The 118,350-nt window shown below is 43.8% G+C and overlaps 5 protein-coding genes across 8 annotated transcripts; 3 read left to right on the top strand and 2 right to left on the bottom strand.

Moving 5' to 3' along the window:
- The first annotated feature begins 15,320 nt into the window (after window positions 1-15,320).
- LOC127932300 (uncharacterized) lies at window positions 15,321-16,632 on the top strand. The gene is made up of 2 exons (XM_052527697.1): window positions 15,321-16,012; window positions 16,218-16,632. The coding sequence occupies exons 1-2, from the start codon at window positions 15,375-15,377 to the stop codon at window positions 16,555-16,557; spliced, it is 978 nt and encodes a 325-aa protein (XP_052383657.1). The 5' UTR covers window positions 15,321-15,374; the 3' UTR covers window positions 16,558-16,632.
- Window positions 16,633-17,134: 502 nt separating this feature from the next.
- Window positions 17,135-39,478, bottom strand: stil (STIL centriolar assembly protein). The gene is given in 18 exon segments (XM_052521089.1): window positions 17,135-18,546; window positions 24,467-24,768; window positions 25,310-25,463; window positions 25,887-26,124; window positions 26,984-27,113; window positions 27,222-28,202; window positions 28,372-28,412; window positions 28,415-28,491; window positions 28,760-28,869; window positions 29,459-29,609; window positions 31,260-31,346; window positions 31,568-31,651; window positions 31,749-32,005; window positions 34,016-34,203; window positions 34,401-34,516; window positions 34,782-34,889; window positions 35,022-35,095; window positions 39,461-39,478. Coding segments are annotated over 18 exon segments (3,804 nt in total). The 3' UTR covers window positions 17,135-17,858.
- si:dkey-121a11.3 (uncharacterized protein KIAA1614) lies at window positions 36,696-70,594 on the top strand. Of its 4 annotated transcripts, none has more exons than XM_035776294.2 (10): window positions 36,696-36,867; window positions 49,884-50,936; window positions 55,511-55,580; window positions 56,537-56,677; window positions 59,262-60,649; window positions 62,623-62,773; window positions 65,726-65,987; window positions 66,303-66,421; window positions 67,600-67,775; window positions 68,361-70,594. In XM_035776294.2, the coding sequence occupies exons 2-10, from the start codon at window positions 49,916-49,918 to the stop codon at window positions 68,558-68,560; spliced, it is 3,528 nt and encodes a 1,175-aa protein (XP_035632187.1). In that variant the 5' UTR covers window positions 36,696-36,867; window positions 49,884-49,915; the 3' UTR covers window positions 68,561-70,594. The 4 variants fall into 4 exon arrangements, with proteins under 4 accessions (XP_035632187.1, XP_035632195.1, XP_035632202.1 ...); XM_035776302.2 differs by lacking the exon at window positions 36,696-36,867 and adding an exon at window positions 38,690-38,833; XM_035776309.2 differs by lacking the exon at window positions 36,696-36,867 and adding an exon at window positions 38,944-39,100 and having other exon boundaries at window positions 67,603-67,775.
- A 5,014-nt stretch (window positions 70,595-75,608) lies between these two features.
- LOC118387669 (syntaxin-6-like) lies at window positions 75,609-83,255 on the bottom strand. The gene is made up of 8 exons (XM_052527666.1): window positions 82,880-83,255; window positions 81,419-81,587; window positions 81,109-81,204; window positions 80,800-80,862; window positions 80,358-80,486; window positions 80,058-80,164; window positions 79,683-79,777; window positions 75,609-78,512 (listed from the first exon to the last, which is right to left on the bottom strand). The coding sequence occupies exons 1-8, from the start codon at window positions 82,912-82,914 to the stop codon at window positions 78,436-78,438; spliced, it is 771 nt and encodes a 256-aa protein (XP_052383626.1). The 5' UTR covers window positions 82,915-83,255; the 3' UTR covers window positions 75,609-78,435.
- An 8,158-nt stretch (window positions 83,256-91,413) lies between these two features.
- LOC118387662 (immediate early response gene 5 protein-like) lies at window positions 91,414-93,244 on the top strand. Its single transcript, XM_035776258.2, has one exon. The coding sequence runs from the start codon at window positions 91,767-91,769 to the stop codon at window positions 92,676-92,678; it is 912 nt and encodes a 303-aa protein (XP_035632151.1). The 5' UTR covers window positions 91,414-91,766; the 3' UTR covers window positions 92,679-93,244.
- The last annotated feature ends 25,106 nt before the right edge of the window (window positions 93,245-118,350 follow it).

The raw sequence follows: 118,350 nt of genomic DNA, 5'->3' as shown, positions 1-118,350 counted from the left end.
CATTGGGGCAGGTAGCTTACACCTGGCATCTGCCAAACCCAGATTTATCCTTTGGAGTGCCAGATGATGAAGCCTAATTCATCACTCCAGAGAACGTGTTTCCACTGCTCCAGGGTCCAATGGTGGTGAGCTTTACACCACTCCAGCTGACGCTTGGCATTGCGCATGGTGATCTTATGCTTGTATGTGGCTGCTCGGCCATGGAAACCCATTTCATGAAGCTCCCAATGAACAGTTCTTGTGCTGACGTTTGGAACTTGGTAGTCAGTGTTGCAACCGAGAACAGACGATTTTTACATGCTTTCAACACTTGGCGGTCCCGTTCTAGGAGCTGCCTAAATAGTGACACCTACTGGTATATGAGGGGTTGTGCATTACAGTGAGAACACTTCTACCATCCGTGGTCCTTTAGAAGAGTTTCGGCGGCTGTCGAAGTCTACCTAGGTCCAAGAAATTTCCCATCGACCCTTCTGGTTGAGGACACTCCCTCTGCATTTCTCCTAAAGATGGCTGCCATTTGGCGCCATTCTCTTTCTCCAGACTGTGTTTGGCGCCGCGGGCCAAAAGCTGCATTTTAGGACGCAAGTCTCTGAGTAGCTGACTTTGAGAGTCTGCATGCAGCGCCTGGGGGTTGACAGGGTCGGAGTGGGGCAACTCGTTGATGATGTTCTTCAGAACCCTCACTCTTTGCCCTTCTTGTTCCTGTTGAACATGGAACTGTACAGTGTATCCCATCTCCGATTGCTCCTCCTCACTCCCGCTCCCCTCCTCTATCAGTCCGTACCTCTTCATGTACTTGCGGGTGGCAAAGGACATGTTGTTCGGAGACCGAATACTGCTCAGTCCCATGGTGCTCTTCCCACATGCTGGGAAGGGCTTTGGGGGCTGTTGCCCTCGACAGAGAGCCTGGGAGGCTGGTCAGTCTGGCGTTGGCCTCCAGGCTGAGATGACCGCCTCTGGGAGGGTTGATGCCGGCCAGGGGTACTGGGGAGAAGGAAACAGGAGCTGTATTTACAATCAAAGCTACAGGAACACCTTCTGCATAAGGGAATGATGTCGAACTTACATGAGAATGAGCCAGAAAGTATGAGAATGGGCCATTGTAATAGCCCCTATTGTAATGTTAGAATGGCTGTAACCATAATCAAGGATGGAAAAAGTACCCAATTGTCATACTTGAGTAAAAGATACCTTAATAGAAAATGACAAGTAAAAGTCACCCAGTAAAATACTACTTGAGTAAAAGTTGAAGTACTTAGTTATAAATATACTTAAGTATCAAAAGTAAATGTAATTGCTAAAATATAATAATCAAAAGTAAAAAAAATATTTCAAATTCCTTACATTAGGCAAACCAGATGGTGCCATTTTCTTGTTTAACATTTTTTTATTTACAGAGAGCCAGGAGCACACTCCAACTCAGACATCATTTACAAACGAAGCAGGTGTTTAGTGAGCCACCAGGGATTTTCTCTCGATAATTGGACCATTTTCCTGACCTGCCAAGCATTCAAAATGTAACGATGTAGCGTAAAAAATAAATGATTTTCTTTAGGAATGCAAACTGGACAGTTTTATCTCAATCTTCATTCAAAGACTCAATCATGGACACTCTCACTGACAGTTGTGGCTACTTTGTGTGATGTATTGTTTTCTCTACCGTCTTGCCCTTTGTGCTGTTGTCTGTGCCCAATAATGTTTGTACCATGTTGTGCTGCAGCCATGTGTTGCTACCATGCTGTGTGTTGCTACCACACTTCTACCATCCAAATGCCTACTTTGATGTAACCTGCTTACCACTGAAAAGAAGCTGTGTTCTTTTCAGCCGACCTATCATAACAACACATTTAGACATTGATCAGCTTCAATACTCATTTGCGTAGACTACCTAAATAACATTGAATAGTTGAAAGTAAGTCTAACACAAGCTGTATGTGAAAGTAAATTCATAGTGAGGTTGGTTTGATGAAGGCTATATAAACATCTGATTTGCCCCACAAATCTTCATCCATGGTTGACTGGATCGTTGGAAGTTTAGAAATAGTTACCATTAGTCTTATAAATAGGATGCTAAATCCATTATATTAATAATACACTTTTATCTTTGGATATTGTCTTGTATATGAAGGTTATCTGATTTCAAATGTAATCTACAAGTTATTAATATGTTGGATTCACATCTGCATCTCAACCAAAAATCTAAGTTGAAGAAAATGACTAAATCAAACTTTACTTAAAGTGCTTTTAAAGTTTGATTTGATTTGGTCCTAGTTCTTTAACTTGGATTTTTGTTTGAGACGGAGCTGTGAATCCAACCTATCAATAATCTATTAGTAAACAAACTGCTTGGATAGTATATATACTCAATTTTATGAATAACATATATCCAAACGTTAAAGTTTATTATTAACTAAATTAATTTGGCATCCTAATTATACGGCTAGTGGTAACTACTTCTAAACTACCAAAGATCCTATCAACCATGTATCATGTTGAAATGATGGTGTCCTTTGGTCAAATCAGATGTCAATGTAGCCTACATAAACCCAACCTTACTTTGAATTTACTTTCACATACAGCTTGTACAAGAACAGTTAGAGGAGTTACTTTCAACTAGGCAATGTTTCGGTAGTCTACCCAAATGAGTATGGAAGTTGATTAATGTCTAAATGTTGACATGACAGCTCAGCTGAATGAAGAACAGCTTGTTTCCAGATGTAGGCATCTGGATGGTAGACTTGTTATGGCTGAAGTATATATATATATATGTACCGTGGCTTAGAAAAGTATTCAGACCCCTAGTGTTTTTCCACATTTTGTTATGTTACAGCCACACAATACCCTATAATGACAAAGCGAAAACAGGATTTTAGAAATGTTTGCAATGTATTACAAATAAAAAACAAGAATACCTTCTCTACATAAGTATTCGGAACCATTGCTATGAGACTCAAAATTGAGTCCAGTTGCAGCCTATTTCCATTGATAATCCTTGAGATGTTTCTACAACTTGAATTGGAGTCCACCTGTGGTAAATTCAATTGATTGGACATGTTTTGGAAAGGCACACACTTCTGTATAAGGTCCCACAGTTGACGGTGCATGTCAGCGCAAAAAACCAAGCCATAGAGATTATCTGGTCTGATGAAACCAAGACTGAACTCTTTGGCCTGAATGTCAAGTGTCATGTCTGGAGGAAACCTGGCACCATTCCTACGGTGAAGCACGGTGGTGGCATCATCATGCTGTGTGGATATTTCCCACAATTCTATTTGGAATTTCAACATATACATAGTTGATTATGTTGAAATTTGATTGATGTAACAACCTGTGAGCAGTGATGGAATAAGTACCCAATTGTCATACTTGAGTAAAAGTATAGATACCTTAATAGAAAGTTACTCAAGTAAAGTCACCCAGTAAAATACTACTTGAATAAAAGTCTAAAAGTATTTGGGTCAAAATGTACTTAAGTATCAAAGGTAAATGTAATTGCTAAAATATACTTAAGTATCAAAGTAAAAGTATGAATCATTTAAAATTCCTTCTATTAATCAAAGCAGGTGGCACCATTTTCTTGTTTTTAAAATGTATCAATAGCCAGGGGCGCACTCCAACATTCATACATCATTTACAAAAGATACATTTGTATTCAGTGAGTCCGCCAGATCAGAGGCAGAAGGGATGACCATGTGTTGTCTCGATAAGTGTGTGAATTGGACTCTTTTCCTGTCCTGCTAAGCATTCAAAATGTAACGAGTACTTTTGGGTGCCAGTTAAAATGTATGGAGTAAAAAGTAAAAACATTTTTTCAGGAATGTAGCGAAGTAAAAGTTGCCAAAAATATAAATAGTATAGTAAAGTACAGATACCCCAAAAAGATATTTAAGTAGTACTTTAAAGTAATTTTTCACCACTGCATGTTAGTCAGGTTAAATCAATGTAATTTGGTTAAGTTTTATCCTAACTTCAAAGTTTTACAAAGCTGGTTGAAGAAATGAGATGAAAACAGTACCGGTTGATGATTTAAAAAAATCCTATGTATTTTCTGTATTTCCACAATATGCTGACAAATTATGTTTTTTAAAGTGTCCCGGAGTTGAGAATATTAGAGGCATATCCAGAGACCAAAAAGCTGAACAGAGCTGAACCTTTTTGATTTGCAGGAAGGGGAATTGCAATCAAATGATTAATTTACAATTCTTTAACACCATTAAGCGAGGGGTGCCCTACTGATGTTGATTATGTCATGATGTCAGATGTGGGGTATCACCTTTGGGGTCTGAATTCAGTGGTACAATATTCAAACAAAAACTGCAAGAGGAGAATTCTTTGATTAGAACTTAATGTCAACATATAATTCTAATTCTTATCATATCGATGTCACAAAGGTTAAATGATTTGGAATGTTTACCGTTACCGTGCAAACCTGTTTGTTAGCTCCAATTCTACATTTTTTTATGTAAAATTCTCATTATCCTTTTTGAAAATGAAGGCAATTAAAAAATGGTTTCGAGGTTGGTGTTTTTTTTGCTTTGTGTGCTGCTGTAGCACCAACGAGACCAAAACCAGGACAAGAAATGGAAGAAAACTACGAAAGAATAAAGAGACTAAATTTATTGAATTGACAGACCTTGGGAAAAACACTTCAGTCAATGGATCATGCAAGCGATCTGGCACAACAAAGAAGGAAGCACCTGAAACATTGAAAAATGACACTCCAACATCAACAAGCAGCAAGATCTCAAATAATACCTTGAACAAAGAGTCACCTGGTCACCTTTCTGTTGAGGACTGTAAGGCCCAGCCTTTTTACCCAACCAACCATTCTCCGCAAAAGGAGAACCCACTTATTCTCCAGTCTGGTCCATTGCTAGATTGCACAGCTGATCATTGGCCATACTTCCCTCCAAACCTCCTGCCCCCACCACCCCTGGAGCAAAAAACAACCATGACTGAGATCTTTGGAGATCTCGCTCTGCTCCAGCCTGGTCAGTCCATGGGAGATGCCTGTAACACTTCAGACATGAGGTAAATATCATTACAGCTAATACTGCATCATGGTACTTGTATGATCTTTTCATTTAATGACCCAACAGAATTCAATAGTTCTGATTTCCCTTGATGACTAGAAGCAAGGTCCCATACTGTACAATGACAGAAGAGTTAGCTACAGCACATAGTTTGGAACCAAACCAGGAACAGGGTGTTATGTCATGTTGTGTGTATCCTATAGAGCGGAAGAACCTCGTTGTCTGGAGGTTGTGAAAAACCTGACAGGCCTGTGGGGCAGCAGTGTGCAACGCCAGCCTCATCCGACGTCACCAGCCAATCACCTCAGCCCCGCCCTGAGCCAGTATCTGGACTCCACCACCACACCGATGATCTTTGACCTCCAGAAACTGGGCCTGACCTCTGATCTCATGGAGGTGCCTGAGGAGATGCTGTTTATGGAGGTGTGGGACCTCGGTGAGGGCGCAGGGGACCAGCGCTATAAGGCCAAGTGGGAAATTACCGGGACCAACGGCATTGTGCTAGACGAGGGCACCTGGCTGCAGAACGATGACAACTGGTGAAACCACACACGAAACACTATCCTGTTGGGTGAACAATTATCTTCATCTTACGATTCATAAGTGTGTGAATACATTAAAAGACTATTCTTGCATTCCTTCTCTTCTTTAATCCCTCCAACCTGCATTACAAAAAGGAAGAGCAAAACGTAGATCTGGTAAGCAGACGTGATGGAGAAAGAAATGGGATAGGTGCAGGTATAGGATGACTAGATCTGAGCTATACTCTTACTCTGTGCTGACATGCTGTTTGCATGTGATTAACCACATTTTCCATTGAGCTCAGGATAGTCCATTCCCCCCACAACATATTTATCCAGAGCCCAGCTCCAGCACAGATTAGCAACATTTCACAATTGAAATCACTAGTATTTGTCTGTTTATTCTAGATATGCCTGATGTGTGACATGGCAGATTTTTTAAAAGAGCGGTGAGGCGAGGTTAACAGGGTACGTCTATGTCAGAGGGGGTGTGAAATGACTTCAGGGATAGAAGTCTGGGTTGGGGAGGGACATTAGAGGGCTAACTAAATAGAACACTAAAATGTAAATTCACAAAAGAAAGAAACCCATCTGTAGAAAAAGTACAAAACTTATATGAATCAGGTACATATTTATTGAGGCAATTTTAAATAGAAAGTTCAAGTTGAGACACTTGAAATAATGCTCAAGGCATTTCATGTACAAACACAAGAAAAACAATATAGCATGAAGGAAACTTAGATATTTACAACATAAAAAAGAAAGGAAAAAAATTTGGCATGAATTTAGTCTGTTTCACCATGTAGTCAGACTTTGAAAAAATCCCAACATTGACTAAATAAATAGGTACACATCAATTACCAGGAGATTGGGTATAGTGGTTATCAATAAACGGCCAAAACGTAAATTAAATAGCTTCAACAAATGGTTCAAACAATTGGCATCCATTGCATGTTGAAAATCAAAAGCCCTTTAAATTCAAATAGAGAAAATGACCTGGCTGCCACCATTGAATAGCTAAATCATAACACATTTACATATTTACATTTAAGTCATTTAGCAGACGCTCTTATCCAGAGCGACTTACAAATTGGTGCATTCACCTTATGACATCCAGTGGAACAGCCACTTTACAATAGTGCATCTAAATATTTTAAGGGGGGTGAGAAGGATTACTTTATCCTATCCTAGGTATTCCTTAAAGAGGTGGGGTTTCAGGTGTCTCCGGAAGGTGGTGATTGACTCCGCTGTCCTGGCGTCGTGAGGGAGTGTGTTCCACCATTGGGGAGCCAGAGCAGCGAACAGTTTTGACTGGGCTGAGCGGGAACTGTACTTCCTCAGTGGTAGGGAGGCGAGCAGGCCAGAGGTGGATGAACGCAGTGCCCTTGTTTGGGTGTAGGGCCTGATCAGAGCCTGGAGGTACTGAGGTGCTGTTCCCCTCACAGCTCCGTAGGCAAGCACCATGGTCTTGTAGCGGATGCGAGCTTCAACTGGAAGCCAGTGGAGAGAGCGGAGGAGCGGGGTGACGTGAGAGAACTTGGGAAGGTTGAACACCAGACGGGCTGCGGCGTTCTGGATGAGTTGTAGGGGTTTAATGGCACAGGCAGGGAGCCCAGCCAACAGTGAGTTGCAGTAATCCAGACGGGAGATGACAAGTGCCTGGATTAGGACCTGCGCCGCTTCCTGTGTGAGGCAGGGTCGTACTCTGCGGATGTTGTAGAGCATGAACCTACAGGAACGGGCCACCGCCTTGATGTTAGTTGAGAACGACAGGGTGTTGTCCAGGATCACGCCAAGGTTCTTAGCGCTCTGGGAGGAGGACACAATGGAGTTGTCAACCGTGATGGCGAGATCATGGAACGGGCAGTCCTTCCCCGGGAGGAAGAGCAGCTCCGTCTTGCCGAGGTTCAGCTTGAGGTGGTGATCCGTCATCCACACTGATATGTCTGCCAGACATGCAGAGATGCGATTCGCCACCTGGTCATCAGAAGGGGGAAAGGAGGAGATTAATTGTGTGTCGTCTGCATAGCAATGATAGGAGAGACCATGTGAGGTTATGACAGAGCCAAGTGACTTGGTGTATAGCGAGAATAGGAGAGGGCCTAGAACAGAGCCCTGGGGGACACCAGTGGTGAGAGCGCGTGGTGAGGAGACAGATTCTCGCCACGCCACCTGGTAGGAGCGACCTGTCAGGTAGGACGCAATCCAAGCGTGGGCCGCGCCGGAGATGCCCAACTCGGAGAGGGTGGAGAGGAGGATCTGATGGTTCACAGTATCGAAGGCAGCCGATAGGTCTAGAAGGATGAGAGCAGAGGAGAGAGAGTTAGCTTTAGCAGTGCGGAGCGCCTCCGTGATACAGAGAAGAGCAGTCTCAGTTGAATGACTAGTCTTGAAACCTGACTGATTTGGATCAAGAAGGTCATTCTGAGAGAGATAGCGGGAGAGCTGGCCAAGGGCGGCACGTTCAAGAGTTTTGGAGAGAAAAGAAAGAAGGGATACTGGTCTGTAGTTGTTGACATCGGAGGGATCGAGTGTAGGTTTTTTCAGAAGGGGTGCAACTCTCGCTCTCTTGAAGACGGAAGGGACGTAGCCAGCGGTCAGGGATGAGTTGATGAGCGAGGTGAGGTAAGGGAGAAGGTCTCCGGAAATGGTCTGGAGAAGAGAGGAGGGGATAGGGTCGAGCGGGCAGGTTGTTGGGCGGCCGGCCGTCACAAGACGCGAGATTTCATCTGGAGAGAGAGGGGAGAAAGAGGTCAGAGCACAGGGTAGGGCAGTGTGAGCAGAACCAGCGGTGTCGTTTGACTTAGCAAACGAGGATCGGATGTCGTCGACCTTCTTTTCAAAATGGTTGACGAAGTCATCTGCAGAGACGGAGGAGGGGGGTGGGGGGGAGGAGGATTCAGGAGGGAGGAGAAGGTGGCAAAGAGCTTCCTAGGGTTAGAGGCAGATGCTTGGAATTTAGAGTGGTAGAAAGTGGCTTTAGCAGCAGAGACAGAGGAGGAAAATGTAGAGAGGAGGGAGCGAAAGGATGCCAGGTCCGCAGGGAGGCGAGTTTTCCTCCATTTCCGCTCGGCTACCCGGAGCCCTGTTCTGTGAGCTCGCAATGAGTCGTCGAGCCACGGAGCGGGAGGGGAGGACCGAGCCGGCCTGGAAGATAGGGGACATAGAGAGTCAAAGGATGCAGAAAGGGAGGAGAGGAGGGTTGAGGAGGCAGAATCAGGAGATAGGTTGGAGAAGGTTTGAGCAGAGGGAAGAGATGATAGGATGGAAGAGGAGAGAGTAGCGGGGGAGAGAGAGCGAAGGTTGGGACGGCGCGATACCATCCGAGTAGGGGCAGTGTGGGAAGTGTTGGATGAGAGCGAGAGGGAAAAGGATACAAGGTAGTGGTCGGAGACTTGGAGGGGAGTTGCAATGAGGTTAGTGGAAGAACAGCATCTAGTAAAGATGAGGTCGAGCGTATTGCCTGCCTTGTGAGTAGGGGGAAGGTGAGAGGGTGAGGTCAAAAGAGGAAAGGAGTGGAAAGAAGGAGGCAGAGAGGAATGAGTCAAAGGTAGACGTGGGGAGGTTAAAGTCGCCCAGAACTGTGAGAGGTGAGCCGTCCTCAGGAAAGGAGCTTATCAAGACATCAAGCTCATTGATGAACTCTCCGAGGGGACCTGGAGGGCGATAAATGATAAGGATGTTAAGCTTGAAAGGGCTGGTAACTGTGACAGCATGAAATTCAAAGGAGGCGATAGACAGATGGGTAAGGGGAGAAAGAGAGAATGACCACTTGGGAGAGATGAGGATCCCGGTGCCACCACCCCGCTGACCAGAAGCTCTCGGGTTGTGCGAGAACACGTGGGCGGACGAAGAGAGAGCAGTAGGAGTAGCAGTGTTATCTGTGGTGATCCATGTTTCCGTCAGTGCCAAGAATTCGAGGGACTGGAGGGAGGCATAGGCTGAGATGAACTCTGCCTTGTTGGCCGCAGATCGGCAGTTCCAGAGGCTACCGGAGACCTGGAACTCCACGTGGGTCGTGCGCGCTGGGACCACCAGATTAGGGTGGCCGCGGCCACGTGGTGTGGAGCGTTTGTATGGTCTGTGCAGAGAGGAGATAACAGGGATAGACAGACACATAGTTGACAGGCTACAGAAGAGGCTACGCTAATGCAAGGAGATTGGAATGACAAGTGGACGACACGTCTCGAATGTTCAGAAAGTTAAGCTTACGTAGCAAGAATCTTATTGACTAAAATGATTAAAATGATACAGTACTGCTGAAGTAGGCTAGCTGGCAGTGGCTGCGTTGTTGACTTTGTAGGCTAGCTGGCAGTGGCTGCGTTGTTGACACTACACTAATCAAGTCGTTCCGTTGAGTGTAATAGTTTCTACAGTGCTGCTATTCGGGGGCTAGCTGGCTAGCTAGCAGTGTTGATTACGTTACGTTGCGTTAAAGAATGACAATAGCTGGCTAGCTAACCTAGAAAATCGCTCTAGACTACACAATTATCTTTGATACACAGACGGCTATGTAGCTAGCTATGTAGCTAGCTACGATCAAACAAATCAAACCGTTGTGCTGTAATGAAATGAAATGAAAATGTGATACTACCTGTGGAGCGAAGCGGAATGCGACCGGGTTGTTGAGTGCGGAAGTTCTATTCAGTAGACGTTGGCTAGCTGTTGGCTAGCTAGCAGTGTCTCCTACGTTAAGGACGACAAATAGCTGGCTAGCTAACCTCGGTAAATTAAGATAATCACTCTAAGACTACACGCTCTAAACTACACAATTATCTTGGATACGAAGACAGCAAAGACAACTATGTAGCTAGCTAACACTACACTAATCAAGTCGTTCAGTTGAGTGTAATAGTTTCTACAGTGCTGCTATTCGGTAGACGGTGGACGTTTGCTAGCTGGCTAGCTGCTGGGCAGATAGCAGTGTAGACTACGTTAGGACGACGAAATACGAAGTTGCAATAGAAGTGCTGACTGTTTCACTTTGTTGTCCTCTTTCTTTTCCTTTTTCTTCTGTCCTTCTTTTGTCCTTATTTTGTCTTCCTTTCTTCTGTTAACTAGATATTTTTTGTTGTTATTCTTTGTAAGCTAGCTAGCTTCTTCCAGGAGAGTCCCTAGCAACTGCTTAGCAACAAGTAAACAATTCTGCTAGCAATTCAGCTAGCTAAGATAACTGTACAATTTTATGAAAAATAGTTAATTTTTCAAAAGCCTGTCTTTTTTGGTTTGTTCCTTGTTTTGTCTTCTATTGAGTCTTGCAGATTTCTCTTGATTTTTTCGATGTACTTCACTCTAAAAAAACATTTAAATCTCAATATATACAGGAGCTCATTGTTCAGCAGCTGCTCAATTTAGAACTCCTGAACAGAACACTACACCCAAGTGGTAGTAGTAGAAGGACAAGAATTTTGCTCATAAGACCAAGAGCACTGTCGTGATTCGCTAACAGTCTCTGTACATCAGTGGTCACAAACAAATGTATACATTACAATGAGCACCATGAAGATTAAAATAGAGGCATTAAAAAATCGAAATGTGTAAACAAATATGTATGGAAGCATTAAAAAACCTCTTACTAAGGAAACTGACAAATCCCAATGGATTTCGACAATACATTTCATTTGTCATTTTGAGTTCCCTTTACATCAGTTGCCGTGGTCCTTTAGAAGAGTTTCGGCAGCTGTCGAAGTCTACTTAGGTCCAAGAAATTTCCCATCGACCCTTCTGGTTGAGGACACTCCCTCTGCATTTCTCCTAAAGATGGCCGCCATTTGGCGCCATTCTCTTTCTCCAGACTGTGTTTGGCGCCGCGGGCCAAAAGCTGCAATTTAGGACGCAAGTCTCTGAGTAGCTGACTTTGAGAGTCTGCATGCAGCGCCTGGGGGTTAACAGGGTCGGAGTGGGGCAACTCGTTGGTGATGTTCTTCAGAACCCTCACTCTTTGCCCTTCTTGTTCCTGTTGAACATGGAACTGTACAGTGTAATCCCATCTCCGATTGCTCCTCCGCACTCCCGCTCCCCTCCTCTATCAGCCCGTACCTCTTCATGTACTTGCGGGTGGCAAAGGACATGTTGTTCGGAGACAGAATACTGCTCAGTCCCATGGCGCTCTTCTCCGTTGGGGGGTTCTCTGAGAGCAGTGTGCAGGGGCTGAGCCTGGGAAGGGCTTTGGGGGCTGTTGCCCTCCCCCGACAGAGAGCCTGGAGAGCTGCTGGTCACTCAGGTATCGGAGGGCGATGGCGTTGGCCTCCAGGCTGAGATCCACGCTGCCGCCCCACATGCTGGTCGCCGTCAACTCTGGGAGGGTCAGTCTGCTGATGACCGCCTCCGGGTTGATGCCGGCCAGGGTACTGAGGAGAAGGAAACAGGAGCTGTATTTACAATCAAAGCTACAGGAACACCTTCTGCATAAGGGAATGATGTCGAACTTACATGAGAATGAGCCAGAAAGTATGAGAATCGGCCATTGTAATAGCCCCTATTGTAATGTTAGAATGGCTGTAACCATAATCAAGGATGGAAAAAGTACCCAATTGTCATACTTGAGTAAAAGATACCTAAATAGAAAATGACAAGTAAAAGTCACCCAGTAAAATACTACTTGAGTAAAAGTTGAAGTACTTAGTTGTAAATATACTTAAGTATCAAAAGTAAATGTAATTGCTAAAATATAATTGTCAAAAGTAAAAAAAATATTTCAAATTCCTTACATTAGGCAAACCAGACGGTGCCATTTTCTTGTTTAACATTTTTTTATTTACAGAGAGCCAGGAGCACACTCCAACTCAGACATCATTTACAAACGAAGCAGGTGTTTAGTGAGCCGCCGGGGATTTTCTCTCGATAATTGGAGCATTTTCCTGTCCTGCCAAGCATTCAAAATGTAACGATGTAGCGTAAAAAATAAATGATTTTCTTTAGGAATGCAAACTGGACAGTTTTATCTCAATCTTCATTCAAAGACTCAATCATGGACACTCTCACTGACAGTTGTGGCTACTTTGTGTGATGTATTGTTTTCTCTACCGTCTTGCCCTTTGTGCTGTTGTCTGTGCCCAATAATGTTTGTACCATGTTGTGCTGCAGCCATGCGTTGCTACCATGCTGTGTGTTGCTACCACACTTCTACCATCCAAATGCCTACTTTGATGTAACCTGCTTACCACTGAAAAGAAGCTGTTTTCTTTTCAGCCGACCTATCATAACAACACATTTAGACATTGATCAGCTTCAATACTCATTTGCGTAGACTACCTAAATAACATTGAATAGTTGAAAGTAAGTCTAACACAAGCTGTATGTGAAAGTAAATTCATAGTGAGGTTGGTTTGATGAAGGCTATATAAACATCTGATTTGCCCGTCAAAGGACACCATAATTTAAACGTGTAGCTAGGTATACTATCGTTCATCCATGGTTGACTGGATCGTTGGAAGTTTAGAAATAGTTACCATTAGTCTTATAAATAGGATGCTAAATCCATTATATTAATAATACACTTTTATCTTTGGATATTGTCTTGTATATGAAGGATGGTTATCTGATTTCAAATGTAATCTACAAGTTATTAATATGTTGGATTCACATCTGCATCTCAACCAAAAATCTAAGTTGAAGAATAGGACTAAATCAAACTTTATTTAAAGTGCTTTTAAAGTTTGATTTGATTTGGTCCTATTCTTTAACTTGGATTTTTGTTTGAGACGGAGCTGTGAATCCAACCTATCAATAATCTATTAGTAAACAAACTGCTTGGATAGTATATATACTCAATTTTATGAATAACATATATCCAAACGTTAAAGTTTATTATTAACTAAATTAATTTGGCATCCTAATTATACGGCTAGTGGTAACTACTTCTAAACTACCAAAGATCCTATCAACCATGCATCATGTTGAAATGATGGTGTCCTTTGGGCAAATCAGATGTCAATGTAGCCTACATAAACCCAACCTTACTTTGAATTTACTTTCACATACAGCTTGTACAAGAACAGTTAGAGGAGTTACTTTCAACTAGGCAATGTTTTGGTAGTCTACCCAAATGAGTATGGAAGTTGATTAATGTCTAAATGTTGACATGACAGCTCAGCTGAATGAAGAACAGCTTGTTTCCAGATGTAGGCATCTGGATGGTAGACTTGTTATGGCTGAAGTATATATATATATGTACCGTGGCTTAGAAAAGTATTCAGACCCCTAGTGTTTTTCCACATTTTGTTACGTTACAGCCACACAATACCCTATAATGACAAAGCGAAAACAGGATTTTAGAAATGTTTGCAAATGTATTACAAATAAAAAAACAAGAATACCTTATCTACATAAGTATTCGGAACCATTGCTATGAGACTCAAAATTGAGTCCAGTTGCAGCCTATTTCCATTGATAATCCTTGAGATGTTTCTACAACTTGAATTGGAGTCCACCTGTGGTAAATTCAATTGATTGGACATGTTTTGGAAAGGCACACACTTCTGTATAAGGTCCCACAGTTGACAGTGCATGTCAGCGCAAAAAACCAAGCCATAGAGATTATCTGGTCTGATGAAACCAAGACTGAACTCTTTGGCCTGAATGTCAAGTGTCATGTCTGGAGGAAACCTGGCACCATTCCTACGGTGAAGCACGGTGGTGGCATCATCATGCTGTGTGGATATTTCCCACAATTCTATTTGGAATTTCAACATATACATAGTTGATTATGTTGAAATTTGAATGATGTAACAACCTGTGAGCAGTGATGGAATAAGTACCCAATTGTCATACTTGAGTAAAAGTATAGATACCTTAATAGAAAGTTACTCAAGTAAAGTCACCCAGTAAAATACTACTTGAATAAAAGTCTAAAAGTATTTGGGTCAAAATGTACTTAAGTATCATAGGTAAATGTAATTGCTAAAATATACTTAAGTATCAAAGTAAAAGTATGAATCATTTAAAATTCCTTCTATTAAGCAAAGCAGGTGGCACCATTTTCTTGTTTTTAAAATGTATCAATAGCCAGGGGCGCACTCCAACATTCAGACATCATTTACAAAAGATGCATTTGTATTCAGTGAGTCCGCCAGATCAGAGGCAGAAGGGATGACCAGGTGTTGTCTCGATAAGAGTGTGAATTGGACTCTTTTCCTGTCCTGCTAAGCATTCAAAATGTAACGAGTAGTTTTGGGTGCCAGTTAAAATGTATGGAGTAAAAAGTGCATTATTTTTTTTAGGAATGTAGCGAAGTAAAAGTTGTCAAAAATATAAATAGTATAGTAAAGTACAGATACCCCAAACAGATATTTAAGTAGTACTTTAAAGTATTTTTTTCTTAAGTACTTTACACCACTGCATGTTAGTCAGGTTAAATCAATGTAATTAAGTGAAGTTTTATCCTAACTTCAAAGTTTTACAAAGCTGGTTGAAGAAATGAGATGAAAACAGTACCGGTTGATGATTTAAAAAAATCCTATGTATTTTCTGTATTTCCACAATATGCTGACAAATTATGTTTTTTTAAAGTGTCCCGGAGTTGAGAATATTAGAGGCATATCCAGAGACCAAAAAGCTGAACAGAGCTGAACCTTTTTGATTTGCAGGAAGGGGAATTGCATTGAATCAAATGATTAATTTACAATTCTTTAACACCATTAAGCGAGGGGTGCCCTAGTGATGTTGATTATGTCATGATGTCAGATGTGGGGTATCACCTTTGGGGTCTGAATTCAGTGGTACAATATTCAAACAAAACTGCAAGAGGAGAATTCTTTGATTAGAACTTAATGTCAACATATAATTCTAATTCTTATCATATCGATGTCACAAAGGTTAAATGATTTGGAATGTTTACTGTTACCGTGCAAACCTGTTTGTTAGCTCCAATTCTACATTTTTTTATGTAAAATTCTCATTATCCTTTTTGAAAATGAAGAAGGCAATTAAAAAATGGTTTCGAGGTTGGTGTTTTTTTTGCTTTGTGTGCTGCTGTAGCACCAACGAGACCAAAACCAGGACAAGAAATGGAAGAAAACAACGAAAGAACAAAGAGACTGAATTTATTGAATTGACAGACCTTGGGAAAAACACTTCAGTCAATGGATCATGCAAGCGATCTGGCACAACAAAGAAGGAAGCACCTGAAACATTGAAAAATGACACTCCAACATCAACAAGCAGCAAGATCTCAAATAATACCTTGAACAAAGAGTCACCTGGTCACCTTTCTGTTGAGGACTGTAAGGCCCAGCCTTTTTACCCAACCAACCATTCTCCGCAAAAGGAGAACCCACTTATTCTCCAGTCTGGTCCATTGCTAGATTGCACAGCTGATCATTGGCCATACTTCCCTCCAAACCTCCTGCCCCCACCACCCCTGGAGCAAAAAACAACCATGACTGAGATCTTTGGAGATCTCGCTCTGCTCCAGCCTGGTCAGTCCATGGGAGATGCCTGTAACACTTCAGACATGAGGTAAATATCATTACAGCTAATACTGCATCATGGTACTTGTATGATCTTTTCATTTAATGACCCAACAGAATTCAATAGTTCTGATTTCCCTTGATGACTAGAAGCAAGGTCCCATACTGTACAATGACAGAAGAGTTAGCTACAGCACATAGTTTGGAACCAAACCAGGAACAGGGTGTTATGTCATGTTGTGTGTATCCTATAGAGCGGAAGAACCTCGTTGTCTGGAGGTTGTGAAAAACCTGACAGGCCTGTGGGGCAGCAGTGTGCAACGCCAGCCTCATCCGACGTCACCAGCCAATCACCTCAGCCCCGCCCTGAGCCAGTATCTGGACTCCACCACCACACCGATGATCTTTGACCTCCAGAAACTGGGCCTGACCTCTGATCTCATGGAGGTGCCTGAGGAGATGCTGTGTATGGAGGTGTGGGACCTCGGTGAGGGCGCAGGGGACCAGCGCTATAAGGCCAAGTGGGAAATTACCGGGACCAACGGCATTGTGCTCGACGAGGGCACCTGGCTGCAGAACGATGACAACTGGTGAAACCACAAATGAAACACTATCCTGTTGGGTGAACAATTATCTTCATCTTACGATTCATAAGTGTGTGAATACATTAAAAGACTATTCTTGCATTCCTTCTCTTCTTTAATCCCTGCATTACAAAAAGGAAGAGCAAAACGTAGATCTGGTAAGCAGATGTGATGGAGAAAGAAATGGGATAGGTGCAGGTATAGGATGACTAGATCTGAGCTATACTCTTACTCTGTGCTGACATGCTGTTTGCATGTGATTAACCACATTTTCCATTGAGCTCAGGATAGTCCATTCCCCCCACAACATATTTATCCAGAGCCCAGCTCCAGCACAGATTAGCAACATTTCACAATTGAAATCACTAGTATTTGTCTGTTTATTCTAGATATGCCTGATGTGTGTGACATGGCAGATTTTTTTGAAGAGCGGTGAGGCGAGGTTAACAGGGGACGTCTATGTCAGAGGGGTGTGAAATGACTTCAGGGATAGAAGTCTGGGTTGGGGAGGGACAGTAGAGGGCTAACTAAATAGAACACTAAAATGTAAATTCACAACAACAAAAAAAGACAACCATCTGTAGAAAAAGTACAAAACTTATATGAATCAGGTACATATTTATTGAGGCAATTTTAAATAGAAAGTTCAAGTTGAGACACTTGAAATAATGCTCAAGGCATTTCATGTACAAACACAAGAAAAACAATATAGCATGAAGGAAACTTAGATATTTACAACATAAAAAAGGAAAAGGAAAAAAAAATGGCATGAATTTAGTCTGTTTCACCATGTAGTCAGACTTTGAAAAAAAATCCCAACATTGACTAAATAAATAGGTACACATCAATTACCAGGAGATTGGGTATAGTGGTTATCAATAAACGGCCAAAACGTAAATTAAATAGCTTTAACAAAATGGTTCAAACAATTGGCATCCATTGCATGTTGAAAATCAAAAGCCCTTTAAATTCAAATAGAGAAAATGACCTGGCTGTCGCCATTGAAGAGCTAAATAATAACACTACACCCAAGTGGTAGTAGTAGGACAAGAATTTTGCTCATAAGACCAAGAGCACTGTCGTGATTCGCTAACAGTCTCTGTACATCAGTGGTCACAAACAAATGTATACATTACAATGAGCACCATGAAGATTAAAATAGAGGCATTAAAAAACGAAATGTGTAAACAAAAATGTATGGAAGCATTAAAAAACCTCTTACTAAGGAAACAAAATAGAAATCCCAATGGATTTCGACAATACATTTCATTTGTCATTTTGAGTTCCCTTTACATCAGTTGCCGTGGTCCTTTAGAAGAGTTTCGGCAGCTGTCGAAGTCTACTTAGGTCCAAGAAATTTCCCATCGACCCTTCTGGTTGAGGACACTCCCTCTGCATTTCTCCTAAAGATGGCCGCCATTTGGCGCCATTCTCTTTCTCCAGACTGTGTTTGGCGCCGCGGGCCAAAAGCTGCATTTTAGGACGCAAGTCTCTGAGTAACTGACTTTGAGAGTCTGCATGCAGCGCCTGGGGGTTGACAGGGTCAGAGTGGGGCAACTCGTTGGTGATGTTCTTCAGAACCCTCACTCTTTGCCCTTCTTGTTCCTGTTGAACATGGAACTGTACAGTGTATCCCATCTCCGATTGCTCCTCCTCACTCCCGCTCCCCTCCTCTATCAGCCCGTACCTCTTCATGTACTTGCGGGTGGCAAAGGACATGTTGTTCGGAGACAGAATACTGCTCAGTCCCATGGCGCTCTTCTCCGTTGGGGGGTTCTCTGAGAGCAGTGTGCAGGGGCTGAGCCTGGGAAGGGCCTTGGGGGGCTGTTGCCCTCCCCCTACAGAGAGCCTGGAGAGCTGCTGGTCGCTCAGGTATCGGAGGGCGATGGCGTTGGCCTCCAGGCTGAGATCCACGCTGCCGCCCCACATGCTGGTCGCCGTCGACTCTGGGAGGGTCAGTCTGCTGATGACCGCCTCGGGGTTGATGCCGGCCAGGGTACTGGGGAGAAGGAAACAGGAGCTGTATTTACAATCAAAGCTACAGGAACACCTTCTGCATAAGGGAATGATGTCGAACTTACATGAGAATGAGCCAGAAAGTATGAGAATCGGCCATTGTAATAGCCCCTATTGTAATGTTAGAATGGCTGTAACCATAATCAAGGATGGAAAAAGTACCCAATTGTCATACTTGAGTAAAAGATACCTTAATAGAAAATGACAAGTAAAAGTCACCCAGTAAAATACTACTTGAGTAAAAGTTGAAGTACTTAGTTGTAAATATACTTAAGTATCAAAAGTAAATGTAATTGCTAAAATATAATTATCAAAAGTAAAACATTATTTCAAATTCCTTACATTAGGCAAACCAGATGGTGCCATTTTCTTGTTTAACATTTTTATTTATTTATTTACAGAAAGCCAGGAGCACACTCCAACACTCATCATTTACAAACGAAGCAGGTGTTTAGTGAGCCGCCAGATTAGAGGCATAACCAGGGATTTTCTCTCAATAATTGGACCATTTTCCTGTCCTGCCAAGCATTCAAAATGTAACAATGTAGCGTAAAAAAATAAATGATTGACTTTAGGAATGCAAACTGTACAGTTTTATCTCAATCTTCATTCAAAGACTCAATCATGGACACTCTCACTGACAGTTGTGGCTACTTTGTGTGATGTATTGTTTTCTCTATCGTCTTGCCCTTTGTGCTGTTGTCTGTGCCCAATAATGTTTGTACCATGTTGTGCTGCAGCCATGCGTTGCTTCCATGCTGTGTGTTGCTACCACACTTCTACCATCCAAATGCCTACTTTGATGTAACCTGCTTACCACTGAAAAGAAGCTGTGTTCTTTTCAGCCGACCTATCATAACAACACATTTAGACATTGATCAGCTTCAATACTCATTTGCGTAGACTACCTAAATAACATTGAATAGTTGAAAGTAAGTCTAACACAAGCTGTATGTGAAAGTAAATTCATAGTGAGGTTGGTTTGATGAAGGCTATATAAACATCTGATTTGCCCGACAAAGGACACCATAATTTAAACGTGTAGCTAGGTATACTATCGTTCATCCATGGTTGACTGGATCGTTGGAAGTTTAGAAATATAGTTACCATTAGTCTTATAAATAGGATGCTAAATCCATTATATTAATAATACACTTTTATCTTTGGATATTGTCTTGTATATGAAGGATGGTTATCTGATTTCAAATGTAATCTACAAGTTATTAATATGTTGGATTCACATCTGCATCTCAACCAAAAATCTAAGTTGAAGAATAGGACTAAATCAAACTTTATTTAAAGTGCTTTTAAAGTTTGATTTGATTTGGTCCTATTCTTTAACTTGGATTTTTGTTTGAGACGGAGCTGTGAATCCAACCTATCAATAATCTATTAGTAAACAAACTGCTTGGATAGTATATATACTCAATTTTATGAATAACATATATCCAAACGTTAAAGTTTATTATTAACTAAATTAATTTGGCATCCTATTTATAAGACTAATGGTAAGTACTTCTAAACTACCAAAGATCCTATCAACCATGCATCATGTTGAAATGATGGTGTCCTTTGGGCAAATCAGATGTCAATGTAGCCTACATAAACCCAACCGTACTTTGAATTTACTTTCACATACAGCTTGTACAAGAACAGTTAGAGGAGTTACTTTCAACTAGGCAATGTTTCGGTAGTCTACCCAAATGAGTATGGAAGTTGATTAATGTCTAAATGTTGACATGACAGCTCAGCTGAATGAAGAACAGCTTGTTTCCAGATGTAGGCATCTGGATGGTAGACTTGTTATGGCTGAAGTATATATATATATATATATGTACCGTGGCTTAGAAAAGTATTCAGACCCCTAGTGTTTTTCCACATTTTGTTATGTTACAGCCACACAATACCCTATAATGACAAAGCGAAAACAGGATTTTAGAAATGTTTGCAATGTATTACAAATAAAAAACAAGAATACCTTCTCTACATAAGTATTCGGAACCATTGCTATGAGACTCAAAATTGAGTCCAGTTGCAGCCTATTTCCATTGATAATCCTTGAGATGTTTCTACAACTTGAATTGGAGTCCACCTGTGGTAAATTCAATTGATTGGACATGTTTTGGAAAGGCACACACTTCTGTATAAGGTCCCACAGTTGACAGTGCATGTCAGCGCAAAAACCAAGCCATAGAGATTATCTGGTCTGATGAAACCAAGACTGAACTCTTTGGCCTGAATGTCAAGTGTCATGTCTGGAGGAAACCTGGCACCATTCCTACGGTGAAGCACGGTGGTGGCATCATCATGCTGTGTGGATATTTCCCACAATTCTATTTGGAATTTCAACATATACATAGTTGATTATGTTGAAATTTGAATGATGTAACAACCTGTGAGCAGTGATGGAATAAGTACCCAATTGTCATACTTGAGTAAAAGTATAGATACCTTAATAGAAAGTTACTCAAGTAAAGTCACCCAGTAAAATACTACTTGAATAAAAGTCTAAAAGTATTTGGGTTAAAATGTACTTAAGTATCAAAGGTAAATGTAATTGCTAAAATATACTTAAGTATCAAAGTAAAAGTATGAATCATTTAAAATTCCTTCTATTAAGCAAAGCAGGTGGCACCATTTTCTTGTTTTTAAAATGTATCAATAGCCAGGGGCGCACTCCAACATTCAGACATCATTTACAAAAGATACATTTGTATTCAGTGAGTCCGCCAGATCAGAGGCAGAAGGGATGACCAGGTGTTGTCTCGATAAGTGTGTGAACCGGACCCTTTTCCTGTCCTGCTAAGCATTCAAAATGTAACGAGTAGTTTTGGGTGCCAGTTCAAATGTATGGAGTAAAAAGTACATAATTTTTTTTAGGAATGTAGCGAAGTAAAAGTTGTCAAAAATATAAATGGTATAGTAAAGTACAGATACCCCAAACAGATATTTAAGTAGTACTTTAAAGTAATTTTTCTTAAGTACTTTACACCACTGCATGTTAGTCAGGTTAAATCAATGTAATTAGGTTAAGTTTTATCCTAACTTCAAAGTTTTACAAAGCTGGTTGAAGAAATGAGATGAAAACAGTACCGGTTGATGATTTAAAAAAAATCCTATGTATTTTCTGTATTTCCACAATATGCTGACAAATTATGTTTTTTAAAGTGTCCCGGAGTTGAGAATATTAGAGGCATATCCAGAGACCAAAAAGCTGAACAGAGCTGAACCTTTTTGATTTGCAGGAAGGGGAATTGCAATCAAATGATTAATTTACAATTCTTTAACACCATTAAGCGAGGGGTGCCCTACTGATGTTGATTATGTCATGATGTCAGATGTGGGGTATCACCTTTGGGGTCTGAATTCAGTGGTACAATATTCAAACAAAAACTGCAAGAGGAGAATTCTTTGATTAGAACTTAATGTCAACATATAATTCTAATTCTTATCATATCGATGTCACAAAGGTTAAATGATTTGGAATGTTTACCGTTACCGTGCAAACCTGTTTGTTAGCTCCAATTCTACATTTTTTTATGTAAAATTCTCATTATCCTTTTTGAAAATGAAGAAGGCAATTAAAAAATGGTTTCGAGGTTGGTGTTTTTTTTGCTTTGTGTGCTGCTGTAGCACCAACGAGACCAAAACCAGGACAAGAAATGGAAGAAAACTACGAAAGAATAAAGAGACTAAATTTATTGAATTGACAGACCTTGGGAAAAACACTTCAGTCAATGGATCATGCAAGCGATCTGGCACAACAAAGAAGGAAGCACCTGAAACATTGAAAAATGACACTCCAACATCAACAAGCAGCAAGATCTCAAATAATACCTTGAACAAAGAGTCACCTGGTCACCTTTCTGTTGAGGACTGTAAGGCCCAGCCTTTTTACCCAACCAACCATTCTCCGCAAAGGAGAACCCACTTATTCTCCAGTCTGGTCCATTGCTAGATTGCACAGCTGATCATTGTTACTTCCCTCCAAACCTCCTGCCCCCACCACCCCTGGAGCAAAAAACAACCATGACTGAGATCTTTGGAGATCTCGCTCTGCTCCAGCCTGGTCAGTCCATGGGAGATGCCTGTAACACTTCAGACATGAGGTAAATATCATTACAGCTAATACTGCATCATGGTACTTGTATGATCTTTTCATATAATGACCCAACAGAATTCAATAGTTCTGATTTCCCTTGATGACTAGAAGCAAGGTCCCATACTGTACAATGACAGAAGAGTTAGCTACAGCACATAGTTTAGAACCAAACCAGGAACAGGGTGTTATGTCATGTTGTGTGTATCCTATAGAGCGGAAGAACCTCGTTGTCTGGAGGTTGTGAAAAACCTGACAGGCCTGTGGGGCAGCAGTGTGCAACGCCAGCCTCATCCGACGTCACCAGCCAATCACCTCAGCCCCGCCCTGAGCCAGTATCTGGACTCCACCACCACACCGATGATCTTTGACCTCCAGAAACTGGGCCTGACCTCTGATCTCATGGAGGTGCCTGAGGAGATGCTGTTTATGGAGGTGTGGGACCTCGGTGAGGGCGCAGGGGACCAGCGCTATAAGGCCAAGTGGGAAATTACCGGGACCAACGGCATTGTGCTAGACGAGGGCACCTGGCTGCAGAACTGACAACTGGTGAAACCACACATGAAACACTATCCTGTTGGGTGAACAATTATCTTCATCTTACGATTCATAAGTGTGTGAATACATTAAAAGACTATTCTTGCATTCCTTCTCTTCTTTAATCCCTCCAACCTGCATTACAAAAAGGAAGAGCAAAACGTAGATCTGGTAAGCAGACGTGATGGAGAAAGAAATGGGATAGGTGCAGGTATAGGATGACTAGATCTGAGCTATACTCTTACTCTGTGCTGACATGCTGTTTGCATGTGATTAACCACATTTTCCATTGAGCTCAGGATAGTCCATTCCCCCCACAACATATTTATCCAGAGCCCAGCTCCAGCACAGATTAGCAACATTTCACAATTGAAATCACTAGTATTTGTCTGTTTATTCTAGATATGCCTGATGTGTGACATGGCAGATTTTTTAAAAGAGCGGTGAGGCGAGGTTAACAGGGTACGTCTATGTCAGAGGGGTGTGAAATGACTTCAGGGATAGAAGTCTGGGTTGGGGAGGGACATTAGAGGGCTAACTAAATAGAACACTAAAATGTAAATTCACAAAAGAAAGAAACCCATCTGTAGAAAAAGTACAAAACTTATATGAATCAGGTACATATTTATTGAGGCAATTTTAAATAGAAAGTTCAAGTTGAGACACTTGAAATAATGCTCAAGGCATTTCATGTACAAACACAAGAAAAACAATATAGCATGAAGGAAACTTAGATATTTACAACATAAAAAAGAAAGGAAAAAAATTTGGCATGAATTTAGTCTGTTTCACCATGTAGTCAGACTTTGAAAAAATCCCAACATTGACTAAATAAATAGGTACACATCAATTACCAGGAGATTGGGTATAGTGGTTATCAATAAACGGCCAAAACGTAAATTAAATAGCTTTAACAAAATGGTTCAAACAATTGGCATCCATTGCATGTTGAAAATCAAAAGCCCTTTAAATTCTGGCCACTGTGTTGTCCCTGCCTTGCCATGTTGGATTAAGTCTGTCTCTATGGTGTTGTGGAGGGTCCCTGGCCCCGCAGGAGGCCCTTTGGCAGGTCGTCATTGAATGTTCTTAACTGGCCTCGTTAAATAAAAATAAATAGTTAGTGAAGTTAAAGTTGCCAAAAAATATACACCAAAAAACGACTTAAGTAAAAAATACTTTAAAATACTACTTAAGTACTTTACACCACTGATAATAACAGGTCCATGTTCCGTGACTGAAACTTCCTTCCTACTTCAGTCCTACTGACCTGGCACTGACAGAGCTGCGCCTGGTCTTTCCATCCAGGTCCACGTTGACCCCTAGCTGCTGCAGCTGGCGCAGCGTGGCGTGGAGCACCTGGTCCCTTCCTTTTGGCTGCTCCCCTCCTTTGGGCTCTGGCCTCCGGGAGCTGACGGGAACCGGGCTAGGGGACGACTGCTGGGACTGACAGTGGGACACTTGTCTAGGGGACAAGCTGTGGCTCTCCCGCCGTGGGTACGAGGTCCTTTGGTCTTCTTCCTCGTCGACCTCCTCGTTCACTGATCCCTGGAGGCGGCTGTTCACTTGGCCCTGTGGAAGGATGAAGAACGTCAGATCTTTATTGGTAAAAGCGCCTCTCGTAAAAGCAACAGATAGTCAAAAAGGGGATCTCACAGGACGGAGGCTGGCCACATAACATGTTGGATTAAGTCAAAAAGGGGATCTCACAGGACGGAGGCTGGCCACATAACATGTTGGATTAAGTCAAAAGGGGATCTCACAGGACGGAGGCTGGCCACATAACATGTTGGATTAAGTCAAAAAGGGGATCTCACAGGACGGAGGCTGGCCACATAACATGTTGGATTAAGTCAAAAAGGGGATCTCACAGGACGGAGGCTGGCCACATAACATGTTGGATTAAGTCAAAAGGGGGATCTCACAGGACGGAGGCTGGCCACATAACATGTTGGATTAAGCGTTTCACTGCAATACTAGATTCTGTTGAAACATTCCCCCAAAATAAAGCATACCAGAATGAAAGACTGTGCAAATACAAACACAGACTAATCACTTGGGGCCGTGCTCATAAGTGTTTCATGGAGAAAGAGCCTATAAAGATGACTCTTACCAGTAGATCCTGATAAAACCGCTGATCGTCCATCGCCCTGGACTCCTCACTCTTGGTGTCGTCCCTCTGTGGAGACTGGGACTGGTAGTACATGCTGGCACTCTCCCCCAACACTGGACTCTGGAAAGAACAGTCTCCAAATGCTGACTGAGTCCTGGAGGAAATGCACAATAAACAATGCGGTTCATACTCCGGTAAAAATAAATTCACTGAAATGGCCACGAGGTGGCACCAGTGTTCAGATGGTGAGCCGTCACAGTTGGTGGGATCCCACGTCTGATGCCAGTTGTGAGGGCTCACCCTATCGTGGATATTTTCACATCGCCCATGTTCTTCGTGGCTGGGTTTCAGATTGAAACTTTCTATTCCTTTCAATCATTAAAGCCTCATTCTTGTGAAATGAATGGAGTAAAAATGGTGTCAACTCCTCTTTCAGAGTTCTTGGTGGTGAACTACAACCATTACTTTCTTGCATTCTTCCAGTCAATTCAAATTGAGGGCTGGGCCAATGTAAAAAAAAAAAAAAAAAAAAAAAAAACAAGCGCTCAGTTTGAAATGCAACCAACCGTTTGCTTACCTCAGGTGCGTTGACTGATTGGCTGGTGAGCCTGGCACCCGTCCCTCCCGGACCCCACTCTCTTCTTCCGAGCCACCTATGTGCCTGCTGTGGGTAAGGTTGGCACTGCCAGAGCTCCGACTAGAGGAGGCCCTGCTGCCATCAGGAGCGCCAGGCCCTCTGTGCCACTCTGGCCGTGGGCACTCCTCGTCATCGCGAGCGGGGGTATCGACTGGGACGCCCCAGAACAGACTGGCACCTGAAGAGGAGGGAAGAGATGAAGTTAGTTGACTAAGGGTGTGTTCGTAAATTCACTCTGGCCATCTCGTCCAATTTCAGAGCACTCTCGTCTGAGTGTGCCAGAGGGCAGAATAATGCATTTACGAACACGCAACACCGGCTGAATATTACCGGGGTCAGTAAATGTTGGTAAAAAAAAAGAAAGCGTAATTCAATTGTTGCCAGCAGCAGTTAGTCACTAACGCTCTAGATAACCAGCTCTGCTAGGGCAAGTAAAATGGATAGACTAGAGTTTCTCTCATTTGTGTCTGGAAGTAGCTAGCCAACATTAGCCAGTTAGCTTGGGTGCCGTTGTGAGTAACGCTCGGATCAACCCTACTCCTCGGCCAGAGCGTCCAGTGGGCGCACCGAACGCAAAACACTGAATTTACAAACGGACAATCTGACAACACTGAATTTACGAACGCCCAGAATGCACACCAGAGTGAGTTTACAAACACACCCTATATGGTATATGTAAGTCGCTCTGGATAAGAGCGTCTGCTAAATGACTTAAATGTAATGTAAATGTATAGTAAACAAACAAAAAAACTCCAAAACAGTTACACAACAAAATAGTAATCATAGGTATATTGATACTGGGTAGTCCAAATTCACTTTTTCTATTCAGGAGACTTAGAGAGAAAAGAAAAGGCCATGTTCTCAGCAGATCTCAAATTAACCATAAGTGAGAAATACGATTTTCACAGTGTTTCTGGAGACTAGAGCGTCACAGTCTCGCAAAAACGAGTGACAGACGTAGTATTGGATCAAAATGCAGTGGATAGACAAACGATGACTATCCACCATGTATAAGCAGTGATGACTGACTCTAGTACCTGTGCCGACAGCGATGCTAACACTTCTCTTAGTCTGTTGTCCAGGGGAGGTCTGTGTCTGGATGACTGCCTGCTCAGTGGATGGAGATGAGCTCCCCCTTTTCCCTTGGGCCTCAAGTAGCTTCTGGATCTGAAATCAACAGGTTAAGAAAGATTGAGAACCCCTGTTCTAAAGCTTTAAGATTGTGTCATTTGATACAGTGCCTGATATCCACAATGACACCGTGGAGAACCTGACCTGGGCCTGCAGTAACTTGAGCTGCCGGTCTTGGTCCACCAGGATTCTATAGGCGTCAGAGGCTAGGAGGTTCATAGGCCCATCCAGGGGAGAGAGAGAGGGGGTTGCCTGGGCCTGGCAACACTGGTTCTGACAGGCGGGTGCTTGAAGCTCCAAGCGGCCCCTGGGAGAGCAGGGCCCCTGAGAGGGGAAGTGGTGTGTGGTGGGGGGGCCACCGTTGAGGCACGCTGGGCTGTAGTGAAGGTTTGTTTGGCGAGAGGTGGGGGGGTTACTTTCAGAGTTGGAGCAGAAGTGCCCACCCGGGGTCCCTGAGGCCCTCTGCCAGTGGTTGGGGTGGTACAAGGGGGTATGGTCATGTTGTTGGAAGGAGCAGCACCCGCAAGGCTGGTTCAAGTTGGGATTGGGGGTGCTGTGGAAGTGCTTGGGATGGACTGGGGGCTGTTGATGAGTGGGCATGAGGGCCGGGGTTGGGGGGGGACCGGGGCTGTGCCTGGGGATGGGTGGTGTCGAGTTCCCGACAGGGGAGGCCCCTCTGTGAGAGGGGCGACCTGGGGTTTGGTGGAACTGCCTGGCCTGATGGACTGATCCGTTAGGAGAGGAGCCAGTCTTTGGAGAGGAGGATGAAGTAGAGGCAGACGACCTCTTCCCAAACTGCGGAGGGGCTGATTTCCTGCTGGAGGAGGGGGGCCAGAGTGGTGGTGGCTGCTGCCCGGGGGTGAGGGAAGCTCTTCTGCTGCCTTTGCCCTGGGAGGCCATGGCAGGGGTCAGGGGCCTTCTAATGGGAGGGGGGCCCCCGAGGATGGTGGGACCCTGGTCTGGGGGTCTGGCAGCCCAGGGGTGGAGCTGGTGGGAGGGAGGGGCACTTCCTCTGTGCTGCAGAGCTGGGAGGGGAGGATGAGGGCGACCCATGGTCTTTCCATCCAGGAAACTGCCGTCCATCACTAGAGAGAGCTCCGGCACAGAGGGGTGGACCTGCTTGGTCTGAAACAAAAAGGTATAACATTTACAACAAACCCTAAAGTATAAATAGACTATGCTTCAAATGACAAATAGAGCAACCTCCTCTGGTTACAGAATAGATACAGCATTCCAAAGAGGGAAAGGAAGAAAAATAAGGAGACAGACACCAAGAGACAGAGAGAGAGAGCACCTGCTGGGTGAGAGGGTGTGGGTTTGGGGAGGGCCTGGGGAGAGGTCCTCATCCTCCACTCCAGAGTCATGGTCGCTGATTGACAGCCTGTCCTGCGGAGAGGCTGCCACTGACGCAGGGCTGAGGGAGAGAAGAGGACAGACACCGTCAAACACTGGTGAGCCCATTGTCTAATCTAACACACAACAATTCCTGTGAAGTCATAAAATCCTGTTAGAGGATCGTTCTCATGAGTTTAGTTAGTAGTTAATAACAAAAGACTAATGATTGTCACCCAACACACAGACAAAAAGCCACCACACACACTGAGACGGCATCGAGTCCCAATCCACTGCTCCAGTCGAGGTAATATTGTTACAGCAGATGCTTGAGAGAAGAGCTTGTATACCTTGTTAAGGAGACACGGGACACCAGTTCCCTGAAGAACTCAGCCTCACGGTTCTGGGTCTCGGCACTGAGCTCAAACTTCAGAGTACGGCCCTCGGACATCTCTACATTCTGCACAGACAAGGAACAAAAGAAAATCAAGTCTCATTTTGACGTGGATTATTCACCTTGTATAAATGATGTAATTGCCATCCTTAACACCTGCCAGCTTAACCCGGAAGCCAGCTGCACCAACGTGTTAGAGGAAACATCGTTCAACTGGCAACAGCCTGCAGGCACCCGGCACGCCACAAGGACTCGCTAGGGCGCGATGAGCCAAATAAAGCCCCCCTGTCCAAACCCTCCCCTAACCCGTACGTACGGTGGGCCAATTGTGCGCCGCCCTACGGGAGTTCCTGCCACGGCCGGTTATGGCACAGCCCGGGAATGAACCCGGGTCTGTGGTAACGCTTCTAGCATTGCCTTAGACTGCCGCGCCACTCAGGAGGCCCATAAATGACTATTGTTGTAATAGTGGGTAAAGACCACTAGAGGGCTTGTCATACTACTAAGCTGAGCCAAAACAAGCTGAACTGCACCGACCTCCTTATGCATCGACAATAGTTGTTGGAACCATGTTGGTAAGCTCGATGTGAAAGGGAAATGTCCGAGCATGGTTCAGGTTGGAGCGATAGAGTGAGTCAGGCATAAGTGTGCCTACCTGGTAGAGAGTGAGTGACTCGGTGCTGGTGAGCAGTTGAAAGGTCATGTCCTGCTGCTGCCCACTGCAAGGCTGAACCTGGTAGAACTCTGGCTCCCTGTGGGTCAGTGAGTACAGCACCACAAGGAACGCACCACCCTCAGACATCACCCTGGAACACAACAATAAATCAGGGGTGTGTTCATTAAAACATTTTGAAGCGAGAAGGTTGCCCAACTGAACCAATAAGAACACTGATTGATGTATTCCATTGAAGTGCAACGGTGTGAAAATGTTGTGTAACGTTGCAGATAGAAATCTCATGAATAGAGCTGTCTGACAAATCCCTATTCTACACATGTACAGTGCATTCAGAAAGTATTCAGACCCCTTGTCTTTTCCCACATTTTGTTACATTACAGCCTTATTCTAAAATGGATTACATTGATGGGGGGGACACATTATACACACAACATCCGATAACGACAAAGAAAAAGCAAGTTTAGAATTGTTTGCAAATGTATAAAAACACAGATATCACATTTACATATGTCTTCAGACCCTTTACATAATACCTTACTGAAGCCCTTTTGGCAGAGATTACAGCCTCGAGTCTTCTTGGGTATGACACTACAATCTTGGCTCACTTGTATTTTGGGAGTTTCCCATTCTTCTCTGCAGATCCTCTCAAGCTGTTCGGTTGGATGGGGAGCATTGCTGCACAGCTGTTTTCAGGTCTCTCCAGAGGTGTTTGATCGGGTTCAAGTCCGGACTCTGGCTGGACCATTGACGGACATTCAGAGACTTGTCCCAAAGCCACTCCTGCATGATCTTGGCTGTGTGCTTAGGGTCGTTGTCCTGTTGGAAAGTGAACCTTCACCCCAGTCGGAGGACCTGAGCGCTCTGGAGCAGGTTTACATCCAGGATCTTTCTGTAGTTTGCTCCGTTCATCTTTCCCCTCAATCCTGACTAGTCTCCCAATCCCTGCCGCTGAAAAACCATCTCCACAGCATGATGCTGCCACCATGCTTTACCATAGGGATGGGGTCAGGTTTCCTCCAGCTGTGACGCTTGGCATTCAGGCCAAAGAGCTCAATCTTGGTTTCATCAGACCAGGGAATCTGGTTTCTCTCAGTCAGAGTAATTTAGGTGCCTTTAGGCAAACTCCAAGCAGGCGGTCATGTGCCTTTTACTGAGGAGTGGCTTCCGTCTGTACACTACCATAAAGGCCTGATTGGTAGAGTGCTGCAGAAATGTTTGTCGGGCATCCAGCTCTAGGAAGAGTCTTGTGCCTCAACACAATCCTGTCTCGGAGCTCTACGGACAATTCCTTGGATAAGATATCCATTATTTATTTGTAATACATTTGTCATTATGGGGAATTGTATGTAGATTGATGAGTAAAGAAAATTATATCTTCCATTTTAGAATAAGGCTGTAATGTAACAAAATGTGGAAAATGTCAAGGGGTCTGAACTTCGACTGCACTTCATGAATAAGCACCGATGGACTAAAAATATTTCATGATTTGGTAAAAAAAACATCTTAAGCATAGAAACCATAATTCATAAACATTTATAATAATTTAGAAACACTTGAAATAATTTATGCTTATTCATGAACGTTATTACAAAGTGCCTAGCCTGCAGGCCCACATCAGTTGTGCTTCAACCAACGTCTGTGTTCGTTGCTGTATGTCTGGGATAACAACCATAAAAAACAGTTGGCTACAGCACAGTATGGAGCCAGACTACCTTCAGCCAAGTGAGAAATGACAGTCAGTGCTATTTGCAATATGTGAACAGATGGGCATCCCACTCACTTGTCATGGAGGGAGGAGCTGAACAGGTACCTCAGACACCACGCCCACACCTGGGGGTTGTAGATGTGGGTGACCCCACTCAACCATCTGCCACAGACAACACCACAAGCACGTCAACCAAACTGTACCCTACTGCTAATGAGGTGGCACACACACACGCCCCCCAACAGCTTGAGTACTATAAGGAAGGATAAATCCTTTTGTGGATCAGATTATCTCCAATGAATGGAGTCCCCCCCAAGCCCGCACATCCAAAATAATAACATATGTTGGCCGAAAAATATAATGTCAATGGAGGGAATTCTCACACTCCAACCAGTGGAAGAGTGTAGGCCTTCGGGTCAGACTCCAGTAGTAGCAGCAGTTTCCGGGTTTGATCCATGGTCAGAAAGCTGAACAAAATGTAGACCAGAGGCATTAATCAATAACAGAGCGATAAAATAAATGATTGGCATGATTTGTTTACAATGTTATGGCCTTAATCCTTACCCTTGTTTGCGGCTGGCGCTGCTGTGTAGTGGCTGGGTGAGGCTGGCCGTGCTGCTCAGGTTCCTGGCCAAGGCGGTGGGGATGATGGGCACAGGCCGGACGGGCACAGCGTCCAGCGTGTTGCCGGGGGCAGTGGCGGCCCAGCGCAGGCAGAAGCCCAGGCTGTCACCTTGTTGGAAGCAGCTGAGGTGGGCTCGTAGGGCCAGCAGCTTAGACAGGTCCAGGGACTCCCGGCTGCTGCAGCAGTGCTGGAGCATCTGAACAGGTAGGGTGGGAGGGAGGATGGCGACATGGTTTAGGGCTGTTTAAGTTGAGCACATTCCACGGTCGCAGATCCAGGGCACTGGATTAAAGGATTCAACTGGTGGCACTGGTGCCACTAACCTTTTCAGTTATATTGGTGGCACCAGCCCATGATTTGGTCGCATAAAATTTAAAAAGAATAATAATATACACACACACACACACATACATACATACATACATTTGGTGGCACCACGGAATAGGAAAATGAGTAGTGATCTTATAAAGTCATACACAATGCTTTATTAAACAGTGTAATAGATTACTGAGATGTTAGAAGTAGTAACTTATTTATTGAATACAATGTCCAAACAGGAACGCACGATTCAAGATATTTTGATAAGCAACCTAATCCAGTGATTGACATGAATTTGGTTGACAATTAGGTTAATATTGTTATACTTCACTGTCAAAATAGGGCTACAGAATATTATTTTTTGTTCAATAGAGGCGAATTAGCCTTCATCTTTATGTGCACTAATATTAAATACAGGCCTAATTAAATTCATCAGCTGCGGAAGTGGGACCTCAAAACACATTAGCTAGTTAACTAATTTTAAAGTGGGTCGTTCGAGCCCTGAATACTGATATGAGCCATATATCACGGGTATGATGCAAAACTACTTGTTCTAATTACTAGGGCTGACCCCATTTGGTCGACTGGTCGATTGTTTGGTCGATAGGCTGTTTTTCGAAAAATATTTCTTTAGCCGAGCATTTAGCTAAAAAATAGAATCATGGTGTACAAGATACCGGTCTGATTCGCACATGGGATGGCACAGTCCATCACTAAAACATGTACTACTGAAATTGTACATGGTTATACTACATAAGAACACTAATCAAAATTATATTTTATAACAAATGCACTTTCTCCCGCGTTGGATAGTGGTCTCTGTCCACAGTTCCGAAACATCAGCGCATTGTTGAATTGCTGCTTTTTCCTAGACCATGTTGCTATGTGCATAATAGCAAAGTTACCCAGCATATTGGTGTTGAGAACAATGTGGCAGAGGCAGCAGTGGAGTTAGGAGATGAGAAAACAGCTCTTGCTTTAATTGTCTAAGAATAGCAAGGAGAGAGGAAACCCAACTTAAATACACCAAACAAAAATATAAAAACGCAACATGTAAAGGGTTGGGCCCATGTTTCATGAGCTGAAATAAAAGATCCCAGAAATTGTCCATCTATTCCTCGTAGGGTAAGTTGAATACCCCTGCACCGGAGTATCTTTTCAATAGAATGGATCATCTGTGGAATAATGCACTTCACGGTTGGACCAAAACATGGCTTTATCTGCCCTAAAAAATAGGTTGTTTTGATTGAGGTGACCAGGTAGAAAGTGCAGCTTGCACCAATTTGACCAATTAAAAGCTAAACGTGACTAAATGGTCACAGTCTGGAGCCCTGGGTTCAGTAATAAGCAACACCTGTTGCTGACAGGTTGCAATAACTGCCAACTTAGGAGTAGAGGGAGTATGCTCCTTCTGTTATCCAGGCAACAGAAGAGGTGGGCCATCTCGTTAGGCAGTTAAGAGGGTGGGTTGAACTTAACCTACAGTTGGGACCAATGTAAATTCCAGTTAGAAAACACAGCATTGTAAGAAAATACGGTAACTAGTGGTTAGAGCGTTGGGCCAGTAACCGAAAGGTTGCTAAATTGAATCCCCGAGCTGACAAGGTAAAAATCTGTCGTTCTGCCCCTGAACAAGGCAGTTAACCCACTAGGCTGTCATTGTAAATAAGAATTTTGTTCTTAACCGACTTGCCTAGTTAAATAAAGGTTAAAGTTTTTTAAAAGTGTATGGTTATTGCTCGTATTCTGGTAAGCATAACCTTAATTTCATAACATCCTCATAAAACCAACTTCATCATACTATTCACACAATACATAGTTGCACAGTGTTATATGAGTGATAAGAGGACATTTACTTTCAGTGCAGACATTAACATATTCATGTTACCTTAAAAGAGATGTGGAAGACTTCTGCCGAGTGAACCATGGTGTCTGTAGCAGAGACCCCCTGTGTTTCCAGCACACAGGGCACCAGGACGTCCCCGGGCATCAGGGCAGTGGGCACCTTTCCAGAGGAGCCAGGCTGCCCCCGGCCTGGGTCGAACCGGTCCAGTGTCAAAGTCACACCCTCTTCATCTTGGAGAAAGAGTGGAGAGAGAACAGAGGGGCAGTTTAAATATAAAATAGTCAAACTTAAAGAGTACTTACTTAGCAAGCATATCCAAGCAATCATTATCATGAGTAGAAAATAATTATTTTCCATCTAAAAACGTGTTTGCTCTTTTCTCTCTCATTTTTTCAATATTTGTCATGAAAAAAATAATACTTCTCACCAGAATCCACAGCAATAGTCCCCAGCAAGTAACAGCTGAACTCAGGCTTGTTACTCTGTCGAGCATGGCGGTGGGCCAAGCGAAGAGTTTTCTCCACAAGAAGTAGCCGGGGATTTCTGTTCAATAGAAGACAGGTTTTCAAGTAGTGAAGGCAGAACATGACCAAATAACAATCACAGGTTGTGTTTCAATAGTCTCCCTCGTATCCTTTCTTTCAACTGAACTGATTGGAGAGAATTAAGCAGATGAAAGCAAGCCTGACATATTGCTTACATCCGGCCAAGATTTCTCAAATCAGTGCAGGCTGGAGATGAGAAAGCCACTGTTTACTACTGTGCTGCATCCTAAGTAGTCACTGTCAAAGAGAACCCAGTAGACTACCTGTAATAGGAGAGGTGGAGGCTAACCACATCCCCATTAGGTGTGGGGTCCCATAGAGCTACTTTGGATTTGGGGAAGGTGAGGGCAGCAAGCGCATTCTCTGGTGACCTGTAGTATGGTTAACAATGTCAAATACTGTCAGACAAACTTTCCAGTGGGACATGTAATTGTATTGGAATTATTAGGAAATAAATGAGAAATGTACCAGGTTTGATATATGCAAAGGAAACATGTACATACCTTGTTGCCATCTTCAGATTATCTGGTTTGTAAACATTGTCCAAGACGTGAGATGGCAAGCCTTTCAAATTCACCTAAACACTCGTCTGTGGACAGGAAAGGCTTTGTTCTGTCAACAAGAACTGGCTATGACTCTGAGACCAACACTTTGACATCGTTATGTCAAGGCCAAACACCGGGTGAAATCTAAATGTGCGTGCATGACACCATGCACCTTTTCAAGCAATTCACTGACACCAAAATACTAGCTGGCAACGTAACATTAGCTAGCTACTGCAGTTAGCTAGTTAAAAGGACTTTAGCCACCTGGCAAGTTTAGTAAATGGCACAGCTAGCTAACGTTGCTGTAACTACCTAGCTCACGTTAGCTCAAACACCCCGTTACCTATGTCAGTCCAATTTGTGACCATAGCACATAAGGTAATATTATTCACCAAACGTAGCCAGTTAACGAACTAGCGATCTTATGGGTTGGCGTGCCAGCGAGTCGTGATGGCTGTCTGAAATGTTCGGAGAACTGTCTTCCAGCCGCTGTCCCTCAACTAAGAGTTCCTCGGCGACAACATCAAATCAGTCATATCCGCGGTAAATCCACACTTTCTCGGTCTTGTTTCGTTTTTTTTTTTAACTTCACCTGGCAGCGACCTAGCGTCGCATCGAATGAATCCCTTTCCGCATTGCTAGCTAAACGCAGAACACAAACGTCCTTTGCGATAAATCAAACGTAATTGATTATGGCGCTGTTTCCAGGTTCCAATGGCGGGGCATGAAATCCAGCCAATAGAAAGCTCCGTTTCATGGCTGCCATGGCTCCAATCAGAGGAGCTGACAATATCACCCGCTCAGCCCATCCAGTCCTTTTATCGTAATGGCGATGCAGTATACGAGTCTTGTTGAGGTCGCAAAGAATATGAAATAGCGATAATGCTATATGCTACACCGTACATCAAGTCTTGCAACGATGAGCTACGTTTTTGATACTGACAGCCATTTGAATTAAACAAAAACAAAAACACAAGGGGGCGCAATTATACCAGGTTATACAGTAATACACACAGGCATTTTGCTATGCCACAAACATCCCAACTTTATTGACAGAAGCACGGCAGGCAAACAAAATTACTATGCCACATCAAATCAACCACAAACATCAGTATCATTTTCAAACCTAATCTTTCACACGATGCTTTTGATTTGTAGATTTAGTACCAGTCACAGAAGGGCTTTTCCAACATGACCACCATTCACAGATGCACAGTGATGCTCCATCCCACTTGAAGGGTTGTCATGATGGTATTCAGGAAAGAGCAATGTAATATTGACTTTGCACAAGAGCTTGGTCTGACAGAATTTAGGCTATTACAGAATTGGCCGTAAGTAATCCTGCTCCCCTGTACACCCAAACATCAGTTGGAATCAGCAAGGGGTTTGACATGTCAGCATTACACATTTGACTCAGTAGAACTAATTTTGACCCTGATAGAAATAATCTCTAGTCCGTCCATGCCTCATTCACTCATGCTGGCTGAGACCAATGGGTTCCAGGTTGAAGTGATTGCAACAGTGTCTAGCCAATGGCTGGCCGTCATGGATTCATTTTGCCCTAATCCATTTCAGTTCAGAGGAGATTAACCATCCAAACCAATTGTTGATATGCAGAGAGAGACTGTGTGACAGAGAGCGGGGGACAGGAAGGAGTGTTGTGAGGAATTTCACATGTGAAGATGATTGAGGTACCCCATTCTGTTTAGTGAGATATTTGGGGAATTTAGACAGTCATGGAGCCTGAGGATTTGAACCTGCATCTCATCAGGGAAATCAGCACACTGAAGAAATGCATAAATAGGTAACTTCTCACTTTTTCACATTATTAACTGGATGTACAGTATGTATTGCCTCATCCTTTTTTATAACTATTTTATATTTCACTTTGATATTTTTGTCTAGAATTTGGTCTAAATTGCTCAGTGAGTATAAAGAGTATAGTTGATGATTGTTGGGATCCAGAACACCTGTTGTCATCAATGTGTAATGAAAAAGTAAGGATTTGAGAGGTCAGATTTGTAACAATGTAAGGGGATCCTAGATCTGTGCTCAGGGTCATTCACTTCTTCAGTCTTGATGAAAAGCTCCGATATCTCGACTGTCTACTCCCATAGGCATTTTAAGGCTGTCAGATGCATACAGTTATGTCTGGCTAGCAAGGCTTTTAATATCATCTCTGCAAGGCACTGCAATTCTGCTTTTCCTTGAAACCCCCACAATCTGAAAAGCAGTGTTTCAACATGAAAGCTTCAGACATCGTCGACTACTTTTTCTCTGGCTAAACAGGACTATTTCTCCAGCCCACTGGCAGAAATGAGCTCATAGTCTTGCATTACTCAGAGAACCCTGTCAACTCAGGAAACACAGGCATAAACTGTTGCTTTAAAAAAAATACTGAGATAGTCGCCATTACACTACCAGTCCGGTACTCAGACTGACAGTGTGTAAACAAACACCAGACACATATGTTGGCTTTATCCCAAGGTGGAGATTCATCTTTGGGCCATACTTACAGTACTTATGAGGCATAGACATAGCCCTGGGCCAATTCATGGTGGTCCTAGATGTGTATGTTACAAATGGGAGTTACAGCACAATAGAGGTCTTGTTCAAAAGGAGGAAGGGGTGGATTGAGCAAATCACATTTCAGCTCTGAAAATAGGGTAACTTATTTGGGGGGGAAGGAGAGATATTTTTCATACGGCTGTGAGTTTGTGATTACATTCCTCAGTTTCTGAGCTTTACTTTCTCAGGTCTGGGTACTTGGATCTAGCTTGGCTGACGCGACCCACTTGACCGCTCAGCGAGGGCAGAGCTGTGACTCACTGATCTGGACAGGAGGTTGTTTGTTAATACAATATTCGATTAGAAATTGAGCAGACTCATTGATTGGTTCTCTCAAATGTTTTTTCCCCTGGGGGTTAACACTTCTTGTTGTTTTGATTTGAAAATCCAACAGCTGTAATGGAAGTGTGAGGATGTGCCTGTGAGTGTTTGTGCAGTGGAGGCTGCTGAGGGGAGGACAGCTCATAATAATGGCTGAAATGGAGTGTAATGGCTGGAATGGAGTGAGTCTTTCAGTTAGACTAACTTGGATCTAGCAGTGTATGAAATTAAACATCCTCCCCAATGTTTCCGATTATTATGGCCTTGTTTCAAAACAGGCCTGGGAGACCTTGGGGATTCAAAAATTCCCCATGAAAGAAAAATAAACATGAGAACGCAATTATTATCTAGTGAACCTTTTTGCACGTTAAAAGATATCTTTAAATGTCAAAGTATTCCTTTATTATTTTTTTATCTGACAATCAGTAACATATGAGGTGGAGGGCAGAGAGTGACGAATCAACCGAGTCCAAATCGAGAATCAACAAAGAAAATTCCTGAGCCAGCTGGAATATGAGCCTGGAGACTCGTGCATTTCCTCTGCTCTCTGCATTTAAGATTCCTTTGCTACCTTTCTTTTTCTCTCTCGCTCGCTCTCTCTCTCAAATTCAAGGGTAAAGTTACTAGAATCCACCCACAGTGGGCGGCGTTTCAGCCCCTCCACCAATAGAGCTACCCTTGTGTTGCGTTTAAGAATGCCTGTGTCCAATCCTCTACCAGCTGCTCAAGACTGTCTCCTGAAGCAACCCTGAGGTTTCCACACATGTGGATCACCTTTTACAGTCAGTTGCTGCCCACTGCCTGCTGTAGATGTTTTATCAGAGGAAGGAGGGGAGAGGAACTGGATACTTGGCAGCAGGGACTGTTGAGGGGAGGAGAAGGTTGGTGAAACTCCCAGATTTGTGTACTTAAAGGGAGAGTGAGTGCTCAATAGAGACGAGACCCACACTTGAACTGCCCCAACACAGCTGGAGAAAGACAGAGAGGGAGGGAGGGAGGGAAGGGGAAGGTTGTTTCAAAATAGAAGGCGTCGCTGAAATAACAGTGAGAAAATTTTGGGCTGAGCTTTCGCAGATTTTAGGATGGCATTTGGGAGAGGAGGGCAGGCAGAGCTACCTCAGTCTCTGAACACCAATGGAGGGAGAGAGGTAAGAACTTTTTCCTCTTCACACTCTCAGGGACTATTCTCTCTCTTACCTAAACAAAGGAAGAAACCAACTATAATTATTTCAATGACAATTGGAACTTAAGCATTCAATGTAATTTATTGATCATGGCATCTGGGGTGTCATCTATTGTCCGAATTCAAATACAGGCAGGAGAGGCCAAAATCTATTACATCCTTTGTGGCCACCATATTTGCATGTGAATTAGAAACCTAGTAGCATTTCAGTAGAGGTGAGGTTGGCAGAGGAAATTCAGATAAATTACCGTATTCTAAAACAGCTCCTTATAGAACAAACCCAGTCTCGCAGAAGCAATTGGTTTCCTTCTCCCCTTAGTCTCACATGTTGACCTTGTTGCATTGCGGTTCAGTGACTGCAGGCATTTCAACACAAGCTCAGTGGTTGTGAAGTGCAAAGTTGGTGTGGAAGTGTAGCCTTATAACCTCTAACATGCTCTCTGCGTCCCTTAGTCACTCCCTGGAATTTGGAGACAGCAGCTGCATTCCTGACTGAATCTGTGATGATTAAAACCCTACGGCGTAGTATCCATTTCATGAAGTGTCTCTGAGCGCTGATCTAGGATCAAGCCCCCCCCCCGTCCGTCCGTCCGTGTAATATTATTAATTATGCTCAAAAGGTGAAAACTGATTCTAGATCAGCACTTGTACTCTGAGGCTATATGTGAATATGGGCTCTGGTCTTTCTTGATAGGCAGTAGAGAGTTGAAGGGGTTTAAGACCGGTCTGACAAGACACCTTTAATAAGTTACTATTTTTAAAGACTTTCAACACAATCCCAATCAAAGCTGTGTGTGACTTTTTATGTCAGGTTCCAGTTAATCAAGTGCATGAGGGCATTTCCATGTAAAAAGCCCCATGAGCATTTACACGTGAAGTTTGTGGGGCACAACAAATGGTGTCAAATACAGTCTATCATTTTTTTTTTCACTTCTTCGGGGTCGGTGTCCTGTCAACGGGACGGTTGAGCTAACGTAGGCTAATGCGATTAGCATGAGGTTGTATGTAACAAGAATGTTTCCCAGGACATGGACATATCTGATATTGTCAGAAAGCTTAAATTCTTGTTATTCTAACCGCACTGTCAAATGTACAGTAGTGATTACAGTGAAAGAATACCGTGCTATTGTTTGAGGAGAGTGCACCATTTTGAACATGAGTTATTAATAAAGTTATTGATAAACAAATTAGGCACATTTGGGCAGTCTTGATACAACATTTTGAACATTAATGCAATGGTTCATTGGATCAGTCTAAAACTTTGCACATACACTCCTGCCATCTGGTGGATACAATCTAAATTGCACCTGGGCTGGAATTATACGTTATGGCCTTTCTCTTGCATTTCAAAGATGATGGTACAAAAAAATACAAACGAACGGTTGTTTTTTCTTTGTATTATCTTTTACCTGATCTATTGTGTTATATTCTCCTACATTCCTTTCACATTTCCACAAACTTCAAAGGGTTTCCATTCAAATGGTACCAAGAATATGCATGTCCTTGCTTCAGGGCCTGAGCTACAGGCAGATAGATTGGGGTATGTCATTTTAGGCGAAAATTGAAAAAAAGGGCGGCATCCTTAAGAGGTTTTAAGGCTTACTGTATATATATTTCCCAACCATTTTCCATCCAAAAATGCATTTACATTTTACATTTAAGTCATTTAGCAGACGCTCTTATCCAGAGCGACTTACAAATTGGTGCATTCACCTTATGACATCCAGTGGAACAGCCACTTTACAATAGTGCATCTAAATCTTTTAAGGAGGGGGGTGAGAAGGATTACTTTATCCTATCCTAGGTATTCCTTAAAGAGGTGGGGTTTCAGGTGTCTCCGGAAGGTGGTGATTGACTCCGCTGTCCTGGCGTCGTGAGGGAGTGTGTTCCACCATTGGGGAGCCAGAGCAGCGAACAGTTTTGACTGGGCTGAGCGGGAACTGTACTTCCTCAGTGGTAGGGAGGCGAGCAGGCCAGAGGTGGATGAACGCAGTGCCCTTGTTTGGGTGTAGGGCCTGATCAGAGCCTGGAGGTACTGAGGTGCCGTTCCCTCACAGCTCCGTAGGCAAGCACCATGGTCTTGTAGCGGATGCGAGCTTCAACTGGAAGCCAGTGGAGAGAGCGGAGGAGCGGGGTGACGTGAGAGAACTTGGGAAGGTTGAACACCAGACGGGCTGCGGCGTTCTGGATGAGTTGTAGGGGTTTAATGGCACAGGCAGGGAGCCCAGCCAACAGCGAGTTGCAGTAATCCAGACGGGAGATGACAAGTGCCTGGATTAGGACCTGCGCCGCTTCCTGTGTGAGGCAGGGTCGTACTCTGCGGATGTTGTAGAGCATGAACCTACAGGAACGGGCCACCGCCTTGATGTTAGTTGAGAACGACAGGGTGTTGTCCAGGATCACGCCAAGGTTCTTAGCGCTCTGGGAGGAGGACACAATGGAGTTGTCAACCGTGATGGCGAGATCATGGAACGGGCAGTCCTTCCCGGGAGGAAGAGCAGCTCCGTCTTGCCGAGGTTCAGCTTGAGGTGGTGATCCGTCATCCACACTGATATGTCTGCCAGACATGCAGAGATGCGATTCACCACCTGGTCATCAGAAGGAGGAAAGGAGAAGATTAATTGTGTGTCGTCTGCATAGCAATGATAGGAGAGACCATGTGAGGTTATGACAGAGCCAAGTGACTTGGTGTATAGCGAGAATAGGAGAGGGCCTAGAACAGAGCCCTGGGGGACACCAGTGGTGAGAGCGCGTGGTGAGGAGACAGATTCTCGCCACGCCACCTGTTAGGAGCGACCTGTCAGGTAGGACGCAATCAAGCGTGGGCCGCGCCGGAGATGCCCAACTCGGAGAGGGTGGAGAGGAGGATCTGATGGTTCACAGTATCGAAGGCAGCCGATAGGTCTAGAAGGATGAGAGCAGAGGAGAGAGAGTTAGCTTTAGCAGTGCGGAGCGCCTCCGTGATACAGAGAAGAGCAGTCTCAGTTGAATGACTAGTCTTGAAACCTGACTGATTTGGATCAAGAAGGTCATTCTGAGAGAGATAGCGGGAGAGCTGGCCAAGGACAGCACGTTCAAGAGTTTTGGAGAGAAAAGAAAGAAGGGATACTGGTCTGTAGTTGTTGACATCGGAGGGATCGAGTGTAGGTTTTTTCAGAAGGGGTGCAACTCTCGCTCTCTTGAAGACGGAAGGGACGTAGCCAGCGGTCAGGGATGAGTTGATGAGCGAGGTGAGGTAAGGAGAAGGTCTCCGGAAATAGTCTGGAGAAGAGAGGAGGGGATAGGGTCGACGGCCGGCCGTCACAAGACGCGAGATTTCATCTGGAGAGAGAGGGAGAAAGAGGTCAGAGCACCGGGTAGGGCAGTGTGAGCAGAACCAGCGGTGTCGTTTGACTTAGCAAACGAGGATCGGATGTCGTCGACCTTCTTTTCAAAATGGTTGACGAAGTCATCTGCAGAGAGGGAGGAGGGGGGAGGGGAGGAGGATTCAGGAGGGAGGAGAAGGTGGCAAAGAGCTTCCTAGGGTTAGAGGCAGATGCTTGGAATTTAGAGTGGTAGAAAGTGGCTTTAGCAGCAGAGACAGAGGAGGAAAATGTAGAGAGGAGGGAGCGAAAGGATGCCAGGTCCGCAGGGAGGCGGGTTTTCCTCCATTTCCGCTCGGCTGCCCGGAGCCCTGTTCTGTGAGCTCGCAATGAGTCGTCGAGCCACGGAGCGGGAGGGAGGACCGAGCCGGCCTGGAAGATAGGGGACATAGAGAGTCAAAGGATGCAGAAAGGGAGGAGAGGAGGGTTGAGGAGGCAGAATCAGGAGATAGGTTGGAGAAGGTTTGAGCAGAGGGAAGAGATGATAGGATGGAAGAGGAGAGAGTAGCGGGGGAGAGAGAGCGAAGGTTGGGACGGCGCGATACCATCCGAGTAGGGGCAGTGTGGGAAGTGTTGGATGAGAGCGAGAGGGGAAAAGGATACAAGGTAGTGGTCGGAGACTTGGAGGGAGTTGCAATGAGGTTAGTGGAAGAACAGCATCTAGTAAAGATGAGGTCGAGCGTATTGCCTGCCAAATAGGAATAAGCAGAGGCCTTGATTTCTGGTCAAACAGATGGAAAAGGGGTCTTAATCATCAAGCATAAAATGTCTTAAAAGGTGTTATAAATACATAAAAACACAATCATGTTGAAGCAAAGACCCCTGCCAACTGATATCAACACTTATATTTAGTTTTGCAGAAATTATTGTACTTCTGTATAATTTTAAAGGGGCAATCAGCTGTTGCTACGTCTTTCTTTGTACCCATTGATTCTTGAAGAATATTACTTATAAATGCCTCATGAGCTGAGTTCAACATTTGTACCCCAGCAGAACCCCAAATATAAGCTTGTTTTACTCCAAAACATGTAAACAAACACTATACCCTCTAAACATGGTTAAAACTATCATTTTGATATCATGGGTGGTCCGTCCTTACATTAATGGCTCTTTGTTCAGAAACAGAGGCTGGTACAACGCTTTGTTATGGTTTCTACTGCTGATTGCCGCTTTAAGAAATATTACTGCAGATATATACAGAAATGATAAAAATCCTGTCTAGCACCTTTAAGATATATATACGTGTATCACCTTTTACAGTCAATTGCAGCTTTAATAAATAATATCTAGTGTCTTGTTATTCTGTTACCAAAAAAACGAAATATCTTTAAAGGCACTACACCTAGAAGTTCTCCCCTACGTGGAAGCTAGATGAATTGCAACAGCACTAGGCTGCATTCAAAACTAATTTCCCGTTCCCCTGCATCCTTTTTCCTCGTAACATGACGAAGACTCGCGCTTGAGCCTTTTACTTTCAGTTGAGGTCGACCAGCTTCAAACCGCTTGAAAAAAACTATATTTTTTGTTGTTGAAAATATATTTCACATCGATTTAGATGGTACAATGATATCCTACACTTTTCAGTGTCGGTTTTCTCACATAAACGGAAATTGAGCCAACAGTGTAGAATTTCAGCAGCCATGAAATGACAGAGCCACTTCTACATTGGCTGCTTGACCCAATTTCCAGTAGATAACACAGCCACAAAGTCAAAACAGCTTTTCACATTTTGAACACAGATGCCACTCTGGCGGGAGAAATCAAGAGGTTAATATCACAGCCAAACACAACACTGGCAGGTAAGTAATATTGTGAAACACTATCATTCCAATATTACTGGAGATATATTATGGACATTTTTTGAAATTACAATACAAAAATTCAATGTGTAGCACCTTGAACATATTTTTGAATTTCTCTCCATCATGAGGAGGGAGGAAATCAAAGTTCACAGAAGTAACAAGTAAAGGTAGACCAACCAAGTTGTTATATTGTTATTAATAACAATTTAGTTTATGATTTATTAAGTGATTCAAATGTGTCATTCTGTTAAATCGGTAACAGAAGGACCCAAAAAAAATCTGTAACAGAATGACTGCCACTCAATTTGCTACAATGGGAATTTATAGTATTCACAAACCACAGTTGGGTCTCCCGCTACAGTCCTCCCTCCCTTCTACTGGCATAATGTTACGTTCAACTCATAACTGTTTTCTTTCTCTTTCTGTCGTCTGGTGGTTAAAGCAAGAGTGTTTAAACAGTCTGGACAACCCCTCCCTCTCTCTCCCTGTCTCTCTCTCTACTGACACCTACCCATGAGCCCCCTCTCTTTCCATTTCCTGTAACCAGCCCGCTCACCCACTGAGCATCAACCAACACCGGATATCCATGGATGTTGAAATTTGGTCAGTCCAAATCTGAACCAATCATAGACGTCTGTTTCACAAGTTTGGACAGCACCGTACAGTAGAGCATGGTACATTAGAGTTAAGTACAGTGGAGCACACTAGAGTAGAGTATAGTATAATTTACTGTATTGTACTGTACTGTACTCTATTGTACTGTACTAAACTATACTCTACTGTGCTGTACTGTACAGAGTTGTATGGTTTGTATAACTTTGCAATCAATGGTTTTTGTTTGGCATACTTTTGTGAAAAATCAGAGTCAGCATCGATCTGTTACCGTGGAATTGCCTATAACAGATATTTTCCTGGTGGTGTTGTACTGTGCTATATGGTATCCTACATTATAGCCTTGTGGCATTGTGTACGGTCCTTCTGTCAATCTTCCCTAATTCTTCCCTTTCCCTTTTACATCTGTGTAAACCTCCTTCACCTGGTTTCTCAGTCATAGGGGCAACACAGTGAACTCCAAAAGTTGTTTTGACTCTGTTCTCCAGTGGTTTTTGGATTTGAAATGATAGAAAAGTATTGGGACAAATTCACTTGTGTGTATGAAAGTAGTATTAAAGCTTGTGACTGCAAACTTGTTGGATGCATTTTGCTGTTTGCTTTGGTTGTTTCAGATTATGTTGTGTCCAATAGTAATTAATGGTAAGTCATCTATTGTGTCGTTTTGGAGTCACTTTTATTGTAAATAAGAAAAGAAGATGTTTCTAAACGCTTCTACATTCATGTGGATGCTACCATGATTACGGATAGTCCTGAATACATCGGGAATAATGATGAGTGAGAAAGTTACAGATGCACAAACAGACAGAAAATGCAAGTTTTGTAGTCAAAAGCTTGATGTAATCATTGTGTGCTAGGAATATAAACTTTTGACTACTTCAATACACATACTGTATAAGTGAATTTGTCCCAGTACTTATGGTCCCCTAAAATGGGCGGACTATGTACAAAAAGTGCTGTAATTTCGAAATTGTTGGATGAAAATACCCTCAAATTAAAACTGCCAGTCTGCACATTAACCTCGTAGTAATTCAATCAAATCAATCAAATGTATTTATAAAGCCCTTTTTTTTTTTTACATCAACCGATGTCACAAAGTGCTGTACAGAAACCCAGCCTGAAACCCCAAACAGCAAGCAATGCAGGTGTAGAAGCACGTTAGCCAGTCTTCTTCTGGCTGTGCCGGGTGGAGATTATAATAGTACATGTCCAAGATGTTCAAATGTTTATAGATGACCAGCAGGGTCAAATAATAATAATCACAGTGGTTGTAGAGGGTGCAACAGGTCAGCACCTCAGGAGTAAATGTCAGTTGGCCTTTCATAGCCGATCATTCAGAGTATCTCTACCACTCCTGCTGTCTCTAGAGTTGAAAACAGCAGGTCTGGGACAGGTAGCACGTCCGGTGAACAGTTCAGGGTTCCATAGCCGCAGGCAGAACGTTTGAAACTGGAGCAGCAGCACAACCAGGTGGACTGGGGACAGCAAGGTCAGGCCAGGTAGTCCTGAGGCATGGTCCTAGGGCTCAGGTCCTCCGAGAGAAAGAAAGAGAGAAAAAGGGAGAGAGAGTTAGAGATAGCACACGTAAATTCACACGGGACACCGGATAAGACAGGAGAAATACTCCAGATATAACAGACTGACCCTAGCCCCCCGACACAAATTATTGCAGCATAAATACTGGAGGCTGAGACAGGAGGAGTAATTGTATCATTTCACAACCAAAGTGCTGGAGTACAGAGCAAAAACAACAAAAAAAAGTGTCACTGTGCCAGTACTTTTGGAGCTCACTGTATATCTTGTCAGGTAACAGAACTGTGTTTTTCTCTAATGTGAGCACACTGTCTCGTGAGCTGTCAGTGTTTGCAGGCTACCTGCGTCTTGAGAAGCACGGTACTGTTAGGGTTTGTTTGGTGAACCTGGATTGAATTTCATGATGTCACCTTGCTAACAGTAATAAACACTCCTGTGGACTGAATGCCTAAAAACTGTACACTGAGTGCACAAAACATTATGAACCCCTGCTCTTTCCATGACATAGACCACGTCCAACTCATTCCACGCAGGGCTGAGTGTCTGTGGGTTTTCGTTCCTACCTTGTTCTTGATTGATTAATTAAGGACACTAATTAGTAAGGAACTCCCCTGACCTTCTTGTCTGAGGCTGAATTGAAAGGAAAAAACAAAAACCAGCAGACACTAGATCTGTTACGTTCGTTTTAAGATGAATGAGACCAAAGTGCAGCGTGGAAAGTGTTCATGATTTTTAATACTGAACTCCGACAAAACAACAAAATACAAAACCGAACGTAAAGTTCTGCAGGGCTAGACAGCAACTATGCAAAAACAATATCCCACAATCAAAGGTGGGAAAAAGGGCTGCCTAAGTATGATCACCAAACAGAGACAACGATAGACAGATTGGGAACCATACCCGGCCAACAAAGAAATAGAAAAACTAGAATGCCCACCCAAATCACACCTCGACCTAACCAAATAGAGGAATAAAAAGACTCTCTAAGGTCAGGGCGTGACAGTACCCCCAATGGTGCGGACTCCGGCCGCAAAACCTGACTCCATTGGGGAGGGTCCGAGTGGACATCTAGCCTCGGTGGCGGCTCCGGTTCAGATGTACACCCACGCTCCGCTCGCTGATCCCTCCGCTTCCGTGGAACCGGACCGTGGATCATCGCCGGAAGAACCAGACCGTGGATCGTTGTGGACTCCGGACCGTAGATCGTCGTCGCTGGAGTCTCCAGGCAGGGGACAGTCACTGGAGTCTCCGGACTGGGGACCGTCGCTGGAGTCTCCGGACTGGGGACCGTCGCTGGAGGCTCCCGGACTGGGGACCGTCGCTGGAGGCTCCGGACTGCGGACCCTCGCAGGAGGCTCCGGACCGTCGCTGGAGGCTCCGGACTGGGGACCGTCGCTGCAGGCTCCGGACTGGGGACCGTCGCTGGAGGCTCTGGACTGGGGACCCTCGCAGGAGGCTCCGGACTGGGGACCCTTGCAGGAGGCTCTGGACTGGGGACAGTCGCTGGAGGCGCCGGACAGGGGACCGTCGCTGGAGGCTCCAGGCCTTGAATCGTCTCTGGAGGCTCCGGACCTTGGATCGTCACTGGAGGCTCCGGGCCAAGGATCGCCACTGGAGGCTTCGGGCCATGGATTGCCGCTGGAGGCTTCAGGAAAAATGCAAAAACAATATCCCACAATCAAAGGTGGGAAAAAGGGCTGCCTAAGTATGATCCCCAATCGGAGACAACGATAGATTGGGAACCATACCCGGACAACAAAGAAATAGAAAAACTAGAATGCCCACCCAAATCACACCCCGACCTAACCAAATAGAGAAATGAAAAGGCTCTCTAAGGTCAGCGCGTGACAAGACCCATCCACGGAATGTGTTTGATACCCCTGACATAGACTGACCAGGTGAATCCACGTGAACGCTATGATCCTTTATTGATGTCACTTGTTAAATCAGTGAGGATGAAGGGGAGGAAACAAGTTAAAGAAGGATTATTAAGCGCTGAGACAATTAATACATGGATTCAGAGGGTAAATGGGCAAGACAATAGATTTAAGTGCCTTTGAATGGGGTATTGGTAGTAGGTGCCAGGCACACCGGTTTGTGCCAAGAACTGCAACGCTGCTGTGTTTGTCACACTCAACAGCTTCCCCTGTGTATCAAGAATAATCCACTACTCAATAACTCAATATTAGGAAGGTGTTCTTAATGTTTTGTACACTCAGTGTATGGTTACAGAGAAAGGTAGCTGAATATGGGTATGGTGAGTAGCAAGTAATTTATGGGCCCGGAAAAATGCCTCTCAGTCCCTTTTTTCATTGGCTAAACTAACCCGAGTTGTTATGAAAAGCTAACACAGCAACGGACACTGTATTTAGCAGAACCCATGAGGATGATGTCAGAACACAAGGATGAAATGTTCTGTACAAGTGGCCCCAGCCATTGAGGCCCTCATACTGTTGAAAAGTGTTTTATCAAATATTACTGCAGAAAATTATTTTTTTAAATGTAGTGGTTGCAACACCGTTGACCTCTACCCAGTAATAATAGGATTGAGATGTTTGTTGATGTGTATCTAATTCTGTTTGGCTTTGAGTTAGAGTTAGAGGTCTCCTGTGGATTTGAGGCTGCATAGTAAGTGAGGAAAAACAAGCTGTGAATGCCAATAGAGAACACTCCTCGAGTTGAGAGAACATTTGTCAATCTCTTTTGAAAAGGGGTACTGTAAAACATTATTTTTTCCGCAGTTCTCTATAGCTTTGAGTGCCACATAATTTATCTCAATACGACACATTACCCTATTTGATTTCTCTTTTCACAAAAAAACTTTCCACAGTTTCTGGGATGGCGGTCACAATTCACACTGTTCATGTTGTCTAGGTGGTAGTTATCCTTTGCTCTCGGACTGTTTTGTGACATCTTTTATTGGTTGCTGGGGGACCTCTTTAAAGATGCTAGCTAGCCTTTGTGCCGCCATTGTTTTTACCCCTTTGCGACAAAAGTGGGCTCCTCAACGTGAATATCAGAGAGGGTTGCCAAAGTAATTAGCTGCCAGGCAATGTTGTACGTCTGCCCACCATGTTACTTAACAGAAAGGCCCGGTCTGTCTTAAACCTCTAACAAACCTTGTACAAATACAGGAAAAAGACACGTCCTTTGTGGCGATCTCCTTTTTATTGAGGGACAAGTAAGTTTCCTCTCAGGGTGTATGCCTTTTTGGATTCTAACTTGATTTAACATTTATTTGTCATATGAACATACAGATATGATTTTGAAAGGCATTTAGAAAAACTGCCATTTCATGCATCCTTAAAATTACAATTATTGTTCATGAACTAATTATTTGCTCGCTAAAGCAACCGCTACATTCTTAGTCCCTCTTTTAAGTCAGCAAAAGAAAATTACACCAAAATCCCTTGTATCTCTTCTCTTGTCTCCTTCACAGCTCTGACGCTCCCCTGACGGTGTGATGTGGCCATGGAGAAAGTAGCCATGGCAGACTCCTTTCTCCCCATGCCCCGTGTGCCACAGAGAGCCAAGCCCCAGACCCTGCAACCTGGCATGGAAGACCAACCCTCCTCCTGCCCCAGCCCGGAGCCTGCCACCTCAACCCCTATCCCCACCTCGCCCTCCCCTTGCCCCCTTAGCCAGCTCCTGTTCCAGCAGCAGCCCGGGCCCCCGGGCTCAGCTGTGTCGGCCCTGCAGTCCAAGGTCAAGGCCCTGTCTGAACGCAACAAGGCTGCAGGGAGGGAGGCTTTCAAGGCAGGCATGGATAAGAAGGCCTTTCCTGTGTCCTCTTCCCTATTCGGTCCTGTCCTGGTGAGCTGGGGCTCAAGTAGTAGCGACGAAGATGCAGAGTCCCAGGGTTCCACGCTCCACCCAGTGGTGCCAGACAGCCTGATGGAGGGGGTGGGGACGGGTGGGTTGGACTTCAGCCTGCTTATGCTCCCACATGAACAGGGTGAGGGCTCCAGACTGGAGAACCTGTCTGATGTTAACGCCAACTCTAGTCCCCTGGCGGATAATGTTAGCGCTTCTAATGTGGCTAAACCCTGCGTCTCTCCCAAGGGGCTCTGGAAGGCCACCAGGCCCGAAACGCTACTGCTGAACGGAGACGCGTCTCCGGTCCCAGACAGGTCTTTGGCCGGGGCCCCTGGGAGCCAGCAGAGGAAAGCCAGGGCCCACGGCGGGGTGGGCAGGGAGCTGCTACGCCGTGACAGCCTGGAGGGTCTGAGGCGGTGTATGGGCGAACTGGGTCCCCAGGGGCCAATGGGGGGCCTGTGGAGGGCTGACAGCCTGGAGAGTCTGTGCAGCAGTGGGAGTGCCATGTCTCTAGCAGAGAGAGTGGAGATGAATCGGGGCGTCCTCAAGCAGATGCTGAACAAGAGCCAGGGACCAGAGCCAGTGAGCCTCAGCCCTCTGCTCTCTGAAGCCTCGGCCCTCTGCTCTCTGGAGAGGGAGCAGAGGGCCGAGGAGGTGACCCAGTGCAATGGGAGAGGTACAGTAAAGAACTCAAAGTGTGAGAAAAACTTGTCAATAATCAACTGACTGGCTTTCTTGATGTCTATAGTATTCTCTCTGGTATGCAATCTGGTTTCCACTCAGGTTATGGATGTGTCACTGCAACCTTAAAGGTCCTAAATGATGTCACCATTGCCCTTGATTCTAAGCAATTGTAACGGTTTTCTAGGTGTGAAGGAGAGTCGGACCAAAACGCAGAGTGTAGATTGCGATCCATGTTAATGAACAAAACGTAACACGAATCTAAATACAAACACTACAAAACAAAGAACGTAATGAAAACCGAAACAGCCTATACTAGTGTAAACTAACACAGAGACAGGAACAAGGACACTAAGGACAATCACTCACGACAAACTCAAAGAATATGGCTGCCTAAATATGGTTCCCAATCAGAGACAACGATAAACACCTGCCTCTGATTGAGAACCACTCCAGACAGCCATAGACTTTGCTAGATACCCCACTAAGCCACAATCCCAATACCAACACCAAAACCCCAAGACAAAACACAACACAATACAAAAGCCCCATGCCACACCCTGGCCTGACCCAATACATGAAGATAAACACAAAATATTCGACCAGGGCGTGACAGAACCCCCCCCCCCAGCTAAGGTGCGGACTCTCGAACGCACCTCAAAACAATAGGGAGGGTCCGGGTGGGCGTCTGTCCATGGTGGCGGCTCCGGCGCGGGACGTGGACCCCACTCAGTCAATGTCTTAGTCCCCTTTCCTCGCGTCCCTGGATAGTCCACCCTCGCCGCCGACCATGGCCTAGTAGTCCTCACCCAGAACCCCACTGGACTGAGGAGCAGATCGGGACTGAAGGACAGCTCGGGACTGAGGGGAAGCTCGGGAGTGAGAAAGCTTGGGAGTGAGAGGAAGCTCAGGAGTGAGAGGAAGCTCAGGAGTGAGAGGAAGCTCAGGCAGGTAGATAGATCTACCAGAGCCTGGCTGGCTGGTGGTCTCAGCAGATCCTGGCTGACTGGCAGATCCTGGCTGACTGGCAGATCCTGGCTGACTGGCGGATCCTGGCCGACTGGCAGATCCTGGCTGACTGGCAGTTCTGGCAGATCTGGAAGAGTCTGGCTGACTGGCGGATCTGGAAGAGTCTGGCTGACTGGCAGATCTGGAAGAGGCTGGCTGACTGGCTGATCCTGGCAGACAGAAAGATCTGGCTGCTCCATGCTGACTGGCGGCTCTGGCTGCTCCACGCTGACTGGCGGCTCTGGCTGCTCCATGTAGGCTGACGGCTCTGGCGGCTTCTTACAGACTAGCAGCTCTGGCGGCTCCGTGCAGACTAACAGCTCCTTGCAGACTGGCAGCTCCTTGCAGACTGGCAGCTCCTTGCAGACTGACAGCTCCTTGCAGACTGACAGCTCTGGCTGCTTCATGCAGACTGACAGCACTGGCTGCTTCATGCAGACTGACAGCTCTGGCTGCTCCATGCAGACTGACATCTCTGGCTGCTTCATGCAGACTGACAGCTCTGGCTGCTCCATGCTGACTGGCGGCTCTGGCTGCTCCACGCTGACTGGCGGCTCTGGCTGCTCCATGTAGGCTGACGGCTCTGGCGGCTTCTTACAGACTAGCAGCTCTGGCGGCTCCGTGCAGACTAACAGCTCCTTGCAGACTGGCAGCTCCTTGCAGACTGGCAGCTCCTTGCAGACTGGCAGCTCCTTGCAGACTGACAGCTCCTTGCAGACTGACAGCTCTGGCTGCTTCATGCAGACTGACAGCACTGGCTGCTTCATGCAGACTGACAGCTCTGGCTGCTCCATGCAGACTGACATCTCTGGCTGCTTCATGCAGACTGACAGCTCTGGCTGCTCCATGCAGACTGACAGCTCCTTGCAGACTGACAGCTCCTTGCAGACTGGCAGCTCCTTGAAGACTGACAGCTCCGTGCAGACTGGCAGCTCCTTGCAGACTGACAGCTCCTTGCAGACTGACAGCTCTGGCTGCTCCATGCAGACTGACAGCTCTGGCTGCTTCATGCAGACTGACATCTCTGGCTGCTTCATGCAGACTGACATCTCTGGCTGCTTCATGCAGACTGACAGCTCTGGCTGCTCCATGCAGACTGGCAGCTCTGGCTGCTCCATGTAGACTGACAGCTCTGGCTGCTCCATGCAGACTGACAGCTCTGGCTGCTTCATGCAGACTGACATCTCTGGCTGCTTCATGCAGACTGACAGCTCTGGCTGCTTCATGCAGACTGACATCTCTGGCTGCTTCATGCAGACTGACAGCTCTGGCTGCTTCATGCAGACTGACAGCTCTGGCTGCTCCATGCAGACTGGCAGCTCTGGCTGCTCCATGCAGGCTGGCAGCTCTGGCTGCTCCATGCAGGCTGGCAGCTCTGGCTGCGCTGAACAGGCAGGAGACTCCAGCAGCGCAGGAGAGGAGAAAGGCTCCGACAGCGCTGGAGAGGCGAGGCGCACTGTAGGCCTGATGCGTGGTGCTGGTACTGGTGGTACTAGACCGAGGACACGCACAGGAAGCCTGGTGCGGGGAGCTGCTTACCGGAGGGCTGGGGTGTGGAGGTGGTACTGGATAGACCGGACCGTGCAGGCGCACTGGAGCTCTTGAGCACCGAGCCTGCCCAACCTTACCTGGCTCGATGCCCACTCTAGCCCGGCCGATACGAGGAGCTGGAATATACCGCACCGGGCTATGCACCCGCACTGGAGACACTGTGCGCACCACTGCATAACACGGTGCCTGGCCGGGCTCTCTCGCCCCCCGGTAAGCACAGGGAGTTTGCACAGGTCTCCTACCTGGCGTAGCCCTACTCCCTGTGAGCCCCCCCCCAATAACTTTTTGGGGCTGACTCTCGGGCTTCCTTGCCAAACGTGTTCACTCATATCGCCGGCTCCTCTCTCCGGCTGCCTCTGCTCTCCTCGCTGCCTCCACCTGTTCCCACGGAAGGCCGATCCCTTCCCGCCAGGATCTCCTCCCATGTGTAGCAACCCTTGCCATCCAATATATCGTCCCATGTCCAATCCTCATTGCGCCGCTGTTGCTGCCTTTGTTGCTTCTCCTGTGGCTCCTGCCTGTTGACACGCTGCTTGGTCCTGTGGTGGGTGATTCTGTAACGGTTTTCTAGGTGTGAAGGAGAGTCAGACCAAAGCGCAGCGTGTAGATTGCGATCCATGTTTAATGACCAAAACGTAACACGAATCTAAATACAAACACTACAAAACAAAGAACGTAACGAAAACCGAAACAGCCTATACTAGTGTAAACTAACACAGAGACAGGAACAAGGACACTAAGGACAATCACCCACGACAAACTCAAAGAATATGGCTGCCTAAATATGGTTCCCAATCAGAGACAACGATAAACACCTGCCTCTGATTGAGAACCACTCCAGACAGCCATAGACTTTGCTCGATACCCCACTAAGCTACAATCCCAATACCAACACCAAAACCTCAAGACAAAACACACCACAATACAAAAACCCCATGCCACACCCTGGCCTGACCCAATACATGAAGATAAACACAAAATATTTGACCAGGGCGTGACAGCAATGTTGTTCTGCTATTTTTATTGACTTGTCCAAAGCTTTTGATACGGTGGACCATTCCATCCTCGTGGGCCGGCTAAGGAGTATTGGTGTCTCTGGGGGGTCTTTGGCCTGGTTTGCTAACTACCTCTCTCAAAGAGTTCAGTGTATAAAGTCAGAACATCTGCTGTCTCAGCCACTGCCTGTCACCAAGGGAGTACCCCCAAGGCTCAATCCTAGGCCCCACGCTCTTATCAATTTACATCAACAACATAGCTCAGGCAGTAGGAAGCTCTCCCAGCAGGAGGCCTTTTTGCCTTTTGGTAGTCTTCATTGTATGTAAGAATTTGTTCTTAAACTGACTTGCCTACGCCACCCACTAGACCTAAAACCATGGATTATTTTAGCGAATGTGTGAGCGGTGGTGCAGCTCGGGGTTAGGGTGATAACCGTAGTAAAATCACAGCGTGTAGACCCTTTAAATCCTCAATGATGTAAAGGGGTTTACCTGAGAAGGACCTGTTCTATTAGAGAAGAGTACATTTCCCCAACACTCAGTTCACATTCAACACATAGCTCATGGTCAAGGTGCGTGACGAGTTGGGAAAAAAACGTCAACATAATGTGAGGACGTAAAAAGAAAAATTACAACGGAAAGTAGAGAGAAAATCTTGAGAGGAAAAAGAGGGTAGGGAGGTAATAGGCTATTTCTGACTGCTGGCCAGATGTTTAATGAATGTAATGCATGTCTAATTGCAACTGTCTCACAAACAGAAGTTGTCTTCTGCCTGTGGGTTGCTCTGTCCCTCACTCTCATGGCCTCAAACATCCACAATGCTAAATGAATCATGCTTTATATAAACAAAGGGAAAGTAAACAAATAGTTAAACTTAATACGGTTCTTCCATATTTCTTGCTCATGATTTTTTATTGTAGTTTCCAGAGAAATAAGGAAATCAACGCCATTTCAATACTGGAGGGATATTATACTTATGTCTGCCTGGTTACAGTGTCTATTTATGTCCCTATAGGTTCCATTGCGCTGAATGACAGTGACTGGGATTCAGGAATCTCCCTCCAAGACACCGAGCACAGCCAAAGGTACAGTAGAAACTCCTGGAGAGCTACTGGGTATGCAGCCTTTTGCTCCAGCCCTGCTTTAAAACACCTGATTATTGTGTTAGAGTAAAGCTGGAACTGGGTTTACCAGCTACGCCACTACAGTATAGCTTAAATATGAATGTATCACAAACAAATGTAATTTGGGTACCCAAACCCCCAACCTAAATACTGCCTCTCTAATACATCTAGAAGATACCGCAGATGCTTTCACGACACCAGCAAACACCAATGACTCTGGCGCTTTGCTCTTGTATCTCTCCCCGCGTTAGAGCCCCAAGCTGCAATTAGTGACAGGGACACAGTGTTTATAACAGCTGTTACTAAAAGCTCCACCCTCCTCACCAAAGAGGATTATGATCATATCTCTCTTCTCTGTACCCAGTCACAGACTCAACACAGGAGAAAGGCTTTCCGGTGAGGCACCTAGTATTTGAAACGCACTCATTTGTTTTCCCATTGAGTGCCTGTTAAGCAGGTGTCGTGTTGAAATTGAATGGGCAGCTGTGTGGTTAAAGCTCTGAGCACTGTGGGTAATTGTGTTTTTGGTGGTTGGGAAAATGTAACCCCGCTCACAGATAGGTCTACAGGCAAAGGGACTGCTTCACAGTCCCTCGTTCCCGCATTCACAAATACACACACATAAACACAAGCAAAGGCAAACAAGATAATAGCTTATGAAAAGATACACACACACACACACACACACACACACACACACACACACACACACACACAAAAAACTCATGGATTCACACACACCCCTTGTCAGCCTAATTAGTAGTGACTGCCTGCTCGGCCTAATCCCCTTCTCTATGAGCGTCTCTCCCGCACAGGCGCTGACGTGTGCCTCTCTACCATCTCTCCTCCTCCTCCCCCTAACCTGCCTGTGTGTGTGTGTGTGTGTGTGGTGTGTGTGTGTGTGTGCGGCCCGACAGGGCCTTTGTGTCCAGCGAGGACCTGCCGCTGAGTCCGCGCCATGAGCAGGCCAAGCGGCTCCTGGAGAGAGCCCGTATGAAGGCCCGTTCCTTCCCACTCAAGGCCGACCACACCATCCTACCCGTCCAGAGGGACAACCCGTAAGTCTGCTGCTCCGCAAGTGGGTGTGTTCATGCGTGTGGGTTTGAGGGTCGTCGGTGTGTGTGCGTGTCTGTTTACCAGCAGAGCTTAGCTGTAGCAGACACCTGTAGCATCATAGCCAACCAAACGAGGCCAAAGAAGAAAGCGTTTTTTTCGTTATTTTCTTTTCTTCCCTTCTGTTCGGTGGGGCCCAGCAGGGCCTGTGAATCTCTGTGGGCTTTTGTGCTGGAGCAACCGGGACGGCTGTCTTGTGTTTGGCCGGTTAAAGTGTGCTGCGGCTCTCTCGCGGTCTGTCTACAGACCGTGTTCAGCGTAGCAAGCTGCGACAGGTGGTAGTGATATGACACATATTGGATTTACTGCTTTAAATGTAGCATGTTCTATTTGCAGTGCCCTCTGTTCATTTTTAAATGCTGATATGTCACATATCTATTATGGGTCACACTTTAGTTACACAGATGCTACATTATGTAGTACTCTGTATGTAATATTTACATTTATCTAACTAGTAACTACACAGTAACTATACAATATGTAGTTGCCGTTTCCATGTACAGCTGGGTAAGTCGTTCTAGCAAAAGTAGCTATAGAGCATGTGTATGTCATTAGCCAACTTAACGTAAGCATTGGCCTATATCTCAAATAGTAGTTTTCGGAAAACTATAGTAGTAATTATGGTGTGATACAGTTAAAATAGTAGTAAACGTCAAAATATAAATAGACACTTTTACATTGCTCTAATTTCAAGGCTTTTTAATGAAGTGTATAATAATAATAATAATAATGGTTTCGGGCGGGCGCGGGCGCGGGCGGATTCAGCTGGGAGCTGATTTGTTGTTGTTGTTGTTAAGCAGATGGTCGGGGAGCCGGAACATACAGTACCAGTCAAAAGTTTGGACACACCTCTTTATTTTGACTATTTTCTACATTTTAGAATAATACATGATTCCATATGTGTTATTTGATAGTTTTGATGTCCTCACTATTATTCTACAATGTAGAAAATAGTAAAAAAATAAAGAAATCCCTTGAATGAGAAGGCGTGTCCAAACTTTTGACTGGTACTGTAGTTATAAATCATTTGTACACTGCAAATTGACTGCAAGAAGCCCAAACATATATATAGTATTTGACAAAAACAGAATAATTTCAAGCCTTGAGTACATCTATTTATGCGTGGGAACAGATTGGTAACAGATTTCCTAAATTAAAATCACTTACAGCTGATTTGCTGGTGATTTTACAGTCTTATGTCCAACAAAGCAAATGATATAAAATAAATTCTAAAAGGAAAATGAGGGGGTGCACATAAATTTAACCACGGGCAGAATTTGGCCCACGGGCCACCTATTGGGGAATTGGTTTAGGGCATTGGGTTATCTAGGTTGCTATGTCAGGTTCTCTCTCTCTCTCTCTTTCTCTCTCTCTCTCTCTCTCTCTCTCTCTCTCTCATACGTCTATTTTCACAACACACATTACGCAATCCAGCTGGAATTATACACCTCCCCAATCTCAATCCTAATATCATGGTCCGGGAGCAGTGATTACTGATTACCTCAGCACATTCACATGACCAAGGCAGGATGTTCCCTCATACAGCTGTCACCAGACAGCATCAACATTCGCTCCAGATTAGAATGATTGGATGGGACATTTTGGATACCGACCAACCACTAGGTGATATGACAGAAATGATGTAATAATGCCCTCCCCCTTCAATGACAGCCAACTATTATCAAAATCCTTCCAATTGGAAGTGATTTGGATTGATGTGATTGCGGTGCCATACGTTGTCTTGTTTATTCATTGGATAAGAACAATTCATTTGGTGTTTCTGTGTTGGGTCTGATTTAATTTGGAAATATCTCTGGTTTGGAGGGATCTTCCTAGTTGTGATTTGACGCTTGGTAAGACTGATTCCCTCTAATGCTTCGCTACACATCTTCCAGCTGTTACCCTCAGCCCCCCCCCTCCCCTCCTCACACACACACACACCAACCACACTATCCCAGGGGTAGATACCCAGTGTGTGAGGAGTCCATACAAGGAAAGCACAGTACAATACTCCCATCAGCTCCCTAGAGGAATCTTAGCCAGCCATGCAGTATCTTGTTCCCCACCATCCAACAGTGTGGGCTCACAACTGTCAATCACTTTATTTCCATGGTCACTTTTCCAAATGCATTTCTTATTTACGTTTATAGATGAAGTTGTATATGAACAATCGCGTAAATAAATACACTATCCCTTGGATACGACTCAAGATAGCTGTCCATTATTGTGGTAACAGAGGCTATGTGATTGGATACAGACAGAGAGGACGTCCATACTGGGGGTGACCTTCCCCTTAGCGAGAGTTAGGAATGTAGCGGCTGGGACAGACAGGGGCCAGAACATAGATAAGAATCCCACAGGCATCCAACCAATCCTCTGTGTTAGGAGGAAAAATGCTGAATGCTTCTTCATGGGGTTTCAGTTTTCTTCGGGTTAGGGTTTGTGTTTGTGTGTTACCTTACCACAGTGGTACCAGTGTGTGTTTGTGTGTCCTTCTGGATGTGTGTGTGTGTATGCATCCATCCACAGGGAGCAGCTGTCGACGGCTGGAGCTTCCTTGCACCGGGCTCTGCTGGCGGGGAAGGACAGCCAGTCGGTGTCGTCGGCGACGGTTCCTGCAGTTACCTCGTTCTCGGGAAACCACAGTGACTCCTCCAGCAGCGACTCGGCCTGTGGCCCCCGCCGACGTCCCGGCCAATCACCGACGCGGGTCCGCTTCGAGGACGAGTCGGAGAAAGACGCGGAGGTGCGCTACTTGGAGAGGATCCGCCAGAGAAGGCGGGCGGGTGAGAGGGCCCAGGGTCTTCTTATATCCAAGCCCAATCTCTCTTCCTATGTCAATGGGCGGAGGGACACTGATCCAGGAACTGGAACAGTGATCGAGCGAGGGCACAAGAAGGCCCACAGGGCACAGGAAGGCCAATTAAACAGTGGCAGCCATTTCAAATCTGTGGTGGCACAAGAGGAGGCGCTTAACAGGCAGTGCAACTCGTGCGGGACGTTCCTTGAAGGAGGGGTCCTGAACCCAGGCCTCCATCCGAACCTTTCACCCCTGAACCTGAACCTCCATCAGAACCCTTCACCCCCAATAGGGCAGAACTACCCGGTGAACAGAGAGGGGGAGGAGAAGGTGCTGATGCCTTGCTGGGTGGCTCCCAGCGAGCCCAGCCGGACAGTTCGTACCGAGCTGATCAAGGAGACATACATTGGGAAGGTAACCCCTGGCGATGTGGCAGATAGCGAAGGGATGGGCCTCGGCTCGGCGGGAGAGACGGACAGCAGCAGTGGTGGTGGTGGAGGTGGTGGGAGTGTTCGAGTGTCGACAATGAAGGTGAAGAGGAGGAGTAGGAGAGGTGAGCTTTTGGGCACCAATGGGCAAGGAGCACCCATCACGATGACACCAACGCCACCAGCACCCAGGCCCAATCACAGCTTGGTGCCGATGAGCTCAACCAATGGTATTGTGGTGGTGCCACCCAACCCGTACCCCATTGAGCAACCAGAGTCAAAGGTGGTGGGTTTTCCCACTCACTCCCCTGCGCCCCCAGATGAACCCACAAACATTCCCCAGTGCCTCAAGGGCACCCCCTTTCCCCCTTCCCCAACGCCCATCAAATCAGCTCTGAAATCGGGACCCAAGAGCCGACCCAATGACCAGCGAGTGGTCAAACTCATGCCTTCACCACAGTACCGCCTTTTGCCCCAGAACTCCTTGGAGGACCAAGGGAGAGGGGCAGCACCTAGCCCCCAGAACAAGCACTCTGTCGGCGCAAACTTCGTGGAGTATGGTTCCTCTTTGGGGCAGACTTCCAGCACCGACACAATGATGCCCTGTATCAGGCCTGCCTCCCTGCTGAAGACCTCCCCATCGCCAGCTAGGACAGCAGTAGAGAAGATGGGGGACCCTGCGTCACCAGGTCAGCTTCAAATACACACGCACACAGACACACCTAACACTAATTCTACCCTTCACCCTAAATCCTTTAGAAATAACGTTTATCCTTGTGGAGACTATAACAAAATGTCCCCAGTTGGTCAACATTTTTGGTTTACCTGAAGTCCCCACAAGTATAGTTAAACAAGTCCATTGCAATGTACAAACACACACACACACACACACACACACACACACACTATAAAGTAGAGAGCTCTCGTAAAACCGGATATAGAAAGATGGCAACAACCACGAAACAGCGTATGCAAACTAGAGTAGATTACGTTGAAAACAATGGGCGTCCATCTTGGATGCTGTCTCTAGTTAAATTATAAGTAATGATATCTATTGCATTTAGCAGATGCTTTTGTCTAAAGCGATTTACAGTCATGCCTGAATGATGGTGGTGCCGGGAATCGAACCAACAACTCTGGCGGGGCAAGCGCCATGCTCTGCCAACTTAGGCATAGTTCATATCTTTTTTTTTTACCGTAATTTAACTAGAAAAGTCAGTTAAAGAACACATTCTTATTTACGATGACGGCCTACCTCAGCCAAACCCGGATGACGCTGGGCCAATTGTCCGCCGCCCTATGGGACTCCCAATCACGGCAGGTTGTGATGCAGCCTGGAATTGAACCAGGGTCTGTAGTGACGCCTCTAGCACTGAGATGCAGTGCCTTAGACCACTGTGCCACTCGGGAGCCGTAATATACTGTACCTTTATATACTGCACCTCAGTGTGTGGGACAGCAGATTGGTGAGAACGACATGGGTTGCTAATATTCACTGCTCATCTGAATGGCAGAAGTCAAAGGTGACTGCATGATCTACATATCAATGGGCGGTGATGGTAAATGCCTTGTTGAGAGCAAAGGAGGCGAATTCCAATGCAGTCGATTTATTCACGACCGTCAGACAACCTTTAAGAACAGTTGTTTCCACGAGTTCATCTGACTCTGGGGAGGTATATAAAGGGCCTCTGTGCCAAAATCTCAAAGTATTCTTTTAAAAATAAAGATTAGACCTGAACTGTACCTGACTACTGACACAGACTCTGATCACAGTCACCATTGACTCAAATAGTCTAAACAGTATAAGGTACGGGCATCTCAGAGGAAAATTACATTTTTAAAAAAATTATACAATTGAATATGTTTTCAGTCTTACTCTAGTTCCCTAGTGGCCATTGGTAAATGCACGGCCTCATGGGTAATTAAGTCCATGCTGCTTGTGTCAGTGATGTGTCAGCGTGCATCCATACGTGTGTGTGTGTGTGTGTGTGTGTGTGTGCTGCACCCAGGTCCCAGCAGGGATTTTGCAGTCAGCACATACACACATCCCCTAGCCCCAGCCCTATAATCCCACCGAGGCCTGTTTGCCCCGTTTCCACCGGCTGGATGATTGGATATGTGAAGCATCTGATTGTTCCCACTGTGGCCTCTGTCTCTCTCACTCTCCCTGTCTCTGTTTATGTCTCTCTCTTTGTCTCTCTGTCTTTCTCTGACGCTTCCTCCCCTCCTGTCTCTAATTCTCTCTCTGTCTCTATGCATGAGAAATACTCAACACCCCCCCCCCAAAAAAATATATATATATGTAGCTAGAAATTCATGTTTCACAAACAACATTCTAGAAAAATGTATAATATCACATGCAAATGCCTCAGTCCTAACAAGGCTCTAACTCAGGAGTGTCAAACTCATTTTGATCCGCAGGCTGCATTCGGTCTTCCTTGAGGTCTGGAGGGCTGCACTTAAAATGCATTATATTTTCTCGATGTCAATTATATAGTGCTCTATCCATCGCTTTTGGAATTTCTGATGCTCCCTGACTGTCAGCTTTCCTTTCGCTGACTGTAAGCAAATGACAGAGTGGAAAAACTAGAAATGTACACTGACTATGCCAAGCATTAGGAACACCTTCCTAATGTTGAAGTCTCGTCACTCTCTCCTCTAGAAGTGGAGCAGCATCATCCAGGGATGGGAGAGCTCTGTCCTGAAGAAACCAGCATCATTACCCCGCCCCCGTACCGCTCTGGGGGTGATGTACGGGTCAGGGGACCAATGAGAGCAGAGCATCAAAGGGAGGACAGCCCTAGTCCAACTCAGTGAGTATTGGTACCTCTCTCTACCACACTCTTATGCTTAGTTCTAAACTGACCCGAAGCCTGTATGACTAGGTTCTTCATGTAGATCGTAAAGGATTGCCTTGCCCTCTGGTAGGCTTGGTGGAATTCTTTGAGCATTATTTCTCCCATCTTTAGTTCTTTCAGATCAAGGTTAAATCGAGAGTTCGGAGCTGGGCTAGAACTCATAGCTGAGTCACTAATATCACTGTTTGTATATGGCAGAATTTGGCATGAAAGCACTTCAGGCCTGCTCATCACAGTACCTTGACTAGTGGAGTTACTGTAGATGTGTTAGGCTGGAACAAAGCACACTCTTAAGAGTTGCCCACACCTGCCCTAGGTGAAGGTTTGACCCAAAATGAACATCTGTCCCTCTCCCTAATACCTTTCCGAGAGAGATGTTAAAGAAAGTTAGTTTTAGATTCCCCAGATTATGTTCCATTTTACCATTTTGCCAAGCTATCATCTAATTTGGAGCTCTGCCTGCCAGCCTGCCAGCCTGTCTGCCAGCCAGCCTGCCTGCCAGCCTGCCTGCCTGCCAGCCTTAGCCCATAGCCATTATTAGTCTTCCACAGACTGTTTTTATAGAAACTAGGTCAAACAAGGTGGTTTTAGAGTGGTGGTGCAGACATAAATAGAGCACTTCCTCAGTTGAAGCCTTTTTAAAAAACTCAACACTGACCTCCTCTGACCAAATAGTAGTAAGTGAATGGATACACATTGCTCATAAATGGCTCCTGTGTCAGAGGCGTTAAGAATGAGTTCTTTCCATTTTCCTGAATGATTTGATTCGGACAGAATTTCTAAAAGGTTTTTCCAATCAAATTAAATTAAGTATTTCTAATGGAAAAGTATCACGGAAATGAACCAAGCTTTGACCTAACCAGAGTGCTTTGATGATGTCCAGGTTGCACCTTTCTTTTGTTTACGGACTCACTGCGAGTGTGAATTTTCTGGAACCATCTTGCCAATAGCTAACGGGCTGAAGGTTCTGTGCATGTTCTGAGATTCTCTACTTTACGCACAGTCTCTGCTCTACTCGTTCGGCTGCCCAGAGAACAGGCTACAGTATTTTGGTGATGAATGGAGAATGGTGCTCATTCCAATGTCTGCAAGATCACATAATGATAGTATTCTACATAACAGAACTGAATATAATAGCATGGTATAAGGTTAATGTAAGGCAAACACCGCCTCATTTCTTATGAGATTTTAGGATGATTGTGCGAATGGTCACATTTTTTCATCAAAACACTGGTAGGCTACAGTTTGTTAACACCCTCTGCTCTAAAATTCACTCACTGTACATAATTCAAAACAACACTACATCACTTAGAAGATCTACAGTGGGTATAGAAAGTCACCGCCCCCTTTCAAAACGTTCACCTTTTTGTTTCTTTACAACCTGAAATGAAAACGCATGGAATTAGACCATTCCAGCTTTATTTACACAGAGTAACCCACAATATCCTAGTGAGATTATTATTATTTATTTTTTTAAAGCTCTGAAACTCAATTACAAGTAAAACAGTAAAATACCGTATTTGGATAAGTGAACACCCCGCCTTAGAATTGCAAACCTTCTGAGATATAACCAACCACCTTCCAGTTCACAAATCAAGCTAATTGGCTTCCATCTGTGATCAATTGTCGTGACTTTGATTGGTTCAGAATAAAAGCAGTCGGTCATCAAGGACTCCACTATTTAGTACTGCAATTCAAAGCAAATAGTCCACTAAGGAAAGATGTGGAAAGGCACCAAGTCAGGGGATGGATATAAAAAGATTTCAAAGGCTTTGTCTATCCCTCGGCGCACAGTTAATACCATTATTAAGAAGTGGTTAAGTCGTATGGCACCACCCAGACCCTGCATAGATCAGGCCGTCCCTCTAAGCTGGACGATCGGGAAAGGAAGAGACTGATCAGAGAGGCTACCAAGAAGCCAATGGCGACTTTGAAGGAGCTTCAAGCCTTTATGGCAAAGACTGGTCAATGTGTGCGACCACAATATCACAAGTGGTCCACAAATCTGGCTTCTATGGGAGGGTGGCAAGGGGGGAGAAGCACTTCCCACCCAAAGAACATCATCATGCCCACAGTAAAGCCTGGCAGTGGCAGCATTCTGTTGTGGGGGGTTTCTCTGCAGCAGGGACAGGAGCACTTATCAGGATAGAAGGGAGAACCTACAGCCATCTGCCAGGAAGTTGAAACCGGGAAGATGGTTCACGTTTCAACATGACAACGGCCCAAAGCAAACTGCCCAAATCAACTGTACAGTGGCTGAAAGACAAGAAGGTTAATGTCTTTGAGTGGCCTAGTCAGAGCCCCGACCTAAATCCCATCGAGAATCTGTGGAATGGCTTGAAGAGTGCAGTCCATGAGCGGTCACCAAGCAATTTGACTGAGCTTGAAGAACTCTGCAAGGAAGAATGGGCAAATATTGCACAGTCTAGGTGTGCAAAGTTCGTAGAGACGTATTAAAAAAAAAAAGGTGGTTCCACCGAGTATTAACTCAGGGTGTTCACTTATCCAGAGGGTATTTTACTGTTTTAATTGTAGTTCATTTTCACACTTTTTTCTTCTTCAGTTTGATATTGTGGTTTACTCTGTAAATAAATATATTCCCATGAAACTGATTAAGAACGATTAACATGCAGATGCTGCATGGATGTTTCACCGGTAGAACTTGAATTGACTGTACGAACTGAATTTACGTTCACGATTGACAGTGAGGGTGACCACATGTCTGTAAAATGTGTCCGTAGAGGGAAAGAAACATGTGCAGAATGTAATATGGACCTTTAGCTCTGGGGAAGATGGTTCCAGGGGAAGGGATGGGGCCGGAACAGGGTGGTTGCATTCAGATCCTCAGCCTCTGCCCTTTTTTTTTTTTTTTTTTGTGGCATTGCTCATCTCTCTTTCTTTTCACAGGAGGGTAAGGGTGGAGACAGAGCAGCGGGAGGGCAGATCCAAGCTCTCTCTGCGTCGTTTCTTCTCCGCCATCGGCCTAAATGGAGTGGGGAAGCTGGGTAAAGGGCGCTCCAGTAGCATGGAGCAGCTTAGCTTCCAGCCCCGTGGCCTCTCCCCGGCCTCTCCTGGCCTCACCTCCAACCCCGATCCCAGCCTCGGCACCCCCAAGTGCCCAGACCCCAGCCAGCTGAGGAAAGCACCTTCGCTCCAATCCCTACGCATGGTGACAGAATACCTTCCTTTGTCATGTCAAACGTATCTTTTGAATTATAGGGAATTCTATGGATTTGAACCATGCTTGTAGTCAGTGCCACTTTGTCTGTCAAACTCTGCTTAATCTATAAGAATATTGAGAGTTTAGTTGACTGGAACATGATGAATAGAAAAGTGTGTAATAGAAGTATAAATATACATGATTTCACACATAACTATGCTATAAAGAGTATATTTGGTAACATTATACTTTATGAAGAAATCTAAATGCACCAATATTGTGGAAGCTGACAGGGTTACTGTCATGTTAATTTCTCACCACCAGGGGTCACCCTTTATGCAGCTGAGGAAATCATCATCAGTCCAGAATTTACAGTCGTCAAAGAAGAAAGATCGCTCCAGTGCTTACACACCTGGAGACCAACCCAGCAGCCCTGCTCTCAGGTACAACATAAACAGACATGCACACACACAACATTAGAGCTATGGCATCAGCAACATACACATAGGCAACTGTTACAGTAATGTAAGGTCATCTAACATCCAACTATCTGTCACGGTTTAAAACTTGCACACTGATTTAATATTATGAATGAAGTCAACGTCGATCCTTCCTGATAGGAGATTACAATGCTGGCATGTGCTCAAGTCTCCGTTGATCTCATATCTATGGTATGCATGGACGGCTGCCGTATGTGTTGCGTAACCGAATAGTTTCCATTTACTGGGTCTGAGGGGGTGTCCGGAGTGAAGAGATAAAAATAGAGTGAATGTGGTGGTGCTGCCAACAACAACAAAAAAAGACATGGAACCCAGTAGACTATCGCAACATCACATCATCATGGACTTAGAAAGGTGGGAGCAGGGGTGAAATTGAACACGGACTGTTCGGGTGATGTTGTTGACACTGCCTGTGCGTGCATGTGTATGTCTACGTGAGTGCACCGGTAGCTGATCCAGGAGAGACCTGAGACGAGGACATTCCAGCCTCAGCCTTGCGCTTCGATAGCCGTCCTCGAGAGGCAGTCAGAAACCTGATCGGCTAGGGACATGACAGCCTTGCTATATATGGACCGAGCTACGTGGCTCTCTGGGAAGTGGGCTGGGGAGGGGCTTCTGCCATAAAGACCTTAATGTAGGGAGCAGACCACCCCCCCCCCCCCCCCTCCCCCAATACAATGACTTCATTATGTACATTATAAAACAGGAAATGGCACGAGGCAGCACACTTTTCTTTGTCTCTCCATTGACCTTCATTGCTTATTACTGAAATAAAATAGCATTTTCTATAGGATGACATAATGTGGAAATGCGTCAGTATACCTTGTTTGAAACCCTAATGGCCATACTGAGCGGGATTAATCTATACATGCGCACATCCAGTGGTATTGCAGAGGTGGTATTAGGTCAAATAAATCTTAATGAAGATCTAAGGGTCGACCTATTATTCAGGACACCACCTGGGAGCGTAGATGTCCATTCTCCAAACTCTGCATGGCGACATCTGAGCCTGTGTCAAAGACTGCAATGTTTGGATTTTGTGGTAATGAATGAATATTTATTGCATGCTACAAATGGTGCCCCATATGTGTCACTGCAACACTGCTGTCCTGTCTTTCCAGTAGGGGATTTCAGAGGGCTCTGAGTGTGGAGGATGTGGGCTGCCCTAGCGGGGTGCGCTCTGTGGGGAGGGTGGCCCAAGCCTTCCCTGATGGGACCCTTCTGCTGGAGCTTAGCAGACCCCCCGACGGCCCATTCGGCTTCCTCATCTCCCGGGGCAAAGGACGACCAGACTCTGGTACATAAGGACAGGAGAGCTTGGCTCTGCCTGGCCTGACCTCAAATCTGTTTGTGCTGTTACCAACTCCTATGGTCATTGTCTCGCCATTGGTCTGGACCAGGCTAGGCCATGAACAGAAACAGTTTGGTACCAGGCTAGGATTTGCCCTGTTGTTTTTGGTTGTCTTTTCTAATGTCATGTTCTGTAATCATGTGCTGTTTATTAGAATGTCCCCCTTCTGTGTGCTCGATGTGTTGTTCATCTTCTTACTTCTCTCCTGCAGTTGAATGCGTGTTTAGTGTTGTATTCCTTTGCTGTTTGTGTGTTAGTAATGTATGTGTGTGTGTGTGAGGTCATGTTTTCCTCTCCTGTGTCCTAAGGTTGTATTTTATATTAGCCGTGTGTGTGTGTGTGTGTGTGTGCTCCTCCCCTATGATCCTACCGGTGTAAATGTGTGTAACCAGTAAGGTGTATGTGTTGGTAGTGATACTCCTCTCCTGTGGTATCACTATTGCCTGTCCGTGTGTTATAAATAAGGTGTGAAAATGTGTGTGTGGCCTTACCAGCAACACGCTCCTGTACTTTATCCTGTCTGTCTTGTAGGTGTGTACGTAGAGGAGATGGGCGACAGCAGCACAGAGAAGCTGTATGCGGGGCTGTTGGGAGTGGGAGACGAGCTGCTGGAGGTGAACGGTGAGAAAGTTGCTGGTCTCAGTCTGGACCTGGTGACTTGCCTAATGACCCAGGACAACATAGCCTCTATCCGCGTGCTCCGACACAGGAGACTCCCCCCTCCTCGCTAGGCAACCTGCGGACCGCCGGTTACAGTGGAGACACCATGGAAACCGGCAATGTCATGGCAACCACAGACGCCATGGCAACCATCGACGCCACAGAAACCACAAACCCCATGGAAACCTGGGGTGTTGGGGGTATGACAGAGGGACAGTGTGTGTGATCGGCTTTATGACTGTGGCTATTTCTATGCCTGCTTGCTTTGACAGCAGTAATAATGTCTTCTCTCTAAATAGAGCATTATTCTTCTAAAGACACATCAAGATGTTTGACACGATTTGCTTTCCTATATGGGTCACATGGAGTTGCTATAAGAGCAGTAGCTGTCTCATGTCCTGTTATGTTTCCTGTTGTTTTTTTCCCTTGAGTTCTTCAGCGTCAGGTGCTCCTTACCATACCTCTTTTTAAAACACAGCAGTACAAAACATTTATTTTTATTTTTATCATTACAGGCAAAGGTTTCAGCAGCTCACACATCAATAATACAATCTGGTAGGAGATCCTCTGTTAAATACCTCATAACAATCTCCTACAGTATTGTTCCATGCATCTTTATGCAATTAAATCATGTTTTTATTGGTTTAGTCAGAAACCAGATCTGGATTTGTGTGGGTTAGCAACAGAGATGACATGAAGCATCTCAAAAGTGATACCATTTTAAACAAACCTAGCAGTTTTGTAGTCTCTTTGAGTCCAATATGCTATTTTTGCCTAGCCAGCCTTGTGGAGTGAATGGAACTATGGGACATAATCCGAACTGAAAAAGAAGACTTGAGTTTTTCAGTCTTGGACTAATAATAAACGTACGTCTTGGATATGAACTGAAGCACTATGGGAGATGAAGTACTCTGGATAGCACAGAGTAGACGAAGTCTGCCAAGAAATGAAGGAGTCGATGTCTTGAGTTCGGAAGTCTAGTCAAGAATAAGTCACATTTCTCTATAGTATCTTCCAATGGTGTGTCCTGTTTACTGCAATAGTTACAAGGAACTAGCCCGGGTGCCAGTCTAGTTGTGCTTTAACCAGCTTGTCTTTGACCATGTTTGTGTTGTTGAATGCAGAAAAAGTCAGGCACGCAGGCTAAAAAGGTATGACTTACTCCAAAGAATGGGATGAGAATAAGGTGTCACAACTATCTACATTTGGTCAATTGTCTCCGTAATAACGGACTTGAAAATGACAGCGTTTCAAATCCCAACACGCATGGCCTCAAACGTACATTTTGTTTGTCTTCCTCGGCCCTAGTTGATCAACAACACTATCCATGCCGTCTTGATTGTACCGAAGGATCATCCACTTTCCTCTCTGCTTGTGTGCGTTTGCCAAACAAAGTAGAATCAGTATTTGTTTACATTTTAACTATATAAATGCGCAGTACCCAAATAGGATTTAAGTTCTATCAATCAAAAGGTCACGGTTGTGACTGAAAAGCATCCACTTTTATCAGGAGCCTGGTCCCAGATCTGTTAATACCGTCTTGCCAACTCATACGGTCATTGTCACGCCTGATCTGGGACCAGGCTATCTTATCATCAGTCCTTTTTTTTTTTTTTTGGTCATTCCTGGTTGGTTTTCAGACACCCTGCTGTTGTCAGTCAGGGTTCTGAATTTAGGATTTGTCCGTCAGTGAACAAAGACCTTTCCAATGCTGCTGATAGTTTTTTGTTTGTTAATGTCATTACAAGAATGCATTGTACACAAAGCAATAACTGCCAAAGTATTTGGTTGATTGTCTAAAAGACATTGTCAAACCATTGGGTTGTAAACGATGAGAAAGTAGATCCGAGAAGTTGATGATGAGAATTCAGACAGACCCGTTCGGGAAAATGTGTAGTAAATTATTTGGACCTTTCAACAGCAAACACGTGGTACTAGAGGTCATTACGCGAGTGTGACCGTGACGATAGGAAAGCATCGACATTTGAGGATTCATTCCACATCAGTATTAAAGTGTGCACAGAACAGAGACTTTTCACTGTCATTCAATATATGTATTTTCTTATTTATTTATATCTATGGTTCAAATAAAAGAATGTGAACTACCCGCGTTCTTTCATGCCTTGAATCAGAACATACAATCACTTCTCATTTAATATTGCCCTATTCAAATTACACACAATCTGATATATCAGCATGGTCTGACATGAAGTGTCCTCCTCGATGTAAATGACATCAGCTTCAGTTCAAGAACAAGCAGCATTTTTTTTTAACCTTTATTTATTAACTAGGCAAGTCAGTTAAGAACAAATTCTCATTTACAATGACGGCCTACACCATCCAAACCCGGACGACGCTGGCCCAATTGTGCACTGCCCTATGGGCCTCCCAATCATGGCCGGTTGTGCAACAGCCTGGATTTGAACCAGGGTGTCTGTAGTGACACCTCTTGTGCTGAGATGCAGTGCCTTGGACCGCTGTGCCACTCGGAGCATCTTCACAGCATCTACAAAGCTCATGACTGTTTAGATCACACGACCATATAGGTTTCGCAATGGGGTCATCTTTCACCGCTTGAGTCAGTGGCCTCTTTGCCTTTTAGAAAGAGAGGTGAAAGAGGGATGAATGGAGGAAGAGGAGACAGGTGTGTACAGTAGCCAGGGCTTCATGTGGTCTGAAGAAAGGTGTTAGAGTGGTCAATACCTTGCCCCCAAAATCCCTCTGATAACATGGAGTTAGTATATCACCACCACAACTCACACCCTGTCAGACCTCTAACCGTCAAGTAGATAGAATATATATATATACAATATATGACCTAAAGTATGTGGACACCTGCTCGTCAAACATCTCGTTCCATTTAGCTTCTCTAACAGCCTCCACTCTTATGGGACGGCTTTCCACTAGATGTTGGAACATTGCTGCGGGGACTTGATTCCATTCAGCCACAAGAGCATTCGTGAGGTAAAGTACTGATTTTGGATGATTAGGCGCGGCTCGCAGTCAGCGTTCCAATTCACCCCAAAGGTGTTCGATGGGGTTGAGGTCAGGGCTCTGTGCAGGCCACTCAAGTTCTTCCACGCCGATCTCGACAAACCATTTCTGTATGGACCTTGCTTTGTGCACGCGGGCATTGTCATACTGAAACAGGAAAGGGCCTTCCCTAAACTGTTGCCACAAAGTTGGAAACACAGAATTGTCTAGAATGTTGTATGCTATTGTGTTAAGATTTCCCTTCACTGGAACTAAGGGGCCTAGTCCAAACCATGAAAAACAGCCCAAGATCATTAGTCCTCCTCCACCAAACTGTACAGTTGGCACTATGTATTTGGGCAGGTAGCGTTCTTCTGGCATCCGTTGGACTGCCAGATGGTGAAGTGTGATTCATTACTCCAGAGATTTCAGGGCAGAAATTTAATAAACTAACTTGTTGGAAAGGTGGTATCCTATGACGGTGCCACGTTGAAAGTAGCTGAGCTCTTCAGTAAAGCCACTCTACTGCCAGTGTTTGTCTGTGGAGATTGCATGGCGGTGTGCTCTAAATTATACACCTATCAGCAATGGGTGTGGCTGAAACAGCCGAATCCACTCATTTGAAAGGGTGTCCACATACTTCTGTATATACAGTGTAAATAGAATGCTGGCTTATTGTGACTCATTGGATTTGTCCATTTAGAATTCAGCAAAGGAAACAACTCGACTGCCTCTCTCTTGTATGTCAATATTCACAATGTCCGAGCCCCCAGCCTGCTTTGCAAAGCTACTGACACCAGTTGTCTAGAGGGGCTGGGTGAAACACCTCCTCCTTCTCCTCTCTATGGGAGCGTGTGCTCAGCTGGCCCCTATCTCCATCTTTTGGGGAACAAGACAGAGGAGCAGGGATCCTGCACCATGCACCTGCGCTCCACCAAGTACACCAAACCTCTCCAGTCTTTTGGACACCCCCTACCTGTGTGCTCCTACCAGAATTGGGACCAAGTAACAATTTTTCAAGTCACAAGCAAGTCTCAAGTCACAAGGTCCAAGTCTCAAGTCACAAGGTCCGAGTCTCAAGTAACAAGGTTCGAGTCTCAAGTAACAAGGTTCGAGTCTCAAGTAACAAGGTTCGAGTCTCAAGTCACAAGGTTCAAGTCGACTCCAAAGTAGAACGGGTCTAGTCTTGAGTCAAGTCCAAGTCGTGCATTCTTAGAGCAAGTCAAGTAAAAAATAAAAATAAATCTATACATAAAATGACTTGTTCAACTACAAATCGAGACCTTGGGACTAGAAGGTTCTATCTGACATTTTAGTCAAAAATGAGTTAGTCACATGTATCTTTAGATGGTTCTTCATATGTCTGTAAAGTACTATTTTTGAAAAAGTACATTTTAAGTAAAAAAATTGAACAACTATAAAGTTCTATCTGCATAAACCCATTTGAACTTGGCACTATAAGGTTCTATCTGTAATCCAATCACAAGCCTGAACAAATACAGACGGCCCAATCAGAACACGTCTTTGCCATCTCCCTCTAAGTATGGTCTCGGCTAGTCTAGCCAGCAATAATGGCAGGCAAGCCACAACAAAAAACACTGTCAGAAATCTTAAAGTAAATGATGTCACATCGTTGTTCAGTGATGACATGACCATAATGACCATCATCTATTTCTTAATGTATTTGATCATGTGTTCTGACTCTATTTTGGTAAAATAGTGTTATTCTATCATGTATGTAGTCAAATAGCTACAGTCTTCTTAAAAACTGAACATGTCTAATTGAGAAGAGCCAAATAAAACCCTATGACTGAACCTAGATTGACATTTCAGAGCCATACGGTTCTATCTGCAATTGCACCCCCTTAAAAAACAAATTTACAAATGTCTCAAGATTGGAAGCACAGGTACCTTTAAGCTGAGGACCTTAATGGGTTATGAACAAACAATTCACTACAAAACAGTTCTGAGATCTGGGATGTGAAAACTGATGTTCTATATCTCAGAACTATGCTTAGTGCAGATAGAGCCTTATAGTCTCAAGGTCCCAAAATCTGAAATGTGTATATTTATTGAGACTACCAGACAGACCCTTTCATTATTTTGTCTACCACACATGTTGATTATGTAATAATTTATTTTGACAACAAATTCCAAATGCAAGCTTCATAACTCCATTATCAACTTCCAAAAGACCAGTAAGCCTATGCTAGTAATTGTTGCGTGATGCCCCATTGCTGGTGAGCAGGCAAAATAAACCGTTTCTTATTCTTGATCACCAAACTATTTTTGCATACAGTGCTTTCGGAAAGTATTCAGACCCTTTGACCTTTTCCACATTTTGTTACGTTAGTCTTATTTTAAAATAGATTACATCTTTTTTTTCCCTTAATCAATCTACACACCATTCCCCATGATGACAAAGAAAAATAGGTTTTTAGACATTTTTTGCCCATTTAAAAAATAAATAAATAATAGAAATACCTTATTTACCTAAGTATTCAGACTCGAAATTGAGCTCAGGTGCATCCGTGATGTTTCGACAACTTGATTGGAGTCCACCTGTGGTAAATTCAATTGATTGGACATGATTTGGAAAGGCACGCACCTGTCTATATAAGGTCCCACAGTGGACGGTGCAGTGCAGAGCAAAAACCAAGCCGTGAGGTCGAAGGAATTGTCCGTAGAACGCCGAGACAAGATGAGTCCGTAGCACATTGCCACACTGAATGTTATATTGATAATATTAACGTAGGTATGCTACTCTGTTTTTGCCAGGCAAAACAGGAGAAAATTAAACAAGTGCTTTTTGATCACGAATCTGTACACGTGCGCACGCCTTTGCGCGCCAATGCTGATGACAGTAGGCCTATGTCAGTAACCTGATCGAATAAACAAAAGTATAAATATAAAATACAGATGGTAGGCTATATCTAGCCAATTAAAATATGCATTACTTTTTTCGCTAATTGAGAAGAGTTATGAGGTTTTTTTTAAATGTATTTTTTCCCCATTCAGTTTGACACTCATGACCCACCCAAAACTTTCTCACTGCACTACTGTAGGTAAACGGACCTGCTTTGATTGACAGTTTGCTGGTCCAATCAAAGGCCGAGAGTGCGTTTTACTAGCTAATCTGTTGTCCAGTGGCAAAATGTTACAATATCTGGCAAGATAATTGAAGTCATCAGTCTCAAGTCTAAATTGAGTCTTGAGGCTCCAAGGCAAGTCTCAAGTTGTTTTATTTTCTATCAAGTCATCAAATTTGTGACTCTGGTCCACACCTCTGGCTCCTATACAAACACAACACATGTTCACATAGCCAGGCACATATGAATGCACACACAAACATTCAGCAATTTCCCTTTTTATATGGAGATTTGTATATCATATTAGTGACTTCTAAACATCCCCTCATAGCAGTCTCGATCCCTTCCTGGATCCTATGAAGCTCCTGCCCTTAGTGGTACATGGGGGTGTAAACATCACAATGTCAGGAGGAAAAACATGGCGTCAGCGTTATATTATACTTGTCTGGCTTCATGAAAACCATTGTCTTTCCAAAAGATACTGAGTGTTGTATTCAGGGTTGAGGGCTGTGTTTGTGTAGGGTACCCAGGTGTAGATGACTAATCATTTCCTCTCCGGACAAAGGAAAAGCAGGGAGGGAGGGGAAACATGAGAGGAATGGGCCATCTGTCATTTGACCTGAGTTCAACCACTGCTCAGTGGTGTTCAACGAGAAGCTCTCTGTTGGCTGTCTGAATCAATAGACAATGTCTCAAACTCAAACTGCCACTGCCGGCCGACCTCTCATTTTCCTCGTACAACCATAACATACCTCCTATTCAACCAAGATATCCCATGAAAATATGGAGACACTTGGAGTAGAAAGGTTGTGATCGGGACACCATCGTATATATATAAATCAGGATTTGATTCATCAGGAAGAATCACATTCCTGAGTAGGAACAAGGTCAGATCATTTATTATCCTGCTAAATGGTTAAGATCAGATCAGGTAAGGTCATTCTGATTCTAGATCTGTGACTAGTACCAATTTCTATCTTGAGCTAGGCCTATATACCCTTAAAAAAGTAAAATCAAGCAAATTGATCACATTTTATTGGAATAAGCTGAAACAGAGTGAATCTTTGCAGCATCCTTTTATTTTCAGGACTCTTCAGCTACATATGCTCAGCCATGATGACATGGAGGTCAAGGGGAACAGTTCAAGGGTAAAAAGTATTTTCACACACTCCAGGAGCATGAACACAGTTTCACACAAACAAAAACACACCATGACTTACAATGCCATGGACTGTACCCGTTCTCCACAAACAACTTGTCCACCTGTCACCCATCAGTCACCAGTGACTTGGTTGCGCAATAAGTACAGTATTTAATGCTAAAGGTACTTTGTATCGTAATACAGCATTGCAAAAGGATTCGCAAAGTTTACACACACTTTGTTTTTGTGACACAAACAAGTGATTTTGAGATGGTACATAGTTGTCTAGGTCACCATCATGCTTCAAATTGTCCATAATCTGAAATAAATGCAAATATTGTAAACTCCAAGTCAAACTCTTCCTACCAGACAAAACACTTCCGATAAGTAAAAAAATTAAAACATTTAAGTAAACTGAGAAACAAGTTGTTAAAATGTTTTCTACCTCTAATGACACACTAATGAAATACTGTATTTCTCGTACAGTGAACGTGTAGTGTTAACTCATAAAAGACAAACCATACACATACAATATATTTTTCTAACTTTATAAGACCTTTGAAAGGAGTGTTTTCAGAACTTTTGAGACTCACAGGTTGCGTTTACACAGGCAGTCCAGTTAAGATTTTTTGCTCTACCAATTGGTCTTTGACCACTCACTTTAGATCCTTTTCCAAAAATCATCTGATCAGTCAAGACCGATTCGTGAAAAACGAAGAATTCGAATGCCAGAGAAAACCTTGATCACTAGTGTCCATTATATTTCATACAGTAGTACAATCACAATACCCTTATGGTTTTACTGTCTTGATTTCCCATAAAGACTTCAGGGTCTGTGGATTGATATGACATTCACCCTAAAATAGTGAATTAATGTATTAGGTTCACATTAAGTCCTCAAACGAGTGGAGACTTATTGAATCAAAGTCTGTAACCAGGTTTCTACAATAATTAACATAACACCAGTCTGTTTGGCCATTTTTCCACTCCTGTCATGCTAAACATACATCTTTGGCATATGACACAGAGTACAAGGAGTGGAACATTAGCTAAACAGACTGGTAACCAGGCTAACACAACAGTATCATTCTCCTTGAACTGTATAGGAACACACTGAAAACAGAAGAAAAAAAACATGCCTGCATATTCAGTCAACCCTTGACTTACGACTCATCCTGGAACTCTGGTTACCGTTTTGAAATTTAATTTCAAGGTAGGGGGCAGGAACTGGGAAGCGAGACCAAAATGAACCATTCTAGACCCAGCATAACATACATACAGTATCAGCCTAAGGCACTGGCTATGCAGAGCACAGCAACTACCAGGGCCATATTCATTACGCAACAAACAGAAAACTGACTTAAACAGGGACTACCTTGAACATCTCCAATAAGAAACACTTTTCTTTTGCAAAATGTTTTGCTACGGTGTGCCCTAATGAATATAGCCCAGGTGTGACTCAGTCAGTCCCTTCCCCTTATTCCAACATCATGTTCCTGTAACACTGATAAACCTTAACACTAATTCCTGGCAGGGGGAAAGCAGGTCAGGCTTCTCAATTAGCATTTCATTTGAACACTTAACACTTTGCTATAAGGGTCTTGTAAAAACTGCATAACACATTCAAAAACAAATGCATGATGCTTAGTAGCTTAGATAAACAACTTAAGGTCTGTTGACACTAGCTTGCCAATTGAATTGTACCACATATTTATGAAGTGCCTGGGGGCGTATCATATACTGATTATAAGCATGTTATGAAGTCTTTAGAAGGGCTGAAAGACACCAGACATGAAGACATGCACGCAAAGGACATCTTGAGGAAAACTTTTTCACACAAAATTAAGAGTGCTCACATTGAGACATTAAAATCAAGCTTGAGCCCGGTTCGAGATACAAAAGTATATGGTTTTGCTCCTTTCCATTTTGTATTGCAGGAAGTGACTTGATTTCACAGGGTGTTCGAGTGTTAAACACCTGTTGATAGTGTATAAGCAAATACCAAAAATACATTAAGTACAAAATGAAAGAACATAAATGAATTAAAAACAATAACATTAAGTTCATCCATTTTAGTGTGGTTAGTGATACGTCTACCCGCTTAGCAATATATATCATTTTCCTTGTTACGTCAGTGTTTTGTTTTAACTATGACCAACTACGATTATATATATATATAAAGTTTAATAATACTTGTATAAACCTGTTACAGTCAGTGCACGACAAAACAAAATATATTTAAAAAAAAACTATGACCATGGTAGCCGTAGGGGTTTTCAGTGAGAAACGACAGACAAGGCCCTCTAAATACACTAATGATTAGTCTTCTTCATAGATAATATTCGGAATATTAACACTAAAATGCCACAAGGAGTTTGAACTACCCTGGTTTACCTCAAACAGGTTTCTGTAAAACATTTTCAGGATTAGTATTCACATCCTACCTAAAATTGTGCATGCACAGAAACTAAATCTTTCACGCCAAGGGAGGTTTAAGTTGAATGCAGGTATCTGAAACGACGATTGAGAACGTTGCTTGAGAGGAAACTGCAGCAGCCACAGAAGCATCACTGTATATACAGTGTATGAAGTAAAAAGGGGGTCGGAGTTAGATAGCCATCTCCCTATGTCAATGGAAACCTTGGATGTTTCCCCAACACCATGTAAAGTCCATCCCTATGGTCAAACGGAGACAGGGGTGAGGGGGGTCAGTGGGAGTGTGTCGTGGTGGACGGTCTGGTCATCACAGGATGAAGAAGAGAATGACGACCACAAACAGAATGGCCAGTAGAATACCAATAGCACACCACTGTCGCCGGTCTGCAAGAGAAAGAGAGAAAAACAGAGCGAGCAGAAAAGAATGCGGGTGAACTGTATCAAACAATGTGAGGAGCAATTGACCTTTTTCTTGCTTTCAGACATGTTCAGACATGAGAGGTCCAACTACTAGGAATTCATGTTCTATGGAGAATACCATGTCTTTCGACCTGAAATATTCAACTTCAAAGTTGCAACTTGAAGATTGCAAAGAAAAACTAGCAAAAAGCAGCAGGAAAAAAATAATACAATAAAGTAAAAATATAAAACCCTAAGCGCAGGTAGCACTAGTGGGGAGGAAGGTAGCCTAGTGGTTCGTGCGTTGGGCCAGTAACCGAAAGGTTGCTAGATCAAATCCCTGAGCTAACAAGGGAAAAATCTGTCTTTCTGCCCTTGAACAAGGCAGTTCCTAGGCTGTCATTGTAAATAAGAATTTATTCTTAACCGACTTGCCTAGTTAAAGGTTAAATAAAAAAAATGTATTACATTGTCTAGGGCAGTGTTTCCCAACTGCTTGCCCTCGAGGACCCCCAACAGTACATATTTTTGTTGTGGCCCGGACAAGCACACCTAAATTCTACTTGTTAACTAATCATCAAGCCCTTGACAAGTTGAATCAGGTGTTTTTGTCCGGGGCCACAACATGAATGTGTGCTGTTGGGGGTACTTGAGGACCGGAGTCTAGGGGCCAGGGAAAAGTACCGACTGGATATCCTGACATTTAAAAAAAATGACCCGATTTCATTTGACTCCTTGTCTGAGTTCTTCCTGTTGGAAGCTTCCTGAAAAGGTTTCCTTATAAAGAGGTGCCACCATTTTTTGGAGGTGGGTGGGGTGGGGTCCTATCCTTCCTCTTCAGCTGCTGATCCTGGCTGACTCAAAGTTGTCTTGCACAGACATTCCCTTAAACAGGAAGCTAATGACTGGGCCTTCTCTCTCAATTCAAGCATATATCATATTTAATGACCACCCATACATAAGTGGCCTGGCATATTAGGGAAACTCAAAAGACATCCACAACAATACTACACTTAAGTAACCTCTGTAACTCACATCTCCAAAAGTTGCAGACTTTGATAACCTGCATTAGTGGAGATGGTTCCTGAATTTTGAAGTGTATTTTTAACCAAGGTAGAAAGGTGGTGAATAAAGAGGCTATGCTGTGTTACTTACCAGTGGTCATGTTGGAGACCTTGGCCAGCTTCTTCATGACGTTGTCCAGTCTGGAGTGGGTACTTTCCATCTCATGGGAGAAGTCATCCAGCATACTACAAGAGAGAAGACATGGTGCTTTGTAGATACCAGGAAAGATATAAACCCGTATTGACAAAGTGTCTCAGAGTAGGAATGCTGATCTAGGATCAGGTACCCCTGTCTATATAATCTTATTCATTATCATCCACAAGTCTAAACTGAGCCTAAATCAGCACTCCTAGTCTGAGACGCTTGATACATATGGCACCTGATGATCTGTGTAGACCTGAAACTCTAATACTCATGTCATTGATTAATGTTGCTGTGGTTGTGTATCAGTGGATATTTACATACACTGTCTGTTCGTCCAACTCCATGCCAATCCTCTCAGACATGTTCTTCAGCACCCCGATGGACCCAGACACCAGCTCCAGCTGGTCATCCTGCTGCTCTGCCATGAGCTGACACACACACACGTCAACATCGCTGACTTATGTCACATTATTCATTTCACAAAGTATGTTGCAACTGATACAACTGTAAAAATATAAATACAATTATTCCTTCTCAAAATAATGTAAAATACAGCACCTAGTAAGTACAGCAATCAACAGGGGTGTGTACATAGGCATGAAACATTTTTATTAGCTATACCTGCTGCTGGGTTTGCTGCTCCTCGATGAACTGGGAGTTGGCCGTCTGTAGCTCTTGGTCCAGGCGGGTGTATTTGTCGAGTCCCGGTTGCCAGATTGGGCCTTGAGACCCACTGTCCCCTAACAGAGCCTGAGGGAGAAGTGGCGCAGCAATGATTACATAGGAGAGCTGCTGAAGTATGTTGACATGGTCACTCAACTGAAATGGTGAGGAGGATCCTGCCAATACCAATTTCACTTACTCTCTGACAAACGCTAACGGAGGCTGTTTGCAGTGTCAACGATCAGATAAAGCAGTACGCAACCTGCTGATCTAAAACGTGCTACACGTTTGAGAAGTGCATTCCGTCATACTGCATCATTACATGCAGAGTAACAAACAGTAAAAAAATATATATAGCTTCAGTAATATCTTAGCCCAATAGTTACATAGAGCTACACACCTGTCTGTTTTTCTTGTCGGACATGGCTAAGGCTGTCGGACTGGACATGTGGTCTTTCATTTCCTGAAATGGAACACAGCATTGAGATTAAACACAGTATGTTCAATAACAGGATGTAATAATAAAGGCCTGCACCAGCCATCATATCCAGATTGGCTGATCTCTAATTATTAGGGGTCCTAGCACTGAAGGTTCAGGAACCCTATTCTTTTTGATAGGGTTACTGCTGCTTCAAACTATATATGTGTGATGGCTACTGCAAGTTAAACTAGAATCCTTCCGGGCCTGTGTGCCTTAGGCCTGACTCACCTTAACAGTTTGTCTGGTGCTTGTGATGAAGCCTTTCCGTTTAGACAGCTCGACTGTGTCCAGATTGAACTTCTTAGGGTTCGATTCAACAATACTTGCATTTACTGTTAAGGAATAGCCTATTCAACAAAGACATGATAAATAATCAAATCGTTTTACTCTCTATGAAGATTAAACTACTTCACTTGCAGCATGCTGTACTCTTTAAAGTACTGTATTCTATTCACAGATTAAGCACGGTTCACAATGTTTTGATAAACCAGTATATATGCAAGTTAAACTAAGAGTTATTTTATGTTGAAAGGATATTGATGGTCTCATCGAGATCTTCCAGGTCCCAGTCGATGGACCGCAGACTGTTTCTCAACTCATTGGTGGTCCAATCCACCTCCTCCTTGGAAGCACCACTGGGATCCAGCAGCAGCTCGCTCCATCTATGGTACAGCTCTTGAGCAGTGTTCACCGCCTTCTGGACCTCACTGGAGATTTGTTGAATAGAAAAAGTCTATAATAAAAAGTACATCTACAGTATTGAGCTACCTAAAAAACATAGAAATGCAATACTAAGAGGTAGCCCAATATTGGACTAAAGGAGCCTAACGTTATTCCTTATAGTCCAAGGACCTGACATGGTCTGTTTAGAAGCAAATTTACTTGGGCAGACAAAATAGTCTAATACAACCATCTTTATTTTTTATTTAACCTTTATTTTACTAGGCAAGTCAGTTTTAAGAACAAATTCTTATTTACAATGACGGCCTATTCAGAATTGCGGTAAGGTTCTAGAAATATAAAGGCCTTTACTTTAATGTAACAAATGCAAAATATACAGTTACTATACACTGTTTTAACACAGTTGCAGCCGACAGTATTTTTCAATGACAACGTTAGTGGCGTCCATCTTCCGTTTACACACAGGTGTTCCGTTTACACACAGGAGACGCAAATAGCTATTTAGCACAGGTAGTAATATGTCTTCCGTCTGTTTTCCGTAAACACGTGGCGATATGGCCATGTGGGAACACTAACCTTAGGAAGGTGTGTATCAATTTAACCGTTTTATTTTAGTATCACCGATATGAAAGATAAGGTCCTTATGCTTCCAAACCTGTAGCGCAATCGATCTGTTTTAATGTTAAGACCACGCGTCATGGCTCTTAACAAAATACAGTACTTACAGAACTAAACGTTTTCGTCCAATGACTTAAGTTAGTTAATTTGGCTACTGTATGTGTAATGTATTGGAACTGAGATTCATGATCAAGGCGGGATAGCTAAGCAGTAGCTGGCAAGACATTGAAGTTGACATAACGTTATTCACAAAGGCATATTAATATAACCACACATGCACTATTACATCAACCAATATATATATATATATATATTTTTTTTTTTTAAAGTAAATTAGAATATTTGCCATAGCTGTCGATCTTATTATTAATCATCTAACATTGTAACGTTAACTAGCTAACGTTACCTCAGTCAGTCGGGCAAGTTAAACGTTAGTTAAACGTGGACAATAAACAACAAGCGCCACAAAAATGCAAATTGCTATCCATGCCTCTCGCCATTGTGACAGCTGGGTTGTGAAACACGAACGTAATTTGCTAACTGACTAAACAGATAGCTTTCTCGCTAGCAAGCTTAGCGAACTACAACAATTCCCCTTTGTTCCAAGCTAACGTTAGCCATCCTTGCTAAAGCCAGACTTGATGGCAAACTTGATACTAGTAACAAGCTGACGTTATCTGCTGAAGCCTTGGCTACTTACCCTTTGACGACGAAGAACGGATCTTCCATAGACATATTGCTAAATAATTTACTGCACTACTAATGTCTAAAACTCCTAAACACCTTCGAGAGACATGCCTGACTTGTTGACTGTCCAAAACGAAGAGCCCTGTGCTCTGTTTACATAGGCGTTAAAGCCATGTTTACATGCGGGCAATCCGACTGCAAGCGAGGGAGTTCTATTACCCTGAGCCGTGGTGCACCGGTCTATGGCCCGTGACGGGCAAAAGCGGCAAGGGAGGAGCGCCATTCTCAAATCGAACAATCCTAGCTATGGCTTTAGTGGTAAGGCTAAATAAAGCAAAGCAACCAACTGCAGACGAAAATGGAGCAGTGAAATCGGGGGAGTTGCATCAGCTTCAGCCGAAAGTCAGACACTGATGTGGTTTTCCAACAGCAAGACTCAGTGCAACATGGCAGTGTTTCCATAGTTTGAAATATCGAAATATTTTGTTTATCCAAACCCCATATCACACACCCACAAACTGTAAATATACAGTATGTGTGTACTAGCAATTGGCGAGAGAGAGACTCATATTACATTAATTTGTACATTTGAGTTGTGGCAATATTGCTTCATTTTTCCATAATGCATGCGATGGCCGCAGGTTGCAGCTGTTGAGGAACAACTACAGAAAATTGCAGTTGAAACTTCATGACCTTTAATCACATGGTTGTTGTAAAGTTCATGTAGGCGCAAATCGGACAACTTTTATCCCCATAATGCAATACAATTTGAAAGGCGATTTGACGAAATCTACGCCACTTGGTCATGTTGTCAACAGTGCAGTATCGTGCATCATACAGAAACATTACATCGCTTTTCCATAAAATACGTTTTCGAATTTTCTTTTGGAAGACAGATAAAGCGTTTTTATCAACAGCGATCACCTTTACATGTGAAAACACTGAATCATGCTGATTATATTTTGTTTTTATTTAATTGTGTTTTATTTTGTATATGTTTTCCATTGCCAAATACTTTATTAATTAATTTGTCTCCCTCGCCTCAGTCACGTCTGTCCTTTTTAAATTTGTTTTATGTCAAAATATTTATATATTTTATATATATAAACATATATATACAGACATATCAGTGTGGATGACGGATCACCACCTCAAGCTGAACCTCGGCAAGACGGAGCTGCTCTTCCTCCCGGGGAAGGACTGCCCGTTCCATGATCTCGCCATCACGGTTGACAACTCCATTGTGTCCTCCTCCCAGAGCGCTAAGAACCTTGGCGTGATCCTGGACAACACCCTGTCGTTCTCAACTAACATCAAGGCGGTGGCTCGTTCCTGTAGGTTCATGCTCTACAACATCCGCAGAGTACGACCCTGCCTCACACAGGAAGCGGCGCAGGTCCTAATCCAGGCACTTGTCATCTCCCGTCTGGATTACTGCAACTCGCTGTTGGCTGGGCTCCCTGCCTGTGCCATTAAACCCCTACAACTCATCCAGAACGCCACAGCCCGTCTGGTGTTCAACCTTCCCAAGTTCTCTCACGTTACCCCGCTCCTCCGCTCTCTCCACTGGCTTCCAGTTGAAGCTCGCATCCGCTACAAGACCATGGTGCTTGCCTACGGAGCTGTGAGGGGAACGGCACCTCAGTACCTCCAGGCTCTGATCAGGCCCTACACCCAAACAAGGGCACTGCGTTCATCCACCTCTGGCCTGCTCGCCTCCCTACCACTGAGGAAGTACAGTTCCCGCTCAGCCCAGTCAAAACTGTTCACTGCTCTGGCTCCCCAATGGTGGAACACACTCCCTCACGACGCCAGGACAGCGGAGTCAATCACCACCTTCCGGAGACACCTGAAACCCCACCTCTTTAAGGAATACCTAGGATAGGATAAAGTAATCCTTCTCACCCCCCTTAAAAGATTTAGATGCACTATTGTAAAGTGGCTGTTCCACTGGATGTAATAAGGTGAATGCACCAATTTGTAAGTCGCTCTGGATAAGAGCGTCTGCTAAATGACTTAAATGTAATGTAATGTTTTGCCTCACTCAGCTCTCTCCTTTAAATTATTCCTAGTCATTACTCCACAGTTTAAAGGTAGACTCAGCATTATAACTTATATGCAGAAAGTCAACAACATGAGTAAATGTCCTCAACAACTATAGGCGTTCACATGCTTACCATCCGAAAACAGTTTTGAACAGTTTGTGCATATATTATGAGAGCATTTTGTGAAGTTTTTGTTAGTTTTGATAGGCAATATTAGACAATGTTATTTTGGCTGTTTGTGCATACAAAACATTTTCTAGAGGCAAGGCGAAGTTGGTAGTTGAAGTCTATGCCCCTTTGTCGGGGATTGGTCAACAGTAGGGATCCGTTCAATGAAGTGTTTGTTGTCATTCAAGGAGAGATGAATAGTTTTCATGCATATTTTTTCACTTGAGATATACTGCACCAAACATCTTAGTTAGATGTACAATTGCGTGACAAAGTTCTCCTTGGCAAAAACGTCAAAAATAATGACCGATTTTTTTTCTTTTCTTCTCATTTTCAAGTGAAGGTCTTAAGAGAGTATGCAAGCACACTCTTTCGGGGACGGCAAGGCGCGAGCCAAACCGAAGCATGCTGATGTCTTAAGAGCGTTGAAGCATGAGGCTCAACTTCTCCACTGTTTTGGTGCCCCTGGCTACCATGCTATAACAGTGTGAAGCGAACCCATGCATATGTGCAGATACTGTGTGTGACTGTGTGAGAGTGTTGCATCTTGCTCATCTCAGTGGGCACATTCGACATTGCAGCCGGCTTTATCGGCGAGTCGAGACTGACTGATCTAGAATCACCTTGCAGCATAAATCACTTCTCAATATTATTTGTAGATCAGTCAGTCAGTCAAAATGTACCCATAAAACACGGTGCTGCTCGTAGGAATGTAATTTAACTGAGTCTACCTTTAATCTAGCCTGGGCTGTGTTACTTTTGTTGTGAGCTGACTTCACAGTGTGTTGTGAAGGTCAGTTTGTAAGGGACTGGCAACTGAAATATTTAGATGTAATGTAATGTTAATGTTAGCTAGAAGTATTTATCTTTAAAGCCTAGCTATCAAATTACTCATTACACTGGACATTATTCTTGCCATAAATAGACTTGGTCTTTTACCAAATAGGGCTATCTTCTTTATACCACCTCTACCTTGTCACAACACAACTGATTGGCTCAAACACTTCAAGAAGGAAAGAAATTCCACAAATGAACTTTTAACAAGGCACACCTGTTAATTGAAATGCATTCCAGGTGACTACCTCATGAAGATGGTTGAGAGAATGCCATGAGTGTGCAAAGCTTCCATCAAGGCTTAAATACAACATATATTTTGAAATGTTTAACGCTTTTTTGGTTGCTACATGATTCAATATGTGTTATTTCATAGTTCTGATGTCTTCACTATCATTCTACAATGTAGAAAATAGTACAAATAAAGAAAAATGTGTGTCCAAACCTTTGACTGGAACTGTACGTACGGTCACTGTGGGGCCAACGTCATCGATGCACTTATTAATGAAGCCAGTAACTGATCTGGTATACTCCTCAATGCCATCGGATGAGTCCTGGAACATATTCCAGTCTGTGATAGCAAAACAATCCTGTAGCTTAGCATCTGCATTATCTGACCACTTCCGTATTGAGTGAGCCACTGGTACTTCCTGTTTTAGTGTTTAGTTGTAAGCAGGAATAAGGAGGATAGAATTATGGTCAGATTTGCCAAATGGAGGGTGGGGGAGAGCTTTGTATGTGTCTCTGTGTGTGGGGTAAAGGTGGTCTATAGTTTTTCTTCCTCTTGTTGCACATGTAACATGCTGGCAGAAATGAGGCAAAACAGTTTCCCTGCATTAAAGTGTCCGGCCAATAGGAGCGCCGGCTCTGGATGAGCATTTTCTTGTTTGCTTATGGCTTTATACAGCTCGTTGAGTGAGAGTTTCGTCTTAGTGCCAGCATCAGTTTGTGGTGGTAAATAGACAGCTACGAAAAATATAGATGAAAGCGCTCATGATAAATAGTGTGGTCTACAGCTTATCATGAGATACTCTACTTCAGGCTAGAAAAATCTTGAGACTTCCTTCATTTTTGATTTTGCTATTCAGCTGTTATTGACAAATAGACACAGACCGCCACCCCTTGTATTACCGGTGCACGGAAAAACCAGCCAACTGTATATTATCCATGTCGTCGTTCAGCCAAGACTCGGTGAAACATAAGATATTACAGTTTTTAATGTCTCGTTGTTAGTATGGTCTTGAACAAAACTCATCCAGTTTATTCTCCAATGATTGCACATTGGCCAATAGGATGGATGGCAGAGACGGGTTATTCTCACCTTGCCAACGAGTTCTCACAAGGAACCCGGACCTGTGTCCCCTGTATCTGCATCTTCTCTTCATGCGAATGATGGCGATTTGTGCCTTGTCGGGTATCTGGAGTAAATCCTTTGCGACTAACTAATTAAAGAAAATGTTTTCGTCCAGACTCATTAAAGAAAATGTTTTCGTCCAGTTCGAGGTGAGTAATCGCTGTTCTGATATCCAGAAGCTCTTTTCGGTCATAAGAGACAGTGGCAGAAACATTATGTACAAAACAAGTCACAAATAATGCAGAAAAAACACACAAAATAACACTATTCCCTCCGCAAGGCTATCAAACAAGCTAAGCGTCAGTACAGAGACAAAGTAGAATCTCAATTCAACGGCTCAGACACAAGAGGCATGTGGCAGGGTCTACAGTCAATCACGGACTACAGGAAGAAATCCAGCCCAGTCACGGACCAGGATGTCTTGCTCCCAGGCAGACTAAATAACTTTTTTGCCCGCTTTGAGGACAATACTGTGCCACTGACACGGCCTGCAACGAAAACATGCTGTCTCTCCTTCACTGCAGCCGAGGTGAGTAATACATTTAAACGTGTTAACCCTCGCAAGGCTGCAGGCCCAGACGGCATCCCCAGCCGCGCCCTCAGAGCATGCGCAGACCAGCTGGCCGGTGTGTTTCCGGACATATTCAATCAATCCCTATACCAGTCTGATGTTCCCACATGCTTCAAGAGGGCCACCATTGTTCCTGTTCCCAATAAAGCTAAGGTAACTGAGCTAAACGACTACCGCCCCGTAGCACTCACTTCCGTCATCATGAAGTGCTTTGAGAGACTAGTCAAGGACCATATCACCTCCACCCTACCTGACACCCTAGACCCACTCCAATTTGCTTACCGCCCAAATAGGTCCACAGACGATGCTATCTCAACCACACTGCACACTGCCGTAACCCATCTGGACAAGAGGAATACCTATGTGAGAATGCTGTTCATCGACTACAGCTCGGCATTTAACACCATAGTACCCTCCAAGCTCGTCATCAAGCTCGAGACCCTGGGTCTCGACCCTGCCCTGTGCAACTGGGTACTGGACTTCCTGACGGGCCGCCCCCAGGTGGTGAGGGTAGGCAACAACATCTCCTCCCCGCTGATCCTCAACACTGGGGCCCCACAAGGGTGCGTTCTGAGCCCTCTCCTGTACTCCCTGTTCACCCACGACTGCGTGGCCACGCACGCCTCCAACTCAATCATCAAGTTTGCGGACGACACAACAGTGGTAGGCTTGATTACCAACAACGACGAGACGGCCTACAGGGAGGAGGTGAGGGCCCTCGGAGTGTGGTGTCAGGAAAATAACCTCACACTCAACGTCAACAAAACTAAGGAGATGATTGTGGAAACAGCAGAGGGAACACCCCCCTATCCACATCGATGGAACAGTAGTGGAGAGGGTAGCAAGTTTTAAGTTCCTCGGCATACACATCACAGACAAACTGAATTGGTCCACTCACACAGACAGCATCGTGAAGAAGGCGCAGCAGCGCCTCTTCAACCTCAGGAGGCTGAAGAAATTCGGCTTGTCACCAAAAGCACTCACAAACTTCTACAGATGCATAATCGAGAGCATCCTGGCGGGCTGTATCACCGCCTGGTACGGCAACTGCTCCGCCCTCAACCGTAAGGCTCTCCAGAGGGTAGTGAGGTCTGCACAACGCATCACCGGGGGCAAACTACCTGCCCTCCAGGACACCTACACCACCCGATGTTACAGGAAGGCCATAAAGATCATCAAGGACATCAACCACCCGAGCCACTGCCTGTTCACCCCGCTATCATCCAGAAGGCGAGGTCAGTACAGGTGCATCAAAGCTGGGATCGAGAGACTGAAATACAGCTTCTATCTCAAGGCCATCAGACTGTTAAACAGCCACCACTAACATTGAGTGGCTGCTGCCAACACACTGACACTGACACTGACTCAACTACAGCCACTTTAATAATGGGAATTGATGGGAAATTATATAAATATATCACTAGCCACTTTAAACAATGCTACCTTATATAATGTTACTTACCCTACATTATTCATCTCATATGCATACGTATATACTGTACTCTATATCATCGACTGCATCCTTATGTAATACATGTATCACTAGCCACTTTAACTATGCCACTTTGTTTACATACTCATCTCATATGTATAAACTGTACTCGATACCATCTACTGTATCTTGCCTATGCTGCTCTGTACCATCACTCATTCATATATCCTTATGTACATATTCTTTATCCCCTTACACTGTGTATAAGACAGTAGTTTTGGAATTGTTAGTTAGATTACTTGTTGGTTATTACTGCATTGTCGAAACTAGAAGCACAAGCATTTTGCTACACTCGCATTAACATCTGCTAACCATGTGTATGTGACAAATACAATTTGATTTGATTTGATATTGGTTAGGAGCCTGTACAATGGCAGCCATCTCCTCCGGTGCCATTATTGACCTTGCATCCTAATCACTACTCATTATAATTTATGGATCAGTCCATTTGCCCACTGCAGTAGCCGATCCACACGGTCTTAACAGGGTCCTTTATGTTCAATATTTGTGATAAATTAAAAACCATTCATGCAAATAAACAATCCTCAATCAATTAGATAATTATTCAACCTGGGAGCATTTGATGGTCAGCCAGGTCACATCCCTTTTTTATCGCATACATGGATTGGATTTTACTTTAATCCAAGGACTACTTCAGGTTAAGAATTGGATTGTGTTTCTACGATATTATAAATATATTTTTGGATTAAATTGAACCCTATGAGCATAATACCATATGCCTATAATAGGATATTTAAATATGTGATATATGGACCCACAAACTGTTTATCTTGTTACCAACAATTGAGGTAAGTGTTATAGGCATGTTTTTTTTAAATCACAAAAATCGTGCAAATTATGACCCACACATGTCCAGACAATGACTTGACAAATCACCACATTTTATACTGAGCTATAGGCTCAAGAGACACTTATTTTCCATTAAGATTAGAGTACATTTCAACACACCCTCCCCCCACATAACTAATGCATACCTAATGCTGCGTTCATAGCCCAGGGGGAAGAAGGTCATTACCCGTTCTGAAATTGTAAATACCAGTTGGATGCATTCATGTGCTTTTAACTTGTTGAGAAATGTTGATTGAATAATGGCTGCATCAACCTAACTAAAAGTACACCTATCAGGCTTGTAAACAAATTAGTCTTAAAATATATATATATTTATTGTTATAAATAATGTTTTGTTGTTGCCGAAAAAGGTAGTATTGAGGTATTTTCCAAGGGTTTGCACGTGGGAGAAGTTGGAGCTCAGAGATGATAGACGAATTTCCCACCAGTTGTAGGGGCGTTCGAGTGGATTATTCTCAGTCGTATGTGGTAATAGCACCTTCCCACTTGGTTATGAATGCAGCATAACAGTCTCCTGAAACGAAACACCACTACCCCTCCCCCTCCTAACTGTTCATTCACTAGAATTTGCCTTTGCCAGGACACCGCACAAAAGCATCATGTGACCTGGCTGAAAACAGTCAAGCCATTACATCAGCTCAGGAAGTCAGCAATCAAATAGAAAATATACCGTACTCTAAAAGGGGACACAGCATGGCAGCAGAAAAGAGCTGTAATTTATGTATTAGTGTTGTTCTCCCGAAAAGAGTAGACTAACATTTTGGTTCGGGAGATAACAGTAAGGGGAAATCTAAACATTTCTGATATTAAAAGTATGATTATCAGAAACATTTTGGACTAATGTAAAATAGCACAAATAAATGGATAAAATGTATTTTTTTTTAATCTATCATAATGTGAAATCACATTAGAACCTACAATATAATAAGCTATAGCCGATGTCTTGGGTGTTATACTTTATTATGTGCACTTTTATATATATATTTTACAAGGCTATTTCCAACTGCTTAAAAATGCGTTTATCCCTTTAAAACACTCTCTCAGGTTTGTATTTAAATCTGATTTATATTTTTAGCGCACGCCCATTGGTCCATATGGATTTGGCGGGGCAGTATTCGTAGTGATTGTAAAGACGACACGTATTTTCATTGGCTGGCCTGGTTGTTACGTTAGGGTATAAAGCTGTGTTAAAAATAGATACAGCCCCATTCCTCTTAATGCTCAGCTGTTGATTGAAGCGAAAGGTGTAAGAATTTAATGAAAGCCTTTAATTTCTTCACCCATGCACCAATTTGATTCTGCTCAGGAGAACGATGAAACACATCTTGCAGTCATCAATTGCCCGTTTCTAAAAAAAAATATATATATATACATTTACGTCACTGTTGAATTCAGTGTGATTTGTAAGCGAATCGCGTGCAGTCGTTAGCTGGACAAACAAACTCGAATAGCCTACATTTACACCCGGGATTTTAGGATTACCTTTCAAACCAGTTGTTTCGACGTGGACTGAAGCACAATTAAGACCGTGGGTGCTTTTGCTTACCAAGCTAATAGTTTTTAATCATGGAGTTTAAAGTTGAGGCGCATCGGATTATGAGTATTTCACTTGGAAAGATTTATAATTCCCGAGTGCAACGTGGTGGTATCAAACTACACAAAAATCTACTGGTCTCCCTCGTTCTACGGAGTGCCCGGCAAGTATACCTGAGTGACTACTACGGCGGCATATGCCTGAGCGCCCAGCAAGCAAGAGAGTGGTGTGAGGGGGAGTACATGGCTTCAAAACAAGGCAAATTGGTCCCCGGTTCGACAGAGAGCCTGTCTGAATCGGACGAGCAAAGCGAAGTGGCGGTGGACAAGCAGGGGCCCAGAGATGTGGTTGAATCCCCGGCGGGACTCCACGTAGAAACTCAAGCGAGTGGTGATCAAGACAGCGCCGAAAATGGAGTTTCGGATTCAGGATGTAGCGACATCAAAACCCCGGAAGAGAGTCCAGAGGCTACTCAGACCTGTGAGGTCGCCAGTGTTGTTACTGCCATCTCATCCAGCTGTATCAGTGCTCCCTCTCCGAGTGATCCAAAAGAGGAAACGGAGACGCCGACAGACTGCCAGACGGACAACAGTGAATCAGCGGAGAAACATTCGTACGAGCCCAAAGCTCCCCAGGCTTACACTAACAGGAAACGGACTGCCGATGACTTTGAACTCACAAACTCACCAACGAAAAGAACGAAACTAACTTCCACATCTCTACCTTCTACAAACGACGAGAATAAAGGGGAAACTGAAGAAATGGACACTAGCAATGTATCGAGTTTGATAACAATATTCGGTTCCAGTTTTTCTGGACTCCTGAGTAACAAAGAGGGAGAGCAGCCTGACTCCGAGGCAGAGGACAGTGACTCTGGGCAAATCTGTTGTGATCAAATGCTCAAAAACCTCAACCCTTGGAGTACTGCAATTGTTGCTTTTTAAAATTTGAAACAATGATTTTGATATCCTACTTGGGGGATTTTAATAGGGATAGAACGGGAGGTTTCATCGACCTTTGCAGTTCTAACCCCCACGTGGTGGAACGTGGAAGACAGTAGTAAATTGGAATTCCCCAAAAGATCACAATGAAAGTAGGCCTACTGTTGTAGCTATTTACATGGAATTTCTGTTGAAAGCATGTGAGCAAGGTGGCATTTAGACGAGTAATACTAATGTAACCAGTGGCTTATGACAGACAGTTAACGCTGTAACCTGCTCCGAAACAAGTCAGCTACAGTATTCCAAAAGCTGAGTATCATTTATTAAAATGTATCCTTAAACAAGGGTAATATTACAGGACTGAATGTGACCGCTCAATGCTGACGTCATCTGACGTCTGACAGTCACTGTTTTTCTAACGTCTTTGTTTTATAAAGACTTGTACATTTGTAATATTGTGCCTGTAAATCCTGTTTTCCCATGTCCTATTCTGAGTCTATGTATTTTGGTATCTGCCATGGATTATGATTGCGTGATGCTCACGTATTAAAGCATTTTGTTTAACAATTCACTTTTCTTTGCTCTCCTTTTTTTCCATTGGGTTGGTTTGTATATAATGCACTAAGTGCTGCGACGGTGTCACCTGGTAGGGGTGGTTGGCAGATGTGGTAGGTAGGACACCATTTGCACAGTAGCTAACTTCACAGCATAAATGCAATGCTAAATGAAAATATAGCTGTATGGTATGCCACTTAGTAATTCTAATCATCACATTTTATGTTCTCCGTTAAAGGGCTATTCTTTCTTCAAGCAAATACAATATGTTGCAACTTGTCGCCCCTACTAATCCTCAGTCAATTCAGGCTTGTTCCATTGTGCCTATTCTTACATCAATTATAGTGTTATCGCTAAATGCTAATCTTGGCCTAATGTTTCTAAAGACCAGTACTTTTTTGTTGTTGTGACCTTGATAGAGCAGCTGTTGCTTTGCGTCATGTGGCTGTGTACAGAAGACGCCATGCCAGTGACAACCAGCATGTTTCTCTGGTCCAATCATTTTGCAACTTCCACCACAAATTGTTATTGCTCAACGAGCTGTGCTCCAATAACCTGGTGCTTTTAACCTAATGGACTTACAGGCTAATTATACATTTGGTAATTCTAGTGTCACCTGAACCATTCTCTTACCAACTTGAACTATCTAAACCATACCATTGCTTGTTCAACCTTAACACATATTTACACGTCTATGTCAGTGAGGTAACAACCTCATTCTTTTCACAGGGAAGCCCAAGTCAAGAAACCAATCTACAGGAAAATGGTTTCCATAGACTCACTATAGTACTGTACACTTGGAAGTAAACATGGACTCCGTCTAAAAATGTGCAACATTGTGGGTATTAAAGGAGAAAATCCTTATATCCATGTAACATCTCAATGAGTACTGTTACTAAATGGTACTACATTTTAAAAAACAGGGTGTAGGCGTGCAATTGATACTACATACATATGCTATGTATACAAAACATTAAGGACACCTGCTCTTTCCATGACAGACTGAACAGGTGAATCCGGGTGAAAGCTATGATCCCTTATTGATGTCACTTGTTAAATCCACTTCTGTCAGTGTAGACAAAGGGGAGTAGACAGGTTAAAAGAAGGATGTTTAAGTCTTGAGACAATTGAGATATGGATTGTGTCATGTGCCATTCAGAGGGCGAATAAGCAAGACAAAAGATTTAAGTGCCTTTGAACGGGGTATGGTAGTAGGTGCCAGGCGCACCGGTTCATGCCAAAAACTGCAATGCTGCTGGGTTTTTCACTCTCAACAGTATTCCGTGTATAAAGAATGGTCCACCTCCCAAAGGACATCCAGCCAACTTGACAGAACGCTTTTGACTCGTAGAGCCCATGACCTACAAATTGAGGCTGTTAAGTGCAACTCAATGTTAGGAAGGCGTCCCTAATGTTAAGTACACTCAGTGTATACAACCCTAATGTAATTCCTTGGATGTCTTTGCACCATCCGAACATATTTCCAACACCAAATTGGTCCAATGCGGCTATGCAGGCAATGCAGCGTGGGCTTAAATGGGATTTAGCCTGCTGTGTCCTGCATGGCCACATGTCTTCACACGGTCACAGCTGGGTATTAATAGCCGGCGCTCCCTGGAGATGCAGCAGAAGGCGCGGCTAAAGCCGGCTGGATCCCGGCTAGGCAGGCTGACACATAGAATGTGGGTCACGACGGTCCCAGGACAAGCGCTCTCACCAGCAGAACACAAACAGAGAGAGAGAAAATGGAGGAGGAGAGCAGTGTACTTGAATTCTGGTTCCTGGGGATGCACAGGATGTGCAGGATTTGATTAGAGCCAGTTGCTACTGTACCACACCGGACTCAACTTATCATCAAGCCCTTGATCAGTTGCAGGGTTGGATTATTGCAGGGTTGGAACGAAACCTTGCCCACCCTGTAGATCCCAATGGCTAGGTTTGAAGAACACTGGAGGGGACTTGTTTTATAATGTGTGGTCCTTTTTCTAAAGGCATACATTGGCTTGGTTATATTTGCTTAATAAGATGGTAGGAATTTATGGACAGGGTTAGGTATTATACATATCACCTTATTCTCATGAAAAGTAGTGCAAGTGTATGCATGCTTGCATGCATGAGAGAGACAGAGATAGGGACGGGGAGAGTGACTGGGTTTAAAGGATCTCCACAGGTGTGAGAATGGTTTTATTGTCTGATCATGTTTTATGTTGCATGACTAATCTGCATGTGATGCAATTACTAAGCGCCCATCCTCTCTCCACTCCCAGTATTGGGACAGACGGAAGGCTGCACACATGAGAGTACAGTGCCTTCAGAAAGTATTCATACCCCTTGACTTATTCCACATTTGGTTGTGTTACAGCCTGATATCAAAATTGATCAAATATATTGTTTGGTGAAAACATGCTTTTAGAAATGTGTGTACATTTATTGAAAATGAAATACAGAAATATCTAATTTACACCCCTGAGTCAATACTTTGTAGAAGCACCTTTGGCAGCAATTTCAGCTGTTCGTCCCTCTGGGTATGTCTCTAAGAGCTTTCCACACCTAGATAGGGCAACATTTGCCAATTATTATTTTCTAAATTCTTCAAGCTCGAGTTGGTTGTTGATCATTGCTAAACATTTTCAGGTCTTGCCATAGCTTTTCAAGTAGATTTAAGTCAAAACTGTGACTCGGGCCACTCAGGACTGACTTCTTGGGAAGCAAGTCCAGTGTATTATTAGGCCTTGTGTTTTACATGATTGTCCTGCTGAAAGGTTAATTAATCTCCCACACGTTATATTCAGGACAAAAAATGTATTGCTTTGCCACATTTGTTGCAGTATTACTTTAGTGTTTTGTTGCCAACAGGATGCATGTTTTGGAATATGTTTTATTCTGTACAGGCTTCCTTCTTTTCACTCTGACATTTAGATTAGTATTGTGGAGTAACTACAATGTTGTTCATCCCTCCTCAGTTTTCTCCTATCACAGCCATTAAACTCTGTAACTGTTTTAAAGTCTCCATTGGCCTCATGGTGAAATCACTGCCCAGTTTCCTTCCTCTCTGGCAACTGAGTAAGGGAGGACACCTGTATCTTTGTAGTGACTGGGTGTATTGATACACCATCCAAATGTTCATTAATAACTTTACCATGCTCAAAGGGATATTCAATGGCTTTTAGTTTTTTTGCTTCCATCTACAAATAGGTACCTTTCTTTGTGCTGCAATGGAAAACCTCCCTGGTCTTTGTGGTTGAATCTGTGTTTGAAATTCAGTGCTTGACTGAGGGCCCTTACAGATAATTGTATGTGTGGGGTACAGAAATGAGGTCGTCATTCAAAAATCACATTATCACTATTATTGCACACAGAGGGAATCCATGCAACTTATTATGTGACTTGTTAAGCACATTTGTACTCCTGAACTTATTTTTGTCTCGCCATAACAAACGGGTTGAATACGCATTGATTCAAGACGTTTCAGCTTTTCATTTTGAATTCATTTGTAAAATTGTTGAAAAACATAATTCCACATTGACATCATGGGGTATTGTGTGTCGGTCAGTGACAACAACAAAAATCTACATTTAATAAATGTTAAATTCAGGCTGTAACACAACAAAATGCAGAAATAAATCAAGGGATGTGAATACTTTCTGAAGGCCCTGTAGATGCCTGGCTCCTTCCGAGCTAAATGCATGCAGCTGTCCATCCCATCACCCTCCGAAACTGTTGGCCCCTCTTCCAGAATTCCAGATTCCTGGAAAAAAGACAGAGCTAGAGAAAGGGAGAGAGAGGAGAGAAGTGAGTTGCGAAACCATTTCCTGCTGAGCCACTGTGTGTGGGTGTGAGAAAGAAAGAGAGAATGGAATGTATAGGCTAAACATGAGGAATTTAAGGGAAATATTGGTTTGATTAAATGTACTCGTTGAGATACTAAGCTGAAGCCACAGTTGGCCCAATGCCAACACGCAGGCTCTGTGACCAAGCTTTTAGTGTGTGAGGGCCAGTGAAAAAGGACTGCACAAAGTGTACCCTCTACATTCTTACAATGAGAATAGCCAACATATTATTTATGAAAATATATGGTACTGTAATACCTCCTTTTACAAAGGCTTTGTACTGGAAATATACACATACTGTAACTGAACAAACTAAGTACTTCACTTTCGATATTGACTGCAAAGTAACCAAATATTTACAGGCTACAACATACAGGTAACTGCCAACATAAAGGAGACACCAACTTAGTGTCTTAATAGGGTGTTGGAGCACCACAAGCCGACAGAACAGCTTCAGTGCGCCTTGGCATATCTTCTACGAGTGTCTGGAACTCTATTGGAGGGATGTGACACCATTCTTCCACGAAAAGTTCCATAATTTGGTGTTTTGTTCATGGTGGTGGAAATCACTGTCTCAGGCATCGGTCCTGAATCTCCCATAAGTGTTCATTAGGGTTGAGATCTAGTGGCTGAGACAAACACACCCACTTCAAACCACCTTTGCTCCTTTGAGACCCCTCTTTCAAAGACACAGATATCTCTTCTTCTAGCCAGGGTAATCAAAATAATGGGCAACTAGGCTTTTTCATACATAACCCTAAGAATGATGGGATGTCAATTGCATAATTAATTCAGGAACCACACCAGTGTGTAAGCGCCTGCTTCTATGTATTTTGTATCCCTCATTTACTCATGTTTCCTTGATGTTCGCACTTACCTGTAGATAAGCCATGCCATAAGAAGATAGATGGATTTTGACCAAGGTGTTTTGACCCCTGACATGTAAGGTTAGAGGTCACTGTCCCTCTGTGGCCTACATCTCTCTAGTTCATCTGAAAGCTCTCCAGAGCAGTAGCCAAACAGCTCAATCACCACTCCTGAAACATGTCCAGACAAGTTATGCTACAATAACCCCTTTGTTACCAAGAAGTGAGGAAAGCCAACAAACTCTAGTCTAGATTCTCTCAACAATATGAATATACAGTGGGGCAAAAAAGTATTTAGTCAGCCACCAATTGTGCAAGTTCTCCCACTTAAAAAGATGAGAGAGGCCTGTAATTTTCATCATAGGTACACTTCAACTATGACAGACAAAATGATGAAAGAAAATCCAGAAAATCACATTGTAGGATTTTTTATTAATTTATTTGCAAATTATGGTGGAAAATAAGTATTTGGTCACCTACAAACAAGCAAGATTTCTGGCTCTCACAGACCTGTAACTTCTTATTTAAGAGGCTCCTCTGTCCTCCACTCGTTACCTGTATTAACGGCACCTGTTTGAACTTGTTATCAGTATAAAAGACACCTGTCCACAACCTCAAACAGTCACACTCCAAACTCCACTATGGCCAAGACCAAAGAGCTGTCAAAGGACACCAGAAACAAAATTGTAGACCTGCACCAGGCTGGGAAGACTGAATCTGCAATAGGTAAGCAGCTTGGTTTGAAGAGATCAACTATGAGTGCATTTATTAGCAAATTGAAGACATACAAGACCACTGATAATCTCCCTCGATCTGGGGCTCCACGCAAGATCTCACCCCGTGGGGTCAAAATGATCACAAGAACGGTGAGCAAAAATCCCAGAACCACATGGGGGGACCTAGTGAATGACCTGCAGAGAGCTGGGACCAAAGTAACAAAGCCTACCATCAGTAACACACTACGCCGCCAGGGACTCAAATCTTGCAGTGCCAGACGTGTCCCCCTGCTTAAGCCAGTACATGTCCAGGCCCGTCTGAAGTTTGCTAGAGAGCATTTGGATGATCCAGAAGAAGATTGGGAGAATGTCAAATGGTCAGATGAAACCAAAATATAACTTTTTGGTAAAAACTCAACTCGTCGTGTTTGGAGGACAAAGAATGCTGAGTTGCATCCAAAGAACACCATACCTACTGTGAAGCATGGGGGTGGAAACATCATGATTTGGGGCTGTTTTTCTTCAAAGGGACCAGGACGACTGATCCGTGTAAAGGAAAGAATGAATGGGGCCATGTATCGTGAGATTTTGAAGGAGTGGCTTCGTAAGAAGCATTTCAAGGTCCTGGAGTGGCCTAGCCAGTCTCCAGATCTCAACCCCATAGAACATCTTTGGAGGGAGTTGAAAGTCTGTGTTGCCCAGCAACAGCCCCAAAACATCACTGCTCTAGAGGAGATCTGCATGGAGGAATGGGCCAAAATACCAGCAACAGTGTGTGAAAAAATTGTGAAGACTTGTGAAAACGTTTGACCTCTGTCATTGCCAACAAAGAATACACTTTTGTTATTGACCAAATATTTATTTTCCACCATAATTTGCAAATAAATTCATTAAAAATCCTACAAAGTGATTTTCTGGATTTTTTTTCTCATTTTGTCTGTCATATTTGAAGTGTACCTATGATGAAAATTACAGGCCTCTCTCATCTTTTTAAGTGGGAGATCTTGCACAATTGGAGGCTGACTAAATACTTGTATGCCCCACTGTATCTTCTTAATGAAGCCAAAACACAATAGGCCAATAATCTATTTATCAAGCTATCCATCTGACTATTTCAGCTTTGATGAATATTTGCAAATCTCTTTTCTTGTTCACTATGTTTTCTACTTTAACTTTGTTTGAAAGAAAAACAGTTCAGCTGACACTTGTGCAGCTTGTTCTAACAAACACCCTTGAGAATGAAAGCATGTGACTACTTAGCCTGAGGGGTTGACTACTAGATTGCGCGCGCGCGCGCACGCACGCACACACGCACACACACACACACACACACACACACACACACACACACACACACACACACACACACACACACACACACACACACACACACACACACACACACACACACACACACACACACACACACACACACACAGAGAGAGAGAGAGAGAAGGAGAAATCCCTCTCATTTTCAAAGCTCCTTGTTCAATTGAATCAGCACTGTGCGCTGGAATTGTCAAAGCTCTATTCTGAGAATGCTCTCCCACAAGCTGTCGAGTTATTGAAATACCAGCGATAAACCACTTACACCACATACAACCGTGCCCTTATCTCCTGGCTCATTCGGATAGATCTGTGACAGCCTACTGAATGTGTCTATCATCTCACATTTCTTACCGACACAATCTCGGAAGGTAATTGACATTTCATACTTAGCACCACATATCCTTAAAATGCTGAAACAAGTAAAATAGAGATTCAATTATTTTTTACATGTTTTACTTGGCATTGAAAGCCAAGTAGTAAACAGACACAACTTAAAGCTAAAGTTTGCAGGTATACAATACAACCATGTCCAACCCCCTTTGGGCCATCACAAAAACAACTCTGCCATTCCTCCTTTTCTTATAAAAAGAGAGAAGGAGCCCCTTCAATTTGGCCCCTCCATTCATGGTTATGTGACCCCCGTTGGAGCCCAGACAAACTGAGGTCTTTGTTTATCTTGGGAACTGGTGGAGGACAGGAGGACAGGGTGGGGTGGGGGAGGGCAGTGGAAGGGGGATGTCAGAGTGGGGGTGGGGTAAAAAGGGGATCGGGGGAGGGGTATCCTGGGAAAAATGCCAGTGTGGGATCAATTCCAGGGTTGGGCTTCCTGAGAGGGAGGAAGAGGGAAAAAGGGAAAGAGAGAGGAGTAGGGGGAGGGGTGTTGGTTGGCTGGCTGGCGGCAGGGTGAAATCTGATAGCTTCTAACAAGATAGAACCATCTCACGAATAGATACAACCAAATATGTGAGTGTTGTTTATATGTAAATACATACACTATTTATTCAGACAGAAATGTATGCTGGAAACACCAATGTAGTGCATAAAAGGAAAGACAAAGAGTTCCTCATGAACGAACACACACACACACACACACACACACACACACACACACACACACACACACACACACACACACACACACACACACACACACACACACACACACACACACACACACACACACACACACACACACACACACACACACACACAGTCTAAATGTGTCTAAACCCTTATGAGACACACTCATTCATGGCCAGCCCTAAGTGCAGTGTATTGGCTGCATGTTCTGTTCTCTGTCTACAGTGGTCTCAAGTTTCCTGTTAAAGAGAAACTCCTCCAGTTTGTGTCTGGCCCCGCTCTCTCCACAAGCTCGGACTTGTTCAGAGAGGGAAAGGAAGAGAGAGGGGAAAGAGAGGGAAATAATAAAATGGAGGACATGACAGATGGGTACAAATGAAAGACAAGGAGATGCACCTGTTTCAAATTTTCTTTTTTTTCTTTGGGGGGGGTATGGATATGTGTGTAATCAGGTTAAGCATATATGTCCACATAGCAAAAACTGGCAGGCCAGACAGACACGGCTCTCTGCATTCTCAGACTGGGTTTACAGGGTTTGTCCCTCAAATAGAAACGACAACTGTTTGTCTTTGTTCTGACTCATTTACACACAATTTGCTCCCTAATTAACTTGACCACAGAAAAAAAACAGAGAACAACCTTATGTATGAATACATTTAGCTAATGCAAGTGCAGCATCACATGAAGTTTATGAACCACGAGTATAGCTACATACATCAGCAATGTAGACAGACAGACAGACAGACAGACAGACAGACAGACAGACAGACAGACAGACAGACAGACAGACAGACAGACAGACAGACAGACAGACAGACAGACAGACAGACAGACAGTACAAGACGTGGGTGGTTAAAAGATGAGAATGTTTCCCCTGTGGTTATACTATGTTGGAACTGGCTTTGGATGCTAGCGGAGAAAAGCTCCTTAATTGGTATTTAGTAATTACTTGGTTAAACCTCTTGTGTTTGATGTGGCTGTAGAGGACTGTCTAAGACTGGGGCAATCCCTCTCTGTGAAACTCAAATCCCCCGGATTGATTTCTAACCCTAAATATTGTTTTCTTTATATAGGAAATAAATCATATCTAAATATCATTTCCACACATAAAATTAACATGATTTAATATACATCAAAACCTCCATCCCTAAAACCCTGTGAATGTTTAGTTGGACATTGGAAGAACAGTTGTGGACATAAGAACGTATATAGGTCTTTATGCACCGCTTATAACTCTGTTATTTAAGAGCTGCTTCATTTACTGTTATGAAGCTGTTACCTTTAGCCCCTATGACACGAGTCGCTGCATAATTATCCAAACAATCCATTACCGAAACAAGCGGTAGTGCAGTAGCCTTATCCAGTTAGCATCGATTTGTCTTCCACTGGATTGCTTCACACTGTTTGTGTACATTCTCTGTCACTCAGCATGGATCCCCTGTCGGATGACACAATTGACCTTTTGAATGAGAGGCAGAGGCCAGAGAGTGAGGGTCATTCTGGTAAAAAAAAAAAAGGGCAGACACCTATTCCCACAACTAGACCCCTATTCCCACAACTAGACCCCTATTCCCACAACTAGGACCCCTATTCCCACAACTAGACCCCTATTCCCACAACTAGGACCCTATTCCCACAACTAAAGTACATGTAGTGTTTTTATTTGGGTAGTACTGCTACCCAAGACACAAGCTGCCAACAGGGGTCAAATGGGACACTTTGTTACTGTCTTGTGTCTTGCTACCATCGTTGCTAACGAGGAACAATAGCGACCGGTTTCCCGCGAGAGGATCCCGTCCGCTGTGTTAAAACAGAGGGGGAAGGAGTCAAGGTTGGCCCGGCTGTTTCTAACGTGGTCAATGAAGTGTTTAAGAGCCGGAGTGTTGCTAAGGAGACATAACAAGCCGCAAGCGGGAGGGAGGGAGTACGGCGTGGCCTAGTAACGAACGGCAGCAGCTGCCCTGACAACAAACACAGGCGGTCCCTTTCAAATGCTTTGCGTACCTCTCAATCTCTCACACATTCAGAAGTGTTTTTCTGTCTGCACAAATCACATGGAGTTTGACATCCCTAACATATACAGTAGAATATGCTACTGTTACAGTTATATTCCTTTCATTCATCTTCCAATTGCAAACACACACTCTCCATCTGTGGTTAAAAATGATTTGTTTTTTTTCAAATAATGTTGACATATACATATTAGCTCAATATCTAACATTAAGTGAACGTCCAGTTTGCTCGAGCAGCCCACATTGTTTCTCAGCTTGAGATCCTCGAGCTTTGTCTCTCTTTGCCAAAACACAAAACCAAAACAGTGCTATGGCACTTAGCAACAGTGAGGTAATGCTTGTCCTGCCCTGCCTCTGGTCCTATGCCTCTGGTCCAGTGTGTTTGCTTGCATGCACTTGTGTATGTGTAATATGCAACCCTTGGGCCAAAACCATCCCGCAAGCGATCTCTTTAGCCCCTTCCAAAGATTTGTTATAAAAAAACTCAAATCATCAGGAAATCAGCTACAACAAAAAACAAATGTTGAAAATCTGTTCCTAACTACTCCCACAAATAATAAAAGAGACATATGTAATTAAGGTATGAAATGATTGTTATTTAAAAAAAAAAATACAACCTCTATCTGGGCTTAGTTGTGGTCTATTTGCAGTGTACCAATTATTATTAATATGTTCCGGACCCCCGACCATCCGTCCCGTAAAAAATCGTCCCGCAGCTGAATCTAGTTGCCTATCAATGCCATATGGAGATTAGTGAATATGACTGGAATACAGCTGTTAAATAATTTACAACAACACTTCCTAAGATACAGTACTATCTGTACCTCCAAATCTCTAACTATTTACTCTAGTGAACTACTGCTATTGTTGTCCCTATCTACTGTGGTATTTGTCAAAACAGATTAGATGAGAGAGAGAGAGAGAGAGAGAGAGAGAGAGAGAGAGAGAGAGAGAGAGAGGGATAGTCATGACATTCATTCAGTATGATGTATGTCGATAATCTATTGTCAAGGTTAAAGAACTATGGAGCAGCATTTCTCGACTGCTGGCTCCTATAGTTAAATATAAACACACACACACACACACACACACACACACACACACACACACACACACACACACACACACACACACACACACACACACACACACACACACACACACACACACACACACACACACACACACACACACACTTAGTCTACCCTCATGGTGACCTAAAATTTCTCAAATCCTATTTTCCCTAACCTTAACCCTAAACCTAACCTTAACATGTAATCCTAACCCTAAACCTAAACCTAATTCTTAAACCTAACCACTAACCCCTAACCCTAATTCTACCCCCAACCAGAATCCTAACCTTAACCCTAAACTTAAACCTAATTCTTAACCCTAACCACTAACCCTAATTCTAACCCTAACCAGGATTCTAACCCTAAACCTAACCCCTAAGCTTAAAATAGCCTTTTCCTTGTTTTACTATCCTTGTGGGGACTTTGGGGAATTTTAGAACCCCACAAGGATAAACGAACCACATATGCACACGCACTTATCTCAAGGGGCACCTGCTGGAGACGTTGACAACAAGTAACTCTAAACTGCACCACCCTGTTAACCGTCGTGTCCAAACTGTCATGAACACCACACTGTGATACGTGAGCTCTATACACGGGTGTGTGTGTGTGTATGTGTGTGTATATACAGTATGTGCAAGCTTTTCCATCCTCTCTCTTCCACTCCTTTCCTAGAAGGTATATAACTGCCTTATTTACTTGTTCAAGCGCGCGCGCGTGTGTGTGCGAGCGAGCGTGCGTGCGTGTGTGCGTGTGTGCGCATGCGTGCGTGCGTGCGTGTGTGTGTGTGTGTGTGTGTGTGTGTGTGTGTGTGTGTGTGTGTGTGTTGAACCATTGTTTCAGAAAGTATTCATACCCATTGAATTATTCCATATTTTGCTGCCTGAATTCAAAATGTATTATTTATTAAATAGATTTTTTTTCTCACCCATCTACCCACAATACCCCATATTGACAAATACAATTTTTGGAAATGTATTGAAAATGAAATATAGAAATATATTCACACACACCCCTGAGCCAATACATGTTAGAATCATATTTGGCAGCAATTACAGCTGTGAGTCTTTCTGGGTAAGTCTCTAAGAGCCTGACATACCTGGATTTTACAATATTTGGCCATTAATTTTTTTCAAAATTCTTCAAGAGCTGTCAAATTGGTTGTTGATCATTGCTAGAAAACCATTTTCAGGACTTGCAATGGATTTTTAAGCTGATTTAAGTTAAAACTTAAACTCGGCCATTCAGGATCATTCATTGTCTTCTTGGTAAGCAACTCCAGTGTATATTTGGCCTTGTGTTTTAGGTTATTGTCCTGCTGAAAGTTGAATTAATGTCAGAGTGTCTGGTGGAAAGCTGTCTGAACCAGGTTTTCCTCTAGGATTTTGCATGTGCTTAGTTCCATTCCATTTTTTAAATCCTGAAAATCTCCCTAGTCCTTGCTGACGACAAGCATACCCATAACATGATGCAGCCACCACTATGCTTGAAAATATGGAGAGTGGTTCTCAGTAATGTGTGGCATTGGATTTGCCTCAAACAAAACACTTTGTATTCATAAGTAAAAGTTAATTGCTTTGCCAAATGTTTTGCAGTATTACTTTATTGCCTTGTTGCCAACAGAATACATGTTTTGGAATATGTTTTATTCTGTACAGGCTTCCTTTTCACTTTGTCAATTAGGTTAGTATTGTGGAGTAACTGCAATATTGTTGATCCCTCCTCAGTTTTCTCCTATCACAGCCATTAAACTCGGTAACTGAAACTCGGTAAAGTCAACATTGGCCTAATGGTGAAATCCCTGAGTGTTTTCCTTCCTCTCCGACAACTGAGCCTTTATCTTTGTAGTGACTGGGTATATTGATACACAATCCAAAGTGTAATTAATAACTTCACCATGCTCAAAGGGATATTCAATGTCTGCTTTCTTTTAACCCATCTAACAATAGGTGCCCTTCTTTGCGAGGCACTTGAAAACCTCCCTCGTCTTTGTGGTTGAATCTGTGTTTGAAATCCACTGCTCGACTGAGGTACCTTACAGTCATTCCAAAATAATGTAAAACACTATTACTGCAACATATGTGACTTGTTAATTAAGCAAAATCTTACTCCTGAACTTATTTAGGCTTGCCATAACAAAGGGGTTGAATACTTCTTGACAAAAGACATTTCAGCTTTTCATTTTTAATTCATTAGTAAAAATGTTGAAAAACATAATTCTACTTTGACATTATGGCAACGTTTTCCAAACTCGGTCCTGGGGATCCCAAGGGGTGCATGTTTTTTTTTTGCCCTTGCACTACACAGCTGATTCAAATAATCAACTAATCATTAAGCTTTGATTATTTGAATCAGCTGTGTAGTGCTAGGGCAAAAAACAAAACGTGCACCCCTTGGGGTCCCCAGGACCGAGTTTGGGAAACACTGCATTATCGGGTATTGTGTGAAGGCCAGTGACACAAAAAAAATCTACATTTACTCCATTTTTAATTCCGGCTGTAAACACACACACACACACAAAAAAAGTCAAGGGTTGTGAATAGTTTCTGAAGGCACTGTATCTTGTTCTGATTCCCACAGAGCTTGGAAGGGCCACCGGGTCAGTGCACTGTTCTAGACTCAGTTGAGACAGCCTGTCAGTCACAAACACACACATCCTACCCCAGTGACCTCATAAGGAATGGCACGGTGTGTTTGTGTGTGTGCTCCAATCCCTGCCTCTCTCCCACTCAAGATGCCAAGCTAACAGATGCTTAAGGAGACTATAGGATTTTGCAGGGAAGAAAAAGACTCAGACAGAGAGAGCTAGAGAGAGAGCGAGAGAGAGAGAGAGAGAGAGGGAATGGGGGAGGGACAAGGAAGGAGGAGTAATCCAAGCAGGAGCTAAATCCAAAAGCTGCTCATAGTGATGGGATCTCAGACCACCAAGTGAGCCCAGATAGGAAGGCTTACATCAGAGATGCAACTCTCTGATCCAAAACAGACCAATCAACTGACTAACCCTTCCATGACCCAGCATACTACACTATAACGGAAAACTGTAATTTATACGGTAATTTTGGCTATTATCAATATCTAAAATACGCTGTTGTGTGTTGAAATCCACCCAACAAAATACGGTACTGTACCTTATCTTTGGAGCGCAAAATCTTTTGATCACTTGTGGGTGCATGCTGTTTCTGGCTCGTTAACATATTTTGAGGCGTTCCTTGTAAGAGGCTATATTTGTTGCATCCATGAGTGAGAACGCTGTAACTATTTAACTCGTATGTGGTTATCGTGCCCTATCAATTTCAAATGTATAGGGGACAAACATAAGTGCCCCTATTTCACCTGATTGGAGTGGCAGCAAGTCTTAACCTTAAATGGTTGAGTACTTAGCCAAGTTGGCTCCCGAGTGGCGTAGCGGTCTAAGGCACTGCATCTCAGTTCTAGAGGCATCACTATAGACCCTGGTTCTATTCCAGGTTGTATTATAACAGTCTGTGATTGAGAGTGTCATGTTCTGACTTTTATTTCCTTTGTTTTGTCTTTATTTAGTATGGTCAGGGCGTGAGTTGGGGTGGGCAGTCTATGTTTTGTGTTTCTATGTTTTTCTATTTCTGTGTTTGGCCAGATATGGTTCTCAATCAGAGGCAGCTGTTTATCGTTGTGCCTGATTGAGAACCATATTTAGGTAGCCTGGTTTTCACTGTTGGTTTGTGGGTGTTTGTTTCCGTGTCTGTCACCACACGGGACTGTTTCGGTTTGGTTTTCGTTCATGTTCACATTTATTGTTTTGTATTTCTTAGTGTTCAGTTTATGTTTTATAATAAACGATATGGAGACTTACCACGCTGTGTTTTTGTCCGATCCCTGCTACACCTCTTCAGACGAAGAGGAGGATGGAGTCCCATAGGGCGGTGCACAAATGGCCCAGCGTCGTCTGGGTTAGAGTATTGCTGGGGCAGGCTTTGTCTGAAGAGGAGATCTGCCGTTACAGAAACACCCACCAACAGAGTACCAAGCGGCGTGGTAATGGGTAGCAGCAACAGCGGCCGAAGACACAGGACTCATGGACTTGGGAGGAAATCCTAGACGGGAGAGGACCCTGGGCACAGCCAGGGGAACATCGCCGCCCCCAAAGCAGAGCTGGAGGCAGCGAAGGCAGAGAGAAGATGGTATGAGGAGGCAGCACGGCGGCGCGGTTAGAAGCCCGAGAGTCAGCCCAAAAAATGTATTGGGGGGGGGGGGCACACAGGGAGTGTACAAAGGGAGTGTGGCGAAGCAAGGTAGGAGACCGGCGCCAACTTCCTGTGCTTACCGGAGAGCGAGAGAGACCGGGCAGGCACCGTGTTATGCTGTGGAGCGCACGGTGTCCCCGGTGCGGGTGCATAGCCCGATGCGGTACATTCCAGCTCCTCGTATCGACCAGGCTAGAGTGGGCATCGAGCCAGGTGCCATGAAGCCGGCTCTACGCATCTGGTCTCCAGTAAGTCTCCTTGGGCCGGCGTACATGGCACCAGCCTTACGCATGGTGTCCCCGGTTCGCCAGCACAGCCCAGTGCGGGCTATTACACCTCGCCGCACTGGTCGGGCTACTGGGAGTATTCAACCAGGTAAGGTTGGGCAGGCTCGGTGCTCAAGAGCTCCAGTGCGCCAGCACGGTCCGGTCTATCCAGTGCCACCTCCACGCACCAGCCCTCCGGTGGCAGCTCCCCGCACCAGGCTGTCTCTCCGTCTTCTGCCTACAGGGTCTTCAGCCTGTCCAGCGCTGCCAAAGCCTTCCTCCTCTCCACCGCTGCCAGAGTCTCCCGTCTGTCCAGAGCTGCCAGAGTCTCCCGTCTGTCCAGAGCTGCCAGAGTCTCCCGTCTGTCCAGAGCTGCCAGAGTCTCCCGTCTGTCCAGAGCTGCCAGAGTCTCCCGTCTGTCCAGAGCTGCCAGAGTCTCCCGTCTGTCCAGAGCTGCCAGAGTCTCCCGTCTGTCCAGAGCTGCCAGAGTCTCCCGTCTGTCCAGAGCTGCCAGAGTCTCCCGTCTGTCCAGAGCTGCCAGAGTCTCCCGTCTGTCCAGAGCTGCCAGAGTCTCCCGTCTGTCCAGAGCTGCCAGAGTCTCCCGTCTGTCCAGAGCTGCCAGAGTCTCGCGCCAGAGCCACCACCGCGGACAGACGCCCACCCAGACCCTCCCCTATAGGTTCAGGTTTTGCGGCCGGAGTCCGCACCTTTGAGGGGGGTGTACTGTCACGTTCTGACCTTTATTTCCTTTGTTTTGTCTTTATTTAGTATGGTCAGGGCGTGAGTTGGGGTGGGCAGTCTGTTTTGTGTTACTATGTTTTTCTATTTCTGTGTTTGGCCAGATATGGTTCTCAATCAGAGGGAGCTGTTTATCGTTTTGCCTGATTGAGAACCATATTTAGGTAGCCTGGTTTTCACTGTTGGTTTGTGGGTGTTTGTTTCCGTGTCTGTCACCACACGGGACTGTTTCTTTTTGGTTTTCGTTCATGTTCACATTTATTGTTTTGTATTTCTTAGTGTTCAGTTTGTTTTATAATAAACGATATGGAGACTTTGTGTGTTTTGGACGCTGTGTTTTGGTCCGATCCCTGCTACACCTCTTCAGACTAAGAGGAGGAGGGAGTCCCATAGGGCGGTGCACAAATGGCCCAGCGTCGTCTGGGTTAGAGTATTGCTGGGGCAGGCTTTGTTCATAACAAAACATTTTTCTTAACTGACTTGCCTTGTTAAATAAAGGTTGAATGAAAATAAAAAATGTCCCTTTGGTCTGTTTTGCCCTGTAGTCACTGCCACTTTGAAAGCCTTTGTTAATTCCTTTTTTTAATTCCTTTTTTTTTTTTTAAACTACTCCACAAATGTCTTAACAAACTATAGTTTTGGCAAGTCGGTTGGGACATCTACTTTGCATGACACAAGTCATTTTTCCAACAATTGTTTACAGACGGATTATTTCACTTATAATTCACTGTATCACAATTCCAGTGGGTGAGAAGTTTACATACGCTAAGTTGACGGTGCCTCTAAACAGCTTGGAAAATTCAAGAAAATTGTCATGGCTTTAGAAGCTTCTGATAGGCTAACCGACATCATTTGAGTCAACTGGAGGTGTGGCTGTATTTCAAGGCCTATCTTCGAACTCAGTGCCTCTTTGCTTGACATGGGAAAATCAAAAGAAATCAGCCAAGTCCTCAGAAAAAGGATTGTAGACCTCCAAGTCTGGTTCGTCCTTGGGAGTAATTTCCAAACACCTGAAGGTACCACGTTGTCACGGTTTTCATAAGGTGAAGGAGAGTCGGACCAAACTGCAGCGTGTATATTGTGATCCATGTTTAATAAAACAAACGTAACACGAATCCAAAACACAAACTCTACAAAACAATAAACGTAATGAAAACCGAAACAGCCTAAACTGGTGCAAACTAACACAGAATAAGGACGTCAAGACACTCAGGACAATCACCCACGACAAACTCAAAGAATATGGCTGCCTAAATATGGTTCCCAATCAGAGACAACGATAAGCACCTGCCTCTGATTGAGAACCACTCCAGACAGCCATAGACTTTGCTAGATAACCCCACTAGCTACAATCCCAAATGCATACACACCAAAACCCCAAGACAAAACACACCACAATACAAAAACTCCATGCCACACCCTGGCCTGACCCAATACATGAAGAAAAACACAAAATACTTAGACCAGGGCGTGACACACGTTCATCTGTACAAACAATAGTACGCAAGTATAAACACCATGGGACCACGCAGCCGTCATAACGCTCAGGAAGGAGACACGTTCTGTCTCGTAGAGATGAACGTACTGAGGTGCGAAAAGTGCAAATCAATCCGAGAACAACAGCAAAGGACCTTGTGAAGATGCTGAAGGAAACCGTCCTCTGGTCTGATGAAACAGAAATATAACTGTTTGGCCCCAATGACCATCGTTATGTTTGGAGGAAAAATGGGGAGGCTTGCAAGCCGAAGAACACAATCCCAACCGTGAAGCACAGGGGTGGCAGCATCATGTTGTGGGGTTGCTTTGCTGCAGGAGGGACTGGTGCTCTTCACAAAATAGATGGCTTCATGAGGAAGGAACATTATGTGGATATATTGAAGCTTGGTTGAAAATGGGTCTTCCAAATGGACAATGACCCCAAGCATACTTCCAAAGTTGTGGCAAAATGGCTTAAGGACAACAAAGTCAAGGTATTGGAGTGGCCATCACAAAGCCCTGACCTCAATCCCATAGAAAATGTGTGGACAGAACTGAAAAAGTGTGTGCGAGAAAGGAGGCCTACAAACCTGACTCAGTTACACCAGCTCTGTAAGGAGGAATGGGCCAAACTTCACCCAGCTTATTGTGGGAAGCTTGTGGAAGGCTACCCGAAACGTTTGACCCAAGTTAAACAATTTAAAGGCAATGCTACAAAATACTAATTGAGTGTATGTAAACTTCTGACCCACTGGGAATGTAATGAAAGTAATAAAAGCTCAAATAAATCATTCTCTCTACTATTATTCTGACATTTCACATTGTTAAAATAAAGTGGTCATCCTAAATGACCTAAAACAAGGGAATTTTTACTTGGATTAAATGTCAGCAATTGTGAAAAACTGAGTTTAAATGTATTGGCTGTATGTCCTCGGGTGTATGTAAACTTCTGACTTCAACTGTATTTTACAGTAGATCTACAGCATTTCACTTGCCACGAGTTGCCTGTAAGCTACTTTCAAATTCACGGCAACCCCTTTACAATGTAGTGTTGCCCGTATAGCATTGCACTGTGACATTGCTTTCCTGAAACCTCACTTCCCACATACAAATGCCTGGGTTTTCTGGGTTCATGGCTATGTTGGGAGAGTGTAATATTGTGCTACACTACCATTAAGACCAGGGAATGCAAAAGAACTGATTCAGTACGTAACATAAGAAATGTTTTCACATTAATGTTATATGGGAATAAATCATCAACATTTTTGATTAGATACCACCAATCATCAAATATGAGCTGTGAAAAATTCTGTGTACTGTAGATGACATACTAACTCTGGATAGACAGGCAGACAGAAGCAAATTGGAAATCCTACGAGAAGAGGACACACTGTGAATAATAAAAGGTGGATCTTAGCATGAGGGAGAACAAAGGGGGATGGGGTGTGTTTGTGCGTGCGTGCGTAGGGTGACAGATGCCACCTCAGCATGACTTCAGTGAATCTGGGCAGACTGCGGGGGGGGGGGGGGGGGGGGGGGGGGGTGGACCGTGGCCCAATTTGACATCAACAGCCGAGTGTTGCCTGGATGCATGTGTGCATTCTGTTGTTTATGCATCATGCCAGTGGGTTGGAGCATCCGTGTAAGTCAATGCTGACGTGAACGAGCTGGAGGAGTGTTTATCTGTGTTGTTTTAGTGTGTGTGTGCGTGATTATAGCACCTCCAGCAGTGTACATGCATGGTCACTCCTCCTTCAGTGTAGATGTCATCTTGAATTTGTCCAGGTCATTTAGTCTATGTTTGTGTGTGCATGTAAGCATCAGAAGCTTAGAGACAAGCAATTATCTGGAGTGTTTGTCTGTGTTATTTTGGGGTTTGTCTGTGTGTGTTTGAATAGAGGGAGTCTCAGTTCATTAATAAAACAAATCCAGACTGTACACTCCAGGATCCATAAGCATAACTGATCTTAATATACTGTACTATACCATTTCTTAGGAATTGTACTTGAATCTCAGTCCAGGCAGAAATTATTTGCTTTGTGAATGAATGTGGTTTATGTTGCTGCGAGCAAAGCCAAGGTACGTTGACTTCACCAGCAATCCTTGGCAGATGTATTTGCCAAACATCACCTCATTGATTTAGAAGTGACATCAAACCATTGTGTTATAGAGTATGTTAACTATGTTGAACTGTTATGAGAGGTGCAAAACAAGGCAATTCATTTGATATCCTGGTGTGTGTGTGTGTGTGTGTGTGTGTGTGTGTGTGTGTGTGTGTGTGTGTGTGTGTGTGTGTGTGTGTGTGTGTGTGTGTGTGTGTGTGTGTGTGTGTGTGTGTGTGTGTGTGTGTGTGTGTGTGTGTGTAATCCCCTGTTTCCTGGGGACACTGCTCCCCATTCATCATCCACAACATATCGACCCCGTTCACCCTGGCAGGCCTCTCCCTCTCTCCTCCTCCGTCTCTCTCTTGTCCTCTCTCCCCCTCCTTCACTCAGTTGTAGGTCAGACATGAAGATCTAGGACATGCTGTCCTATATTGGCCAATGTTGAAGTTACATAACAATGATGAGAATGAGAGAATGTTACGGGACTCCTGTTACTCATGTAGATGTGGGTTGTTCACTTGACGATGGCGGTAACAGGGGGAAATGTTATTTAAGTAACAAGAATAATTGGGTACAAAAACCCGTTGCGCACCAAACAACACGTACACAAGCACTTACAATAAACAATCCCACACAAAGACATGGGGGGAACAGAGGGTTAAATACACAACAAATGATTGAGGGAATTGAAAACAGGTGTGAGGAAAAACTAGACAAAACAAATGGAAAATGAAAAGTGGATCGAGCGCCGTCCGAACAAGGAGAGGACCCGACTTTGGCGGAAGTCGTGACAGCGCTCCACCACTGTGATTATAGTCAACTGCCCACGTATTAAGCATGTATTAAGTTCTGTGGTGTGAGGTACAGAGAGACAGAGGAAAATTAGAGATTGATGTGGTGGTGAAGTGAGCCCCTCAGCCCTCAGTTTTAGTCAGATTTGCGAGTGTACAATGTTCACTCCGGGCCCTGAAACTCTCCATAATTCAATTTGCGACGATTGTACATCCGCTAAGAAAAGTCTGCAAAAACATTTAAACAACATCAACCTAGAAGTCAACATACAAGTGTAAGTAAAAACTAATGCAAATAAGTTAGACATGTTGCTACTACGTAAAAAGTACATATGTTTTTGTTTGGTTAACTTTTGAAAATTGTATAAACAAAACATTTTTCTTCTTCAGAAGTTCTAGCTAGGCAGTTAGTTGGCTAATTAATTTGCTAGCTATTATACAGTAGGCATTTCTTAATAATTATATAGTTAATATAAGTAGACATGCACTCCTAATTGACTGTAGCGCATTTATAGCACCCATGAACGAGTGACTAATTTCCGGCCAAGGGTGGTCCATTTAAAAATCATCCATTCCTCCCTCGCCCCTTGCCCTGCAAGTGTATACTTGTATACTGCAAGTGTATACGTCATGATACGTCATCAGAAGTGTCCACTTCATTTGAGGACTGAGGGGATAGGGTGTGTCTTTTAAGTGTTTGGACCGCACATTAGTCTACACCTGTTGTTTAAAAATCATGTGACAAATAACATTTGATTTGCCAATTCTGCCTAAACAAACCCATAACACAAAGTGTCCCATAGATGACACAGGAGATAGCTGGTTCTGAAGCAGGGTGGGGACACGCTAAAGCTTACTGTATGCTTACCAGTCAAAACAGTTTTCGCATATATTTTGACAAAAAAAAAGGTTTTGTTCGTTTTGGTGTTCGGCAGGATTTTTTCGGCTGTTCGAGCACACAGCGTCTTTTATTGAGACTTGTCGAAGTTGGGTAGCTGAAGTCTACGCACCTTTATCAGTGTTTGGTCGACAGTAGAGATTCTTCAACAAAGTGTTTGTTGTCATTCAACAACAGACGGCTAGTTTTCATGCACATTTTTTCACTTGAGCAATGTTGCACCAAATATCTTAGTTCGATGTAAAAGTCTGCGACTAAGAGCTCTGCAAAAATGCCAAAATGAATGACAGGTATCTTGATTTATCAGATTGATTCTGACTATTTTGAGGAAGTGTTACCATATGTTGTTCCTACGGGGTCTCAAGATGGACAAACAGTAATATTGCAATTTTTAAAAATTGTTTTTCAAGCTAATGTCTTTTTAAGGGAGCATGCGAGGCACACATTTTTGCTTCTACTAGCTAAGTTCTGCTAGGAGCAAACTGAACCTGGTATAAGGATTCCTTTATGCCGGCGGTCTGTCCTCATGGCCTGAGTCATGTCACCTTAGTTTGTTGTGACAAGACAGTTTAATCATTAGTGTTCCTTATGCGTCATAACAGACCAGCCAGCTAAGCCTGTTTGATACCGAAACACACACATACACTTAGACAAAACACACAAACACAAATGTCAATGGATTGTGTCAACATCCTTGGCATTTCCTTGTTAAACAACTCTGTGACAGGTTTTCCCCCTCCAGCTATGTGATAATCATTGTCACCTTTGGTATTGTTCCACAAAGTAAGCAGTTTAAATATCTTCATTCATACCAATCATAAAAAGTAATGACAAGCCGTAACAGTGTCATGATATATTAAAGCAAAACAGTTGAACGCTTTTAACATGGAAAGTTTAAATATGGTTCCAATGAATTAGTTCATTGTAGCATGATGCATTAGAGTTAAGGGTTTGATTCCTGCATTGGCCACTTACAAGATACTGATTATTTATGACGATATTAAAGACATTATTACTATTTTTTATTATATCATTATTTCATACGTTATGACTGTTTTGTTACAAAGTGTCTTTTCATGCTAGGACAGTGATGATGTCATTCTTGTGACAGTGTTATGACCATGTTTTGCCAGTATACTAGAAATAACCATTCACCATGTCTCCCATTCTCTCCCAGCATGAAGTGAGCCGACGCAGCTGCGATTCTCCTGGGTCAGACACAGTCGCATTAGAATCCCCTTGCTAATGCTGCAACTGTCTCCTTGACCCTGCCATGCTGTGTCAAAAGCTCCATCACTGTGTTTATCATAACAACCATGCTGATATGGGATCAGAGACAGTGCTGCATGTGCAGTTCTCTTTGTTTGTGGATTCAATGGTCCAGACAGGAGTATCTCTTCAGAATAAGGGTCAACGTACAGTACATGGCAATAAATAGTACTACTACTATCATGACGCTGGCCTGATGGGGGGAGGTTTATGATCCCCATGAATACCTTTCCCCTTTTCTCTCTCCCTACTCTACAGAGTGACTCTTGGAAAGTCCTTTGTTAACATAGAGAGAGTCTTACAACATCAAAAGGGTGGGGAAAGGAACCATATTTCGGTAATCCAACCAGCTGAAAATATCTGTTGGTAAGAATATGATGCCAGATCAGTTGTCATCTGAGACATTATTACTAATGATAGGATGACATAAACTGTATCTTGGAAAGTGTACACATTATAGTTATCAGATTCACATGGAATTGTTGTGCAATTTAAATGTTTAAATATGAAATTATTTGTGAAAAGATGAAATGTCATTTAGCTTCTTAATGAGAGAACGGTTTGTCATAGAGTAAACTCTGCCAACTCCGTGGCCCCGCCCATGTGAACAGACAGTGGTTGTAAACTCTGCCAACTCAGTTGCCCCGCCCATGTGAACAGACAGTGGTTGTAAACTATGAAACATGGCCCTCTCTCCCAATCCTATATAAGCCCTGTCACGAAAATGTAACTTTCTGTTCCCAGGGCGTGAGGACTTACCATCCCCACGTTGAAAGGACAAAGAACACCTACAGAACTAAGCCAACCTCAGCAAGAACCTAACGAAATTGGCATCGAATTTCAATGTGAAGGTGACGACCTACACACTGGAAGGATGAATTTCGACTATACCAGCCAGAATATAGCATGACCTTAAAGTATGGCAACTTGGTATGAACTTTGAACTCTTATTCACCAAAGAAGTGATACCTCCTTGGCTGTCGCATTAGTGCAGCAACTGTAGAGGTGGGCTACCTGTCTACCACACGACCATGGTACTACCAAGTATCCATCCTACCACCAGACATTCTTCAAATGTTAACTCGGCCTCCCATCTATGACCAACCGATCGAAGTGCAGCTCAGAGTAAATATTTACTGCATTTTCCCTTTTCAAATGGGCGGTAATTTAGAATGCATAAGATACTGTATTTACGATTGAGTAGCTTCCTATGGCCCGATAGACATAGCTTCTCCCGTTGTTCCTCAGTCTTCCCGCTCTTTCATTCAAAACCCCACCCCCTTTCTTTGTGTAACCAGCTGTCATATCTGTTCCGTCCGCTAGGGACATTTTCCTGTATGACATAATTTATCAATGTATGATACATTCAAGGTAAATAAATAATTAAACCAAATTTTGTATTGCTGATTCAACTTGTTAGCCAGGGTTCGTGAAGATAACCAAGAATTTACAATTTTCAGATGTGACTAAACAAGTGACGATGAAATATTGACTGCTATTGATGTAAAAGATTATTAGGTCTTTCAGAGTTTATTCGGAAGACATCAGCTCTATAAACATTCTTTCATGGTGCCCCGACTTCCTAGTTAAGTATTTACCTGATTAGCCTAATCAGATAATATGAATTACAGAGAAATTATTTTATAGAATAGCATGTCATATCACTTAATCCGGCATAGCCAAAGACACGACGCTACATAGTACTCCGAGCCATTACATGACCGAGCAATCTGAGCCAGCTCAGAAACATTCAGGGGTTAAAGGTGCTTTATACAGTGCCTTGCGAAAGTATTCGGCCCCCTTGAACTTTGCGACCTTTTGCCACATTTCAGGCTTCAAACATAAAGATATAAAACTGTATTTTTTTGTGAAGAATCAACAACAAGTGGGACACAATCATGAAGTGGAACGACATTTTTGGATATTTCAAACTTTTTTAACAAATCAAAAACTGAAAAATTGGCCGTGCAAAATTATTCAGCCGCTTTACTTTCAGTGCAGCAAACTCTCTCCAGAAGTTCAGTGAGGATCTCCGAATGATCCAATGTTGACCTAAATGACTAATGATGATAAATACAATCCACCTGTGTGTAATCAAGTCTCCGTATAAATGCACCTGCACTGTGATAGTCTCAGAAGTCCGTTAAAAGCGCAGAGAGCATCATGAAGAACAAGGAACACACCAGGCAGGTCCTAGATACTGTTGTGAAGAAGTTTAAAGCCGGATTTGGATACAAAATGATTTCCCAAGCTTTAAACATCCCAAGGAGCACTGTGCAAGCGATAATATTGAAATGGAAGGAGTATCAGACCACTGCAAATATACCAAGACCTGGCCGTCCCTCTAAAGTTTCAGCTCATACAAGGAGAAGACTGATCAGAGATGCAGCCAAGAGGCCCATGATCACTCTGGATGAACTGCAGAGTTCTACAGCTGAGGTGGGACAC

The sequence above is a fragment of the Oncorhynchus keta genome, chromosome 1 (genome assembly GCF_023373465.1).
Source record: "Oncorhynchus keta strain PuntledgeMale-10-30-2019 chromosome 1, Oket_V2, whole genome shotgun sequence".
NCBI classification, from domain to species: Eukaryota; Metazoa; Chordata; class Actinopteri; order Salmoniformes; family Salmonidae; genus Oncorhynchus; species Oncorhynchus keta.
The sequence above is the reverse complement of the archived record's forward strand: the minus strand, read 5'-3'. Positions and strand labels throughout refer to the sequence as shown.

Coding starts and splice junctions, on each gene's coding strand:
- LOC127932300 (XM_052527697.1), top strand. CDS start 15,375: ATGATTTGGAATGTTTACTGTTACCGTGCAAACCTGTTTGTTAGCTCC. Junction 16,013..16,217: donor TGTAACACTTCAGACATGAG/GTAAATATCATT, acceptor TGTATCCTATAG/AGCGGAAGAACCTCGTTGTC.
- LOC118387669 (XM_052527666.1), bottom strand. CDS start 82,914: ATGTCTATGGAAGATCCGTTCTTCGTCGTCAAAGG. Junction 81,588..82,879: donor CCGTTCTTCGTCGTCAAAGG/GTAAGTAGCCAA, acceptor ACAAATCTCCAG/TGAGGTCCAGAAGGCGGTGA. Junction 80,863..81,108: donor GCACCAGACAAACTGTTAAG/GTGAGTCAGGCC, acceptor GTTCCATTTCAG/GAAATGAAAGACCACATGTC.
- LOC118387662 (XM_035776258.2), top strand. CDS start 91,767: ATGGAGTTTAAAGTTGAGGCGCATCGGATTATGAGTATTTCACTTGGA.
- si:dkey-121a11.3 (XM_035776294.2), top strand. CDS start 49,916: ATGGAGAAAGTAGCCATGGCAGACTCCTTTCTCCCCATGCCCCGTGTG. Junction 50,937..55,510: donor GACCCAGTGCAATGGGAGAG/GTACAGTAAAGA, acceptor ATGTCCCTATAG/GTTCCATTGCGCTGAATGAC. Junction 65,988..66,302: donor CGCTCCAATCCCTACGCATG/GTGACAGAATAC, acceptor TCTCACCACCAG/GGGTCACCCTTTATGCAGCT.